Genomic DNA, 126,782 nt, shown 5'->3' with positions numbered 1-126,782 from the left:
ATTATGTGATTTGTTACCAGTTCTCTTGGACATCCTGGGGGACTGCTGGAAAAAGCACTGGTCACCCTCTTCTACAAAAGGAAAAGACAAAAAGACATACTAAATGTTCTCAGCTAAATGAAGCAAGAATTTGGGAAAGGCACTAAATACAGCACTGGAAAAATTAGGGCCAGAGATCACGAGGATGTGTACCAAGAGGGTGATACTGGCTGTTACATGAGATGATTCAAAAATATGACCTGCAAAAGATAATATTAGAAATAGGGAGAGTAAGGAGGAAAGCAGCTTGCCAGAATGTTGGGCCAACAATCCTAACGTTAACACTAGAATTGTCAGGATATCAATGAATATAAAATTATAAGGGCAATGGATGAAAAAAGGTGGAAGGGGAAGGAAATAGAATTTTGAATAGCAAAGTCTCGTATCGTGTCATTTATACAGGTTAGAAACAAGAAGCACCAAAGCTGCTAGAAGAAAAGCAGCGCTTTCAGTAGGGTGTCTCCTTGTATACACGATACAGAGGCAGCCTCACAGCACATCTCTCAAGAGAAGTGGATGACTTCAGATGAGAAAACCAACAACTAGTTATCACATGTCGAAGTAATTCTTGAATAGCGAGTGTTTTGTAAGAACTTCTCCAGAGCAAGAACTTCTCTTTCAGCTTTGCTACTGAGCAGGGGCCAGGAGAGCTGAGACATCTTAATGCCCTCCTCAGCAATCCTGAGTCCCGCCGTCTTCAAACAATAAACCATGAATTATTTCATTTGGCATTTGGGGTGAGGTTGCACCATCCCATTGGACCACAACTTTCTCAGACAGATGAGTCAGTACCTTGGTGATTACAGCCAAGCGCTGGTACAGCACACAAAGCAACACAGGCGTGGAAGGGGAGGATGCAAACCAGCTCTGGAGCTCACCTCCCCCGTGACACAGCCGCCAACCTGTGGGCAGGCCGACAACTCACATGGGTTGTAGCTACCTGTGTGCTGAGGGGAGTGACCTGTTCCCCTTGGTGCTGTTCATGCACAAGGCTGGAACATTGTAACAGAGATAGCGTGACATGAAAGCTTAGGAAGAACGTGACTTTCAGCTGAAATATTCTAAAACACAAAGAGCCATTTAAAAAATTTTCAAAAATATGGCACCTTCTCACTCAACAGATTTGGTAATTCAGTGTGCTATTTGTTCACTTTACTGATCATACTAATTTGCAATTTACACTTTTCCATTCTGCTCAAAGAACAGAGGTGACACAGCTATGAATAAGTTGGCAAGACACTACTGGCTTTCCCACTCTGCTTTAACCCGGATGTTGCATGGTTTTAACTAGAACAATGTGGTTAAACAGCTACCTTTGAAAGGAGAAAATACAGTTCAAATGGAGTAACTGGGCTAGCAAGAAGGGAAATGAGCTACACCTGAATTCCTGTTTCTAAAAACCAATGATGTGGTTATACCACAGTGCAGTTATATCAGGAAAAGGGCAACACATGTCTATACCACAGTGCTTTACCAGCATAAAGGCTGTGTAAAAACAGGCTGACAAACATAAGGTTGTTTTCATCTGTTGCAAAGGTTTTTTTCTGTTGTTAATGAATGTATTGACAGAAGTATGCTGTCACTCATCCCAGTGCAAAAATTTCAGTTAGATTTGTTTGCTTATTAATTGACTGGGCTTATATCTGATTTTCAAGGAAGGATCCCCCAAAATAGGGATATTAAAACATCTAGATACACATACTGACTTCCTTGCATAAATATAAAAACTCTTCTCTGGCCCCAGCATCATCCACTTCCCAATGAGAACTTTGCAAACTCTTCATTTAACCAATGCCTCCCAAAAATAGGAAGCACCAGCTTTTATTGATATTAAAGGAATAAAATAATGTAAAACACTGTCATTACATTCCATGGTTGCCCAGTCACCATGCATTTTTGTTAAGTCCTGAGTAGGCCAATATTACTCAACCATTTCAATAAACACAGCCACCAAAAAAATCTTGAAGGTATTTTACTAATATTCTAATGTTTTAATTTAATTTAAGTTTACAAAAATATTGCACCTAAAATTTAAAATCTCTAAAGATTCTGTGTGTTTGCAGGTATTATTCTCAAGAATTGCATAATAGTGTGAAACCATAGACTCATTTACTCCCTTGATTGTTCAGCTATCAAAATGTCACAAATCTTGGATATACAGGCACACATGGATAGCCCTCCTATAAATCCCTGACTGCCTCCTCTCTTCCGTTTTTGCCTCAGGATGCAAAAAGTTGTTATTTCCTTCTACCATTAGGGGTGAGCGATCTTCCTTTCAGCAACAGTTTTAAAGGAAGATGTAGTTTTACAGACCTGAAAGATATCCAAAACTGCACACATAGTAACACACAAACAAAAAAACCCACAGTAATATTTCTTACAGTTTTCAAAAACCTGTGCCATTTGAAGAGTATACTTATTTCACATATTACTTGTGTGAAGAAGTAATCTGAGGATGCTTTTGATTATATCAAACATCTTTTCCAAATAATTTTTTGTATTTTGGCCTTGTATAGAAATCAGTTATATTTTTAAAACTTCATATTTTCAGTTCCCACTTCTAGAAGTCACTTTTGGGTAACTGAAAGCAACCTCACTGACTTGACACTGAAGAACCTAATCACTAACCACAGCATGAAGTAGAAAAGCTACAGAGAAAATGCACATAGTTGTCCATACTACTATTAAAGTATTAAAGCAAATGACAGCCTTAGTTACCTGCCTTTTGTAGAAAAGGTTCTTCATTTTAAATATGATGCAATCTAAAGCCATATTCTTCCTCTCCCTCCAAAAGATACCACCCCAGATGTAAAAAGGCAGTGTCCTGGTGGTTTACCCAGACAATGTAAAGAAATCTCCAGCTCAAACTGTGTGCACAGGCTAAACTGACAAACATTTACACAGAGCACCGCTTCCTTTTTCAGTGTTAGCACTTTGGATCTGGGAGTCCGCATCTGCCTGTGACAAACACCTGAAACAGCAACAACTTCAGAATGGATTTCACATTCTCGCACTATAAATGTGACCAAAATCCGAGCGAGGAGAAATGTTTGGGCTCCTAAATAATTTTGAAAGCTACAGTGTTAGAATATAGTGTCTGTCTCACAGAACCAGTTTCAGTGAGTGCATTTTATCTTGGTTTCTCAGAATGAACTAAGAGGCTAGGAAAAAGTCATATATTCTCTAAAGATACAGGATTTCAATGTATGTTTTTTAAAGCAAGTTCCACAACTCACCTTCAAAGTCCAGGCCAAATTAGTAAATCCTTCCTGTTGTTTTCATGAGGGAGTATGACAACACTCAGTAATTCACTTCCTTCCTTTCCAGCTAACGACGTTATTTCCCATCTCCTGATTTTCTAAGCCTCTTCTTGCAAAAACTACACTTCTTGTGGAGTGAACTCTTGTTTAACCAAGATTTGCCGCTTGTCTTTCTCATTCAGATCCATCACTTTAACACTCTGAATTCTCTCAGAAGGAATTTATCCAGTCTTTATCCAGAACCCGGGCCAGTGAGGGCCTCGTGGAGTCAAATCATAACAAATTACACGTTTAGTATATGGATAAGAGCAACTTTTCCCTAAACTTCCCCTTAGCAGGAGAAGCTGTTGCAAAGAAATAGATATCAAATCAAAAGATTACTACAGGAAAATTATCTACAGATCTCTGTGGGACTAATATGAACTTCAAATAAGCTTAATCAGAATAGAAAGTACTTTTCATAAGCTTGTTCTAAAGTATTAAGCAAGTCAAATGTGACAGAGTTTCTTAATTTAAAAGACCCTGCATCTGTATTTTAAAGTAATAAATACCTAGAAGAGATAATTCATAGGAGCACCTTTCTCACAGAATCTATAAATCTCCATGTAGGAATTGATTTATTGGGATTTCAACAGAACTTTTTTATTTAATCAGAATATCCTTTGGATGGAATTCACATCAGATATTTCACAACAAGAAACCAGAAGTTTGTCGGGTTTTTTTGGTAGGGGGTCTAGTAAAACATTCATACAGCTATAAGCATTTTCTCAACAAATCACCCTAATATTTTTGCCACCTTACAACAATTTGATAAATTTTCTGCAATTATTTCATAAATGGATAAACTGTCCTACAGAAAAAAACAGTAAACAAAGCTTTAGCCAAACTATTTATTTAAAACCGTTGATTCACATATGCATGCGATTTTTTTCTCATGGTTTAATTATACACAGCATAATAGATTCTTTATTACACAAGCTGCCTAAAGGGCATCCATAAAATATTTTCTTCTTCCTCTAAATTAGAAAAATTAATATCTCTAACTTCTGAAAAAAATTAAATTGATAGAATGGAAATGATTTAAAACAGGTTTTGAAAAAATCCACAAGGTCATATACACGGTGGGTTTTGGCTCTGATATGATTACTCTGTTTGAAATGCATACTCGAAGACATGTAAATGTACTGCAATTTACACAACTTCACACTGCAATCATGCAAACAGCAGCCCTGTTAATGGGACTTGTAGTGATAAACCACATTAGTGCATTGAATCCTACAGCAAAGCCTCCAAGTATTGAAAATAAAACAACAGCTCAGTGAGGTTTTTAGTGTAGATACTGATTTTTTTTTCTGAATTTACTGTAGAAATACACGGAGCTGCACAGAAAGACCTACATCAAATCCATGCACCAAAAAGGCAGAAAGCGAGAGAATAACCTTCCTTTTTGACCTCCTCAGAGACTAAGTAAAGGTTTGTTTGTCTTTTGACTCTTGGATAAATGATTATGCCATTCGAGTGTAGCCACACGTGAGCAGTTTTAAGAAAACAAAACAACGCATCCAAAGCTGTGGTAACTTTCTGCAGTTCATCATCTGCTGCAAGAGTAAATGATGGCCAGAATTCCTGATGAAGGGTGAAAAATATTTATTTTTAAAATGCCTTACTTCTCAGAATTTAAGCATGTATTTTCTGTGTTATTAAATTCTGTGTTTATGTATCAAAAGCACCGGGGTGATAAATATTTTCTACTCCATTGACAAAAACCCAAAACCACTGGTGTATTGATGTATAGCAGTGCTAGTCTCTCCTTGAAGAAAGAATTCCAAGTAGTCAACAGTTTATCCTGAGTGCACCGAACTGCTCAAAGAATTTCTTTTGCCTCCACTGTACTTTAACTAGAGTTAGCATTTTAAGGGTTCAGCTTACTCCCTCTCTACACCTCAAATGTGTTATTTGCTCCTGATTTTGTGGAAAATTTCAATTCACAGCCCTTTTTCATTATTTTGTTACGTACATCTAGGCACCTGAGCAAAATACACCAGAGAACATTTCAGCAATGCTTGTTATTAAATGCCTATCTTTTTTGCTTATATAATTTCTTTTTTTTCCCAATTACATGCTTTCCCACTTTACTAAAATATCTGTTCACATGCTACATGTTGAATAAAATTCTCCAAGTCAGCTAGGGAATCGTAAAGAGAATCATCTGTGTCTTGACTTCTGAGAAACTTTCTAAGAGTATCTAAAGCAATCAAAGCCTCATTTTTGGATGGTAAAGGCTGTTCAGCTCCCTGAAGTCGATCACCTTCATCCTTATCTTCATCACCAACAAATGTCTCAGCTTTATCTGATGCGCTTTCTTTGGCACACATCCTTTCATTATTTGTGGGCACTTCATAAGTTACTAAGCCATCATCTAGAGCTGCATATTCTTCCAAAGACAAACCTTCTGGAAACTCTACTCCAGCTGCCCGTGCATGTGCAATCAAATCAAAATCACTTTCAACCTCATTGTCCTTATCATTTGTCTCAGTTTCTAATTTGAAAGTTGCTCCATTGTAACTTTTTACAAGAGTCTCTGGTGTTACTTCCCTCCAGCACAGGTACAACATCTCAATTGCATCAATAAGGGTCAGCATAAACTCTTTATTGCTTTCTACACAGTCAATAAATCTTTTGATAAGACAGTGCCTGTATTTAACCTTCAGACTTCTGATAATCCTTTCTTTCATAGGTATACGTGAAGAAGAGTCTGGAGGAAAGAACACTAATTTGACAGACTTCAGGTTCTTTACTTCTGTGTGAGCTGGGAGAGAATCAACAAGAACCACCACTCGGCGCTGCTGTGCTTGAAATCTGTCGTCAAGTTTATGCATCCACTGTTCAAAGATTCCTGAAGTCATGCACACCCTATCATTTGCTTCATAATCCACTGGCAGCAATTTCACATCTTTGAAAGAGCGTGGGCTTTTGTTTTTTCCTATAACAAGCAGTGGGAGTTTCTCAGAGCCATCCATATTTGTACCCACCACTACAGTGATCCTCTCTTTGCTTTGTTTACCTACAGAACAAGTTTCCCCTTTAAAAGCAAACGTGTTATGTGGTAACATCTGGTACAGCAGCCCAGTCTCCTGTATATAAAACACATTTTTCGGCTGATAATCATTTAAATAATAAGGAAGCACATTTTGGTACCAAAGAGTTGGAGCATCCACTGTAGCAGTAGCAGCTGCTTCTACAGGCTGAGCTCTGAAAACTAAACCATACCTCGACTTGAAACGATCGAGCCAGCCATTGCTGCATTTAAAATCACTGTGTCCAAGCTTCTGGGCAAAATCATTCGCCTTGAGGCGCAACATAGGGCCATTCACCGGCACATTCAAGCACTGTGCAATTCTGTACCACTTCATCAATGCCTCCTCCAGGTCGGCATAAAAAGCAGTCCTCAGTCTCTTCCTTTTAGGATCAAACCGTAAAGTTTCAAAGGCTTCCAAAACTTTTTCCTTATTCTTCATAATCGAAGACAGGGAATTCCTCTTGATGCCATACTTGGCTGCAATGTCCGCCTTCTTCTTGCCGCTCTCCACAGCGCTTATGATGTCAATTTTTTCCTCGATAGATATGCTTTTCTTCCTCCTCACTGAGGGTTCAGGCAGAGCCTCTGCCATGGCACCGAGCAGCGTCTCCCAGGCGCGCTCATCCGCGCCCACAGCCGGGCAGGCGCGCTCCTGCTCTGCCGCTCCGGGCTGCTTTCCCAGCCGGCGGCCCGATCGCACGGGCACGGCACTCGGCGGGGCTGGAGCAGCCTCCCGGGCGGTGCTGGCGGTGGTTGCCATGGCTGCGACCATAGACATGACAGCCTAGAGAGGCCGCCGCCGTCATCCCCTTTCCGGCCCGGCGCTTCCGGCTCCTGCTGCCACCGGAGAAGGAAGAAAATAAAGCTGGAGAGGGGCCGCCGGCGCCGCCCCGCCCGGCCTCCTCCATCCCCCCTTCCCTCCCTCCGTCCTGCCCTCTCGCCCCCCGCAGCACGACGCCCCCGGGGCCGCAGCGGCGCCGCCGGCAGGTGAGGGACGGGCCGGGCCGGGCCAGCCCAGCCGCTGGGCCCGGGTTCGGGGAGGGCCGGGCCGCGCCTCCCGCTCCGGCCCGTCCGACGTGTCACCCCACGGGAGCGGCCTCCCCTTCTCGGGCTCCCCGCGGCACCGGCAGTGCCCAGCGGGTCGAGGTCGGCCCGGCTCGTAGGCCCCGCGCCGGGGGTGCTGGGCGGCCGCACGGGGAGGGCAGCGCCTGAGCTCGGGAGCAGGCGGGTTCCACGAGACAGAAAGGGAAGCTATGTGTTGGTGGAGGAAGAAAACTGTAGATGCTGTGTAAATTTTGTGCCCCTGGGACTTATTCCACGCCCTGGCAATTACTGTTTTAAGTGTGCCAATTTGTGTTTTGCTTACTGTTCTTAAAGTATGGAAGCGCTTTGGTGTTGTGTGACAAGCAGGTGTTGCATGTGGTATTGTTTGCAAACTAGAGGCAGTTCTTCCAGTGTTTCTTATAGTACCTCTCTAATAGGTTGTTTTTAACTGAAACTCCCTAATAGCCTTTCATCTTGCATGGAAGGCTTTGAAGGGGATCTTTCTGAACATCCAGCCCAGGATGTAGTTTCAGTGTCTAACATGTGCTTTTTATGCTTGGTGGAAAAGGTAGCAAGGAGTTATCACTTTGCAGTCGGTGGCTCTGTTACCTAAGAATTGATTCACTAGACAAGATAACAGAAGGGGTTTTTTTGCAGGGCTGGAGAAGGATGTTATTTGATCAGTGCAACTCCAAAACTTTCTGAGTCATGTGTATGTTTACATATGTATGTATGTATGTACACATGCAGTTAAAATGTCAGGAATAAGAAACACAGAAGAATGTCAGATTGGGAAAACTGGAAGCTGAGGCAGTATCTTGATCAGCTGCTTTTTTCTGGTTTGGTAGAAGTTGAAACCATAATGGGAGTCCATGGTTTAGCTAATCTGGAGACGAGCAGAGCATTAAAGCATTTAGGGCCAAGCTGACGAAGTGTGGGGAGTGTGAAAGTCAGCAGCAGCCCTGTTCTCCAGTTTTTGTCTCCAATCACATCTTGTAACTCTCAGGCATAACTAGATTTTGCAAGTGGAACAGCCAGGGAATTCAAGACCCTGAAGAGGAAATTATGGTGTGATTGCAGCAGGAAGTGTTTAATACAGCTCTTTACAGTCTTTTTTAAAAAGTGGTTGATCTCAATCTTGACAAGAATTGGTGGAAGTGTTCTTAGTTAGAAACTGAAATTAAGAAAACATCCATAAAATCATTATTTTTCCATGAGCACTGGAATTTTCTGCAGTGTTAGAAAAATTCATATTCTTTGTCTATGCAGTTAAGTAATAAGACAACAATAAAAGTGTGTAATAAACTTCATTTTAGACAGAAGATATCTTGCTGATGCCTTATTGGCAGTTAATTTAGGAGAAAAATAAGCAAAGGAGCCAGTGCATCCTACTTAGAGAAGCAGATCTGATTCTTGAGAATCCCATGGTTCTTATTTCTGACACCATAAATCATTTACCTAACTGATGTAAGAATGTGAAGAATACACTTCTTACTCAAAATTAAATTATTGTTGATGACATTTACTTCATATTTTCATGAATAAGCAAATATGAATTTGCCTTTTTAATGAAAAGTACATAAGCATGCTCTTATAACAATTAATTATAAATGGTTAAATGTCTCTGACATCTCCATCTGAGAGGATGCTTACTATGTTGTTTGTAAGTTCTTGCTTTGTTTTGCTTTTTACTTTGCCAGTTAAAGAAGTGATATCTAAATCCCCAGGAGTTAAAAATTGTGTGGTTTTATTTATGATGAGCAAAACTTAAAATTACTGAGGCTGTAATTCAGTATGCATTTAAGGTAGCTTCACCATGGGGGGAATGATTCTTAGTCTATTCTGTGTCCTCTGTTCTACTGTGGTGCAGTATTTGTGTGGATTTGCAGAATTGGTATAGTAGGGAAAAAGAAAACCCAGAGGGTCAGGAGAGATATGGACGGGGTTTCAGTTCTTGTCAGAATATGGATCAAGCATGTTTTTTTCCAAGTAGAACCTCTTTGACTTGTTCTAATTGCAGCTGATGGTAGCAAATGTCCTGCTATACCAGTCACCTAACGTGTTCTAAAGTTGTGGCTGCTTTAGTGAAGAAACAAACCAAGCCCTCGATAATGCAGAATCCACGCTGCACTGGGGATTAGCAGCTTCTTATAAAGAACAGCCCTTTGCCTGGCACTTGCAAGAACTACAGAGATGCAAAAGTGTGGATGCAGTTCTGCACTGGAACCTTAAATGATACATGTATGTAAATGGCGTGATTACCACAATTTCACATGACTGTCTTCACTTCTGAATCTTGGTGAAGGTATAGAAAGCTTTCATCCTTGCATCCAGTATTTGGTGTTTACATCCCCATTTTTTTGCTGTAGAAACCAGGAAATTCTGTGGTTAAATTAGAATGTGCAGTTGAACTTTTTATGAAAGCCACCTTTAAACTACATTTTTTTCACCTTTTTGTGTTTTAAAGTTGAACAGTGTGATCCTGCAGAGCTGTGTCGAAAGCATTGGCACTACTTGTAGAAAAAGAGTACTGTACAAAACATTAATCATGGAAGAGTGTTTAACACAAATGGAGAATTGATTTGGATTTTAAAAAATTAATTACTTGCCTTTATGCAGTGTCTTCTATATGGATTTGTGAGATGCTTCTTGACTCTAGATTAGGTTATTACAAGTTCTTAAATCTATCAAAAATATTTTTGCCTATAGCATTTAATAGTTTAAAACAGTGTTACCGTGGTATGTAAGCTTGTATGCGATGTACAAATGTAACTCCAGGAACACTGATGTGGTAGAACTGAAGAACAGATTGTCTTAATGAAGGCTGCACTACAAGATGAATTTAGCTTTTTGTTTAACCAGTAGAACAAGGAAATCACACTTATTCTTCTATTGTATAATGTAATTGTTTTAGCTACTCAGAAATAAGCTCTGTGAAGCACAGAGGTTGTTTTCAACCACAAGGAGAGTTTGGACAGGACCATGTGGGCAAACAGCACCTCTGCTGTACAGTCTTTCATGTTCAAAAGAAATTTGAAAAATTAAGAAAGCTATATAAGGATGTTTAATTTATTTCTTAATTACTTCAAAGGGAATTTTGTATTGCTCCTAGAAAAATCTAACTTGATTCAGTGATAACCCTGGATGAACAGTTTTTCTGTAGAAAATCTCTTATTTTACATGTTTGGTTTTCCAAAACAAAGTAATAGGTTATCCAATGTAAAATTATCTAGATGATCTGGGTGATTCCATTTCTCAGCCTTTGTGTCCTTATTTTATTTCCCTTGCTATGTGAGCTGCTTACCTTATTAATTATTTGCTTGAATTAGAATGTTTTATAGCTTAAGAATTTGAAGTACAATATAAACACAAATAGTAATCTCTTTATAATTTTTCTTAATCTGGTATGTCTGAACATGTATGAAATGGTGCAAGACTTAATGAACTGAAGTCATGTGTGATTATATGCAATACTGACAGTTTGATTAATTTTTAATGATTGGTTGTCTCCTCCTCTCAAACAGCTGAGTGAATTGCGGTGTCACCAGTAGTTACCAGCTATTTGAAATCAAACTTAGATACTTTTCTTACTTAAGCTAAAACTCGGTATGTAATTCATCTTTCATGATCACTATACTCACAGAGTTGATTTCTTGCACATGTGCAAGAAATGTGCAAGTTTGTGCAAGTCTTTCATTGCCTCTGTAGCTGAGATCTTTTTGAGACTAAAATGAAAGGGATTCTGTTTCTAGTAAACACAACAGATTTAACAGCTTAATAAGTTTCAGTGGCTTAGCATCAATATAATCTTGCAATGTTTGGATAAATCTTATGTCTTAATGAAATGGTCATCTTTGCAGTGGTAGGATACAGTCAGTGTATTGTTGCAGGTGACAGTATACATATCAGCTGAAGAACCTTGTTTGACTGCCACGGTTTTATGTTGCAAGCTTAGTTGTCTATGGGGAAAGGTTGCTTTGGCAATGGAAGCTACACTAGACTGTATTCCTAATCTCTTTTACATTTGTGGAGAGCTAAAGACCTGGTCACCTTCAAAAGAAGGAGGTTTCACTTTGCTTTAGCAGAACTTGTAAAAGAAATGTTTTCTGAAAGCCTGCTTTGGTTTCTATGAGGTGCAACATCCAGCTCCTTTCACTTTAATTAATGCATGCCAAACCTATTTGGTTTTCAGGTATGTCAGAACACAGCAGTGAATCCACAACACTTGATGAATCTCATCCAGCTGCAGAAGAGGTCCAGTCTGGCTCTGAGGTGATTGGGTGATAGTTATAATAGTGTAAAATCAACCAATCCTAACAAGTTTCAGACTCCCAAAAATTCTGCTATGCATAGCACAGTGCTGTTAGTATGGGGATATGAGTTTGTGCACAGCATCTTGAATGGGTGGGGTTGGTTTTGAGACACCATTATGAACAGTCCAGTTAATTCGTAGCAAAGGATTACTTCAGCCAGTAGCCTGCTGCTGTGCTGCACTGTTTTTTTTGTAAATTGAATAGATTGAGGCAGGAGGAGTCTGAAATGTGTGAGTACTGCAGGAAGAAAAGGGTTGGTGTTTAAAGGGCAGCAATCTTTGTGTAACTCAGTATAACAAGGTATTCTATCTACTGCTGAAGGAGTGACTTTTTTTCCCTGGGAGCAGATACAGTTTGCCCCTTCTCTGTGGAGAGGTCTGTGACCTATTAGAATTATGAACAAATTCCTAAGGTTCCCAATATTATTTAGCTAATCAGGTGTGTTTGGGATGCTCTTTCAGAAAGACAGAGTCAACATTTTCCTGACTGTTCTTGAGTAAAAATGAAAAAAGGTAATGCTAACTTTATCACTATTGGAGTTTCAGTGACAGTGAATTGTTTTTAAACTTCCAGCAAAAACAGAATAGTGATTCCACAGCTATTTAGCGTATTTGCAAAGCTGATATTTGTAAACAGAGATGTACAAAGAAAATACTGATTGTTACTAAAGGATGATACTATTTTTTCAAAATAAAACTTTCATCTGAAACACGATGTTTTTCTGTAGTGCTTATGTCATTCATGTCTAATACATCAATACAAATTTAGGAACTTATTTAGATTTACTTTAGGTTGTTTATACATATGATAAATTTTTTTCTGAGGAACCAATTTCTTTGTATGCTTAGTTTAAGTCATCTGTGGGCTGCACTTGCCAAAGAGACACTTGACTCAGGAATCATACTCCCTGTTTCAACAGAAATGCTGAAACAGAATGTGATTTGGTGGTTTAGTTTTCTCTTAGATGAGTAACCTTACCATGATTGTGTGGAGTTACAGGAACACACATCCAGAGGTAAAGAGAAATGGCTGCTGGATTTGGCAGTAGCCTACAGTCAGAAAAAGTATTTTGAGATACTGCACTGCTGAAGTAAGCTGATGCTGTGGGCAGTCCTTCATTCTCCTTCAAAGAAAGTAGTTTCTTTACTGCATTACTACCTGCTCTGTTTCATAGGAGCAAGTGTTGGAGTTGTGCCTGCTTTGGAGAATTGATGGGAGTGGAAAATACCCATCCTCATTTTGAGCATAGGTCGCTTTCTTTTAACCTGGAGTGTTTCCGGAATCTTGTTTGCTGTACAAATACATTGTTCTGGCTCAGGAAGGAGGTGAAGGGATGGTGAAAGCTGCTGGGGGGAAGAGCTGGGGGCAAAGGGCAAGGACTCGTTCTTGACAGCAGTGAAAGCTTAAACTATTGACTAAAATGCAGACAGTCATTTCTTGTTATGTCTGAGTCAAATTAGCAATTTATCCCACTTCCTGTTTTCAGCTGCTCATTTCATGGCTTTGGTGCTTGTCTGACCTCATTGCAAACTGATTCAACTCACTGAAACTGGAAAATTACCTGGTGAAAAGGTTTATTGCCAGGCTAGTGAGTTGTGTGTGGTGACTGCAGTCAGGTGAGTGAGTGGGATGTGATGCACAGTGGTAGGGACTGGAAAAGTAGAGTGGTGAAATGTCCTCTTTTCAGCAATAGGAAATGGTTGTAGTTCAAACATAGCATGGAACTGACAGTGCCAAGTAATTTTTTTGCTTTCTCTGAACTAGACATATAGGTCTGACTCTACTAGCAGTGCCTAAAAAATATGTGAATTGCTTCTAGTTGTCCAGAGAAGCTGATGATTTTTTGTTTTCTGGCATATGTATTTACTAGAGATGTGTGCATATGCATTGAGCTTGATATCTCTGAATAAAAGCATAAAAACATATCAATGTAAATACTTGCAAAATTATTTGGGATTCTTGTTGAAAAGCACCTAAGTCAAGTATTTGTTTTTCCTTTAATTAGAGATGCAGTTTTGTTTATGATCCCTAGCAAAGTGCCCCTTGACAGTAGAGGACTTTCCCTTTGCACTGTGTTCTCTGATAATTGCAGAAAGAAGAACAAAAATAGCTGTGAACAGGACATGGCCTATGCTAATGTTTCTGTATTGTGCAAGTAGCTGTGACAGGCCAAGCATTTTGAAAAATACCTCACCTGACTGTGTCAAGTAGAACTATAGTTCTTAGCAGTCTCAGAGCTTAAGCACACATGAGATTTAGAGCAAGCTTAAGAAACTTGAGCTATTGGACAGATTTCTCAAATCAAAATGTAATGTGGCAGTAACTAGACCATTTAATCTAATGGTGTTGTATAGTAGCTCTCTGTGAGGGGCAAGGAGTTGAACTTGATGATCCTTGTGGGTCCCTTACAACTTGGGATATTCTATATTCTATGAAATGAAACAAATTAACTGTTTTAAAAGTACTCATGAAATAAGCATCGACCTTTTGGTGTGCTTCAGTAGAAGTACATTTATTGGAGCCCACAGACAGTGACTAGTTAGAAAAAGTCTTGAGAGGCCTCAAAACTACTAAAGGAAATCAGACTCACTAATGTAAATTAAGTGGTGATATGTGAAAGTGGAAGAAATATTAGCAATGGGGGTATGCCAGAAGATGTTCCAATTAAGAATGATGCAAGTGATGCTCAGTATGTATCAGAATCTTCCTTCTATATTGATAGTCAGTGAAGCTTCACATGTGGTTGGAGAAGCTGATGGTACTTCAGATCCTGATCTCAGGCTGAGCCTCTTCCTGGCCTTTGGAGTGAAAAAAGCTGGTTCAGTTTGATGATTTAAGAGCTTTTGAGGTAGAAGAGTACCTAGTCTCAAGTATCTGTTGATGCTATACCTTATATTGCCAGTCTTGCACAAGTGTATGGGCTGGTCTGAGGACCTCAGACAACTTTTATCTAAGTGAACAAACTTGGTTGTGTGTTGATTTTTCTACTGTTTACACTTTATGTGACTGATGAACCTGCCTTGCAGAGTTAGGAGCAGCCTTTTGAAAGGGATGAAATTTTCAGTTCCTCTTAGTTTTGGAGAGTGTTAAGCTGCCTTTCTCTCTTTAGATGATGTGCAGTCAATGATGTGCAGTTTTTCTGGGAATGTATCTTCTAGGCTCTACCTTAGGTTGTATTTGAAAGCAGTGGTGTCACAGCTGCTGCTTCTGTTCATGATGCAGCTGCATTTGAAACTAACTTTGAATTCTATTGGTACTTTTGAGTTCTTTTGGCGCTTCTGCATTTCACTTCAGGTTTGCTGCTGTTGACTGCATGAAGAGTTGCGTACCAACAGTTTAGTCAGAAGGTGGCACTGTATTATGGTAAAATAAGAAGAAACTGAATTTATTTTAAAGTTTGGAGTTGTTGCTTTTCTTGTAACATATGTTTAAACATATTGCTCTTCTTTAGTATTTATTGCTTATGAATAACTAATACAATTTTTTTAGCCAAGGTCAATATAGTTTGAGATACAAAAACTACTCTAAGGCTCAAGTGTGCCTGTAAAATATTTGTGTGAGCCCACATGTCTCATTTGTGTCTTACTCCCCCAATGCCAATGGGTTAAATTTTAATTTTCTCTTAAATCTGGAGACTTTAAATTACTTCTGACTGAGCTGTGCTAGAGTATTATTGTGATTCGAGGATGTGATTAAATAAATATATACAGACTGAGTATATCAGACTATTTCCAGTTGGCATTTGAAATAAAATCAACTGTTATGAAATCCATACATCAAATATTTTCTTATGGATTACTCATTGGAAATGTAAGACAAATGCTAGCCTGTTTCTTTTTATAGGAAAGTGCAATGGCTCAAGAATCTCCCAAAAATTCAGCAGCAGAAATTCCTGTGACTAGCAATGGACAGCTGGAAGATTCTCATGAGCACGGCTTTAACAGGGTAAGAATTTTCTTTGCTGTCTGCCATGGTACGGTTATCAGAAATGCTGAAGTTACAATATGTGCCGGTTTGGCCAAATCTAGAAATACATCCTCTGAGAGAAGGCAGGCTATAACCACCCCTCCCCCACCAGGTTCGGGAAAAAAGAAGTTTTCCTTGAAGGAAAGTGAAAGAGATAAAAACTATTTATTTAACAAACACACAGGAAAGGGGATAATGATGCTAAATATTAAAACCTCTCGATCTGCTGAGAGAAACCTGGGAAATTTCAGCGTCCTTCCGTAGATCTCTCTCCCCCTCCTTGGAGCTGGGATGGGGTGGTGGGCCCACCTCCAGGGCCAAGGCCTCAGTGGAAAGTCCTCCCAATATATTCTGATGTTGAAACAGTCCAGCAGAGAGAAAAGGAAAAAAAAAAATCTGAAGTCCCAGGAAAACAAAAGTTCAACTCTCTGAAGGAAAAGAGCTGAGGAAAAAAAAGCTGCCGAAAGCTGGCTGGAAAGAAAAAAAAGCCGGGTGCTTCCCTTCCCTCTTACTCAGTTTAAAGGCATAGAAGGGCACAGAATGAATTCCTGGGCATGGGGCAGCGATATGGGATACACATCACAACGTCTCCCCAAGACACAATGCAATGCACAGCAGACTTCACTTGACATAGTTTTCTGGAGGTTTACTGAAGAAACTCCTTTGAAGCACATAGATTATTGTCAGAGCTGACTAACATAGTGTGATTGCATATTGCAGTGATCTTTTCCGTACAAAAGGCACGTTGGCAGTGGCAAATGCTGAGTTCTTCCCCCTCAGCTTGGTGCAGGTGAACGACCAGTTCTGCTCGTGCTCAGGCGTCCAGCAGAGTGCGCTACGGCACAGCGTGTGGAATTTGGGGTCGGGCTCCTTTTATTTGGATTTTCGTTTGGAAGTATGGAGGCCAGTTAATGGTCCATGTTTATTTGATATGTGCAGAGGCTTAGATTTTAAGGAAAGCCCTTAAGTTTTAGCAGTTCCATACTGACTTGCAGTGCAGAATTATTCTTAAAAGAAATACTCAGCAGAACTTCAACATTTTACTCTGTTTTATTAAAATGCTGATTAGAGGAGGGAAGCCTTCATAAGATTTGTTGTTCAGCTAAGATCTACCAGTGACATAATGTAAAAATTAGCAGAGTGTTTAATGAAATGAAGTTAAAACTACATTTCTATGAAGATGTGTGTTTAGGGAGACAACCCTGGGAAATGCATCTTGAAGTAGTAATGAATTTGGGTTCACCTCAAAGTAGGGAAACAGACTTGGTAGTTTTAATCTTGATGACCTTGCTGCTGCTGTGACTTGGCTGCTGTCTAAGTTACCTTTTCCTTATGTAGTGATTGCTTCTGCAGTGCAGTGCTTGCATCACTTATGTACAGCAAATGACTGCGTTAGGGCCCTTGCTTAGTCAAAGTGTAAAGCTGGAATTTTAAGGTAGTTTCTGTCTATGGCCATATGTAAAAGTTGGAGTAGATTTTTCCTGCATGCTAATCATTTTGCTGGCTTGGAGTCCACTATATTCTGAAACTTTACTTTGACAAAAATGGGTCAAATATTTCCTCAAAGTGCAGAAAAAAACAGTACTCTGCAATCATATTTGAACTTGCTGTAATTATTTTCGCAGTGCTTATTCTGAGATCAATGAAGAAGTGCACTTCAATTATTTTTTTGAACTGTCTTGTACAAGTTCACACCTGCATGTGTGACCTAAACTCAATATGTGATAATCAAGGCTTCTTATAAACAAAACAAAGAAAATAAACTTCTTGGAACTAACATCTAGGTCTGTTTACTAATCTGTTGGTCTCAAATTCTAATATTTAGCTTCTATTCATCTTGCTTCATGTTTGTTATTTCTAATGCTTAATGCCTGCTTTCTCTTTTTTTCCTTGCCAGGTAATTTTTTGCTTTAACCTAAAGCAGTGTGCACTGTACCACAACATTTCTGGGGTCTTTTTTCATATCAGCTTATGGAAATGGCAAGCCAAGTAGTGATTTTTATGAGGTCACTTAAGAAAGGGGCAAGAAACCATGACCACTGTAATTTGTACTGTTACCACAGTGCTCAGTAAGAGTATGTGACCACAGTAGAGTTTAGAGCACTCCAGTGTGCTGATTTTGATTGCACCTTCTTGGGAAGCTGGGGAATAAGGTTATTTTAATTTCCTGCTTCCTTATTTTTATGATCAGGGAAATACTCATCTAGATGCTGTACAGTTCAGATGTAAAGAATAAAATACTACTTGTTCTGTGTTTTTTGGTCTTCTGCAGCTATTTTGCCACAAAGACTTGTAGAGCTTTGATTATTTGTTTTTGAGTAAGAGGTATTTGTGCAACCTTTCCTTAGAATTCTTTAATTACAAAACTGCACTTTCCTCTAGACTTGCATTGTGCTTAGCACTTCCATCAGACCTTGTCCATAAGCTGCTCTGGCATGAAAATACACATTTGAGTTTTACCAATGCAGTATTAATAGGCATTCAAGCATGAGAAGTATTTCATTTTGCAAGGCAGTGCAGAGCAAATGTATTTACCTGGAAATGACAAGTAAGGTTGCTCCTTCTTTAAAGAAAATTGCCATTAGTTTTTCAGAACATCAGAGAGCATAGATTGTCATAATGGCAGTTCAGAAGGAAGCATGTTAGTTCCATTCTTGTTAGAATGTGACATAGCACTAATTGATGCAGCTTCTTGGTATAATGCATATTTAAAAGGTAACTTAAGTGTTCCCCTAACTGTAAAATCTCTGTCAGAAATATGCTGCTACATTCTAATTCTCTAATAAGACATGCCCGTGGAATTCAGACAAGTTTTGTCCTGCCCGTATGATGGATGGAAACTCTTTTACTAAAAAAAGCTGAAAAGCTGTAGCTTCAGTCGTCATTGGAACATATATCCAATGTTCTTTCATTACACAAAAGCTTGACATAGTCTAGTGCTTTTTAACTCCACAAGCTCTGTTGGATCTCATTTGAGCTTTAAGAACTTGGTCTATGGAACTGTTCACTGATGTTTGGGAGAACATAGACAGAAGACTTCAGCATTTCCTAACTAAAAGTTTTTCTTACTACTTTCTGTAAGAAAGCCCAACATACAAAGAAGTCTAGCTGGTTTATGTTATTCACTTGTTTTACTTCACTTACCCCTGACTTCTAGAGCCCAGTTTTCCTCCCATGCTATTGTAATTATGTGATTAGCACAGTGGTGTTTTAATGTGACTGGGGGGATTGGGAGCTGAGGACTGTAGAAGGAGTGAGGGAAGTATATTACTGCTGTTATTCCTATATGCAATAACATGCCATATAGTGTGAGAGCTGCATAGGAATAAACGAAATTTTTCAGAAAACAGTTTGGTCTGCCTGTAAAGATACTCAAGCAGCTGTAAGCAATTTGTTATGTTTAAAGTACTGCACAAAGTCTATATGATGTTCTTATCAGTTTGAGCCTGAATTTGTTTCATTTCATTTTTAGTATTGCCTCTTCTCGTGGTTCTTATTGTACTCCTATGGGAAGAAAATCATAGTTAAGCATGTGTATAATACCAGTAATAAACTTCAGGATGCAAAAGATAATGAACTTTGTTGTGAGTCTTCAATTTATCTTACCAGAATTACGAAATAAGGTCTGAGATCTGATGAATCTGAGTGCATGTGTTCACTTTCTTGTTCTGTAATTTTATCGCCAGACTGCACAAATAGATAAGGTCAATTCTCTTTTGTCTTTTGCCTTCTGAAAAAAAATGCCAGCCTTGTCACTCACATTCTGCCTGCAACTGAGTTTGAACTGAACTGGTCTGAGTTCATCTATTAGGTTTTGCTATGTTGAATGATATAGTTAGGTTTTTACTTTGGATAATTATAGTTTAATTAATGTAGAACTGATTTAAAATCTATTTCTAGAACTGTGTCAGTTCTAGAAAACTGGATTGAGGAGATAAAAAAGTCAAATGTTCTTCATACAGTCTGAAAAACTAAAAATATGTGTGTTAATGATGAGAGTAGAAGGGAAGCTAATTTAAAACTGGATTGTAGTATGACATTAGGTAAATCAAAAGGGATGTAGTAGAAAGGGTCTTCTGAGTGAAGAGCAGTGTATTGGAGAGTAGAAGAAATGTGTTCGTCTGTTCTTTGCCACTTCATCAAAGATTGAAGCCTTCAGGTCTCCTCCCTTTTATTTATGTTGAATTTATACTGATGTGAGGGTCTAGTGGCTTAATTGATGGAAAATAGGAACTGAGTGATGTAATGGGGCAAAGAGAAGAAGAAAATGCTGAATATGTACAAGGAGCTCTACTTGCATGTGATTTTGATAAGTTAACGTTCAGAGCCCATGTATCTCACTGGATAGATGTTGTGTCTATCTACGTAACCTTTTGTTCCATAGGACTTGTAATCACACTTTAAACTGAACTTTACAATCAGATATGTTGTAAATTTTTCCTGAAGGCAACTTGAGTAGTTTTATTTAAAATGTCATCCACCATTAAAATATAAACAAGCATGTGATTAGTCTGATATTAGTTACTCCCCTGCTAAACTAGCCATTGGTGTGAGGTTTTAAGAATACCTTAATTCAAGGTAAAGGCGAGTAAAACTGTATCTGTCAAACCTCCTGCTAGTACTAAGCAGAAGTTAATGCTTAGTGATGCATTACTATTAGTTGTTTCCTTAGTTCCTCCTTAGTTAAGTAAGTTTCAATAAATTAAGTTTTGGCTAGGTTGGTTTCTGCTGTTGGAGAAACAATACAATTCTGGTCTTTCCCCTCTTCATTTTGGATTATTATGGATAGCATGATTGGGAAGTATCATTGTGGAAATAGTCTTGTAATTCAGCCAACATTCTTTCATGAACATGCATTCGGAGCGATTTCTTTGCTGTGTCTACTGTCTCAACAGGATTGCTATGTCAAAAATTCATACTGGTTCATCAGATGATCTGTATAATAGAGTTGTGTAAATAAGGCTAACCTGACTGAAATACGTTTAGTTTAATATAGTGACTTGAAGTAATTAAAATAGGATTTTAACAAATGGTTAAAGTGACTTAAATGTTCTATGACATATAGGTTTGAACTGACTTGAGTAAACCTAATTAAGCTATTGCAGCTATTCTGTGTAGCTGTATTTCATGCCTTTGCTTCTTTGAGCCTTTAGCATGCCAAATGTCTGAGAATGGGATAGGTAATGCAACCTTTTAACTTGGGAATCTTCTGAGTTGTGGTTTTTTTTGTACCTCTAGCTCTGGGTCTCAGTGAAGTTACAATATTAAAATATTTGTGCTAGATGATAATTGCATAAATATGGTTTCAGCCTCATACAAGTGAAAATTATTAATGAAGCATTTTTCTATTTGTTTTTTAGTGATGGTGATCCCTTAATAGATTTGTGGACTTGAAATATATCAGTAAATTTTGATCAATTCTAAAGACTTGAATTTACCTTTTACAAAGAAGGGGGGAAATCTTAAACTTAGCTAGAAGAGCAATACATTGTCAAAATATAATCACCATATTGTAGTAGGGAAATCTGTCCTCACTTCCTGTGTTGTAACAGCAAACTTAGTTTTAGTGGGAAGAAAAAAGAAAGCTATTTATGTTGTCTTCTTACCACTCAAACATTAAGTACAGTCATACCTTCCCTTAAGTGTGACGTTTTGTGCAGTGTTTCTAAATTATCCTTCTTTGTAAGTTATTGAAAGGATAAACTGTTTTGTCAGTGTGCTTACAGACTTTTTGCCATCTTTTTTATTTATGCCTGTGTAAAGAAAAAAAAAAAAGGGAAGCACAATCAGTTGCAAGAATGACATTAAAAAATGTAGTTTACATGCAGCAGTGTGTCTCCCCTGAACAGTAACTTGCATGTTTGTAAACAACAAAAAAGTATTATCTTGGTAATCACTGACTTTTTCTTCATTCTGCTCATGTACAAATCAACAAATGGTAAAGGTTTTTTTTTAAATCCATACGTAAGAATACCATTCTTCATAAAGATATATTTGAACTGCTTTATAGGTATTTAAAAAGAGGTTTGAATTAAACTTTGCCTTTCTTTACATTGAACTTTGCCTTTCTGACAGTGGGGAAAAAAGTAGATCTCTTTGAACAAATCTGTGTTTGTACACATATACATATGTATATATTAATGTAAAAAAACTCCGGTGTGTATATATACACAATTGTAGATGTTTAAAATTTTCATAATCCAAATATCAAGTTTTTATTTAAGAGATGGACGCATTGTTTTTTGATTTACTTCATTCTGTAGTTTTTTCAGCTTGTGTTTAACTTCAAAGGAGAATTACATTGAGTGTACGGAAGTAGTGCAGTTGCTTAGGTTTAGATACAAACTTTTGTCTGTACAAAGCAGATGTTCTGCATTTTAACCTTAAATACAGTTGATTGCTTAGATTCCTATTGCAAACAGGCTTAAGCAGGTTAGCTGTCTACATTTGTTTGGCTCCAGGTTTAGATATTTCTGAAAACTACACAACATGCCAAGGTGCCTTCAGGAAAAAAATAATTCACGCTGTGTCCTTTTAGTGAAATCAGTGCATCTTCTCTGCAATCTGGTTATCCTTTTTCAAGTGTCTCTGCTTTTTCATGTTCTAGTGACTTGCTACATTTTGAGCTAAATGGCCTCTGTCTGTTAGCTAAACTAAGTTGAAGCAAAGGCTTTCCAGCATACCACCAACTGCGGGTACTTAAATGGAAGACCAGTGTTAAGTCAGTTGTGAAGACTGAAACCAGTATGTATCCAATGTTCTGATATGCTTAATTTGTGAGACCAGGTTCTGCATGTGACTACTATTTGTTTTTCTTGCTGTTTGTTTTTCTTTTTTTTGGTATAATGCTTCAGATACACAAATATGGCATAATCTATTATCAAGTAGCCTGTTCATGTAAGTGAAAGTATGGCTGTAGGAATTGGTTGCTCTTTGCAGTAGTATGCTGGGTTTTTGATGTCAGCAAGATTCCTGGAATTCACATGGAAAAATGAATTTGCTGGAATTCATGTGTTTGTAGTTCTTCCTTTTTTTCTTCTTCCCAGGGGTTTGTCCTAAACTGAAGACATCTAAAGAAATCTGGGGGGATGTGATCCAAAACTACTTCTTGACAATCTGAGCCTCTAGGCAGTATCAGTATCATTCTTATGCACTACTTTGCTTCTGGTTTGTGGATTGAGTGACTACAGTAATAGGTCAAACATGGATTAGATTTTAAAGGTTGTGGGTTTTTTGCAATTAGAAGCATTGTATGGATCATAAACAGTTACTACATGTGTCTAGACACAAACATCTTAAAGTTATGTATAGCTTTTCTCTAGTGGTCCTCCATACTTTTTCCACTTTTTTACCTCTATATGGAAGCAGAGGGGATACAAAATAGTACCTGACTCCAGATGCTGACAGTGTTCTGATTTCTTGATGCTTTATTTTTTGTAACTGTATTTTACCTTTTCGCTTTCACTTTTATAGTACTTTTTCACTCACTTTTTCCTTCTATTAATTAATGGTTTTAAATTGCTTTAAAACCTGAACTTTTTTTAAAGCACCATGTCTAATTCCATAACACCAGAGGCTTAAACTTCAATTAGATCGCTGGCAGTATGGTCCAGGAAACCTGTGGGGAGCTTTTTGTAGAGGTAGGTAAGATAGCAGAAATGGGCAGTAGGATGGTATGTCAGCTGTGGTGTGTGGATTCTTAGGCCTGTGTTGCATTTCGGTGAAGATTTTTGTTCCTTGAGAGCTGGTTGAAGTAGTTAAACTAGCCCTCAAAAGTTAAACTAGGTGATCACAGGCAATTTTAAATGAAGGAGTTTCAAAAGCAAACAAAAGTAAGTGGCAACTTTGTGCTCTGAGCACTTATGTTGTAGAATAGGTGCTTAGAAGGAAGTTTTTGAAGTGATGCCTTTCTGGATGACTCCCCATGTCAAATATTAAAAAGATTTCATGTGCTATTTGTAAAAAATAGGGATGCTATGAATTTTAAGGCTATTTCTTGCTTAGTGATTTTTTTAAATTTTCAACATTGTGATAGTTGCTTCCATATTTTTGGTTTGTAAGGTGTTTTCTGCTTGTTGCTTCCATATTTTTGGTTTGTAAGGTGTTTTCTGCTTGATAATCTTACATCATTCTGCACCCCTGTCAGTTTTTAACTGGAAACTTTATTAAACTGATATGGTTGCCTGGACCAGCTTCAGACCACATAACATGATGTTTCTGGCCACATGTTTGGTAACTGCTTCTCTGAGAGAAGCAGTTCTGTTTGATCATCAATGTCACAAAAAATTCTAGAATAAATACTCAGGCTATACTTACAGTGTTTCTCATTAATTTTTTTTTTTTTATATAGTTTTATTTGTGCATAGCAGTAGAAAGCTGTGACACCAGCAAGGACTCTTTCCAGGCTAAAGGCAGAATTGATTGTCTGAGAGCTGCTGAAACTGTATTATAAGACTTTTGAGTCACTTCAATCCTTTTTTTTTTTAAAATCATTAAATTTCTGTTTTTCTTAATATATTTTCCAGGACTTGAAATGTTCGTTACCAGTTGGACTTGGACTTTCTGAAACCAAAATAACATCTCGTGGCTTTGACAGTGCCAAAGAGGGAGTTGTTGAGGCAGGACAGTTTCCAAGTAAAGGTAAATGGGGTTTTTTTTGTATTTCTCAATTTAAAATCTTTAGGCATATTCTTAAATGGTCAGAAATACAATGTTCTGTAGCTGCTTTGAGCGGTTTTTTATAAATGTACACAATGAGATTTGCATTTGTGACAACTGGTTTATCTTCTCTGGTAGCTGGGTTGTTAAAATAGAGAATATATGCTGCACTTGTAGTATCTGTCAAGGGACTAAAGGAAACTACTCAGTGTTAAGTTGGTCTGCCCTTACCGGAAGGGAAGGCCTTGAGCACCTTGAACTGGTGTCAGGCTGAAGAATTTTACTATTACATTGTGTTGAAGTTTTCTCTAGGTTTTGCAGGTTATTGGTCTGGTTTGAAACGTAACTGGAGAGTTATTTATTTCTTGATACACACTTCACTTACCTAGGGTAGATTAAAAAGTGGGATTCTTCTTGTTAGAGAATCTATGTGGTATTAACCAATGAGAAATGCAAAGTGATAAACAAGCCAATAATGTCACTGTTTCCAGTCTAAAAGCAATAGAATACCATGATATTGTATGGGCAAATGGTATTTAATGTATTATGTACCTTGGACAGTTTCTGAATTGGAAAGATTTTAAATTATCTCAAATGTGCAGCTGTGAAAATAAGTCTCTTTGTAGTCATAAATTTAATTTACATTTTGCTTCATTTCCTGTTTGGTAGAATTCTTTGCTTATGAAAGCAGTTGATTTACATGCTGTACTTTACATATATTACAAAGTGAATGCTGTGTTTCTTTATGCCTTTGAAATTGGCAAAATACCTAGCTAAAAACTGGAGCAGATGGCAAACTGCTCACCATTCCTGCCTTTTTGTATTCTATTGGCAGGATAACTGTTCCAGCTGTTAATTGTATTAGCCTGTAAGGGAAAAGTGTCTTAAGATTTTTCAAGCTACACTAATGTGTTTGAAATGCAAATGTTCTGTGGAAATTTCTGTACACAAATTATGAGCTTTGGACACTTTAGATATCACAGTTTTTCTCCAAGGATATTTTCTTCAGATTTTTCCTGATGCTCTAACAAAATCAGAGAAAGTGGTAAAAGCTAGGGCTTCCTATGAAACCATGAACAAAAGTTGAATGATTGCCCTATTTCTGAAAATTCTGTCGTCTGTTTGGGTGTCCTTATTAGGGCTTCGTTTTTGAATGCAAAGTAGACAGTACAGGAGGGGAAGGGCTTTTCGGATTTGGGGGATGTTGAATGATGAAGCATGCATAAGGCTGTGTTAATACTCTGTCAAATGATAAGGATTTTTTTAACTGCTTGTTTTGGCTTGCTTGCTGAAATGATTCAGGCAGGATCTTGCAGTCAAACTTTTATGCCTGGGTGAATTCAGTTGCAGCTCTTACGCAATGTGTCTCTACAGAAGGACACAGCAAGTTAGCTGTCTTTGTCTCATCTTTTCTGTGCAGTTGGATCCAAATCATTGGATTTATTTACCCCATGTTAGTAGTGCTCTGTAGAAGGTTTTAAAGCTGATTGTTGATCCAATTACTTTAAGTGATGTTTTTGGTGTTACTGATAACTAAATTTTGTTGAAACTGCCAAGTTCAGGTTTGATTTTCTTTTCCCTCATCACACTGTTAGCCCTGAAGTACATTGGAATTCATCAGCGAAAGCAGTAAATGTTCCCCCCCCAATATGGTGGTCATCACTATAGAGGAAAAGCTTACTTGGTTTTTAAATCCTGAAAATTCCGTAAGGATACCACTTCAGATTTATCTGTTACAAAAGAGTGGCAAAGCTCTGAAAAGCATAATAAGCATAATCCTAAAACAGCTTAGAGAACACACAGAGTGCAGGTCACTTAGTTAAAAGTTAGTTGCTTTTTGTTTTGGTCTGAGGTTTTTTGTTTGGTTTTTTGTTTATTTTTTTAAGGGAAAAAGCAAGTGCTGTAAAATCTTTCTTTTGGGAATGAGTTTACAGCTAATGACTTGTATGATCTTCAGGATAACTTATTGCTGCCTGTTTATACAGACTTAGGAGCTGGTGTGCGACAGTGTCAGTAAGTGTATCTGAAACTGGCAGAGATTTTCAGGCTTACTTCACCCGTTAATGCTTTAAGTTCCATTCAGTGACAATGCAGAGTGAACGCTACCTAGACCTGAAAAAGAATGTTTCAGCTGTGGATTGTTATATAACCATCTTCCATGGAATTTTCTGTCTGTACTTAACTGATGAGCCCCTCAGTTGTATTTTGATTGCTCTTACAGAAAAAAAAAAATGTCGTCATGACCTAGAGATTAAATCATGGAAAAGATTAAATCATGAAAACTTGGAGTAGTTCACATGGAGAGATGCACCTCCTAAAAAGCATTTCCATCAGAAATTCCAACAACTTTTCTGTGAATACTTCTATAGCTGCTGAAGCAGATGTTTCTTTGTTTTGGAAACGTGTTTCTGTAAGAGTGCATGTTCACGTCTGAGGGAAGATGATGGATTTTCATGGTTAAATGTCCGCTTTTCAGGTTCGTCAGCATCACCCAAATCATCTGTTGTATCTCCTAGCAGTGCAGCAGCTAGCAGACTGGCTGGACAAGGTTGTGATTTAATTATTCCCACAGGTATCGAAGCACTGAATGGATAACGCCCTTGTCTCTGCTGACAGTGTACTAACCCCTCCACGTTTCTAATTATTTGATTTACTATCTGTTGGAAATAAAATTTCTGGGGGATTTTGGTGGCTCTCACTTCTGACTTCAGCAGTTTACAAATTAACCTCTGCTTTCCTCTCTCTAAGCTGATTTTACTCTATAAAATTAAAATTATAACTAATCCTAGTAATAACAAACAGTAGATAAAATAGGAGTGACCAAAATCTTTTATTTAGGTTAAAGCTGACACTTTTAGCATTTTTTGCCCAAATGGTCACATATTGCAATAGACTGTGGAGGTGGCCATTAGGAATTCACAACACCCGATCTAGGCTTTGCCACTTGACTCATTTTGTGCCTATGGGCAAATTACTTAACATCTTAGTCTGTTTCCTCCTGCATAAAAGGAGAAAACTCAGTTACCTCATAAGGATGTTGAGAGGGTTAATTACTTAATGTTTGCACAGTGTGTTGAAGATGTAAAGAACACAGCAGAACTTGATGCTAAAGAAGTATCTTGGGGCATCGGTATAACCTTTTTTCCAAACTCTTGCTTACGTAAATAACTTGGCAAGACTAAGGTGGCTGTAAGTAGCAGTAGGGATCAGAAGCAGGAGTACTTATAAAATGAGTATGTACATGAACAAATAAAAATGTTGCTTAAAAAGTGATGATACTTAGCAGTTTTTAATATTTAGGACACTAGGAATTTTGCAAAATTGAAACATGGAATCCACGTGATATACTAGCTTGAAAATGCTGGATAGTGGCAAATTGTGTGTGGTGATTGGCCCTAGGTATTTTAATTTGTTGATTTCAATCTCTTCTCTGCTGGTTTTATTCTCCTGGTTTGTAGAATTATTTGTTCCTAATACAATGAGCTAATAAAACTGAAATAAGTAAGTTAAATACTGGCTGAACACATCTTCTGGAAAGAATGACTTTCATTGGAAAAGATCTAAAAACTCTGTACTTCATGACAACAGGATGTCAGTAGTTGTTGTTTAATGGTCTTCAGGTTGTAAACAGGCTTTTAGATTGACTAAATGCAAAAGAGTGTTCAACTGTTGGAGTTTTTAAGCATAGATTAAGTAATAAACATGTCTCAAAAGCTGTTTTAAGCTTTCAGTCCACTTAATTCAGCCTATTACTGCATGAAATAGTGAGATACACATACATTTTATATCACTTTTAAAGTAAGTCTTTCTTTCTGGAACTGATTTCAAAAATCTGCTTCTTCATTTAAATTCATACTGTCATCTTGTTCTGCTTTTGGATTTGCAATTGCACAAATCTTCCATATCTGCTACTTACCCTTAAAACAAACAAACAAAAAGCCCAGACCCAAGGCCTTGAAGATTTGCTTTGTGTCTGACACAGGGGGCAGAGCTCAGCAGAAGAGTGGACCTGTTCTGTTAGCAGATGAAGTAAAGAATCCAGCAATGGAGAAACTGGAATTGGTGAGAAAGTGGAGCCTAAACACTTACAAGGTATGCAGCCATATATGTGTGTGTGTGTGTATGTATTCTGTAAGTGAGATTGCTACTAGGTAGGACTAGAGCTGTGTAAAGTGAGCTGTTGTTGCAGTGAGCATAAGCAAGAATGTATAGGAAAGGCTTAGTTTTCTTCCAAGTGTAGCATTCTTTGTTAAATCCCTGGTATAATGTGGAAAATCTTCAATAGGTATTACTGATTTAGCAAGGTAAAGAATGTTCCATTTCTAATGTTCCCTTCATCATTCCGAATGTAGAGATTTCAGCACTAAAGCTCGGAATTAAATCTTTTTGCTATTTTGGAGGTGATTGCTGATACAATAAGATTTTAGTTGACATGAAAAAATCAGGGCCATCTCTAAGTTCAAAACCTGTTATATGGTATTCTGATGATTTTGTCCTGTCTTGGCTGATTGTTTTTTCTTAGTGTTGTAATAGTTGTTTCAATTAATGTGTGTTTTATACGCTTCTACTTCATGATCAGTTGAGATATGATGAAATTTAAAAAATAACATAATAATCGAAAAGGTGCTTAAAGCACACAACTTTGCTGTAAGTGACTCTCACTAAAAAGCTATAAAGTAAGGAACAATTGTCAGGGAGTGCATTCCTGTCAAGTTTTAAACAAATACAAGTTTTGAAAAATTACTTTATGTTGTGCCTGCAACTGAAATGATGGAGTTGTGGGCAGGTGCATTAGTAGGGTCTACATCAAACCATGAAGAAATGAAGAATCTGTGGAAAAGAAAGTCTAAATCACTCCAGTGTTCTTTAAGTCCAGATAAAGGACATCCTCCTCAGTGAGAATGGGAAGCATTCTACCCTCTAGTAAATGCTTATGCTGTCTTTCTGTTAGAATCAGAAGTTTCTTTTTTTTTTTCTCTTTAAATGGCTACTTTTCTTACTTTTCTTGTCATCAAAATAGTTGTAGCAACTGCAGAAGTTGCAGTCCAGTGGTATCCTGGGGTGCCTTAGGAAGAGCATTGCCAGTAGGTTGAGGGAGATGATCCTCCTCTACTCAGCCCTGGTGAGGCACATCTGCAGTGCTGTGTGCAATTCTGGGCTCAACAGTACAAGAGAGACACGGAGCTCCTGGAGCAGGTCCAGAGGAGGGGAACAAAGATGGTGAAGGGACTGAAGCACATCTCTCAGGAGGAAAGGCTGAGGGAGCTGGGCCTGTTCAGCCTTGAGAAGAGACAACTGAGAGGGGACCTCATGAATGCCTATAAAGTATCTGAAGGGAGGGTGTCAAGATAATGGAGCCAGGCTCTGCTCAGTGGTGCCAAACAACAGGACAAGAGGCAACGGGCAGAAACTGGTGCACAGAAGTTCCACGTGAACCTGAGGAAGAACTTCACTGTGCAGGTGACCGAGCACATGGCACAGGTTGCCCAGAGAGGTTGTGGAGGTCCCTCACTGGAGATACTCAAAAACCATCTGGACACAACCCTGTGCCATGTGCTCTAGGATGGCCCTGCTTGAGCAGGGAGGTTGGACCAGGTGACCCACTGTGGTCCTTTCCAACCTGACCCATTCCCTGATTCTGTCAGCTAGTCTGACAGTGTGCTGTGGTCCAGTCAGAATACGTGCTATTGAGCTGAAGCTGTTCTTTAAAATTCTCTTGTCTCTTTAAAACATTGACTCTTGGGATCAAATCTGCTATACCACAACTAAAGAGGACAGGACTTGACCTTATTTTGTATTTTTGGTACCTTGATTTAGAAAACAAAACCAAAAAAACTCACAATGTCTCAAACTCACTGACATGAACCAACAGCTAGAAGACCAATGAAAAATGTTGGGAAAGGGGTCTTGGATCCTTTATAGAACATTATTTCTTTGACTGTAGTCTCTGCAAAGTCCAGATTTTTAGATTTCTTTCATGGCTTAAGTTTCCCCTTCCTGAAATCCAGAATCACACCAGTTATGGCATAGGAAATAAAGACTAGCATTTTCAGAAAACTAAATTAATGTTTTCTTTTAGCTGTTCCAGACATGCCTAAGGAGATATGTCAGTTGTGATCTTTCTAGAATTCCATATTGACTACTTCTACGCTTTTTTTTTGAGGTACAAGATCATTCAGAGAACTTAAAAGTTCATTTTGAGTTGATGGAGTATTATGCAAATGTACCTGGAGATGCCATACATTTGTTTAGTAGGCTATGTGCAAAAAGCATACTTAATATGGTTAAGGACAGTGTTTAAATTTGTGGAAATACTGGCTTGCTTTGGTTCCCATCAGAAAGATCATGGGAAGAAGTGTCCTCCTTATCTCATAATAGCTAACTGTTCATAGGTTAGAAGATGCAGAAATAAGGAGAAGGAGTAAATGGTCAGCAATTGAATCCCTATGAACTTAAAATCCCTGGTATCAATGTACCAGACATTAATCTACAAGTGGAGTTAGTGGTGAAATCTGTTGTTGGGAAGTTCTTTAGGAATCTGACATGAGTAGTTCTTGTGCCATGGTGTCTGTATCAGGGGTTGAGAAATCTAAATTATTGGATATGTTCAGAAGTCATTCCCATATATAAATGCCTTTGCAACTATCATCCCCCTTCACGTTTGCCAGTTGTATGCTCCCTAGTTAGTGAGTTAGCATGGAAAGAAATTGCCCTTTTTTCCATAGTCTAGTGACAAGATCTTTGTCTGTTCTTTCTTCAGCCCCTGCCTTCCCCTTTGGATGAGAAAGAGGTTTTCAGTCTAGCAAAAACATTTAGGCACAAGCAAGTCATTACTCTTCTTGACTTTCAGCAATTCTCACAAGCTTATCTTCTTGTTTTTCATACAACTTCTTCAACTTTGAGGGGGGAAAAAAGGCAAACCTGTTTTACAAATCTCTCTTAACACTGGGCTACTAGTGGAACATTTATTTCTGAGACATGTCCAGTAATGCCTCTGTTTATCTTTAACATGCAATTTAAAACATAGTTCTCTTAAATGTATTTTGGTACCTTTTTTTCTCTGAGTTGTTTTTCTTAAACTTTGCATTGGGTGACTTGTTTTTGAGTAGCATGGTCTTATTCATGACAGTTTCCTTTATATACTCTTAGAACAAAGCATGATGAAATTAATGAGTGGATTCTTCTTTGTTTGCTAGTGAGAATATAGAGCAACTTGTGTGCTTGTACTAGTCCACATAGAACTGGAGTAAATCAAAATAGATTGGGGCATCTTCTTTATCTTTCGCTACAGCTGAGTTTAACAAAGTATGCAGTGTAAGTCTTTCCAGTTACTGGGTTTTCCTCACTTGTCAATGCTGGGCTTTTTTAGGTGTTTTGCTGTAACTTCTGAAGCAGATACCCTTTGGCTGAAAATAATCCCTTCATTTGTAATTTATTCTTGCTTTCAAAAATTTTGTTTTCCATGATTCAGATTTTTCTCTTGCATTTCCTTGGGGATTTGTGTGTGTGTGTGCGTCAGCTCTTTTGGAAAATAGCCAAAATTTGACCATCACTTTCATAGTTCCTAATGAAAGACTTATTTATGCTCTGAGCACACTCATTGCTAAGCTGTATTTTGCAATTTCTCTTGGAGAGTTTGGTAGTAAAGTTATATTCTAGGTTGTGATTTGTTATGCTTGCCCAAATTTCTGATGCTTGACAGACAAATGTCACCTAGACTTAGCTGTGCTTTTTCTTGTGAATTACTTGAATCTAATGAAGTAGCCCAAATAATCTGTACCTTCCAGCCTAAACCTTATGGGTAATGATCAGCTTGTTCTCTATGATCATTCTTGACTCTTTCCTGTGTTCATCATTTAGAAAGGACATGGAAGTTCCAGGAGGTTGAATGTGCATCTCCTTTGGACACGAGTAAAGGCAGGATTAAACTAAAGTCCTTGAATTGGGAAACCCTGGGAAAGTGTATTTGGGGAGTCCTTGAATTGGAAAATCCAGTGCTGTAGTGTATTTGGGGAGTATGTTATAAGATAAATTTGGGCATTATTTCACAAAAAAGATAAAAATAGCAGCTTTGTGCTTAGGTTAACTCCTTTCAGAGTAGTTGTGGCCTTGATGAGTAACTTAATTTCCTTGTAACGTTTGTTTCCATCAGTAATTTTTCATATGTCTTAAGTTGGTTATCCCTTCACCCATTGAGACAACCACAGATTAACTTCAAGTAACTTACTACAGCAGTAAATAATTCTGCTTTCCATGGAGCAATAGTATAGCTTTGCTACACATCTGCTTTGCAAATGGCTTCTCCTGTGTCTCAGTCAAGGGAAATCCCAATGTGCATCTTGGGAGGCTCACTGCCAAGTTGGGCTCGAATTGCTGGCAGACAAGGTGTCACGGATCAGTAGAACGTGGTAGCAGCCTCCTCTGTCACAGCCATAGGCTGGGTGAAAGTGTCTACAGCCTTGTAAGAGCAGATTTCCTGCTCAGTGTGTTAATGAACGGCAAATCTACTAAGAATGTGACTTATGACAGAAAAGAAATAGTCTGAGTAAATTGTCTCTGTTTTATAGATGTATAAATAATAAGTGCATTTTAATACTTTTGCATATTTCTCAGTAGGAGTTCCCAGTTTTCTAGTCAGATTTAGAAAAACAGGCTGAAAACCACCACCTTCTTACTTAACCCCTAAGAAAAACCTCAAAAAGAACATTTTTGGAAAATGCAACATGGATGTTCTGGAATAGGATGATTGGTAGACAAAGCCCAGAAAATTACTAACTAGACGTTTTTATGCAGAATAGTAATGCTCCTATTAACTGACTTAAATGCAGTGCGCTAAAATGCTTCTTTTAACTTAATGAGATTCACCAAACCTATAAAGAGATAAGTGTTCTTTTACTTGAGAAACAATTAGTTATGCTCTTGATTTGCTAACTCGAATATTCATCTTAGTAGGAGTTGAGACTTGTCCAACTGTTCTTGCTGAGTCCTGATAAACTTCTGAAGACTGTGTTGTTTTTTCAGTTTGTTGTGCAAACTTATATTGGGAGGGGTGGTTGTGAAAGAATTGTGTGTAATTATATGTCCCTTGAAGCTGAAATGGGTGTATGCTGTGTTGTCTTGAATATACTTGAATCTTTATAATTTACTTTTTTTTCTGCAGTGTACACGTCAGATCATCTCCGAAAAACTGGGTCGTGGCTCAAGAACAGTAGACCTGGAACTAGAAGCTCAGATAGATATATTGAGAGAGAACAAAAAAAAATATGAAAATATCTTGAGACTGGCACAGACACTGTCCACGCAGCTCTTCCAGATGGTACATACCCAAAGGCAACTTGGAGATGCATTTGCTGACCTGAGTTTGAAATCATTGGAACTTCATGTAAGACTTTTACAATGTAAAAACATACAGTGGCAGAGATTAAGATAAGCCTAATTGACTCGTGCAGGGTATCTACTTGTTAGCCTCTACTTTTACAAACATTGTAGTTAACAATATATTACATGCTCTTTGTGTTGAAAGCTTATGTTATTCACTTAAAACTATAGGAAATTACTGAAATTACTGTAGTTCTTTATTGTTTCTTAAATGTTAGCCTCTAGTTGATGGTTGAACTCAAGAACTGGCAATTATGCTTTGCAGAGAAGATGCATTTTACTATTAAGTTTGCTTCTAATGAAATGTCATCAAAGTGTTCCAGAGTGTTACGTCATTTCAATTACAAGATGTCTTTGGGGAATGTGCCTGGGAGTAAGTAGATTAGGGCACATTACTTCACTTGTGCACATTGAATGTGAGTAAATTATTTTTCTGTAGCATGTTTAAGCATTGAGATTTGATCTCAAAGTCCTTTCTTAATCAGAATTTTCCTACTAATAAGACTAATCTGTATTCTTATGTTGTCTGGAGTTGCTGAGCAAGAGAGGCAGTCTTGAGATATCTGGGTTGTTAGGATTCCATGGTTTAGAAGTCTATGTAGTGCTGGCACTTTCTGTTGCCAGTAGTAAAGCTGTTTGCTGTAAAGAGAGAGAACGTGGATGTTGCTTACAGAGTGCAGTAGCTGACTTGCTTCTACATTGCTTGTGCTGCATTTGCAAAGTTAAAACAATTTGATCCTTTGGAAAACCAGTATTAAATGGCTTAATGATTCCCTAAAACATAGCTGCTGAAACAGCTCAAATTATCTTTGTGATTTTAAAAACATCTGTCTTTTCATAATTCTCTTTTCCCATTGAGTTTTAAGGGAGTAGGTGGAGTTCATGCTTGCACAGAGGAACTTCAAGTGACAGCTAGCTGAAAAAATTTAAAACTCCTACACTGATGTGAAGGAATTTTTAATATTAGTCTGACAGATGAAAATCTGTGAATGTAGCACACTTCTAGCAGCTAAGATATTAAATGATCTGCTAAAAGAAGCTTTTAATAATCAGTTTATTCTTGACACAAATATGGGCATGTGGTTTGTGGCAGAACTTAGTGGTTGTTACGAAGTATGTGCTGAAGCTTGGTGTTTTCTTCCAAAACTTGGATGGAATCTGGCATCATGCTCATTTAGTGAATCTTGAGTTTTTTCCCATGATTAGCTTGTAACTTCTAATGGGAATACTGATCTTCCAGGTTCTTTCAACGTCTTGTATTGGTCTGGAATTTGTTTCCGTCATTCATCTCGTGTAGATTATTGAATGGGGCTGTTGATGAAAATCAAATAAAGGTTTCTGCTGCTGTAATAAAAGTTATCTGACCTTTGCCTCTTGGAGACTTTCCTGGTGTTTGTCTCTTTCCTCTTTGCGTTTTCCCTCTGTTTAATCTGCAATGTATTATCATCTGTAGCCTGGCCTGCTTTTGGATATTTGGATTGTTGCCTCTAAAACTTGTGCAGGACTAAAAGTAAAATTTCTGAATAGTTAGTCTTTAATGTGATAACAGTATATAAGCTTAAATAAAATTAAAAAAACCTTCAAGTCTCAAGGTAATACTTCTTCTTTTATACATGATAACAAAACAAAATTTTAATGTGGTATCTGGTGAGGTATTACTTAATGTGAATGGGTTGCTGTTTCTCTTTTGGATACAAAGGTAACTCCTAGTTCCAGGCTCATGTGCCTCTAATTATATAGGCAGATGAATCCAAATTTTAATTGACCTGAGCATAAGGTGTGAAATGAGCGTAGACTCTTGGTACAGAAAGGATTTCCTGTGTGTTTCATAAGAGATAATCTGCAGAGGTCATGGACAAAGCTCAAAAGTGTGTATGAAACTGTGAGCCGTTGGAAGGACACGGTTGTTGCTTAGCGCGTTCCTTAGTACTGCAGGCCGCTGCAGTCCCATCCTTCGTACCTCCCCCTTTGAAGTGGTAGTGTTGTTCATTTGGGATGATCTGAGTGAGAGGACCAGCTGGAAAACTAATTGCAGTCTTGCCTGCAGAAGGAAAAAGAGATGGGACTAAGCTGCTGCAAGGGGCAGTCCTGCTGCTGTTGTCTTTGCCAGCATGCTGCTATTTCTTCTCTGTGCTAGCACTCGTGTTAGCCGTGTAGCCGGCAATGTTAGAGCAAAGCCAGCTGGAAAATACTGTTTTGGGGTTTTTTTCCAGCAAAATCTGTAGCAATTTAGCCAACTGCTTTTGCTGCCCAAAGCAGCTGTACAAAGCAAAGATGACAGATCTTTAGCAGTGTTTACAGGGCTTAGCTCATGAAAACTTGCCCTAAGTTCTCTTTTCTTCTCCTTCAGTTGCTCACTTCCACTGCACCTTCTTTTCTAGAGGATTCTTGTCTTACCATTGCCCATTATGCATTACCCTTACTGTCACAAACTTGTTAACATGAAATATCATTTGGCTCTGGTGTTCATTTTCTAGACAGATGAAAGGAGACTGGGAGAATACAGCACTTCTGAGTCAGTTGTTGGCAGTGTGCAAGCTCTAAAAAGGCCCAAGTTCCAAATACAAACCTAGTATGTTTTACAGTCATTACAACCAGAGATTGTACTCTTTTGTGAGAACTCCCATCTGTAGAATACGGAGATGCCATATGGATGACATAGATATAATAATTGGATTCATTTGGCATCCATGCATTAGGAAAATCTTTGCAGCTTTGGTCAGTCTACACTGCTGTTAACAAAGAGACATGGACAAACATATATCTAAATGTGACTGAAATGCCTTGGAAATAATTTTGCCCTTGTCCGTTTGAAATTTATGTATGAACTACATTAATACTTTTATTTGTTATTCATTATAATGCTCTGCTCTTCAATTATTTACAGCCTATTAAACCGTGATAGATGCTGGGGTTTTTTTTGCAGTGCTCCTTTCCAGAATGTAAGAATAAAACTTAATAGCTAATTAATGCTGTGTGCCCTTGTGCATTTAGTTACATTACTGTATTTAATGTAGTGGTGTCTCTGTTTGTATTAAAGCATTACCTAGACAACCACAAGAGATGCTGGATTAAAACCCTGCTGAATGACAATGCGAAGATTGCATTAGCACTTACTTTTAAGTAACATTCAAGATACCAGAGTGCAGAAAAATCACATTATAAAATAGGATTTAACATCATGTGTGGTAACAAAATCTAAACCATGTTTTACTGATGGTGGAGAGATTTCATAAGAACTGTGAACTGAATATGGTATCAAAGTCATATTGGTTTAATCATAATCATACCCAAACGGAAGTGAAAGAACTGCCACATCTGTGTTTGCATTTTTTTATGTATTTGCTGATGAATGTTATGATTTCAATTGATCTCCAGCTTTTGTTTTCTCTGTTCTTTGTTTATAGGAGGAGTTTGGCTACAATGCAGATACGCAGAAACTTCTAGCCAAAAATGGAGAAACCCTTCTCGGGGCTATTAACTTTTTTATTGCCAGTGTGAATACACTGGTAAATAAAACAATTGAGGATACGTTGTTGACTGTGAAACAGTATGAAAGTGCCAGGTAGCTATCCTGTGTCTAGCTCTTTTCATTATGAATTAATTCTTGGGAAGCAGACTCCGTAGCAGCTTAGGCTGTGTATTTGAGTGACTAGCCTGTCAGATAAAAACCTTGTAACACAGCTCTCATCTAATGAGGGTTTCCATTTAACTATAACTGATTGCACAGATCTTCAAATGTTTTGTACATGTTCCCTTGTAGACTGAATTTTACTTGTTAGCTGTAGGAGTAATTACAGCTGGCTTTTCCTGCGTGCTAGATTAAGGTAGCTTTCTAAGGTAGCGTGACAGTGGAAGATTAGCCCTTCTATCCAGCTGCATTGCAATAGGTAAAATAATCTCTGTGACTGAAAGACATTTACTCTTGTGCCTCTGTTGATGAACAATGCCTGCAATTCACACTTCAGTTTTTATGCAGAAGTTGCAGGCTTGGTCAGAAAGGGGAAAATAAAACTGGACTTTCTCAGTGAGCCAGTAATGGCTTTCCTACCCTGGAGAAGGTTACTTTTAGATGTGGCATAGCACTTTAAAGCTGGGTTCCTTTTTCCTGCCAGGAACTTGTAGTTATTTCTGATGAGTGGTTCCATTCTGACTTTCTTTCACAATTTCTTTTAATTTGACAAAGGATGTAGTTCATCCACATAATTTTTTGTGATTCTGTGGATTTTTTTAGGTCAGAAAGTGCAAACTGCTTGAGTTTTGAAGTTCTTCCCCTCTCCTTTTTAATTGTTCTGTTCTAGTGCTTATTTTTAAGCAAAATAGTAAGTTATTGTTTTGATATTTAGGTAAACTTTCAAAGGCATGAAAGGCAGAATTAATGTGTAGATAAGGTATTACTTTATTTTTGGCACGTTAAAAAAAAAAAAAAAAAAAAAAAGAATTGGTTCATACATTTTCCAGGTATCCCCTTGAAAATTTGTGCAAAATACATCTGCTGCAGTTGGTTTTGTCAGTAATTTTCTATATATGGTTCTTCCCTCCTGAAATACCTTCATTGCTTTCTCTTTCTGTTCACTAAAGAAATCAAATACTTTGCCATTTTAATAAGGCAAATAAATTATGAAGGTTCTTCACTGACAGGGCCAGTTCGTCATTTTGCACTGTGAAAATAGGTTGCATTTATTTCTATGCCTCTTCTTTCCTGTCCCTAGTTGCGCTTCAGTGTTCATCTGTTCCCATCTTTTATCCGCTCTCTATTAGTTTAATAGTTTCCTTTTTGGAATTAAGCCATAAATTACATATAAATCCTCAATTATAGTGGCAATGAGAATCAGGAAGAGCCCTGTGAATATTATTCCTCTTACCTCTGAAAAGGTTGTATTTTATTTTTGAGCAGTTATATCAACTGAAAACTGTGTTTTATAACCGGTTTTTAATCCTCATTTGTTTCCAGTTTAAGAAATGTTTGTGAGAAAGCATGTTTAAAAGGCCAGAAATAGTGTGGTTTGTCGCATTAAAACTGGTGGATATGCTAGGTTCCATCATTTGACAGCTACAGAAAACTGTGGAAGGAAGAGTAATGCTTTGGGCAGGGCTGCACCATCTTTTTGCAGTCTGTTTTTTCCATAGGAGAGACAAGTTCTCAGAAAAGTGTTGTGGAAGAGTTAGGAAACTGTCCAGTTAATGCATATGGAGAAGTGTGGAGCATGCTGAAAGTGCTTTAGGTCAGAGTTTGGTATAAGTGACCTGTTCCTCAAACATCTGCTTAAAGGGGGTGTCATGCTCTTGATGTGTCTCTTAACATAAGCTCTCCATTGAACTGATTCAACAGCAGAAGAATGACCTGAAAAATATTTGCTACCTTTTTCTGGGTTAGTAGGTTGAGATGTCCCAGGAAAAGCTCTGACTACTGAAGCCTGTACAAAACAGAGGGCTGAGAGCATGTGACCGAGGCAGAAACAGAAAAGGGAGGGTGCTTGTTGAGGCAGTTTTATACAATGTGCTTCAGAGTGGACTTGTTTGGTAAATAGGAGCAGGGAGAAAAAAAACTTAACCAGTTTTTAAAATTTTTTCTGTACTTAATTGTGAGGTCAGTTTTGAGACGCTACCCTTAGATTTTTTTTGGTTTTTTCCCCCTTCTCCTCTTTCTTCTCAGGATTGAATACGATGCTTATCGAACAGACCTGGAAGAGCTGAATCTTGGCCCTCGCGATGCAAACACTCTGCCAAAGATTGAACAATCACAGCAACTGTTTCAAGTGCATAAAGAGAAATACGACAAAATGCGTAATGACGTATCTATCAAATTGAAATTTTTGGAAGAAAATAAGGTAAGCTGCTAATTCTCATGTTATGTTTAGGAGTTTTGTTCTAGAAGTTAACTGCTTTCTAGAAATATTTTAAGTTGTTACATCTTGAAATAGATATTCATTTAAAAGTAGAGCAAGCAAAGAAAATAAGCTGAATTTTCTGAGTTCTTGCTGTATCACTGGAGGACACCCTTCTAGAGCAGGCAGCTTTAGAAGTCCCTAAGCAAGCTGCTCCAGCTACAAATGGCAAACATTATGGCAGTAAATTTCTTGTTGATACAGGAGGTTTCAAGTTTGCAAAAGCATTACTTTTCCAGTTTACCGCATTTAATGCTTAAATGAGTCACATAATTACTGATTTAATATTCAAAGTAATATGCATGTTTGGCAACACTGTCATGGAGGTTATGCACAATGAAAGCGAGAGAACTATGAAGAGGCTTCTTCAAAATTAAGCTTTAAGAATTTGAACTGAGAAGTACTACTTTCTGTAATTAATTCCCTTATAGTTTCTTAATTTAAAACAGGACTCTTGAACTGTTGATTGGAAGGGTGGGGTTTTTTCCATAAGTGTTTATTTCAACCCTACCATTTCATTGATACCCTCTTAATGATGGTATTCTTACCCTTCTTATTCTACCAGGCAAAAATAAAACTGCCATACAAACAACTTTTAAATTGTTCTGTGATAAATGAGTCCTTTTAAATTGTCTCTAATTAGATGTAAAAAGTATGGTCTTTCAAGATCTGATTTTTGTTCCTAGTCATGGTAAGGGAGATAGTTATAATCATGTGTGGCTGTATTTCCCATGTCTTCAGAGGAAGGAAAATGTGATTAAAATATAGATAGATAGTTGTCAGTTTATCCAGGTCTCTTAGTGGATTAACATTTTCAATATGGCTTGATTAATTTATTTTAAAAATTTAAACACAGGTAAAAATAGTCTGTCAAAGAATACATGACTGGCCCCAGATGACAACGATAGCAAACCATGTTCCTTGGAGGAAAATTTAAGGGAAAAATCATGGGGACAAGCTAAACCAATTAAAATGGATTATTACTTTGTATTTTTGAATATATTATCACATATGGAGTTGCATCCACTTCTTAGAATAAAAATAGAGGTCAGGGAAGAAATGTGAACCATCAACAGATGATAAGAGAAAAAAAAATCGAGAAAATAAGCAAACATTTTGGTTTCCAAAATGATACATGCTTAAAACATAGCTCCTGAGCACTGTTCCTTCATAAAGGCATCTGCATTAGGACTCCCTGGTCTGGAATCACATAGCCATCAAAAGTTGGCTTTGTGATGGATCAGATGATCAGGTGACTAAAAAATTGGTGTTGGCCTAACTTTATTTCTGGTTCTTGCTGAAAAAATTGGGAAATAAAAGGATTGAAAAAATCCATATTAAAATTAATTTTCTTGAAGAAGCTGAAGTCTAATCTAAATGCTGATACTGATTCTTAAATTAGAAAATGCTCCTAAGAGCTGAGTTTTAAAACTATGCTAGGTTGAAAACAGATATGCTGAAGGTGTCTTCCCATTCTCCCTGCCTTTGTTTTCATTTTTCAGTAAGTTTTTGCTACCGCTACAATGTACTTCTGTTAAAATTGTTTGATCCTTCCAGCTCATCTCTGTACAGGAATTCTGATGCTTAAGTTCGAATTAGTTTAAAATAGGACTTACCCTTCTTCCTCATGGTTTCCATTATCTGTATAATACACTCATCAATTTATGTTTATATGTATAGGAAGGCTTCAGAGCAAAAGCATTTTATTTCCATCTTGTACAAAACAAGTTTCCATAATTTTTGTAAACTAAATTAGATGGTTTAGGGAACACTGAAGAAGTTGTCTTCCTAGTGACAGTCTTGAATTAGACCAAGCATCCTGTTAGCAGTCACAGCCTACAAATAGTTTCTGAAAGAGATTGTTTTTTCCTTCCTGCCTTTTAGATTAATACAGTAGGGAATCTCACATGCTTAAGCCTTTTTATCAGTAGTTGACATTTCTCAGTTTTGACACTAGAGATGTAAAAATTCTTACTAAAGGGTGTATGTAATTTTGTTCCCAAATGAGCTATAGAAAGGACTTCCTTTGCACTTAAATAGTGGCTTAAGTATAATTACCTGCTAAGAGCTTTTCTGAGGTAAGCTTTATTTTTTTTCTATTTATTGTGTAAGATGACATTTTGCCATCATGGCAATAGTTTGAAGTGAGTGAAGGAAGTAACTTACCTGCGGTGTAGGAGCAGCAAATAGGATGGCTTGTGCCTGCCTTGGAGAAGAGGAGCATAAATTGATGGAGAAGCAGTGGAAAGTGATGTGTTGCTGTCTTCATCAGAGCCCCAGCACTGCAGCCCAGAGCAGCAGTGTCTGAACGTTGCACTGCAGTGGTCCTGGCCAGAAAAGCTCAGTCTGTGGTTTGCAAATCCTTTGTTTCCTACAGCTGGGAGCGCTGGCACAGAAGCACTGCCTTTTACACTTCAGCTGCCTTTCTAAAAAAAAAGTGTAAGAAGGGGGAGCAGGAGCAGCAACAAATCTGTGCTGTCTGTTCTTGGTGGTGTATTTCTGTGAAATACACTTGTTCTCAGCATAAAGTGAGCATTTAACTTTTTATAATGGCTGTAGGTGAACAGAACTTTGTTTTCTGAGCAAATACACTCAGTGTCATTTCTTTATGAGAATCTGTTTTAAAGAGATTAGCTACTGGAGGAAGGGAGTATTTGATATTCCAGGAGGAGCAGAAAGAGAGATCAGGGGAATCTTTGCAGAGTTCCCCTGTAACATTGGTTGGTAGGACTGAGATGGGTCCCAGTGTCTGTCTGATAACATTTCTTAATTAAGTGCAGAGATCAGATATAGAACAGAATAAACCCGAAACAACTTCTTAGTTCAGGTTTTCCCTGTTCTTGCTGTTTATGGCAGCATAAATCCATTGGTTCAGTTGGGAGCAGTTCAGCTATCAGCAGTGTGTTCCTAGTAAATGGTGCTACAAAGAACCTCTAAAGCCAGTTTAACTGGCTGGTGGGCTCCAGCTGGTCTGTGTTGCTGCAAATGTCACCAAAGAACCCATAATCTAGCTGGCCCTATCTAGCTTTTCCCTATATGGGGAAAAGGCATCGCATGGTTGCAGTCTCTTTGTGCCTGTTCTCTGTGCTAGTATTTCAATTAAAAGCCCTCAAAGGTTCAGAGAGCTGCATTACAGTAAAGCTGGAATTGCAAGTTTCTGTCTGTAAAACCAAGATCCACAAGATTTCTATTGACTTTTATTACAGCATTTGATCTTGAAGTTAGAACTCATTTTTCTTAATGTTGTTACAAAGTTTTATTGGTGCTATCCCCAGCTGACAAGAGTTCCATAGAAGTTTGTAGCATTTGCTAATGGCTGTAAGAATAGTTGCATTCAAAATCTGTATCTTACAAATAGATTTTTTTTTTTAATAAGGATGGTGTCCTGTTCTTAGCTGAAAGATTTCTGTCATTTCTGAAAACAGTTTTAGAAGGTGTTGTCATTTTGAGAAAAAAACCCTGTTACTCTTGGATGCACTTGAGAAATGTCAAATACCATTCTGTGTAGAGAAAAAAATTGACTGCACTTCTGTGAGTTGTACTTCAGGAGTTTGATTCTTAAATGCTTGCTTCTACAAATGAAAGCACTCTGCAATCCAGTGGAGACCCAGATGATGAAACTGTTTAGACTAAGTACCTTAAAATTAAGATAGCTTGGAGAAAGGATTATGATGGTTTTGAGGAAGTACAGACTCACAGAAAGACTTGAAAGGGTGTTGTCTTTTTGGTCGTTGAGATGGCTGAAACAGGCTGAATGAGGAGGTGTAAAGAAATATGTACTTACTGTGCCACGGAAAATACAATGTTCAGCGGGAGGTGGGGAAAGAGGACAATATTTAGGAAAAACTAAAATGCTAAGAGCATCCGCGTGAAAAGTCAAATCCAACCTACAGTATCTTCTGTGTATGACACTTAAGTCTCCTGTGTGGGATGTGTCTGGTTTTTAGGCTTATCCACAAAGTTCAGTTCTGTTTTGAGATATGTTTGTTGATTGTATTATGGAGTGCTTACTCTGCTTATAACTAGGAACAAATAGGTATATGTAGTTAATTAACAAGGAGCAAAGATTTTAACTATTGTTCAGCCATAAAGCATGATGGCTTTTTGACAGGCATGTTAGTCACACACTGGAACCTGTATTTTAGCTGTATTTTAGCAACATACCATTAGCATTCATTGATTGAAAGGCAAATCTTCAAACACTCCTTTCCTGGAATTGGTGCTACAGCTTGGTGATCAAGAGTTGGCCTTTAGTGCTGTAATCTGACAATCGTTTCAAGGCTTTGCTGCAAAAAAAATGTGATCCCTTCATCCCCCCTCTTCCCCCCACTGCCTTCTCTCTGGTGTTTGTAAAAGTGTTTTTGCAGCTGTGTAGAGAATCAGATTGGGGAACTGATCCAGGTTAAAGCAGATACATTGTTGTCTGCTTAATTTTAATCTAGATCTGTTCCCTGATCCAACTGACTGCTTATCTGCATGAATGTTTTGCCAACAGAGGGCTAAGGTGAAATACAGTGTGGAAGTTGGAATCAGTGACTGGATATGGGAGTGGGTAAGATACTTTCCCATTCCCCAAGTTGGAGTGAGATGCTTTCATGGGAAAAGTGGGTAAATTTGAATTTGGTTTTAAGTGAATACTTGCTGTGCAGTCCTTAGCTGTGGTTGCTGGTGGTTTTCCTGTGGACATCAGGTGTTTTGAGGTCTTACAGCTTTTTTCTCTTTGCTGGCTGCTTCTTCAGAGTAGAGCTTCTTTGTACAGTGTCAGACAGTTTGGGTGGTCTTTTTCTAGAAAAACTTTATCTTAAAGTTACTTGAATGAAGCTAATGGAAAAGAAGATCCCACCATCACTTTTGGGATTCACTTTGCAATCAGCTTCTGAAGGAGGAGAGCAGAAGTTGTAACACCTTGAACCTCTGCAACCAGTTTGATAACAATCACAAAATTTATACCACAATGATCTAGGGGATAGAACCTCATACAGTGAGGTAGCTCTGGTAGTTCAAAAAATCCCTCCAAAGCAAACCATATTTTTTCAGTCCAGATTATCTGCCTCTACACTGTTAATTCCCACCTCTGTGTGTGTCTGTGTGCACACGCACACACTTGAGCCTAAGCCTGACTGAATTTTTTAAATTATCAGAAAATTTTGGGGCAGTTCACAGAAGGTTTATGTTAAAAGCTACCCTGACAAAGTACCCAATTTAGTCTCAGACGATGAACTTGGGCTGGGAGGGGAGGTTCATTACCCCTGTTTTATTTGAGTTCCTATTAACTGTATGAGTAAAACTCTTATAGCATTTTAATAATATGGTATAATAGTGAGTGTACTTCTCTGTAGAATTCCTGGCTTGGATTGCATGAAGTCTTGCATGACAATGATGAAAGTATCTGCTCAAGAAAAACACTGTAGTTTCTGTCTAAACTTTCAAAAGCAAAGCCTTCATGTTGTTGTGACATTTTCCACTTGTAAAGTGTAATATTTTGGGAATGAACATTTTTATAGATGAAAAATCCATGTATTTGTATACCTGTCTGCCCACATAAACTGAAGAAGAGGCCATCTTTTATGACTCAAAAAAGAGTTTGAACTATGTTTGAACAAGTGTAGTTAGCTAAATTCTGTCTCTCCTAGATGTTAAAATGTCTGTATGTGATCAATTCTGTAAATTCTATTGTAAATGAAAAAAAATCTTCTCAAGGTATGATGGGGAATTCCTTTCTAACCATTCACACATCTCATGTATTTTCTTGGGGAGCCTTTTGGTAGAATAACGTGTCATTTTACACTGTTAATGAGGCAAAAAGCCTGTTCTTTGGCATGTATTTGCATAAATTAGCCTGAATTATTAGGGGAAACATAAGGAGAAAACATAGGTGTACCAGTTTTCAAATTGTCAGAGCAACTTAGATGAAAATTTGGGCCAGCAAAGAAGAGGTTATCGCTTAATGTTTGCAATGCGTCTATGTTCAGTTAAAAAAAAAGGGATATAATCAGAAACTTTAGCTTTGTGTTAGAATTTTCAGATATTCCTGCATGGATGCATACACATGTGCTCAGCCCTTTTTTCTCAAGGTATTTTTAAAATTTGTTTATTACATTTCTGAGTAAATGTGCACTCTTCAGGTGTCATAGCATGTCAGATATAATGGTGGGGGGCTTTAATTTGAGATGTTTTGTTAAATGAAGACCATAAAGTGTTTCTGTATTGAGTTGCATGCATTTCAGAGAAGCACAGTAACCAATAACAAATAACCTGTTAAAATAGGCATGGCCCACTGGTAGGCATAGGCCAAACCTGGCCCAAGGACAGTTTTGATTCCCAGCATGACAGAAGTAGACTTGTCTCTTGTGGATTGTGCTGAGAGATGAGGCAGTGATCTAAAATTTGAGTAGAGAAAGCTTAATCTGTTACCTCCCACCTCTTCCCTTGGGGCTCAGTCAGCCACCTTGTTCCTCGGGGATTTGGGGTCTGACACAAGAGTAAGGTGGTTCTGGGCTGAAAGTACACTCAGGAACAAAAAAGACCGGTTTTGGCTGCAGGAGAAACTGGACATATGCCTTTCAGCATACTGCTGTCCATTCACAACTTCACGGTTCTTGGTGTGCTAGGATGGAAACGTAACATTTCCTTGACTTTTGACTTCATCACTCAGGCTATAGCTTGTTATCATAGACTAGGCTGGAAGAGAAAAACTCCAGCTGCCCTTGTGCTCTTCTCCCCAGGTTTTGGTTGCTGCTCTGACAGGTGTGTTTCATAACTGCTTTGCACAAGTGTTAGTCAAGATACTGACAAAGTGCTGTAAATGACCCTGTGTTACAGGAGATGGGCAAGAAATATCATTGGGGGAAATACATCCGTTTAATTTGATTTAGGTATACATGAGATGGAAAGCAGCAACTCTCTGCAAGGGTGGCAAATACATGAACTGTGTACTCAGATAATGCCCTTGTCATGTACTGTTTCAGGGAGGTCCATTTGGCCTGCAGGCACGTATCTTAGAGGTTTGGCATCTGATTTCAAGGCATCAAGTACTTGTAATCAAGTGTTTGATATTTGATAACATTATGCTGTTTAGTGAATTGTGTTTGCTCTGTGCATGCGGCGTTGGTATTGACTGTTAAACATACTTTATGAAAACTCTGAATCACTTTAATGTTAAAGAATTTCATATTTGCATTTCATATCTGTATTTTTAAGCTTTTATTAAATAAATCTATAGTAAGTCTGAGCATCTGAAATACACCTATTTCTTTATAACTGACCTCTGATTGATGTTAACATCAGCTTCCTCCTCTTAATGTCTCTCTCCTTGCCTGCAGGTGAAGGTATTGCACAATCAGCTTGTTCTGTTCCACAATGCCATTGCAGCGTACTTTGCTGGCAATCAAAAGCAGCTTGAACAGACACTTAAACAGTTCCACATCAAATTGAAAACTCCTGGAGCAGATGCCCCGTCCTGGCTTGAAGAACAGTAATCAGATCATAGAAGAGGACCCAATGTTAACCTAAAAATCTTTAAATCTGAGAATAATTAAGGGTTGGGGTTGAAGCACTGTTGTAGTGATTCTTGAATGGACAGCTTTAAATTTTTCCCCCTTTTATAATACTGTAAAATTGAATTTGATAGGAAAGTGGGTGACTTTAAGGTAACCAAATGTAATTTCTGTAATTTCAAGTATAGAGCACTCCTTTTGTATGTAAAGGTTGGTGGTTATTTCTGTAACTGGGATGGGGGAGGGAAAAAGGGAGGGGAAACAAAACTATTATAGATTTGCACTGACAAATAATACTTGTGATTTCTGGTCATTTTGGTGGCTAGTCAAAATATTTCCAAATGGAGGTTTACATTATTTGTACCAACATCTGGTATTTTATAGATGAATATAGAAAACATCTTTAGTAATTTTCATATGACTTTTAGAGAAGGAGAAAGTTAAAACAATATTTTGCAGATGAATAATACAAGGCCTATATGTGATATCTGCATATAAGGCAACAATAGCAGATGGCTCATTGACAAGTGGAATTGCAGCAAATGCCTTTTTAAAAAATATACCTTTCCATCAAAGGGTTACAAAAAACCAAACAAAAAACACTAAAGCAAGAATCACTGTCAGTCTGAGGCTTCTGAGCACACGTTTTTGCTTTGCACCAAGTGGTTTGCTGAGTGAGGCCAACCATGAAATGTACTAATTTCAGTTAAAATGTTTATTTGTCTATGAAACAAATACCGTACTAGCCTTAAATCACAGGTATGTGCCTTTTTATAAGATAATATTTTCCACCAGTGTACATAATCTAAGAACCCTTTCATGTAATAGTTTGTCAGTTCCCAACAAGGGGAAGAGGACTGTGTAAATGCTGTGTCATTGTACACTTAGAGCAAGTTAAAGCTTAGTTAAACTTCATGGACAGGTATGATTTTGAAAGATAATCGGGCCAGTATGTTTTTCTGTTTAATTGAAAAGCATACTTCAGTAATGGGAGTAAAATGGAGAACACATTTTTAATTTCTTCATAATTTGTGTAGTCCTTAAATGTAAAATTATATGTCAATTTTATCATAGACATTTTAAATTCAGTATATTGGAGTCCTCATTTGCACATGTTACGTTGCTTTATGTTATATTAAGTAAAATGAAATACTTCAAATATGTTATTTACAATGGTGTGGATTGTATGATTTATGTACTGTACGTTCAAACACCTTTCAGCTGACATTCTTAAAGTTTTCAGTGCTTAAAACAACTGTAATGTAACTGTAAATCAAACTTTTTAATCATTCCTCATTAAATTCTTGGCCTGACAGAGCCTTCTTTATGTTTTTGTTCTGTCAGAATCTCTTGTAATAGCTCAGTTACGTTCCCTAGAATGTATATCCTATGTGAATTTTGTATTCATATTAAACGTGTTTGCAGTCAAACTTTGTTGAATTCTGATGGTTAAAAGTAGAAGGGAGCTTCTGCAGTGAAAGCTTAGTCTTGTTTTTGTGAGTTGTCACCCCTGACCAAGAATATCTCATAAAGCAGTGCTAGGTGGTGATGCTGATTTAATAATGTGCAAGTTCAACTGGAAACTAAATCCATAGTGAAACAAATCTTCCAGTATATGCGGTTCTTGACTTGGACTTTTAAAGGAAATGAAATTTCATTTACAATTCTTACAAAGCCATTGACTTCTACTGTCTCTGAATCCTGGCACACGTGCAGTATGATGGTGCAAGGAAAAGGAGCTGTGTGACTGTAGGGTTGAGCCAGGAAATGCATTATTGCAGGGGTGAAGAATCAAACCCACTGACCACAACTGAAGTACCAGCTTTCAGACCACTGCAGGAAAAGGGTACATAAGGAACATGTGCTCTTGGTTTCTGCCTCAGATTCACAGGTCTCCTGCCTGTATTGCTGCTCAGAAGGAACTCATCTGTCAAAAATGGTAGGAGTGAACTCGAATCTGCAGTTGCCTTATGAAAAACTGACCCATGTGGCATTGTGTAACCCTCAAACTTTTGCAATGGCTTAAAACTGCTGGAGTCTCTTCACCTGGAAGAAAAGGTTGGACCAAAGAGATTACTTGCTAAAACCTGTCTGTGTATTGTTTAGTATCAGGGGGAAGGAAGAATTATTTTCATTTTGCTCAGCAAAGCAGTTGTTCTGATGGATGGCCTCGGTGAGGAGGGTTCTCTGTTCTGCTGGTCAATAGGTTATTAAACTGATAGTAGCCTGTTGTAGTACTAGAACTTTCTTTGTCACAACTCAAATATATGTGCTTATGAAATAATTGAAGCTCATATCTTACACTTAAAATTAGCTTTTTAGATCTAACCAAATTTAGAAACTTGTATCAAGAGATTGTAAGAGAAAAGACACTTCCAGCGTTTCCAATGGGAAGTAATTATGGGTGTCAGGCTTTCTGATGCTTGCAAGAAAGCCTTATAGATATCTTAAGGTTGTAATATAGCCTTTATCTAGGTGGACAGTTGTGAGGATGGGGGTGCTTTTGTTGTTTTTAGAGGAGTCCATATCCACCTAGGAAAGACTTGTCTGTGAAAGGTTTCATCTCTGTTAAGAAATTGTTGCATTAATGCTTACGGTGTTTTGTGAGGTTTCTTAGGATGAAGAATTCAAAGCAATAACATTTTCAGATACACTGTTGTAGCTGCTGTACCAAACACCTGGAGAGCTGTTTTGATTCTCAGTGACCATACTATAAGTTATCTGTACTCCTGGCTTGTTTAAAAATTGTTGCTCCTGTTATTTTGTTCATCTGAATTCTACAAACAGTTTTTTTGCTCTAAAAATGCTCTTTGGCCTACTTCATGCTTTGACAAGTCCCTAACAGACAACCTTTCTGGTTACAAAATGTATCTGTATTTTTATTTGGAAAGAGATCTATACGAGCAGAGTACAGTAACACAGCAGCATCATTAAAGTAACAGCTCTTTGTTCAATCCTCAGTCAACTGGTTCTCCCAGAAACCTTATCTCTAGTCTGTCTGTCCTTTCAAAAATGATCAAAGTAATGTAAAAGGAAAGCTAAATGTTGCCCTCAACTCCATTTTGAACTGAATGGGGGGCATATTTGGTTTTTATGCTTTGCTTATCTGCTCTTGTTCCTTGTTGTGGTGTTACAAGAAGTGTAAGGTATTGTAATCATTTAGCATTCCTGATCTGCAGTTATCTTTAGGTTTGGTTTTGATTTTTTTTAGTCTAGTTATCTTTTCCATGTTCCTTGCTTGGTTTAAGGGTGGTACTTGTCACGAAAATTTTCATATTAGTCATGAATCTTTTAATATTTTGTGGCAGCTCCAACCCTAAACTTATCCAACTACTGGTAGCTAAGTTGTGTCAAACTGAAAGGTGTTTCTTTTTATTAGAAGATCTATACAGGATTTGACTGTTGCTTGGTTTATATTTCTCTCACTTCTTATTACCTAGCCTTGTCAGTCACTTTTTGACATCTTTATGTTCTTTCCATAAAAAAGTGCTCTGGTGTTAAAGCTAGGGACACATAGGAAACAAGAGTTCTCTGTCTGTGACAGCACTCTTGTTCACCTCTCTACATCTATTTTCACCAAGGTCCTTCCTCTTCATTTCCTTGAGTGTTCTGTGGAAACCAAATGGCCAGGGAGACAAAGGGTGTTTAAATGTTTTTATCATCATGGCAATAGTTTGAAGTGAGTGAAGGAAGTAACTTACCTGCGGTGTAGGAGCAGCAAATAGGATGGCTTGTGCCTGCCTTGGAGAAGAGGAGCATAAATTGATGGAGAAGCAGTGGAAAGTGATGTGTTGCTGTCTTCATCAGAGCCCCAGCACTGCAGCCCAGAGCAGCAGTGTCTGAACGTTGCACTGCAGTGGTCCTGGCCAGAAAAGCTCAGTCTGTGGTTTGCAAATCCTTTGTTTCCTACAGCTGGGAGCGCTGGCACAGAAGCACTGCCTTTTACACTTCAGCTGCCTTTCTAAAAAAAAAGTGTAAGAAGGGGGAGCAGGAGCAGCAACAAATCTGTGCTGTCTGTTCTTGGTGGTGTATTTCTGTGAAATACACTTGTTCTCAGCATAAAGTGAGCATTTAACTTTTTATAATGGCTGTAGGTGAACAGAACTTTGTTTTCTGAGCAAATACACTCAGTGTCATTTCTTTATGAGAATCTGTTTTAAAGAGATTAGCTACTGGAGGAAGGGAGTATTTGATATTCCAGGAGGAGCAGAAAGAGAGATCAGGGGAATCTTTGCAGAGTTCCCCTGTAACATTGGTTGGTAGGACTGAGATGGGTCCCAGTGTCTGTCTGATAACATTTCTTAATTAAGTGCAGAGATCAGATATAGAACAGAATAAACCCGAAACAACTTCTTAGTTCAGGTTTTCCCTGTTCTTGCTGTTTATGGCAGCATAAATCCATTGGTTCAGTTGGGAGCAGTTCAGCTATCAGCAGTGTGTTCCTGGTACTTAACAAATGGTGTGTCTTACTGTGCTAATTAAATAATTATACATCTTGCTGCCTTTTAAAGAATACTAAGGGCTGTAAATTCAAGCACTTAAGAGTTAAATAATGCTAACAACAAGTGTTGCCTGTTCAGTTTTGATTTACATTTCTTACATATGCGTATGCATCATGCTAGTTTTATGTGATGGTGGTAATTAATTGCAGGGTTTTTTGTTTTGAGAGTTTAACTAACAGAGTGCTTAATTTTGAAACCAAATATAACTTGGTTTTAATGTGATAGGAGTGTCACAATTAACTTTCTCTCCTACCTTTGTCCAAACTCTGTAGAATTGAGGGCTTGTAATGAAGATGATGACACCTTTTTTTCAGGTGGTATAAATTGCTTTATTTCCATTAGATCTGTTCAGTCATTAAATTTGTGTTCAGCCTAAAGACTTAGATGCTCTTTGTGGTCTGAAGAAAAGCAGAATTTACAAAAGACAAGGTGGGTTTTTTTCTTCTCATAAGAAAAAAAGCCTTTAAAAAAGTAGTAATCTTGCAAACTGTTTTGAGCATTTCATTAACTAGAAATATTAAAAAATTTACAATATGATTTGGTTTTGTAGTATACCAACTCATCTAAATGCTATCTGTTCTAGGGAGGTGCATTTGTTGTTTATTATAGGTGGGGCTGCTTGATCTACCTATTATTAAAGTTGCCTAATGCTTCCTACTGTAAAGACCTGTTTTCAGTTGTTTATAACTCCAGTTAATTTTAGCCATGTGGGCAAAATATTTGCCTGTTGAGTGTTACATGTTTAGGTGAAAAAAAATAAGCTAAAAACTTAAAATTAATTTGCTAACATGTTTTGGAAAAGTTTGGGGAGAACAAACCCACAGGGTGAGGAAAAGTGAAGAGTTTAACTTCACATCCGGACTGGCTCCCAGGTTCTCTGCTGTCCTGTTTGGGTTCTGACTTTTTAAATACAATGCCATTATGCAAGTTTCTTGTTTGGCTTGCTCTTTCCGTCTTTTCGAGCGAGCGTTTGTGCTCATGACTGGCAGCAATGAAAACAAGTCCCTTTGGCTGCAGCACAAGCAGTTACAGTCCAAGCGGCAAAGCGCTTCCTCGCCGATGACCTCAGGGGTGACCTGACACTCTCGAGGAATGTCCATGCTGGCTCAAAGCTGAGCGTGTCCTCCCCAGCTGCTGCTAACCCTGCCAGGCAGAGATGTGTGCTGTGATGGGAATTGCCTTTTACTGCAGTTGAACTCTTTTCACTCAGTGAATTTTCAGCTTAAATGACTGGGTTCTGGCACTGCATTCCTTAAATTTTCCTTTTGTTCTAACATTATTTTTTTAAATTGAGGTGACTCAAGCAGGCTGTCTTGCCAGACCACTAGGTCAGATCTCTGGCTGCAGAACTGTGAGCAGGAATGGTGTAACCTCAGCGACCATGGGCCTGGGCTCCAGGCCTGGGGCCAGAGAAGGCCACCTGGTCTCCCTCTCTTCCTGTGGTTCCTGCCTCCCAACCCCTGAGGCAATAGGACAGGTGAGGCGCTACACACTCAGCTAAGACATGATTTTGTCCCGCTGCTCCTGCCTTCCCATCCCTGGTTTTGCCAAGGTGTTTTCTCTCTCCTGCGCTCAGCTCAAAAGCTCTGGTGGCTTATTGTCTTGGGGTGACAGTAAGCAAGACTGGAAGTGAGGGGGCTTTTTTCCTCCCTCCCTGTCTTCTCAGGAAAGGAAGAGTTTCTGCCTTTGGAATTTGCCTTCTGTAAAAAGGAGAGTTGAGGTGTGTGGGTGAACTATTTACTGACTTGAGTGAAGTTCTTCACCTTTACTCTTCCTGGGAAAATGGGTTTATTTTATAAATAGGATTCAATATCTTGAGAAAGTATTTTAGAACCATTTGCATTTGTTTGCTGTCTTATCAGTAGATGGTACTTTGGCTTTCGGGTATCCACAACTCACGTGCGCTGCTACCTGGAGCGCTGTAACCCAGGGCTGTGATCACATCTTAAATTCGTCTGCACGTCTCTCACACCGTCCGCTTTGGAGACACAAGGGGCCCGTCTTGCCTGCCTGCTTCCCCCGAGCTTGCAGGGCTGAGCCGGCGGGGAGCGTCCGGGTGAGGGATGCGGGATGGACCGAGGGATGCGCTTGCTCGGGAGTACGGGCAGAGGGCGAAAGGCTTCAGCCGTGGAGAGGAGCCCGTTCCCTCCAGCCAGGCGTGCTGCCGGTAGCACCGCTGTCCTGTTTCTATAGAAATAGTTGCTGTGAGTGCGGTGACAGCGTGCGGGCAATGATGGATGGATATGTGGATGGATCAGCTCAGCCGGAGCTGGCTTAGACCCAGTGCCCCCGGAGGCGCCACTGCGCATCTCCGCTCGCAGCGGCGGAGGCACCGGCGCTGGGTCCGGGTCGCTCTCCTCCCGCACGGGCGTTTCGGTGGCGCGGGCCGGGCAGGGTAGATCGGAGCCCCACTGCCCCGCGGCCGGGCCGCTGCGGGCTCCGCCGCCGTCACCGTCACCTGCCGCGGCCCCGCCCGGCCGCGCCTGCGCTGCCCCGCCCCGCGCTCGGCGGCGCGGCCGGCCCGGGCGCGATGGGAGGAGGCGGCGGCGGCACCGGACCGGACTGCGCCGCGTGCTCCCGCGGGCGCGGAGGTGAGCGGGGGGCGCGGGGAGCGCCGGGCCGGGCGGGGGCTCCGCGCTGCCGGGGGCGCGGCCGGGCAGCGCAGGGGGGTTGCAGTCCGCTTGCGGGGGTCCTTCGCCGCCTTCCCGGGGTGGCGGAGGGGGGAGCGCTCCCGGGGAGACGGGCTCCCCCGAGTCCGGCCGGCCCCTGCCACGGCGGGAGAGCCGCTGCCGCCGCTCCTCTCGCACGGCGGGGCGGGCGCTGTCCCGGACGGCGCCGGCTTTCTCCGGCGGACCGAGCGCTGCCCCCGCCACGTCCTGTGAGGGACGGCGGGGTCGGGCCGCTCCCGCCGAGCCCGAGGGCGCGTATCGGGGCGCCGGGGTCCGGCGGGAGCCCGAGGGCAGCGGGCGCGGTGTTACCCCGGGTGCAGCCGAGCCGCCAGCGCCCTCCGCGGTGCCCCCTGGCCTGCGGTGTCGGTGGAAGGGAATTACGGAGCGAGGATCTGCGTCGCGGCCCCTCGGGTGGTCCCGGCGGCAGGGCCCCCACAGGGGCGCGTGGGCACCTCAGCCAGACACCTGCTCCGCGCGGAGAGCACGGCGGTGGGGCTGGGGGCTGCTCCCCTGGAAGCCCTTTCCCTGCGGCGGGGCGAGCGCGGCCCCTGGGGAGCCCGAACAAAAAATAGCCGGAGTGGATCCCCCCGGCCAAGCCCCGTCAGGTCCCTGCCTGGCCCGGGCTGCTGCCCCGCGCGGGTGCCCAGCCCGGGCCGGCTGGCAGGGATGCGGTGCCCTACAGGGCTTTTGTGGGATGCATTGAGTGGGGAAGTGCGAAGTCGCTGTATCGCGTAAGCTGCGTGTTCTTTGTAACCTGCACGTTTTGGCAGGATCAGGGGCTGGTTATCGGCGTTTGCAGCTTCTCTGTCTGCAGTCAGCAACTAGTTGCTCCGTTTGCCTCTTTGGAGGGTTGTTATTGAGACACAGACACCCAAATGCTGTGGTTGGGCTCGGCGTTGTTCTCATGAGAACTTGGAGGGCGCCTGATACAGAAACGTGGGCAGGGGAGAACATAAGGTGTGGGTTAAAGGGAGTCGTGTCTTGCAGCATGAATTATGAAATGCCCTTCAGTGCATCGTGCACTTCACCTGTTAATTTGTGTATGCAAACACAATCTCTGTCCGTCTCAGTGGCAACTGCCTTTTTTGCAAGAAACAAATTACTTTAGAGTGCTTCTCTTCTTACCTGGGGAGAAAGTTGTTCCCACCCTCTAACTTTTAAATTACATTTCCAAGTTAGATTAGCTTGGCTAAAACAATGAATGAGACAAAGAAATAAAATATTTCTGTTATGCCAAATATGGGCACAATTAAAACGTGCAGTAAAGCTGTTACTTTAGAGCTTTGGTGCTTCTCGGGCTGTTTTGGATAACAAACATACAATAATGAGGTATAATTGCGACATCTTAAATGTTTGTTCTTTGGTCCATTTTTTTTCCCCCCTTTAATCCTTTGAAAAGTGTGCAGAGGCTCCTTAGGAGTTAAAATTTTGCTTGGCTTCTATTACGCATCCCAGTCGCAGCTAGTCTTGGTAATCTGTAGTTCACAGTTGGAACGACTGTGTTGTTCCCCACCTCCTCTTGCTGTGCTTCCTGCTCAGAGGCACCTGCTGATACCAGCAAGCAGCCCAGAACCTGTCCTAGCTGCCAGCTTCTCTCCTCTCCCACCCACGGTAATGGTGGGAGCCTCCGCTGGGAGCACCTTCGAGCTGCTTCTCCAGAGAGGCAGCACGAGAAGGGAATTCTGACCAGTCTCCTGGTATCTTTGGAAACTCGAGACCGCCATCCTCTTACAAGCAGGTGACCTCTGTCACCTGGATTGTGCTTATCTGTCAGAAGACAAAGCTGAATGCCAGCCTTTATGCTGTGCCTTTCCTTTCATGCCTTCCTTCCAAATACTGATTCCTCCCCTTTCGTGGTTCTGGCTGACTGTTACCTCATCTAAAGCAGTACAGGGCTCATTGGATTGAAAACAGTTTTTCCTGTTCTATCTGTCTTTACATCTAGGTTGAGATGTTTTCTTCCCCGTGTCTTCTCCACTCCTTTCACTAGGAGTGTCTCTTGTCTAGCTCAGAAGGACTCAGGTCTGAGATCAGTCGTTTTCCACTCTTGTGTATTAGTGCTGGGACTCTGATGATTCATTGCCTGCAACTCTGTTTCATTAGGATTTGATCCTGTTTTTCCTAAAGCGTATGGATTTATTGAAAGTTTCAAAATGAGGTTCTTGAACATTGCCTGGGGCATGGTCGGTCAGTCTGTCTGTCTTTTTTTTTTTTTTTTTTTTTTTTTTTTTTTTTTTGGTGGATGTGTGGGAACCCAAGTTAGAAAATAATAATGTTGAATACTGCTTTGTGATGGTGGAAAACTAGCTAATACATTTTTCATTTTTAAATAAGTAGTAGGGAGGAAAAGTGTTTTTCCTAGTTGAGTATTTCTTTAAATTAATGCAACACTTCATTGCTTTGAATGGTTAATCTCTTTCCACCACCTTGCACCTGCTTTTTTATGCCTCTCTGCTTCTATGATCATGAACTTGGGAGGAGAGGTGTGAACATACAGAGCCCTGTAATAGCACCTGGGTATTAATGCTGACTTAAATTTGAAACACTCTATCCTGATCCACTTTCTTTGTAGCTTCTCTCCTTTTTACCATGCCATTGAAATATTTTCCATCACTCCTGTGATTTAAACTTCATACAGGTTGTTATATATGTTTTCTATTCTTGTAAACACCCGGATAACGTAAGGTGTAAGATTAGAAAATCCGAAGCAGGAGAGAGGAGTTCATTGCTACCTGTGCAAGCTTTTGAGAAGAAAAGGTACAGTGGATGATTTTGTGTTGTTTTCCATTGACTTCAGTGAAGCTGTGAGTGGCTGAGTCCTTGCAGACCAAGAGAGAATTTGCCCTAAGGCTCGTTTCTATGATTTGGATCTGTTTGTTCGTGTACAGTCTAGTGATGGATCTCTGGCAAAAACAGTGAAGTTTTTTCATCACCATTATACAATGTCAAATTGATCTGGGTTGCTATTAGCTCCATGTGAACCCTGCTGAGGAGGCATACCGCTAAGCCAGTGCCAAATTTCTGATTTGATGTTGTTCTTGTGCCAGTGCATTAGTTGAACTTGAGCTTTTTCTGTTGAATTTTCCTGTGACTGCTTTTTGCTCAGGGGCTGTCTGTCTCCTATCTGAGTTTGTATTGTGTGGCATCTTTGAATTTTAAAATTGTTTTTTTGTAAATTCTGTTTTGTTTTTGAGATAGCTTCCAAATTTCCATAAAATCATGAGGTTCCTCATTGGTATGTATTTGAAAAACTTTAATTTGTTTTCTCTGAGACTTTTGAATTGAATCTGTTTCAATAGATTTGGCTTATCAAAATTGTGGGGTTTGTGGAAGTCATGCTCTTATTTGAAGATTTGCTGCTAATAACAGCATTTTTATTTAGAAGGAATCTGTGTAAGAAAAATGCTAAAACCCATTGTGTTTCTTTTAAAGTTGTTTCATGGTAATCTACGGGTAAAAACTCTCCTAATTATTTAAAGCTTTGCATATGTTCAATGCTTAGGATGTATAGGGTCCTGTTTCTACCAGCTTCTCTGTCCATTCTCTCTTGTTATTGAGCTGGCTCTGTTAACCTAGATGCTGAAGTAAATTATAAAGGGCAGCTTAATCAAACTGTGGTCTTTCTTCTCTGAGTGTATTTTGGGAGGTAGTGTAGCCAGACCAGTAATACTGTAAGTTTGTGCTCAGCAAACATAGAGACTTTAGGGGCTACACACTATTTTTTCCCTTATTGACAATCGTATGAAAAATACAAAGGCTAAAAAAGTACTACATTAGCCTAGATGGTTAAATCATCAGCATATTGTTAGGTATTTTAATGCAGTTTGGATTTGAACCATGAATTCAAAGGATTTAAACAGGGTCTGTTTGATCCAGTTAATCCAGTACCATAGTTAGAACTGTGTGCAGTCAGCATTAAAAGCATATCTGAAATTAGCAGTGGAATAATATTTGTTTTAATAATTTGAGATAAATATATTCTCTTACAAAATTGCTCTGAGCTGAGATTAACAGGTAGTTTTGGTACCTACTGTGGGTGATTTAGAGGTATTCTTATTTCTATACGTTCTTGAAATCTAGGCACCTAAAGCTGTTTGAAATCTCGGTGTGGATAAATATTAAACAATTGCCCTGTGAAAGACTTTTGATTCACTAAATTTTCCTTCTGGATTGAGAACTTGATAGCCGTTGTACCTTAGATTTGGTGTCTTTTCAGTGCAAGGGACAATGTCCAGTGTCTGTGATCTGAGTGTCCCTATTGTCCTTTGTTGCAGGTTGTGGAGATGGTACAGTCCCCTCTTGTGCTGCTGCTGCTGCTGGCAGATAGGGTTTGAGAGGGCGTGATCCCAGTGGCTGCTGCGCTGACTGTTCAATGTTTCAAACCCTTCCAAGGAAGTAACACTCTCCTCTTCAGGGAGGCTGTAAAATGCATGTTATGAATTGTCTCTCCTTGGTCAATGATAAAGAAAATGGGGCTATTCCAGTCGCAACGGGATTAATGAGCGAGGATACGACGGCAGCACCTCAACTTTCTCAGCCTGCAGCATCACCGCCCCCTGTGCCATGTCCCCTCACAGGGGCTCCCCCGGCCCCTCCGCTCCCCCCGGGAATGCCGCCCCCACCACCCCCCCCTCCTCCACTGCCTGGCCCCAACATACCTCTGCCTCCACAGCTGGTAAATGGGCACGACAGCCACGGCAAAAAAAAACGAATGCGGAGCTTTTTCTGGAAAACTATCCCTGAAGAGCAAGTCCGTGGTAAAAACAATATCTGGACAATTGCAGCAAGACCACAGTATCAAATTGATACAAAGACAATTGAGGAACTTTTTGGGCAGCAGGAAGAAGCCAAACCCCAGGACTCCCGAAACCGATCTTTAAAGTCTTCGTTTAAAGAGACTAAAGAGGAGGTAAGAATTAAAGTAAAACCTCTTTTTTTACATAATGCTGTAGGAGTTGATGTGAATTCTGCCTCGCCTTTGTCTCTTTCTCTGTCATGTTTCATCCTTACGGCAAATTTGTCTTGATTCAAAGGAGAGGGGAATGATGGGAAGCATAAACTCTTTGTTCTTGGTGGCACATATTTGTTTTTCAAAGACCTAACTGTGTTTTATTATTTTAACTTGCTAAGTGCTGTGATTTGATCACCTGTTAAAATAAATATGAATAAGTGGAGAGAGCTGAAAGCATCTGTATTTACTCATGTTGGATGGCCTGTGAGTTTCCAGTGTGGAACACAATTGTATTGTCTTTTCAGCTCTTCCTCTATGTCTGTGATGCAAACAAGGTGTTGTACATGCAAACATGTACCAGGCAGGAGAGAAGAGGGTCCTATTTGCAAGGGTTAATGCTGTATATGCCCACAGTGTCCTCGAGACATCAGGAAGGGAAGTATGACACCAAGGACATAGAACATAATATAGTGATTAAGAGTACTTGTTATTTGATAATTTTAAAGTTTCCACTTTCATAAGCATGACTTTCATGCTAAGGAAAACTTTATTTCATCTTCCCTGCTTTTTCTGGACATGAAGATAACCTTCCAAGAAGGTCTGAAGATTGCCACTGATTTCTGTTCTGGTGGCGAGGAGTGCTCTGTAATGAGTACTCTCAGGTTCAGACACTCTCCAGGGAACTGATAAGTAGCTTTTCTAGTTCTTAAATCCTCGTTTATAGACAGCCTCTTTGTGACGCCTGAATTGAATTGTCTCAAGTGATCTTTCTCTGAAGTAATTGGAGGGCTGAAATGCAGATTTAATCACTGGTGTGTGTCTGCATACGTGTTAGCTTGTAAACAAAATACGGAGGGCATGAGGCTAAGAGATGTAGCAATGCATCAATTTTTAGTGAGAAAATAGGTACCTGAAGTTGCTGATATCTTGCAGGATTCAGGAGATGTCAAAATAAGATCAGAAGGGACAAGATGAGAAACCAGTGCACTGATAGCATGCATATTGTACATATTAAAATTAAAGATTTAAAAAGGCATGTGTATTGCAGGCTCTGAAACCCTGACATTGGGAAGCAGTAATTGGGGCCATCATCAGAGGTAGTCGTTAACCTCTGCGCTGTTTTCAGGCTATGTTCATCTTTGAATCAGGAGTGTGGTGAGTGGACTTCCTGTGCCATGTGCAGATGTACAGAGCTCCGGCCTCCTGTGTTTCCCCAGAAGCTCCCCCTTTCAGGACTGCTGTGTGATAAAGATCTAGTTCTATTAAATATTACAATAAGTTTCATAAACTGAACGTGGCCCATAGAGTGCAGTAGGTGGGTCAGAGAAAACCCCAGTGTGCTCCAGAACTCAATGCAATGTTAAAGATTAAAATCAGAGGCCTGCAAAACCAGGGATTCTCCAAGATACAATGCCTTGGAAACAAAACCCTGCCTTGCTAAAAGTTACTGGTTTTGTTTGTCTGTCTGGATGTTTGTTTGTCTGATCTGGTGGTGCAGTGCATTTGCCCTGCTTGATGCCTGTGCACACCGGTTCAGGGCTCCCACGGTGACTTTGCACGTGGCAGGTGATGAGGCAACAGGACTTGCCTCTGAGTGATGCCCCTTGAGTGACAAAACTCACTTAGCTCGCTCGCTAAGCTTTGTCAAGCATGCTGCAGCAGTGTGTCAGACAGTGGTGAGCAATTTCTGGTGTGTTAATGGACTTTGCAGTCCTATCTGCTTAGGGAGGAGGGAAGGAGATAATCCTTCCCTCCTCATATGCTATGTGTTATTGGAAGTGCAGAAGTACAGATGCGCAGCAGCTCATGTGCTTAACCCTGCTGCAGGCATGGTTCAGCAAGGGGCTGGAGATCGGAGGCCCAGGCCTTGTTTGTGACTCCTGCCACTGGTGCTGTCTGCTGCCAGCACTTGTTTTAATGTGGGATGGTTATCCTCAGCTCGCTCTGGTAAAATCTACAGAGGCTGACAGGAGCTGGGGGCAGGCTGAGGTGTGCAGAATCAGTGTGACCTTGTGGAGAGCGTGTTAGTGTGGGGCTGAGGGAGCTCTAGTTCTGTTTGTGGCCATGTTGCTGGCCAGCAGGGGCAGGTGGACAAGACATTTTGAGTTTCAGGTACCTCTGTTCCTTTTGTGTAAAACACGGTTGATTTTAGACAGTGCTTTATGGTCTAGCAATGAAAACTGTTCTTTGAGGTAATGGAATTAGCCTAGCTGGCATAGTATATCAGCAATGAATTTTCAAGATAACTTCAAGTGCATAAACTCAACTTTTGCTTAGATCCAAATCTGAAAAAAATAGCACATGTCTGAATTGCTGTGCAGAAGTGCATGGCCAGAGAGTCACTATGGGGTCCCTCTTGGTGCAACGGTGAAGTTTCCATGGAAGTGGTGAAGAGTTACTCTACAGCCAGTGTTGAGGGCATTGCCCCAGAGACTGTGGAGGAGATTTGGGGTTTCATACCTTTGCCAGAGATCGCTGTTGATTATGAAATCATGAGCAGTTTTGGTAAAAGTTCTACACATGTACGGCTTACAAGACTGCATGTCCTTCTAATTCCTCACTTGACAGTGATTTATACAGGGAATTTAGATGTAACATCATCGTTATAACAGAAGTCCCTTTTGACGTTTGAGTCAAACTCCTACAGCAAATGCTTTCCTTTTTGTAAACAAGCCCTCACCAAGCCCTTAGGAGATTAATTAACATGTTTCCTTCACTAAAGGCTTAATTTGCCCTATGGTTCCATGTAATTTGAGGCTCTGAAAAATAGGGGGTGCAAGATTAAGTTTACACACCAATTTACTTTCCCCATCCTTCAGTGGTGTCCCAGTGTGGCACAACATACACTCACCCAGGCTGTCATCAGCCTGGCAGCGGAGTGGGCAGAACAGCTTCTGGTTAGCCAGGGGAATTAGTCTTGCTTTCTCCTCCAAACTGTGTCTTTGCTCCTGTCTCTCACCTCACCCTATCTGTCTGCTGGCTCTGGACAGATATTGGATAATATAATACAGATACTGCACCCTCTGTAAACATACTTAAGCAGCTCAGCAGAGTGCTGTGAGGTTCTTAGTTTGTTTTCTGCTGCAGTAGTCTTCTGCTCTTTGGGTGAGTTTTGATGACTTTGTGAAAGGGTGCAGTGAATTCAAGAACCTGTGAAGGGGATAGCGAGAACAGAGAGAAGGAAGATGGAAGAAGTGAACAGAATCTCTCTTGTCCCCTCCCCTAGATATGCCCTCTCTCTGTTTTCCCTGTGCTGGCTCAGATGCTCATTCCACTTTCTTGAGAGCTGATTCAACCTGTTAATCCAGTGAAGAACTAACAGCAAGAACCAGATGAGATGAGTGCCAGTACCTGCCTAAGAGAGAGAGCAGGCTGGGAACGTGACAAGGGAGGATGACACGGAGTGGGACAGCGCTTTAGTAAGCTGCTAGGTTCGCTCTGCTGCACCGTGACTCCAGGCATGGAGTGATGGGTAGTGTGTTGTAATGTGAAGTGGAAGTTGAAACAGGAAGTTATTTATATCCTCCCTAAACTTCAGCACCAAACCTGAGCCACCAGGCTGTTCCACGCTTGCTGTAATTTGTAAACTGTATCCCACCTTGTGAGCCCCCGTTGTTCTTATGCGAAGAAAGCATACAATGTTTTGTTTTATTGATCTGTTAAAGTAAATCCACTTCATCATGTTTCTGTTCTTCATTGATGATTTCATGGCAAGAAACTTCTGTTCCATTTCTCCAGTCACTACAAAGTCAGTTTTGATGTGGGTCTTTTTGTGTCTCCCTGGACACTCCTCTGAATCTTTTGCATTGATTACAAATTTGTGTTGGGGTTCAGGAGTAGATATCCTCTTACCATCAACACAGCTTCACCGTGGTATTCAGGCTAATTTTCCCCTTCTCATAGTGCCTTGAAAACTGAATATGTCTGTGGTGGATTAACATTTGTCAAACTGAGGCCTGTTATTGTGTGATCTGTGCCCACTGCAGATTTTGGAAATGTGCTGGGTTGAATACTCTGGTGATGAAAAGCAGATTAATGAGTAAATTGCTGTCCTTGGTTTAAAGATTGCACTGTTTATAAAGCAGAGGTGGCAAGTGTCTGACCTGTGATGCTTTGTGTTGGATAGCAAAGTGCAGGTGTGGACATGGTGGAAAGTATCAGAGAGAATTGCAGTATTTCCAGTTTCAGAGAGTAGAAGATGAGAATGGAGAAAGCTCTCATGAATTTATCTAAAGTAAATCATAAGAAACCATATGAGAGGTTTTTTTTGCTGTAGAGAATCCCAGTGAGACTAGGAATGCCTGTTCTCAATTCTCAGTTACAGTCCAGTGTAACTTTTTGAGTCAGGAAGTCTGGGGGTATTACTGGTGGACAGCACTTCAAAGCCTCTTTGGGTGGTGAACAGAGCCCTGAAACGTGCAGTGCCGGCAGCAGTGTGTGAGCAGAAGACAGGAAAAGACTGAGCAGAATTTAGAAAAAGCTGCGGTAATGTTTAAAGGGTAAAAAGGAACAGCAGACACTGCTCTGCATGAGCGAAATCAAATGAAATCTCAGTGGAGAAGAGTAGACATTGTGAACAGATGTTCAGGCTGAGGTTATGAATCTAATATGTAACTGAATGTGAGATGGAAGATCGTGTATTTGTGTGCAAGGAGTAGGAACTTGTATTTATGGAGTGTCTGCCAGGTTCCCCTTTTCTCCTCCTTGTGCTCCCATCCGGAAACTCCTCGAAGGTAGTTACATAATGACAGCATTTTCAAACACTTTAGATAAGCTTGAAGTAGACACCAAGCAAAGAGTGACCAAAAACTGAGCCTTGTTCTGGTTGTGTACTTAAACAAGAAATCAGGGGAGAAATAGAGTACAGTCATATACAGAGCAAGAAGTGTGTGTAAAATCCTGGTACTTGAGAACAGCTATGACATTTTAATGTTGTGCTGATAAGACAAATGCAGCTGTGTATGTTCCCGTCTGTTGTTTTCTTCAAGGGGAGATGTTAAAAAAAAAAAATTCTGTAATTTGTTTGAAGTTGTACTGTAAATCTGAGTTGTGCCATGGAAAACAGAGGTTTACTCAGCTGACAATCAGTCTTCTTGTAGCAGTTACTGACTGTGATTTAAAAAATGTGCACAAGATTAACTCTGAGTATGCTTAAATACCCCAAACAAACCAAAAGCCAAATGATGGTAAAGCTTATAGGCTTAAAGTAGTACAGAGAAATCAGAGAATTAGGGGTGACCGGAGCAACTGGAGACTGGAGCTACAGTTAGAGAGGTCAGTGAGAGGTCCCTGCAGTAAAACATTTGAAAAAGATTAGATACTGCAGGGGGAGAGATAGTTGAACCTGTCCTGTGTTAAGGGGCTTTTCCTTAATGATCTGTTGGGGGCCTCTCAGCTCTTAAGATAAGAGGAGAATAAACCACAATCTGTCCCCTTATCTCTGCATATGCTAAAACTGAAGGTCTTCAGGCTACCAATCATCTAATTAAAACTAATATGCTGATATTTCCTGTGTTTTCTAGTCTTTGCTGTTTTCAGATGAGAGGAAATTCCAGGATTTCAGAAAACTTTTCGATATGACTCACTATTTCAGGAGAGGTGTATGTTGAGGGTAGCCCATTAATCATACCTTTATTTTCACTGTCACCAGCTGACTGCAGGCTAATTCAATTTCGTGACAATGCCAATGTTGCATTTATATATCTACTTCTAATCTGGGCACTGTTACAAAGGTCAAAATGCCTTTCCAGTTGTCAAAACCACAAACAGCATGCGAGTCCAAGAGTAGTCTTGAACATCTATATGTACTGAGCTCTTTTATTGTAGCAGTCAGGTGGAACTGTTAAGGTGAAACAATTCTCTTGTCCTTGTAAATCTCATGACTTTTGTAGCTGTTATCACTAGAATAGCTGTGGTAGAATTTTAACCTTAAGGACACAATTTGCTGAAACAGGGCAAGCCTCTCAGGTTTAAACTTGTATGCTGGTACAGGAAGAAAAACTAGTATAAAAGAGGCACTTTTATTTAAAAATTTTTTACAAAATTAGGGGAGAATATTGCAGGGTGTTTTGTTTGGTTTTTTCCCCTTCTGCCTAATCCTCAGAATTGTACATGTAAGATGATACAGCAAACCAACTTTGAAATACAAAGCTGGGAGAGACTGTTATTTTATTATGGATTTCTGTTTGCTTCTAGGTAAAGCTAACAGTTTTGAGCATCATCTGTTTCAGGGTTTGATTCAAGATTGACTTACTTATCTTCCCCTGAATCAGTGTGGCTGTTAGTTGGCATGAATTAAATCAATAATGCACCTGACCTCTGCTTAGAAATCCCATCCTCACATTTGTCAGAAAACCTCTGAATTTACATGGGTTTGAAGTGCGGTGGGTGTTCACTAATCTTGGGGCCTTCAAATGCAATATAGTGTATTACTGCCTAAGCAACATTTTGTAGATGCAGGGTTATGAAATAAGCAAGAAGAATGTTTTTACTTTGTAATGAAATAGAAATATTGATTCCTTCCTTCCTTATATGTTGGTATGGAATATTTTGCTTCACTTGGAAAAAGGTGATGTGAGTGTGGTGTGTATTTCTGTGGTATAAACTAATTTTGCAGTATAGGAGCTTTGTTGATAAGAAGTGACTGTATATTTATTTGGCCTGGGATTTGGTGGCAACTGCAAACAGTTACCTGTAGCAATTTAAGAAATGATATCTGCATTATACGCTATTTTCTTAGGTATTGTTAGATTAATCTCTCTTGCTTTCTCTCCCAGGTTTCCATTTTGGATGCAAAACGAAGTATGAACATTGGGATATTTCTCAAACAATTCAAAAAGTAAGCATTCTTTGTGGTTCTCATAAAATATATACATTGTTCTCTGTTCCTTGTGGAGTTTTCAGTTTTGTGTAGTTTTCTCAAAAGTAATTTGACATAATTTGTTTTCTAGTATGTTTAGTTTTGAGCGCCTTTATGACTTAGCAGCAAACATTTGGAGTTTGCTGATGTTAACCAGTTGAAGGGAGTTTTCAGGTATGGTTAAGGGAAGCCTCATGTAACCTCTTGTAACACTGCCCATGAACTGCCTTTCCTCTCTTTAGAAACAATTAGAAGGGGGCAATGTGAGGAACTTTTTTAAGAGTGAGCTGTTTCACTGCTGCCTGTATTCACTGATAATGTTGCCCTTTAATAAAGGCATCACCGAAATGGTGTTGGAGCAGCGCTGCTGTGGACACTGATGCATCCACAACCTCTTTATAACTCTGTTGAGTAGCCCAGGCATGGCTTTTTGAATCTGTGCAACTGTTCACCCTGCAAGTGTTAGAAATGTATATGCTCAATTGTTTTTTCAAGGTCTGCCGAATCCATCATCGAAGATATTTATCATGGAAGGAGTCAGCCCTATGGTTCTGAACTGCTACATGAATTTCTTAAATTGTTACCAGAAGCAGAGGAGGTAAATAATGGTTTTATGTGGAACTTCCTTTTGGTAGAATTTTGCTTACTGGGATTACAACATGAAGCTCTGTAAAACAGGAATCTCAATGCCTTCCTGAGGGTAGGGAATAGGGAACCACTGAGTGCAAAAATTTAATCTTCATTTGACTTGTGGTATTGAGGTCGCAGTGTAGTCATTCCCTTCACATCAAGTAATTTGACCTGCTTTTAGGGAGCTGATAAGACATTTTTTTGTTTTTATGATGTCCCTTTTGTCCCATAGACAGCAAGACCTGGAACCTTCCTATGTGCAGGTAACTGCTCTAGGGAGGTCAGAAAATTCAGAATCCAAGTATATTCTAAGCAAACAGATTTCCCTTCTTTGGCACCTGCCTCATGCTTTCTCATTGCAGTGCCTGTGAGTTGGATATTGGTAGCCCTGTGCTGCTGCCTTTTTGCCATCTGGTTCAGTGCCTGCTTGGTGCATCCGGGATCTGTCTGTTCCTGGGCCTGGTCACTGGGTTCCAATAGTGCAGCACCCATGGAATTTGCTACCATGGCTTAGTGCTCAAAGGAGATGTGTTAGAAGGCACAGAATTACTAGCATGACCTTCTCAGTGCTCCTGTGATCACTGTATGACCAACATCCAAGAGCAGCTTTTCCCCTTCCAGTCCCAAACTTCAAGTCTATTCACATGATTAAAGAGGTGAAGCTCCATCAACTGACCTAGGAGCCCTGCTTAATGATGTACAGTTCCTTGGCTGCTCACTATTGGCACTGACCCATTTGTCTGTATGTACTTGAGAGAAATGTAAACCACAAACCTGACAAAATTAGCATTAGAATTGCCTGAGTGCTTCACATCAAAGTGAGTGACTGAAACTTGGGAAATTGCTAAGTTAAGGTCCACATACAGATCAACCTCAACTCACATGCTTTACTATTTCAAGGTCATACTGTCAAAGCACTTTGTTTCCTCTGTACAGCAGCAAATCTCAGGTCCAGTCATCAGTAGAACATGTTACAATCTTTGCTGTCAAATTTATGTCCCTTAATTGGGCTGCCTTTGCAGAGAATCTTGTAAAAATTGTGTTATGTTATTTTATACTTGATTAATGTATCTCTTAGAGTTGGGGGGATATCAACAAGTTGAAAGGTAATTAATAAAAAAAAATAGGTGACAGTAGTTCTGGGACCTCAAAACTATTCCCTCTTCCCTCTTTGTTTGCGTTTTAGTACATATTCCATTATATAAACAGAACTTATCTCCTTCCTCTGAAAGTCAGAGAACAATGGAGTGCTCACTTGAAAGAGAGTGACTCCTAGTTAACTTTGTGTATAGTCAGAAAATTAGACTGAAAGAAAAGTACTTTCTCTTCTTTTCCTCTTTCTGGCTTAGATCTTGGTTGTTATTTTATGACAAGTAGAAAATCTTTCTATTATTGTAGTCTGTGTGATATAACTGTTGTCATTCAGCTAGAATTGTAATGTAAGTTGTTGAATTTTATCAATTTTGTCTGCAATGCTCAACTGGATGCATTAGCTACCCAATAGGTACTGCTTAGAGTAAAAAGGTGTGTTTATTGATTTGACAACAGGTCTGTCCCTCAAGATCGTGGGGCCAGAGAACTTACTAAGTGCTTTTAAGGAGTCACTTGAGAAATTAATGGAAGATATTCTGTGATACAGGAGAGTATTAGAAATTGAGGGGTATCAGACATGAGATTTGTTGCTGTTCCCATGGGAAGGCTGGAAAGAGGCTACTTTCCAGTGTGCAGGTGTTTGTATGTATTTAATTGATTTTATGCATCAGAAAAAGGAAATTGTTTAACCTTTTTGGATTTTTCCCCTTGAGAGCTGGGTGGGTGGTGGCAGGCAAGACAGGGAGAAAATCCTGAATGGAAGGGACTGATGATTCTGCTGGTATGGAAAAATGTTTCCATGCCTTCACATCTTCATGCTTGATGTGGCCAAGGAATAAGTGGGTCCAGTAAGTCGCTCACTACAGTGGCTCCTAAAATTTTAGTGTAGGCAGTTAAAAAATTCGTTCTTTCTAGGAGCCTCAGAGCTTTTTATTTCTTTTTCACTATTTTCCCCCTAAATGTATGTTCATTGTTCTCATGCTATGTCCCCTTAGTTTTTCTTAGTTTATTGCCTGCCTCCTAGTCTGAATAGCTGTCTCCTAGAATAGTGATTCACCATTTGCTAAGGGAAAGGCATCAGAAATTTACAGCCCCATATACAAATAATCCAGAATCACTAGAGATACCAGGTGAAGTGGTGTTACTTGTTCTGCTGTTCCCTCTTCTGTTTAATACTCCCTTATTTCTTTTTGCCATATCACATGAGATACCTTTGGCAAGCTGTCATCACATTGGCCTTGCACAATGTTGCACCCATCCTCAGCAAGGATTCCCTGGGATTGCCCTTTAGATACTTCCTGTTCTCCTAAAGACCTGCTTTGTTGTTGTAAGAGTTGGCAATTACTCTGAGCAGAGTCTTAAGCACTCCAATCCTAAAAGGTTAGTGGCTGTTCAGTTACCAGGGCAAACTGTCTCATGTAACCGTGGGTGGGCTTCTGCAGTTCCTCTCTGTATGCCCTTTGCAGTAGCTCAGGTATTTACAGTCACATTTGCCTGTATGCACAGGTTTCTTGCAAGCTGGATGGAGAGCCAGGTGCCTTCTGCTAGGCTTGTGCTCTGCACCAGTAACTGTGCTTTGAGATGTCTTCTGCTTTTTCTTTTCCATTTTACCATTAATCCTTAAACTGTAAAAGTGAAAGGAGGGAGAGGAATGCCATTCCTTCTCATAGCTTTAGCAGGGGCAACTCTGGACTATTTTGTTTCTTCTTTTTTACCAAGAAGTTTAAGTTTACAGTTTACCTAGTGTGAATAAACACCAGCTTTGAACTCCAATCGTATCTTCTCTAGAAGTGTTGTGATACACAGTCACATTACATGAATGTGCCCCTGGTCACTTGTTTGACGTTTTTGACATATTTTAGATCATTTCAGTTTATAATATCTCAGGCACCTGAGATGGTATTCGAGATTTTTGACAATGGAGGCCAGGTACTTGGACTAACAAATACATTTAACATCTGTTGTCTTTAAAATTATTCTAAATGCAGTACTGTAATGTGGCAACTCTATTTGCATGCAGAAATAGGTGTCAGTACTACTAATTTTCTAGCTGTTTTCTATGAAAAATCCCAGCAGCTATCAAAGCTGTTGAGATTTTTGCATGTAAATGGCAAATACCAGCTCCTTACTGAATGTTTTTCTCAAACTGAGTAAGACTATTATTGACATATTGGCACTGCTGTGAAGTCTTTCCTACAACTTAAAACGTTTGGGTATTTTCAAATGTTTAATTTGAAAAACTTGACAAATACTTGAAGCTGGCCATCATGGAGCTTGCTGCAAGGCTCCGCTCAACTTTTTGTTCAGGGCTGTTTGTGGGTGTATAGCCTGGCCACTATACAGTGGTTAAAAAAAAGTCCAAGCAAATGTATAAAAATTCTCAACACATTAACAAGTAGGGTAAGATCACTGATTTTGTTTAAGCCACCTTAGATGTCCTGCTGTTTGTACCATACTGTGCTTAGAAGTTTTTTAAGGAGAAAGAAACACCTATTTGGAATCTCATCTGCTTCATCCCTTTTTTCAGTTTGGTTTTTTTTCCAGGGAACCTTGACTGAAGCACTGGTCTTCTCTGCTGTATCACTTCTGAAAAGATTCCTAGCTGTTTCTGAATGATATCCTGTTGAAATGGCTGACAGCTTTAATTTACTGGAATCCTGACTAAAGCAGAGAAGAAGCTTTTAGCTGCTTTTATGTGCATATCATTGCAGTCTTCAGCAGGCCCAGACTGGAAAAGTTGAGAGAGTCCAGTGTTTAACGAGCTAGAGTAGCCAGAATTTGTACTTAAAATATATACAGAAGAGAGCATATAATACTGGCAATCAGCTCACCTACACACATGCACGCCCAGGTTATCAACACAATGTCTTAACTTCCTTAATAATGTCTCAAGCCTGTCTTTTGCTTGTGTGCTCTGATTTCAAACCCTGGTCATCCGTCACCTGCTTTACTGGAACAGCTCTACCCTTTATGAACCCTGTCTGTAGTTAACTGCTCCCTCCTTTCCTCAGCTAGTGCTTTATAGGGCGGACCATCCTTCAGAGCTTTCATCTCCTCTTCCTTTTTTGCCCTTTATGATTACCTGCAGGTTTTTCTCCATTTCGTTTTATCATTTGCTGATAGTGGTTTGCCACTGCCCAGGCTTGTGAACCCCATGGTGCCTCACTGCCTCATCCATCAGCTGGTTTCCCACATGCCCTTGCAGTTGGATTCCACTGTGATGCCTTTTGGGGCTTTGGTATTTTTTAACTCTCTTTTTTGTTAGTGCCCTGATTATTTGCAGAGGTATGGACATATTAAATAATAATAAAAAAACCACAGAGAAAATGTTTATTCCTCTTCTTCAAAGATCCTGCATAGATACAAGATCTGCAAGGTACCTGTTGTATGCCATAAAGTAAAATCCCACTATAAGTGCTACTGGTAGCTCAAAAATTACCAAGGACTTGAATACAGTAGCTTTCGTGTCTGCAAGGTATAATGACATACTTGCAATGGGCATCTCTACTGGAGTTGTTCACAAATCAAATCAAAGATCAGGCTTTCTATGTTTCATAACTGTCCTTGAAATTAAGCAAATTACAGATGTGAGAACCTTGTGTATCTAAAATCAGATTTAGTGTGGATGGGCATGCATGGACAGTGCAAATGCATATTCCATATACAAATATAATGAAAAATTAAATTAGTAGCTCTGTGCCCAATTTGAGTAATACAGAGCTGAGCATACAATGTAATTATGCTCTCTTGCATACACACATTACACTGCCATATCTTGGTACATGCCTGCCTACTCTTGTGGAAAGGTTTTGTTGTGCTTGAAGAGAGGAGGTCAAGGCCAGAACTGATAGGGTTATTCATTAAAATTTTATAATAAACCACATTTTTTAGCTCTCTTGTGTTCTCGGACTAATTATAAACCTATCTACTATATCTGTTAACATGATTAATAGTGAACATAGTTGTCAATCCCCATAGTTTCTTTGCAGCTCCTGGCTGCAATTGGTATTTGAATTTGACTCCCACTTCTGGGAGCCATCAGAGAATCTTAGGTTTTCTTCCGGAATACTTGGACAATATGGCAGCAGCGAGTAGAGACAGTCCCACGGGATTTTGAATAGTCTCCCTTGGAATGTGTAATGACAGACATCCAAAATGTGTTCCTGTAATTTTTAGCTTTGGGGTTCAGAAGTTGGTTTTTTTGGTTTATTGGTAGTGTTGATAAAGTCAAATAACTTTTTTTTTCTTCCCCGCATGGTGAGAATTATTTTTCAATTATGAAATTTTTAAGAAAGAGGGAACACAAAAATTGCTATCCTGTCTTTACTGTAGCTACTTCCCAGACTACCTACTGTTTTAAGGCCAAGATAAGAGATTATTTAGTCTTGTCTGTGAAAATCTTAAGACATGTATGGAGAACCAGGCTATGTTTGCCAAATTCCATGGTGAAAAGGACCTTACAACTCTGTCATGTTCCTGTTTTATCTGTTTGTGGAATGGGTCACTGTTCTCCACCATCTTAGGGTTTTGGGCTTCTTGGGTGAGCTGCCTTGATGCTTCTTACAAAGGTAGTTTGGGATATCTAAGGAGGAGACAGTGTTAGGGTTAGGTGGTAGATGTAGGCTGGGAAAAGTGTAAGCAGGTGGTGAGCACATTTTTGTTTCAAGTCTGATTACACAGACTTTCTTCTGGGTTGACTATTGGCCAAAGCTTTCTGCATAGTGACATTCACACCCCATCCTATCCATCAGAAGGCAGGCTCAGTCAATGTCTTCTGTTGTGCATGTGTAGGAATGTTCCTCCTCTGAACTAATTCTGGGATTTAGAATCCCTTGTACCACTTCAGGCTTTTTCCTACTAGGGTAGAAGAAAGAGGTTTTCATCCAGTGCATGTAAAACTAAAATTCCACATAGAAAAACATTGATTGCTACTTACTGTTGAAAGTATATTTAAATATAGTACTGGTAGCATGAGTAAGTTAATATTCCTGTGAGTGCCTCAGGATCTCTTGTTGTTCACTTTTTGTATATTTAAGTCTTCAAAATGCATCTTCCTATAATTACCTGTGGCTTATATGCTATGAATTTGGTGAGGTGGCGTGGGTTTTTTTGGTGGGCTGCTTTTCTTTCTTTCCTCCCTCTCTCCCATATCTGAATGCCTGTATCCTTTTCAGGCAAAATCTGATGTTTGCAAGATACTAAAATGAGGTTGGAGAACTTGCAGGCTTTTTTGTTTAGGTTGCAGACCACTATTTTTGGGAAGCTAGGTTAAAGAACACCTTTAAAGACTGAGATAGGAGACATCTCCCACTCCCCACTTAATGATGTAGAAAAAGTGTTTATTTTGAGTTTGCTTCTTGCTCATTTAACACCTTAGAATTACCAGGAATGTCAAGTCTGGTCTTTCCTGTTTTTTTGTTGGCAGACTTCTTGAATTACTCAGTAAATTAGGAGTTTTCTCAGGCCTAAAAAAAATGGGTATGGTGTTTATCTTTAGAAGGAGCTTTTGTCTGAGTGTCTTGAGTTAAATGGGGGTCTGGCAGTGTTAGGAAATGGAGTTAGATAGCCTGAATAAAAATTGCTCTCTGATTAGAGGTCTCTTTCTTGGTCATAAGAGTTTGTTAGGTTTTTTTCCTGTTCATTTGTTTGTTGATGTGTTTTTTAATTCGAAAGGGAATTCTTTTTTATTCTGGGTTTAATTCATATTTTTTGTTTTCTCTTTCTTTATGTGTTCTCAGCATTTCCATTTTTTATGATGTGGAAAAATGGGAGTAAAGCAGAAAAAAGCTGTTAAAAGAATCCTTTTCTGCTACTAGTTCAGAACCCTGATTTGGCATAGCATATTTGTCTTTCACTACAGATCAATTACTTTTTTACTGTCAAAGCAGAAAAATACCTGAAGTGATTAATTTGTAGGCTGATTCTTTAAAAAAAAAGTTGTGTATATCTTGCTAAATCATGGCAGCTGGGTAACTGTTGATGCCGTGGTGTAGTGTCCCTCTCTCGAATAGCTGAATATGCTTTCTAAAACTGAAGACCATCTGTGTAAATGTGGTTGTGAATGGGCTTTAAGTGTGATGTTACACACAGGAAGGATGGTGGGGTGATGTCTAAATCAGTGGAAACATACAAGTGCTGCTAGGTGTGAACTTGTTGGTCTGGTTGAATGAAGAAATAGTGTAACTGAGAGTGAGCTTTGCTTTTGGACACAGTTGCTGTGTTGGAAGATATGGAAGAAATTCCAGTTACGCTTAAACATATGTGCATGTATTTTTCAGTTCTTCTGTATAAACAAATAGTAAGTAAGTGGGTGGATCAGTGGCTTCCAGATCATGCAAATATATGGATTTTGGTGGAGCTGGGAAGGAAGATCAACAAAATTAATGCAGTGGTATTTCCTTTGCATGTAAATGGTGTCCTCAGAGTACTGAGAGTATTGACAACAAATTACTTAAAATGCAACAGCGCATTTATCTTTAAAATATTTCATATGAATGAAAAATATACAAACTCAAGATGATGAAGTTTACCCCTTAAGAGCATTTTAGGGGAAATGGTTGAAGCAAGTATCTTGAAAAAAAACCTGTAACTTAAAGTTTAGTTGCATTGTGCCACTAAGATCAAGGCAGTCCTATGCTGGATATTCTGAACACAGTTAAATTATGTACATCACAGTTGTGGAAGAGTTGAGGGTCATTTTTCAGATCATCATCAGTATCATAAACATAGTGATGAAAGCAATCACTGATCAGAAATCAGAATCACCAATCCGAGTGATGGCATCATGGTTTTTTCTGTTGGACTGTGTAGCCAGTTTTTGGGAGAAGAGTGACATTATTTTTTAGATTTTTTTGTGGTTGGGGTATGTGAAAATTACAGGAGCTTGAGACAGTGAAGCCATTCAGTCACTGGGTGGACTTTTCAATGCCTTCTGTTAAATTTACTGCTTTTCAAGGTGTTGCCTTCCAAAATCAAGTTGATCTTTGATAAAATTCTTTGCTAGTGTTTTTTTCTCTTTTCTAGGTAAAGAAATTAAAAGCCTTTGATGGAGATGTATCAAAACTGTCTCAAGCTGATTCCTTCATGTATTTACTAATCCAGGTGCCAAAGTAAGGAGATAGTAGGTTTATTCTGTTTATGATAAGTGTTCTTTTTTGGCTGTCAGTTCTAAACCTGTTTGTGTACTCCAGCTATGCTCTTAGGATTGAAGCCATGGTGTTGGAGAGGGAGTTCTCACCCTCCTGTGCTTCTCTACAGAATGACATGAAAATTATAAGACGGGCAACAAAAGGTAATTAAATATGTTGGGACATGCCTAATACTCTTGTTTTTGTTAGCATGTTAATTAGTCTGCATTACGAAGACCAGAGCTTGAATTTCAGGTACCTTAGCTATTAAAAGGAAGCTAACTCCCATCAAATGACAAATGCCATCAGGGTGGATCTTTCCTTCCAAAATCAAGAATCTGGAGACTTTGCATACACTAGCAACAAATTCATTTTCGAAGCCTATAAGTAATGTATCCTAAATTAACAGAAGCAAAGGTGTCCATGACTAAATTAGGATGTCATCTTTTGAGTACAGTTTGCTCGTTCCTGCACTGCTCTCCCTCTGATGGAATGTGGTTGTTACACCTCTCTGCTCATTCTTTCAGAGATCCATAGAAAAAAATGACTTTTCTAAATTTCTCTGTGTGCCATTTCCTTTTGAGGTGTCAGTATTGATAGGTTAAAATCTTTATTGTAGAGAATACTGTTGCTATTCCTTTGTTTTCTGCTGATGTTCTCTATGTTTCTCTACCTGTTTTGTTCTTTACATTTCACAAGTTTTGAACTGCTGCAGCTGGTTATTTTTTAGGTAATGTAGTGTCTTGTACTCTGCAAGAAAATAGTTGATTTCCTGGTTTCAGTTAAACATTAATGTTGACCCTTTACAGTATCTTGAGTACCTCTTTGTCCTGTCCCTCAATATGAAATTCCTATTTCATGTTGGAAATTTTTTGACAGGCTAGTAGATCACTGCTTAGACTGCTTCTAGTGGTATAAAAAGGTGCAGTAAGTAAAATACTCAACTATGAGCACTGGTGATTAGAATACTCCTTTCAAGTGAAAGCAAAGGGAAAAAAGCCTTTTCCCACCAGTGGGGATTGAACTTGTCCTTGACTCAGGAAAGTGTGCAGTACCTTAGGATTAGGTCTGAGTTTGGCCTTTTGTTGGGATCTCTTTCAAATCATTGTTCTTTGTGTTTTGAGCAACAAACATATGTGAGGGAATATGTTATGTATAAAAGCAGCCATGCCTTAATGTCCTCCTTGTCCTTCACCCAGGACGTATGTAAAGTGGTGAATTAATTCCCTCCAGAGAGGAGACACTTTGGTCTCCAACTCCTGCATCAGGCCAGTCAAGCAAATCACTGACTGGGCTGTCCCTGTGTTCAGTCCACTTTGTCATGTGCACTTCTCCATTTGGTCTTCTCACTTCAGGGTTTGTTGGTAGCCTGAAGTTGTTTAGGAATTATGTCTCCTTTTCTACTGCTGTCTCCTAGGCTTCTTTCCTGTAATTAAACTGAGAGAATATTTACTTCAATTCTAATGCTGGTAATCACTAAGGGTTAGGATGGTCTAAACAGCCTGGTGGATTCTCATCTAGCCTGCAAATGGATGTATGCCACAGTGATGCGGAGCAGGCTCTTACTGTGGGAAGTCTGTAGAAGTTGCTTTCTCCTCTTGGCCTTGTGAAATTTGTTATTCTCTGATTTATTCTCTCCTCTTTCTTCCTCCTTGCTTCCTCACCTATAGCTTGTTAGATCGAAGGTTATTTAATTATTTCTGTGGTTTTAGGCTTCCAGTATTGAAATCCAAATGTACAAGGGCTGTGTGCTTCCAAAATGATTGATTACTGTATTGTGTTGAGCGGCTGAATGCAGGATAGATTATAGAATGTGGACTTGGAAGCAAAATAGTTTTTAAAAGTATTTACACTGCAATCAAGAGGATTCCACCTTTTATTTTGTTCATTAATGTAAAATATAGTACCTTACATTAAAACCAGCTCATGGTGATTTTCTTGCCATATGGGCACTTGCAAATTTGGAGTTACTTTGTTTGTTGTACCACATTTATTAACTCTTTATAGTGTTGAATTTCCACATGTTATTTCTAAGGCAATCCCTCTGGTGCACATACCTTTTTTTTGCACATATATTGGTTTTTTGCTCATATGTGGCTGGGTGAAAAAGTGTATGAATTCAGATGGAACACTGCTGTGCATTTTGCACATGAATGAATATATTTACAAATGTTCAGTGTTACAAATGGCTTGTGTGATGGGAAAGCTTTAAAAGGCAGTTTTGTTCCATTTGACTCTTTGTCACACTGAATGTAACTTTGTGCTAAATCATCTTTGATATGACAAGTAAAATAAATGCTGCTCTGAGTTGGTGATCATACAGAAATAAAATGATGATTCATAGTGGGAGTGGGATAAGCAAAGAAGATTTAAACATTGCCTGTTATCTTTTCAAGCCTTATGGCCAAGTCTCCTAAAAAAAGAATAATTGTTCAAAAGCCCAATCCTGGCAGATGGCAAATGGATCCTGCAGGGTGCAGAACAGTTGCCTCACACTGGAACAATGAGTAGGTGGTGAGGATACTGAACCGCTTGCATGAGACACTTCACACATTGCAGGATTAGGCCCCAAATGTTTCCTTAGCTGCTGGAGGTTGCCTTGGAAATACTACACTTGCTAAGTTAAAGTCTGAACATACACTTGAGGTCTGTTAGTTGTGCTTGTGAATTGGAAGTATATAGTGCCATTATTTTTCCCACGACCTCTTCAGTTTATTATAGTTTCCTGTCAAATTTAAAAAAAAAAAAGCTGAAGAGGACCTTGGTAACTGACTATATTTCTAAACAAACAATTGTTAGACAGCAATTTTCTTGTTCCTTACAGAGTTAATGACTTGTGAGGAACTGCATTCCATATTGCACTTGGTCCTTCAGGCTGGGAATATTATGAATGCGGTAAGTGACATCCCAAAGGGAGATGGCTGATGGACCATACTTCCTTGTTAGTATTGCAGTGCTCTCATGTCATGCCTCAGCTTCTCATGTGCTCTTTTGCAAACTGTGTCTTTTTAGGGAGGTTATGCTGGCAATGCTGTTGGATTTAAATTGTCGTCACTGCTCAAGCTGGCGGACACGAAAGCAAACAAACCTGGGATGAGTCTGCTGCATTTTGTTGCTCTGGTATAGAAAAACTATTTTGCTGGTATAAGCAACTTCTACAAATATAGGTCCATTAATTGATAGACAATAAAGGGACCATGTGCCTCAGAAAAAAAGCAGCTTTCTCACAGCTCTGATCTAATCTTCACCTTTCTTCTCCTGCCACAAAATTCACCAAAAATACCTGGTCATCCTACCTGGAACCCCATGGAAAGCTTTAGTTTTTATATCGTGTAGAAACTTGCCCTCATCAAACCTCTTCATTTTAGATTTTTTCTTGTTGTCCCAAATTCTTACACTGTAGAAGTGTCTTATTTTGATAAATATTCTCTCAATCTTCCCATTGAATCTTCTGAGCAGCCTTTTTGATAGCTTTATTTTCTCCCTTGATGACTGATTTGTGTTTTTTAAAGCTGCTGCAGTCTTTTTTCAAGCTATTTTTCCTTCCTTTCAAATGTCTTGATTTTAGAAGGGAGAGAATTTAAATGCATCTATATGACTTTGGCTATCTGTGTATAAACTGGCTTAACAGATTTCCAACCAGCAAACAATAGGGTATTAATTGATGTTTGTGCAGGAAGCATCATATCTGCTCAGGCAATGGCATCAGTACATCATTCTTTCCCTAACATTCCTTATTGATACATCTGGCTTGTGTTTACTGGCAGAAGCAGCTGTTATTGTACACTGCAAAATGGAAGCTGTAGTTTAAAGTCTCCAGTTCTGATCCCTGCCTTTTTTTAAGGGCTGTCTTCCACTCAGTTGTGTTAGGATTGAATGGGAAGAAAAACAGTGTGGGAGAGAGACCTTTAAGTGCCCTCCCAGAAGCTTTAGAACAGCCAGACTTAGGGACTTTGGCATGGTGGTGGAATGTTAATGGATTGTGTGTGTTTTGGTTTTGTTCTGTTTGTTTCAGGAAGCTCAAAAGAAAGATGCTGCTCTTCTCAACTTTTCAGAAAAAATTAGGAGTGTTCATGATGCTGCCAGGTGAGTTAAAAGAAAACTGAAAACTTACGGTTACACGGTGACTTGGAATTTTCTCATTTGTGAAGCAGTGAGGCTTATTCAGGAAAGTCTTGGCACAAAAACAGATTCTTACAAATGTTTACTGCAGCTTTGAGGTCTTCATTTCCATTTACTAGCAGAAGTATGCCTGCAATGTGCCTTCAGGTACGAGGTTTTTTTATTACATGATCTCCATAGGTTTTTGGTATTTCTGTCTCTGTCAAATACATGTGCCTGTTCATTACTTTTAAGGGATTGAACTAAAAGCATGTTTACTGTTTTTCCTTAAACCAATTTTCATCAGTCTCTGAGTAGGCTACAGTACTTTTCCAAATCTGGTACCAGAGACAGGTGCTGGCCCTGGCTTCACTGAGATGCTTTTTGAGGTTTCATTTGCTGTCTTGGTTGGAAAATCTGAAGGGTTTGTGGCTCTGAATTTTTTCAGCTTAAAGTCCTAAGCTGCATAATTTTAAACTGAACCTGATTCGTACCTTGATAATTGTACTTACTTTTGTGAGACAGTGTGATCTAAGTCTGAAACCTGGAAGCTAGCAATGCTGAAGTTCTATTCCCAGTTTTGCTACTTCCTTACTCTTGAGCTTAGGGCAATCTATTTACATTCTTTTCCCAGCTGCACAGTGGATCCCGTTTCTTAGATCTGATGGAGGGTTAAATAATGTCTGCAAAAGACTGAAATCTTCTGAGGAAAGGAGTGGCCGTGGAGTTAATCAGAAAATTTTTGAGGGACCACCTGTGTGGCTCTCTGCCATCCAACCCACACACCTTTTTGGCAGTTTGCCATGTGGCCTGCTGGGGAATGTGGCTTTCCTCAGCATCCAAGCCCCCTGGCAAACAGGAGAGGAACAGGCAGAATCCCAAATTTCGTGATATTTATTTTCTAACCACTTTGTCCTTTGATCACATTTGTTAACGCTGGAAGTCTTCTGCTGTAACTCATGCTGAAGTCTATTCAGGGAGTGCATTCTGTACAGGAAAATGAAACAAAATTAAATATGTACCTCACCACTGGGCATGAGGAAGGTCTTTAGAGAGAACTGTCATGTACAAGTTGCTCATAAATCTTCTCAATTAGAGCATGTTAAAACAACTACCATTATGTTCTTTATTTTTTGTTGTCTTGCCTTCTTTACTTGTAGGCCACCCTCTTCCTCCTTCATGTTCAGAAAAATGTAGCCTGTATTTCCTACTGCTTTCCTTAGTTGCAAAAACACCATGTTTTCCCAAAACAGGGAACTAAACTTTGCAGGTGAAGTAAGCAAAGAAAAACCAGCGCACATTATATTCATGTGTCTACTGACACACATGTGTCACCGTCTGCTGCCATGTGCATTTTAATCAGGCTGCCACAAGTTCTTCAGCTTTACTGTTTGAAAGTCATGCTGCTGGTGAAACAACCTTAGGAGGAGCACGTGTACAGTTGTTAGTTCTTATCATTTGGCAAACTGTAGTGCTTCAATTCCTAGGCAAAGCTTAGTTCTCTTACGAAGGAAGTGCCACAGGTTTAGAAGCATTTACCCTTAAAGTGACTGGGACATTTAGGTGGGAACTCCTGTTGTGTGGAATGTGGGCCTCCCAGGAGAACACTTAGATTACACCAGATCAGAGCTCTTTCCTGTGATCTTCAGTTTCTGAGTTCCCTTTTCACAGCAGCAGCTCTGCTGCTGGTATGTGGTAGAAGGATGAAATATTGTAACTGCTGGGTTGAGACTGTGTAGGTTGCATTGCGGTGACTGCTTAGAAGAGTGTAACATGCAATTTAGTGATGCCAAATGCTACCGCCAAAATTGGTACTCCTGGCTGACAGTCTCTTGTGGCCCCCTTTTTGTGGTAGCTCCTGCACTCAAACAGTCATGTAATCAGTTGGACCAACCAAAGGCTCCATCTGGAAGCAAATTGGCTTTTTCCTTTTCCTAGGTTAATTTTCAGTTCACAGAAATGGTTGGCCATCTCAAAAAGGAGTGCTAGGACAGGCACCAGGAGAGAAAAGGAACACCTAGTCAAAGGCAGGGCAGCATTAACCTTTCTAAGGTTAGGTGGGTAGGGTGGGTAGGACTGGCTGGAGCTAATCATGAAACCACACCCCATGGGAATCTTTTCAGGTTGCAAATAAGGAGAAATGTGCTTATCTCTCTCCTAACTTTCAGTGTCTAATGTGGAAAGATTTCCTGAACAGGCAGGTCTTGTTTGATAGCCCATTTGCACCTCATGTAAAGCATCCGATTTTGCAGCATGTTGTGGCTAACCTGTGGGCCACTCCTTCTCCTTTGATAAAGATTCTCTGTATATGCTATTTTTAGGTTATCCATTGACAATGTAGAAGCAGAGCTCCACTCACTGTCTGTCAAGACAAGGTCTGTTAAAGACAGCCTCCGACGAGACCCAAAACTCTTTCACCAGATGGAAAGCTTTCTCCAGGTTTGTAGGATATCCGTGTTTAATGTGTTACTGTCGCCTGAATACAGCAGCATTCCTCAGCTGAATGTCATTTGTATGGACCTGTTAATAAACAGAAGCATTGTTTTTATATGCCTGCCCTGTCAGTTGTACAAAGGTGTTCCAGCCTCATGCTGTTTGTCGAGTAAGAGTGTTGGAAGGACTGTGTTTTTACAGGGAGGGATATTGAGTGTACATTGCCCAAGGCTTGTTAGGCAAGCACATTTAGTGCGTGCGAAATTACTGATGAAGATCAGTAGTTAAAATGTAAGACAATTTGGAGTGGTCTCTGGTTTTGTACTTTGCAGCTGCCCAAAGAATAGTGTCTGCATGTTACATTATTCTGGAGCACATCAGTTTTAGCTGAGGCTGTGCTGTGCATATGAATCTTGATTGCTGGGTGACTGAAGAGATATTGTTAGAAGCTGGAAGGTTAGGGGACTGTTTTCTCTACTAATTTACCCTTAGCACAGAGTCTCTTATTCAGAGACACACCATTATTTCTGTGTGGGTTCTCCTTTTTTTTTTTTTTTATTAGGTACTGCAGAGACTTTACAGGTCTGGATGCATATAGCACTTACCTTGGAAGCAGAGTTCTTGCGATTTTCTGAGTACGTGGTGATGCCTGGAGAGATACATATTATACTTCAATTAAATGATTTTTTTCTGTTTCACACTATAGGTAATTATTAAAAGGAGGCAGGTGTTGATCTGGAACTTAACCCGCCCTGATTTTCAACTTGCAAATGTAGTTAATAGTCCCTGTAGTTTTTCAGGAGATAAAAAGCTGATGAAGAAAGGGGCAGGTTAAGATTGAGATACCTGTCCTCATTCACTCTGAATTGTTGGCTTTTATCCATTGCACCCAGACTCTTTAATGTTATGTTTTAACATGTTTGGAATTTTTAAAAATTTAATAGCTTGCTCTGTGTAACACGACAATCTTGTTTAGGCCACATTCCAAAAGAAATGTTGGGGAAAAAAAAAATTTTACAAATGCATACCTTAAATAAACACTTCCAGTTTTTGTTTTTAAATTACAGGTGATAACCAAGCTGATACAGAACTCAGCTTTGATTATTTCACCCTTGTGAAATAATTAGTGAAATATGTGGAGGAACTAATTTTTAACGTATGCTTTTATCAGTTGTCCAGTTTATCTTCAGGTTTTATTGTGGGCTTTTTTCTTTTTCCTCTTTTTTCTTTTTTTTCTTAAGACTAGCAAGTTGTATTTGTTCCTATCCTAGTGGTATAATTTTCCAAGTAATTCCTGAAAGCAGGGTTGGATTAAGTGGTCACAAGTGCCTCCAGCTGCATTTTCCCACCCCAGTGATACATTATGAAAAATATTTAGGCAACCATGAATTAGAGACTAGATTTGTGTGAAAAATTAACTTTTCTCATCAGGTTACTTTGAGCTACAGGTGGTATCAGATGTGGGGTTGTGCAAGAATGGAACTGGATAGCTGGTGATGCAGATAGAGGAGGCAGGGGCACCTGATCAAAGTGTTTTAAGTAGTTCTGCTGCTCAAAGTCTAATCACAGCCTTATTCTCTTCCTCTTGAATCTTCTTCCACTAAACTACTCCCATCCTGTCTGTATTGCTCTACACTTATGATTCAAAATGCTACTTTATGGGAATATTTTCTGGATGTCTTAAAATATACATATTTCCAGCAGTTCCTTACCTTTCAAGCATGAAAACCTTTTTTATTGTGGTCTAGGGTCACCTTAGCAAGGAAGTGATTTTGTGATGTGTATCCAGGAATCAGGTCACATGTGTTCTTGGAAAAGTGAGGAGGAGCAATTTAATCCTTTATGCTTAGTTGAAGGTTGAAGAGGAACTGGGAAAATAAGGAATGAGGAGCTTTTGAGGAGGGTCTTTTAAGGGTCTCCCAGGTGGTCTGTCAATGTTCTAGTAGAGTCTTTGGTTTTACTCATCTAAAAATTAAAGCTGTAAGTTTGTTCAAGAGCTTTTGAACTTTTTCCTGGTTTCTGTCCTAGTCACTAGAATGGACATTTTGATCAGTCCATTTTTCTTGACCTTGTTTACTCAGTTTGCTGAAATGGCATGTTTTCTTTTGTTAGTAGGAGCTCTCCTTCAAAATGTTAATTTCCTGGGCTTTGTAACAATTTCTGGGTTGGAACATGAATTTCATAAGTTCCTAATATATACATGACCTGTTGGGACTTTAATTTTTTCTGTCTGGTTCATGTGTGTATGGTTTTTGCTACAGTTTGCTGTAAGGCATCTAAAGGAGCTTGAACACCAGAAACGAGAATTGCAAAAGGAGGGAAATGCTCTCATTGACTTTTTCTGTGAAGACAAAGAAACTATGAAGTTGGATGAATGTTTCCAGATATTTAGGGACTTCTGCGTAAGATTCAACACGGCTGTTAAGGTAAGAGCATTGAATGAGATTCTCACTCTTTTGAAATAAATGGATATTGGCTCGTGTGAATTAAGTTGGTTTTTCTGCTTAAAGGGCATTTTTTATCTTGTAGTATTTGATCTATTTGCTCAAATGGCTACAGAAAACTGCACTCCTGTAAGCATTCCTTGCCAGAAGCCAGGTGGGAAATGGCCATTTTGAGCAGCTCTGCTGCTCTGCATCTTCTGTTTCAGGCAGGCGAGACCACTGGGATGATACATCAGGTTTGTTCGTTTGCCTGCTTGTAAGTGGGCCCTTTCCTCCTCTTTCGGTGAGGAAGGCTGGTGACTGCTAAGCTGAGCTGTGAGACAGATTGCACAGACTTCTGACTATTGCTCGCTGTTCAGGCCTTGGACTGGTAGTGTTGGATCACTGGAAAGGCCTTGAGGTGTGGCACGCCATTCCTTGGATGGACTTAACTAGCCTGAATCCGCACTAGCTCGGGCTTTCCACTGCCTTCCTTTACATGACTAGAGGCACTTTACCAAGTAAAGTAAGGGCTGTGTATTCTGCTTTGTCCTTCCAAATTATTTTTGTGGGTGAAAACTTAAGAAGTGGAACAGGCCTATGGCAGGCAAGATACCTTATCTCCAGTGTGAGCATTCATTCATCAAGTACCCTGAATTGGTCCTAAATAATTCAGGAACTGTACTAAGATGGAGGAGTCAGTATTGGCATTGGTTACAGTTTTGGTTCAGCAAAGTCTTGTGTATTGTTACAGATATTTCTTAGGTCTTTACAAATGGCATGCATTAATTGGATCCACGCCCTTATGCAATCTGCATTTGGCAGCACTTTGGATAAAAGCTTTAGTTCAGAAAGAAGAGAACAGTCTTGATTTGTAGTGAGCTGACAGGATGTTCAGCTAATGTGTCTGTTGTACCATTAGCTTACCTAACCTTTACCACCCAAGACAGCACGTAGTTATGTGAACATTGCACAAATGTATAAAACCAAATGGTGATAGCTATTGCAGTCAGTTAAGCAAGAGGTGACTTCATCCATATATGTTCAAATATTTGGGGTTGAGGATTTCATTCATAGTCACATATTACAAGTGGTTGTTGGACAGCTATGACTTTTGAGGTCCTCTCTCTGTAGTAAGCAGCTACACTCTAAAAAATTACAAATTAGACTCTTGCTTGCAAATTTTGAGAAGATTTGCTTGCTAACTGTGGATTGACCGTTGTTCCTACAAAATTAGCAGAAGAATTGGGAATAGAAATGGCAGTTCTGACAAAAGAATGTCATGGGTAGACAGCACATCCAACAGTCTAAAAAGATGGCTTATACCACAGTGGCCATGTGTACATATTTCAAATGCTTAAACATTTTTTGCAATTTTTTGACATGCTTAAGTGTGTGCATAAAGTAGATTTTTCCTTTCAATAAAATTTCCTAAAACATGTCCTAGGTGAGGTTAAAATGTTCTTTTTCTAATATGGAATATGGTAATAATACCTGCATTTTTTTTTTAACCATTTCTCTTCACAAGAGGATATTTAAAGTTGAGCTTTAGCATTTGGCAAGAATTCATTCTGTAATCCCATACCTGTGAAAGAAAGCTCCTGCCAAACATTTTTCCTGAAATGCAAGTTTTTCCTTTCTTAGATGTTCAGGTTTCTTAGGTCTCTAATGCATCTTATCTTTCAGAGCCCAGTGTAGTCTCAAATCCACTTTAAGAGGTGTAGATTAATCCATTCATCACAAAGCATTAGGCTTTTGTTTACTGAAAGCTTTCAGGTGACTTCTTCTAGCTGTGCAGCTCCTCTGTTGTCACAACAACAGGAAGATCAAACTACACAGAGCTTTAGACAAATATAGGTGTGATTTTTTTTTTGAACAGTGTGTCATTGATCAGAACAGATTTAACAACATGCTGGAAAATCGTGCAATTTTTGAATCTTCCTTCTGTCAAGACTAGCCTCCCCCTTTCTTTTGCTACAGCTGTACTGGCTGCAGCAAGCCAGGTTCTTCATTTCAGAAAGTAATGCAGAAAGTTCAACCAAAGGTACAGTTAGATTAAATCTGAAGCCTAGAGGTAACAGTTGAAGTGCTGATATTCACAGTAAATCACTGCTAATTGTTTTATTAAAAAGGCGTTTACTGTGTTGTCTTTCAAATTCAAACTACCTCTTCTATGGCTTCCTGAACCAAAATCCCTCAGTTTAGCTGCCAAAATCTCCATCCTACCCTGGGCAATCGCTGTACAACAGTTGCCAGTTTTTGAAACCAACAGTGATTATGAGATCCAAAATTTGAGCGAGACATTGAGTAATGGTCCTTGAGTGGTGTCACTTGATATCTAAATCTCATGGGTTGTGTTAACTCTTCTGTTTGCTTTCATATGCAATTAAGCAATGCCTTTTTGCAAAATTTTCAATCTGTAATGTTAGAGGAAAGTAGCACTGTGTAGAAATTGCACTTGCTGAGGAACAATTGCAATTGTAGGTTGGAAGAACCACGTTGGCCGTGCGCTGGTCAGACAAGTTTGTCTTAAAATATTAATATAATGATGAGGTAGAGGTTTACTCACCTGATAAGACCACCACCTTTACACCTAGTGGGGGCTTGATGTTCTCCATCTTGCATCCGGAACTCTTTGGCTCAACCAAAGAGTGGTCGGGCACTGGAAGAGGCTCCCCAGGGAAGAGGTCACAGCACCAACGCTGACAGAGTTCAGGAAGCATTTGGACAATGCTCTCAGGCACATGGTGTGACTCTTGGGGATGGTGCTGTGCAGGGCCAGGGGTTAAATTCAGTGATCCCTGTGGGTCCCTTCCAACTCAGCATTTTCTGTGATTCTAAGATGTGACATCTGCTTGGGTTTGATGGGTCATGTTGTTGGTCTTTGCAAGGTCTGGTGCATTTCTTTTGCCTATGCTGACTGGCTGGATGTTTCGTCACATTAGTTATGCAGGGAGCTGCTCTCCATAGGGTTAATGGTTGCAGGCTGTGGTTGCCATGGTGATTTCATGTGTGTGTACGTGTTGGAGGTTGGGAGTGGGTGATAGCAGTAGGAGCTAACTTAGATGGGAAGAAACAAAGGGAGAGAGAAAGGAATGTGTCTTGTTCTCATGCATAGGACACTGTCCTCTGAGACATATATTTGTGATTTTCCTCCTTCAGGAAAATAGGGAACGAGAGATCCAGGAACTTCATAGTCTGCAAAGGCGAAAGGAGCTGGAGGAGAAGCGTCGATCCTGGGCAGCTGGAGAGCTTGGGAGCTTTGGGCGGAGCAGCAGTGAAAATGATGTAGAGATGTTGGCTAAAAACGGACTTGGAGAATTTCTTCCCTTCTTGCAGCAGAGGCCTCAAAGCCCTTTGTACAGAAACACAAATTCCAGACGTTCTCGACTTTCTTTGGGGATGACTGCAGACAGGGAGTTGCAGAGTTTCCTGGAAATCTCAAAAGACGAGGATCCAAACAAGTTTAACAGCCTTCCCCGTGCAAACACCCGACAAGCAAGACCAAACGTAGCCTGGACGGAATCCAAAGAAACAAGAGATCTCAACTTAAATACCTTGCACTTACACCAACAGTCTGAAATGGAAGTGAAAAATGGTGGCTCAGGGCAGGTGCCTCCAGCTCAGCCCAGTCACCTCAGTGGCTCGGCTGGTCCTGGTGCCCATTACTCACAGAGAAGCACCGACTACAACGTGCACACTTCCAACGTGTCCTGCGAGGAGTCCACAGATATAAATGCTCTGGCCCTTGCAATTGAGGAGCATGAACTTGTTAAAGGGTTATGTAAGTTTGATATTCAAGGAGCAAAGCGTGCAGAGAATGCACCTTTAACATATTTAGAGGATGCTGGTGGGACAGACCTGGAGACTCTGGATGATCTCAGCTTTCATTCCCTGAGCACTGCTGATGATGAGCTGCCTCCAGCTTCCAGAAGTTCCAGAGAGGCCCGCAACCATCAAGCCAAGGCAGTGGGTTGCAAGAATGAAGCTTTAGAGCCCAGCAGCAGCAGCCCTATGTCTATGGATACAAGTGTTTCAGGAAGTAGGGAAGATGGGCCAGTGTGCTACATGTCAGATACCACGACTGATTGTTCTTTGACATTGGACTCTGAAGAGGGAAATGATTTTAAATCGGCAGGCAACGAAATAAGAAGTGAGGCTGGCAAAGCATGCTCTTCTGGCAATGATGCTCAACACAAGGCTAGGTCATTCTTCTCAAATCTGAATTCCACCTCTGACAAGGAGCTGCCACTTTCTGCTTCTGCAAGTGATAAGGATGATGCCGATAGCGAGCACACCCCTCCTAAAGAAAAACCCATAAAAAATAAAGATCTAGCAGGACCAAAGACAAACTCTCTAAAAGATCGATCTCAAAGCTCCACAAAACCCAGTGGCACTCGGCCTAGCCACACAGCTCCTTCCAGACCTGTCAGAACTTTGAATGCCTCTGAGAACGAAAGTATGAGGAAAGTGGTGCCTATTTCTCGGTCAAACAGGGCACCAAGCAGCGTGAAAAAGCCAGAACCCAAGCCAGCCCTTCGTGAAAGCAGTACAGTGGAAAGTCGGCTGTCTCACCGCAGCTCTGTCCGAGGCACAACAGACACGCTGCCAAGAAGTCCCTACAGGCACAGCATGTCAGTGGAAGAGCCAAAGTTACGAAGGGGCACTGTCACCTCAAGCAGTGCTCACTTTGAGAGGGACAGAGTCGCTCTCAAGAAGCCAAGCTCTAAAACCATTAGGAGTAATGTCAAATCAAAGACAGATGAAACAAAGATGTGTCGCTCCAGTGTAAAACCCCAGACCCCTGCAGAGGACACCAAGGTTGCCACAGTCAGTATTCCCAAAGCACCACCCGCTGTCCCAAACTTTGCGAGGAATACAGTGGCCTCTTCTTCAAAGCGTGCAAAAGTGGATCTATCCAGTTCATCCAGACCTCCACCCATTACCAGGTCTGTGTCCCAGAGGCTGCCTAAAGTGAAGCCAGCAGCAACCTCTGATGATCCAAATCCAAAGGAGAATAGTGTGAGTACCTTAAAGAGAGCGAGTAGTGCCAGAGTGGTTGGAAGGAGCATCCTGCAGGGAGAAGCTGTCAGCACGAAAGCAGAGCCTGCACCAAAGGAACAGGGAACAGTGGAAAAGGCATCTCTTAAACTGAAGGATGCAAACCGAACCACAATTGGTAAAATACTAAAGCCGTTATTGAAATAAGGGAGAGGGGTTTTTTAACCTTGGAATGTGAACACTTGTCCAACCACTGGATGTCTGTGTAGTGAAATTCCTTAAAACAGTAACCTTGCCAATACATGGCATCATGTGCTCATTGAAGTACAGCACACTGTTGGAAGGGGGCAAGTAGTTGTGTTCTGGTCTAAATCCTTTTTTATTAATCTGAATGTATTTAAAGCTACTGTGATGGAATGTGAGCAGAACAGCAAATCTTTGCATTTGTGATAAAAAAGGTCACCAAAAGCTGAAAAGTTTTAAGAAGTTTTAACTACAAGATGAAACACTTTGTGACAAAAAACATGGATAAAGGCCAGTTTTTTTGTGTACATAAGATTCTTCCTAGGACTCAAGCCTTTGTGCTTGTTGGTTTCTTATTTGATGTCAAAATGAATCCTGTGGAACAGTACTGAAATGAACTTAGGTGATTGTGCTTTCCGTTGATTTCATTGGAATTCCTTGGATTTGGGAGCTCTTTTTGCCTGTTGCAAAGTCCATTGCTGGCAATTGGACAGACTGGGAACTGCTGGCCAAAAAATTGTAAAACAAGACATTTTCTGTTTGTGGCTGTCTTTAACCTCCCTGAAGAATTTATAGCATGTTTTATGAATGTGTGTCTGGGGAAGGCTTTCTGCTGGGCAGGAGGCTTGATCTCCAAGAATGTGGCAGCATTGTCTTGCATGCACGAGTAGATATGGCCGGTGCTGCATAGGATAGCACAGCTGGAGGCTGTGCCTGTTGGAAGGGCCATTGGCATGACGACTACTCCTGACTTGTTTTGATCACGAGCAAACTTGCCAGCTTTTGGTCATACAGAAGTGCCATATATTTATGATACATATCAGGATGTTTGCAGTTCAGCTCTAGAAGGCTGCAATGCAGTGCTGAGCACTTTCTTACCATTCCATGTTTCCACTGGTTTGTATACTACCAAACTACTTGAATGTTGCAATGGCTCTGATTGAGCCATTAGTTTCCCTGCCTCCTCCTCCTCCTCCACTCCCTCTCCTTGTCAACAAGAATATTTAGCATGAAACACAGAGCTTACGCATGACAGTGTTTTTGTAGAGTTCTTTGGTTGCTTCAAATGTGGTTTTTAATGTTTAAAGACTTTAAAGGAATTAAACTAGCATTTGATAAGCTTTTTGCAAAGTAAAACCACCCCTTTTCCCCTGCAGATACGAATTTTAACTTCTGCCAGACTTAAGATACAGAGAATGAGGGAAAACTCAGCATGCTGTGCATCTTCCCAAGAGAAATATATTTAGGTGGGGAAAGTGCTGTTCTCCTAAGCATTTTATTTAAAGAGTTGCCTTTTGTTCATTTACAAATGAAGCCTCATTTAAGAATAAAATTTTTTTAAAAGGGAAATTCTCTTTGGACAAGTGGCATTGACATACTAGTGATAGATCTGTTTGTCTGCTCTATCCCTTCGTGCTGGGAGAGTGTAATTCAGTGAGAATGAGCTCACATGCATCTCACGCGCTGGTATCAGGGACAGCTAAGTTGGAATCTGGCAAGGGGCCTTTAGCTCCTCCCACATACCAGCCAATCTTGATGCAGACATCATACCCAAACACCAAAAAGTGTTTCATAGGGCCTCTTGTTTGAGTCTGTCCCACAGGGAGAATTTATAGAGCCTGCTTTTCTGCAAGGGCAAATATTCTGCTTTTTGGATAAGCTTTTCGGATACTGCCTCCCTTGTGGGTTAGATACAAAAGCATCTCCCTTCTTGTTTGTACCTGTGTGGATGTATGCACATCTGCAAGAGCAGATGATTGACTTTCTTCCTTTTTTTTTTTTTTTTTAAGAAACCAACAAATTCTATTGGTAGCAAGCTTGAAAAATAATTTAAATGTGTTTGGAACATGTAAATAAATTTCTATAAATTCGTGTAAAAGAAAACTGACTGTATTTAATGGAACATTTATACATTTCGGAGTAACTCAGTAGTTTAATAAAGTTCCCATTTACTGGGTATGAGGTTTGTACTTTCTCCTTCCTGTTACACTCTTGGCTTTGGTCCTGAAGATCTCAAGCAACTGAGTCTGGGTGGGTGACTGTGGGAAGGACTTCACAGCAGAAACTGTGGTTTGTTTTTATACTAAGACATCCAATTGAACTTCAGTTTCTGAACATTTTTGGGGTGAGACTTTCAGCATGGGTTTGGGTATAACACGGAAGGCATTAGATGGTAGACGCAGCACTTTGTGTACACACTGGATGTTGTGGCCAAGACAAATGTTCATGGCACTAACAAGTCTGGATCTGTCGCTATCTTCATGCCTTTGAGCTTAGCACACTTTATTGAGAAATTCTGGTCTGCAACTCCCAGGACTGTGGAAATACAGAACAGCCTGTTTTGCAGGAGCGGGTGGTGACTTTTGCACTGCAATTGTGAATTTTTCAATTTTGTCCCATTCTTCCATTATTTTTCCTTCTTTACTGCATACAAAAGAACATCTATTCAGCAGAAAAAAAGCGAAATCCAGCCAGCCTCCTTGTCCTCAGGGAGCACTTCCTCCTCTCTGCTATGGAAATGATTTCTGGACTGGAATTGCTGCTTTTTGCAAACTTGTTTAGCCCCTGACTTTTCTAGTTTGGTGAGTGTCTCTCCCCATTTGGAGTGGCAAGCACCTGCTGTCTGCCAGTGCTGAGTGATGGCTGCTGGTGGAATCTACATGGGAAAGCCCTTCACCATCAAAAGGTGTGTCTCAAAATTTTATGCTTTTTAAATTTCATTTTTATGTCAAAAGGGTTTATAATTACCAATTCATTATTTAAACTACCAGGTGTCAGAGACAGCAATGCCCTGTAGGTTAAATTTCCCATGTCATACAATTTTCCCGAAGGCTAGTAGGGCATAGCACTCACCTGGTTGCAGTTGGCTTTCAAGAAAGAACAGATGCCTTTTCTCCAGCTTTGTTCTACTGAATGGCTGATGCTTCTGACTGTGACCAGGGTGCATCAATCTCCTCTGGTCACTACTGAGGTGGCAGTGAAGTGGGGGAGCCCAGGGGACCGTGAGGGGAATCTGGAGCTGTGGAGCTGGTGAAGATTAGAGAGATAGAGGGAAGCTGTGGGAGTAAGAGGTACTGATTCATACTTGGAGGAATTTAATATTCACATCTCATGTGGGAACTGCATACAAATGAGGGGCTCAGTGCATCCCTCATTACAACAGCTCATTAAATTATCAAGAAAGACAGAAAGGGTTCCCATCACACCTCCCACAGTGTACAAGCCCGGACTATGTCATTCAAAATAACCCATCAGTATCTTTCCAATCTTAGGGTCCGTCTGTGTGGATGGATGCAGAGAGCCACATGCTGGCTCCAGCCTAACCCTTCCTGAGCCAGCTCCGTGCTGGAGGCGTTCCCTGGGCGCTGACCCTGAGCTCCCACCCCGGGGCTGTCGCTGCACATCCTCCCGGGCTCGGTGCCTCTGGCCCTGCTGTTCCGCCAGCGCTGCCCAGAGCCCCCGGCAAGGCCTGCCCGCTGCTGCATGTGAGAACGTAATCCCGGTGAGAGAGGCCCAGCTAAACACTGCTCCTTTCAGATTTGGCTGCACAATGTTTTCCATTAACTTGATACATGCTGTTTACATCCTACTGTGGCCAGTGCCAGAGATAACTGCCTTGGGAACAGCTCCCTACAGGTATTGTTAACAGCTGCTGGAAACAAAGGAGTTTGTTTTAGCCACGTCACTATCTAAATAGCCAAAAATACGTTACTTTTTTATTACTTGTAAGCTGATATTAAAAACTCTGTCATGTTCTCCTGGTTGAAAGATGCCTTCTGGAAATCTTGTATGCTATTAAAACTGGCATCTGTGCAACTCTAAAAGAAAGTGACACTGAGGCGAGGGACATGCGAAGGTACTTGTTGCAAGGTGTGTGATTGGCACCACCAGCATCAACTGCTTGCACTCAGAGAAAATTGCTTCTAGCCAGTGGTTGTTCCCTGCCGTGTAACTGGTTCCCATGCCTTTTCAGCCTGAAGGCTGAGGTTGCAGGATAGGCAATTGTTGCCTCGGCTGGCAACTTGCTCTGCTTAAAAAAAAAAAAAAAAAAAAAAAAGAGAAAACAAAAATCCTCGATCTCCAGCTGTTGATGTCCTTACTTTCAGCATTGAAGCACTGGGGATATGAGCATGTTGACCACCACCATTAGTGGTGGTGTTTAGGGTGAGGTTGGCAGTGGCTGAGCAAATGCTCAGCAAGGGTGGCCTTGTCGGCATGGAGGGGAGAGAGTTACACGAGTTTCTGAGTTTCTGAGACCATTCACACCATCTGAAGCAGACAGACTCCCTTTGAACAGAGATGTGCCTCTTCTGCTTTTGATCAGGTCTGAACAGTAGCTCCTTGTTTGTCCTATTCTATCCTTATTTGTTGGGAAGAGGAGGTGGAAAAAAGCGAGAAACTTTGATGCTTCATTGTGGGTCAAGTGGAGCAAAGATACGAACTCTACCTACTTTGGTTTTTGTCTGTTTTAAACAATAGGACTTTGACTCATAAATAGAGTTGTTAGCTTCAAATAACTCTCTGCTGCACAGGGGCAGCAGATATTTTCAGTGGCTGCAGTGATCCAGCAGCAAAATAAGCACAAAAGCAAGAACTGTTTAGCTCCAGAGCACATCCCAGTGATTGTTTCCTCTTTGCTCTGAAAACAAACCCTAGCAACTGAACCCAGACAATGTTCATTTGGGCACCCAAGAGGAGCTGGATAGAAAATATTTTATTCCACTTCTAAATATTTATTTACAATTAATTTTACTTCCCTTTACTCTTCCATTTCATTGTCATTAGAAGTAAAAAGGTGACCTTCAAGAGAGCAGTAAAGCAGGGCTGAGGGCTGCAAACCTACTATCACCTTCACTTCCCTGGTGCTTGCTCCTCGTGGTCCTTTTCTGTAGGTTTGGGGAAGCAGATTAATAGACTCTCTATGTGCACTTTTGGTAGTTTCTTCAAAAGAGTAAGATTTTACATCTTTCAGGTGGGCTAGCACAAGTTGTGGGAAGAAACTAAATATATATCTAAGGTGGATATGTGCTCCATTGGTGTTAGGAATTACCAAAGCCCAGTAACTGGTGTGCTTTGTAGGGAAAAGTGCATAAGGAAAAAAGTGACAGCAGAAAATAAGCACAAGTGGAGACAAGTGTCCAGAACTCACACAGGTCCCTTTCTGTCTGCAGTTTCTGGCAACTCCAGGTTTAAACCACAGTCTCCAGGAGAAACCAGAACTCCCCTGTGCCTGACTCCACTGAATCACTGCAGAAAGCAATTGCCTGAGAGCTGCTGGAGTCGCTTGAGTTCTGGGGCTGAAAACAGGACACGTTGCTAACCTCATATTTTGGTTTCTGGTGTTTCTCACGCAGCATTTTAAACTGATTCAGACATATTCCCTATGCAAATCTTTAATCCCTGTTGTTAGGAAGAAAAATGGGTGTAAATGTGGTTTTGATTTTTTTCCCCACCCTTTTACAGCTGTATTTATCCCTGTATGTCCCATGACTGCTTCCTCCCACTTTTGTTTCCTCTGTTATAATCTTCCATCTTCCTCTTAAATTTTCCATCATCCGCTAATAACTCATCCCTCTCTTTATCTTATTTTCACGTGGCAGGCTTTCTGTACTCTTCCATTTGCTTCATCCTGCTTTCTCTCCGTTTCTCAATTCCAGTGGCTGTTCTGCTCCAACGCTTTCTTCTTTCTGCCAGTGTGAGTCCTTCCCAAACGTCTGTCTGCAAAATCTGCAAACTGAGACTTTTTGCTGCCAGCTTCCAGTGAGGTGTGGGAATAGAGGAACAAAATGAAGTCAGGCTTTTAAGGCTCGCATGTCTGTATTTTGCAGCTTTGCCTTGTCACTGTCGCTGGGGGAGGCTGTCACTGAGAAGTGCATCTTTGAGTCTTTTCTGTGTGAACGTCGCTTGCCCCCTACGCCGGGCAGCTTATGATGGAGCTGAGAATCTGAGCGCATGGGGTGATTTTGCAGAGGTGGGTGAGGAAAGTCTGTTCAAATAAAGGTGTGACTAATTTAGCTTTGCGGTGTCTAAAAAGCCCTAATGAAAGACTGTCGACGACAGCTTCAAAAGCCATTTGGTGAAGTGATTTCTAACCCCACCCATAGTCTCGGTACCACGAGCAAATACGTTTGTGCTGTCAGTTTGGTGCTGCTTCCCTGTGCACCAGAACAAAATAATTGTATTACTGTTTCTTAAATTTGCACATAGCTTTTCATGGTACGGACTAAGGCTCCAGTATATTTTGGGTTTCTTTGATAGGGTAAGGACAACAACCTTTTTATAAGAGCACATGAAAGCCCAATGATGGCTCTTGAGGAACATATACTCAATTTTCCTTCTGCTGAAAGTATCTAATCACTCTGTGAAAGAGAGAGCACTTGGAACACATGCAGTGTATTCATACAATATGCACTGCTTATTGCTGCAAGTACTTGGTGCTCACGTGTTCTTTCTAAAAAGAATGGAATCCTGTTTAAGACAGTCTTTCCTCCCAGGAGGTTATAGCCTAAGCAATTGAATAATTGAGCTGAGAAGGCGTCTGCAGAGGTCACCCAGCCCAGCCTCCTGCTCCAAGAAGAGCTAACTTCACACATAGGTCACTTTGCTGGGGGCCATAGGGTGTTGTTCTTAGCACAAAGTAGTTATAAGAGGGAGGAGTATGATTTTGCTACTGAAATAAGGGTTCTGAAGATGGGAAAACCCTAAGGAAAATGCTGGTCTTCTGTAGGCTATGGCTTGAAAGCTGTTTGCCACCTAGTTCAAGGAATATATTGCAATTTTTAATGCTAGCCTGTCTGAGGCTGATGTGAAGTCAATAAAGCAAGTAAGGACAGGAGTTTGGCAAGAAATGCGAGAGAAAACTCAAAAGCAGCAGGGAACCTACTGAATGCAAGAAAGAAAGAAGTTTGTTGCTTAAGGGACACCAGAGAAAAAAAAAGAACAGTGAAAGTTGCAAAGGCTTGTGGGAGCAGTGGACATTTGCAGTTTGGATGAAGAAAGAGGAGGAGAGGTGAGCCAGGCTAGCCAGGCTGAGAATTGATCCAGCACTGTTAACCTGAGCACAGGTGAATGTGGACAGGTGCTGGCAGCTCCATAATCAATCTTTGGGAGACTGAGGAATGACCCTTGTGAGTTCAACAGCTCAAATCTTCCTGACAAAAGTTTGCTTACCCTGTTCTTAAAGGAATTAAGTGCCAAATAGAATAGTAAGTTACAGTAAGTGTTCCCAATGACTAACATGTGTCCTGCAGGATGTGATGCATCTTTATATACATATACAGTTAAGCAGCAGGTCTCCTGACAAAGGTGATACTTCTGATGCTTGTTTTTTTCTTGCAGTGTGGCTTTATGAATGAAACCAGCACCCTGACACTTACAGTAGAGCTGCTGTGGTCATCCCAAGTAGTATAAGTACTCATATGGAGAGTGCAAAATGGCAGCTAACCAGGAAGCCTAGAAATCTAGCAACTATTTCTACACTGCTGCAAAATACTGCCTGAGCTGCTGTGATGGATTTTATGCAATCTGTTGCCAGAAACTTGAAACTCAACTGGATGGAGCATGGGCTGGATCGTCTGGCAGCTCCTGACGGTGCTTTTAGTGGCATCTAAAAAACAATGACACTGGTTCATACTCCAGTGGAGATGGTCCCAGATCAGAGTTCATGCTCTGAAGGACCTCATATGGAGTAAGGCAGCAAAGGAGATGGCAGTAGGGAGAATATGAATTGCACAAGCCAGATCTTAGTCCCTGCCCTCTCTGTGTGTACCTTGCAGTAGGAATGTTACCAATTTTCACTGACCACTTGGATCTACTAAAAGATATAACCACCAAACCAGTCCCTGCAGGACAATTTACAAATTATTTGCCAGTTGAAGGTACACCACAGAGGCCATGAGTGGAGTGTTAGCAAGGGGAGCTCTTTAAACAATTGTGAGGAATATCCCTGAAATCTTGGTCTATTCCTCATCTGTGCAACAAGCAGAGGGGCAAGGCCACTGGGCACAGCCCTGTGTCCATGGGGTCCCAGACGTTGTGGTGTCCCCAGCCCCAAAGACAGAATCTGAAATAATGAGAGATGTGGCATAAGCAACACATGGGAGAAGGGCATATGGAAATACAGCAGGAGACGTTTTGTAATTGTAGAAGCAACCAACAATATTAGAAAAGACCGTAAGGCAGAGATTTGCAGGAATGTGTAGCTTGAAAATTTAGCATAAATTAGCACTGGGGTCCATGGCTGATCAAGAGGTCCATTGTATGACTGAGTTTAAACTCTTGTTTAATGGAAGTACTTCTCTGAATAAGTCTCATTTAAAGTGCAGTAAATATCTCTGAATAAAATGTCCAGCCTTAATATACAACATTTTAAGTGACAGTAAAATCACCCCAACCTTTGGTAAATAGTTTGAACACATAATCACACTCTCTGTTTAAAACTGTCATAGGACTTCTAGCACAAATTAATCGGGGTGGAGTGTCTAATTGCTGGTAACTGGATCTGTTACATTGCTGTGTGCCAAACTGGCAAGCTCTTATTATCATATTTCTGCTTGATTAAGCCTTTGCAGGAAAGGAGTTGTGATTTGCCCCGCTGAGGATCCACAGTGGCTCAGGGGTCAGCCCATGCTCCAGGGACAGCGCGGGCTGTGGAAACACTTGGGAGATGGAGTCCCAATGTGCTCCCACTGCCAAGCTGGGATGGGGGAACCTTGTTCTCAGCAGGCCATGGTGGCTTGTGGCATTGGGGGCATTGTTGCTGCTCACAGGCACTGGCTCTTGGCCTCAGGCTGGTCCCCCCTCAGCTCCATTCAGTCGGAGGCTGCCATGGGATAGCAGCCCTGGCTGGCAGGGTGCTGCCTGCCCTCTGGCCTTGGGAGACCCACAGGATCAATTTAGAGACCTGTTCAGCAGAGTTAAATTTGACAGCAAAATTAAGTGGAAGTTCTGGGAGGTTGGATCTGTGATCACTGTTTCCTGCAGTGGTTTTAAAACCACTCTAGGTAACCCAAGTTCAGTCTCTGTTGCATTAAAAATGTGCTTAACAAAAGGGACTTGTTTCAGAACTACATGATGGTTGTGTTTAAAAGGTTGCTTAACCAGGCATCCACTATCTGGCCAGTTAGAGTCCTCATGCTGCTGGAAATCACCAGGGTCGTCTTTGGCCAGACCTGTTGTACTTGCCATTCCTTTCTCCCTGATGGGGACAGTGTGGATGCTGATAAACCCTATGACTTTCCCCTTGTTGTCTTCTGCAGCTGGCCTGCAGCTCTTTGGCCTGGTCCCCCTGTCCCTAAGCAAGGAAAATGTATTTTCCAGTAAACCTCTCTCCCTTCCCCTCATGACTGTGTTGAGCATTCCATAATTAAGGAGACTGTGGTAATGTCTAATGATTCATTTACTGATACCCTTTTAAAAGGGAACTCTGTCCCCTCTTCTCCTGGATTTTCTTCCCTCCTTCCCTTCCACTAAAGCTGATGAGAAACCTTGAGCTATCCTACAGATTAAATGGCAGCTATTCCACTTCCTTCTCACTTGACCATTTTTTGACTGGTGACCATTTTCTCTATTTTAAGGGTGCATTTTAGAAGAGGGAACTCTTTTTTTTTTCTTTTCCTTTTCCCCCCCCCAATCTTTTTACTTTTTTTTTGAGCAAGCGTGAGCTGTGCTGCTCCCAGATCGCTCCTGGTCCCTGTGCTATGGCAGTGAAACGTCTCTCAGTTGAGCACAACATGTTTGCTGCAGTGCCTCAAGGCGACTATAAAACAGGTGCCCTCATCTCGGGTCATTCTCCTTTATTGATGTTTTTGCAGAGTCCCGTGCTATGGCAACCGAAGGAGTTGCACCCTCTGGAGCTGGAGTGGGGCGGAGGGATGAAGGACTCTGCGACTGCTGTTGGGGACCAGCCCTGCTGCAGCCGGTGCCAGCGCCCTGCCAGCGCAGGTGTTTATCCAGCACTGCGGTGAGTCACGGGTGCCATGCTCCACCAAAGCCACCTCCAGCAGCCTCCCCATGAATCACTGCAGCCTGAGAGGACTTGCAACAATTCCTGGGCCACCAGAAGGATGATCTCATTGCCTGCTGAGCGGAATAAGGATAAAGTCACGTGGAACTCTGCTCCTGAAGCCAGGAACATGGCATCCCAGCAAAGAGCTTTTCAGGTGACCTAATCAGGCATGTGATTCAACATTACAGGACCAAACACGGCAAAGATCCTTCTTGCAGGGAAGGAAGAAAGGAAGGAAGAAAGGAAGATACTGCAATATACAAAGAATTGACCTGAAGTGGCTTTCATAACAAAGCTTGTAAGGCCAGGAGGAATGATATGGCACAGGGTCTACAAAGGACTTAGCTTTAAGCAACTCTCTTAGCATTGACTGTTTTCGTCTCCTTTTATGATTCTCCAAGTGGTACTGCCTGTTTCGAGTGATCACAATGTGAAGTCTGATGATGTAATCTTTGCACACTGTGTCCAGCCCATGGAGCTGAGTTACTGCAATACCGGTTCAAACTCACTTGCCAAACCCAGCTGAAGGATTTACTCAAGTTTTTCTCCAGCTGAAATAAAGTGCTTTTGTCTCTTCTAAAAAATTAATTTGTGGCAGTTTTCCATTTCCATTGAATTTGTTGTTATTTCTAGGAACTTGCTGATTTCTGAGCAGCCATCAAGTGCTCTTTCCTGATTTCAAATATAAAAAATAACATTGTGCTCCATCTTGTAAGACAAATCTTTAAATGCTATGAAAAGTGCTAGTTATTTTAAATGCATGGACTTCTAAAATCAAAACCAATGCAGAAAACTGGTAGACTTTTTAAAATCATCTTGAAATTGTACAAGGCAGATCATTTTACAAAAATTAAAAATCAACTCTTTTTTTTTGGTTAAGAAAAAGTGGGGGGTGGATTTGATGAAGTTGGAATTTGCATCTATGACAATGAAGCAGCTCAAAGCTGTTTCTTGCTGCTATTGCTGTCAGCTGGAGTTCAGATTTCAGGAGAAAGTGGAGGAAATTTATTCCCAGAGATCCCTGGGGTTTCCAGATGCCATATCTGCTGGCACTAAAGCATGCGTGGGAAGCTAGTGGGCGGCAGCGAGGAACAGTCAGCAGGGCTCAACTCCTGCACATATTTACTCCTTGAACTGTGAGTGTTGGCCATCATCCCTCTTCCTGGGCAAGGTATCCACACGTGTTGGTGCTAATTGGATAGTGCTGACAATCCCCAAAGTAGTATTTTGGCAGCTGCTTTCCATTCCTTGACTCTGTTAGGTGTATGTTGGTGGCTAACCACATGTAACAAGCACGGGTTAGATAATGAAATCATTGGGGTAAGCACTGATAGGACTGAAGAAAATGATCCCAGAAGGGACTTCCTCACTGTAGACCATCAAACAGCACCACCCAGCTCACATCCATTAATTTTCTCTTCCCCAGGCCTGATACTGTCTTGCGTCACGGAAAAGCCTTGTGAAAATCTCAAATGAGGATGAATGTGGTGGTTCTCAGCAGCAGGTTGGTCCAATGGTATCAAGCTCCACACCTGAAACACTTGTGAAAATTGGCCTGCTGTTTTCCTCTTCTGTTCAGCTTCTGGTTTCAACATTTATTGATCTCACGGCAGGTGAATTGCTTAGTTAGTAAAAAGGATGAGCTGCTACACTAGAACAAAGAAGCCTGTGGGATGCACTGCATGACCTGAGAAGCTCTCTAATGATTTTGTAGGTAAGATGGAAACTATCAGGTAAAAGCCTCTCTACCTTTCCCAGGAGAGCTACTTTGCTGGGGAAGGATACATCTGGGCATGGCCCAAGCCAGAGCTGGAGCACCAAGGGCACGATTTGCACGGCCTCTGCGAACACCAGCTCTGTTCTGGCTTGCAGGGTTTTAAGGAAGTGAACTGCAATTGTGATGACATCAGGCAGCTAACATCAAATTCAGGCTTGGTGAACTCTGAACGTGCCTGCTCCATGGAGGTGAATCTGGAGCCTTTTGAAAGAACTTTCCTTAGCTGCTGTGCTCGCTCATTTGAGTCATAACCACAGCGTGCGTGGTGCTGCCCAAGTGCAGCAAATGACACAAGGCTTGCACGTTGGGAGAGGTGTCTCAACAGCTTTCCCTGCAGCATGTTGGGTAATCTTGAAAATTCTGATATTTTTCTGTTGAGCCCACTTTAAAAAGCCAGAGTGTGTGTGCATGAGAAGGGGTGCGGGGTAGTTGCTGCTTTCCACATTTCACTCCTACGGGGGATGGAAGGGTGCACTGGCTGCTGGTTCCCCAAGGTGGTCCACGCTCTCTGAAAGCTTTAGAGATGAGGAGGTGGGCAAGGAGCTAAAATCTTTGAATTATGGCTATAAATGGAAGAGGGGGGTTGATATGTTCCCCACTGAAGTGGCTGAAAAGCCAAAGTGTTTGGAAATGTTCTGAGCACAGAGGAAACAAGTTGTTTATGATCCCACAGCTCTCTCAGGCCTGCTTTATGCACAAATATGGCCATAAATGATTTTTGAAGAGCTACACAGGGCTGGAGAAAAACAAAGAAGCAAGATCTCTTGGTCTGTTGCCTGGCTTGCTGGAGGGAGCCCCAGAGCCTCATGCCAGGGAGCAGATCCTTCAGGGAGGGGATGCTCCCAGGGTGACTGTAGGCCGACAGAGGTGACGCACAGGTCATACATCCCTGATACTTAGCAATGACCAAGCCAAGGCTACAGTCCTGCCAGGCACAGGAGGCAGTATAGCTCCCACCTCTGCTTTCTGCCCTCCCCACAGAGGAGCACACAGGTGAGCATGGTCGGGGCCTTGGACCCCCCAAATCTGTTGCCCCCAAATCAGTGCTCAGCTCTGCAAGCTGGATGCAAGCACTTTGTTTTCATGGATGAGAAAGCTCAGTGTGCCCCAATATTTTTTTTCTGCCCTGTCTTTTATCAGTTTACTTGTCATAATAGGATTATGCTTGTGTTCCTCTTGGCCCATCCCAGAGGTGCCTTGTATCTGCTAGGAATAGTCAACAGTCATAGCCAAGCTATCTTGTTTCAGGATGGCCAGCTGGGGCCATGTGAATGGCACACCCTGAAGTTAACTGTGTGACTGCAGGACTCCTCACTGCCAGATGATGTCTTTAATTGCTTGAGACTGCAGCATAGCCCAGCATGTGAACCGAGGGCTTCCTTTTGGGATGCACCTGGGTCTAACTAGTGAAATGTACCATGAGGCATCCAAAATATGAGGCAGAGGTCTACTTTATGTGAAGGCACTTCGGTTGAAGGAAATGTGTATGGTTATGGTATCTAATAGAAAATATCCTGAAGACTCCCTCCTTTCTTCAGACTGTTTTATATCACAGAGCTGTGCTGCTTTTCTGGTAGTTTTTGATATTCTGAGCTTTTGAGAAGTAGAATCCTGATGCTTCCTAGTGAAGAATCTGGCTCTACTGCCGCATGTTGGAAACAAAGCTTTGCTATTTAATTTTTTTTTTTTTTTTTTTTTTTTTGAGAGAGAGAAGAAGGAGGAATACGGTGGGAAGAGCATAGGGGATGAGATGATTGAGACAAGTGGAGCCAAAGGCATCAGCAGGTAGTGACCAAGTGGTATGAAATGTCAGCAGGTAGGAGCAGGTGCCCAGTGTGATTCCTTGAAGAAGAAGCTGCTCCAGGAGCAGTCGGGTTGAGGCATGCACCATGTAAGTGGTGAGTTGTTCATCATTACTCAGGGGAGCAAGACAAATGAGAAATCAATTGAACATCAAACCATTGTTTCTGATTGCCTATGTTGAAAATAATGATTCATTGAGTGCTTTAATTGATTCATATACATGGCTAGGAGCTCCAGTCTTGATTTATAGATCTCTTCACCAGTCAGGCTGGAAAGTCTTGCTCTCACTCACTTTATTTGTACAACAAACATCCTTTTCTCTTGGCCAACCCACTTAGAAACTTTTTCTCTCTCTGATTGTTTACTTTGCCTTTAAGAAGCTGGTGATTCCCCTCACTTATATGGTGCTTTTTAATTCTTTTTGTAATTAGCAGAGGAGCCTGGAAGGGATGGGGATGGCTGTGCGTAAAGTGCTGGGCTCTGTGCCCAGCAGGGCAAGCAGATGACCCCATCCTCAGAGAGCTGCAGTCTACAGTGTACCATGGATTTATAGTGTCCACTGCCAAATAAGTGGGAAAGAGAACATTTGGTAGCTTAAAAGCCTTTTGTAACTCCTTGTGAGATATACTGTGGAATACTTTATGTCTGGTAATCTGTATGCCCTCTGTACATAGCAGCAGCTGCTTGCAAGGGTAGAGGAGGCTGTGCCTTGTCCCTGCTCCTGTCTCTGTTATCCACATGCCTGAGGAGGAGGTGTTGGAGATCTGTCTCTGCCACAGCAGTTTGATAAGTCGTTAAAACAGAAGGGAAACAAGGGGGTGTTTGCTGTAGGTGAGCAGAAGGGATGGGAAGGGAGGTGTATGCCGGCTTGTGTAACCTGTGGGTGGTACCATGGTGGGGAGAGGTATCAGGAGAGCTGCAAGGGCAGGGAGGTCCCATTGGGCTGATTCAGGAGAGCAGGTCTCTGGCAGTGATGACTGAAGGGGGCACAAGTGGAGAAAGGAGGGAGAAAGAAATTTGACAGTTATCTCAGAGTTTATTGGGTGGCTAAGGCAGAGGCAGCCTCTCACCAGCCCTGTGTGCCCCCAGCCATGCAAAGGCAAACGCCCTGTCCGCCCCTTCACCACCCCAGCCTTATCGTGGCTGGATTCTGTTGGGTTGCATGGCTCTGCCTACGTGTGCCCTGAGGTCAGGTTGTGGGGAAGCAGAGTTATCTGGGAAGAGCCTTCTCCAGCCAAAAATACCATCATGCCACCAAGCTCCTTGACTCATGGCAACCAAGGTGAGATGGCGACCAATAAACTGGGCAAGAGAAAACAAACCGCAAGAGAAAAAAAACCCCAAACGGTGGCAATCTCTTGCAATTATTTGCCACCAAGTAGAAGAGTCCTAACTCAGTTGCTCAGGGGTTAAGAATGGAGCATGACAAGTTGCTCACAGGAGCTGTTACAGGATGAACTGGATTTATCTGTCTGAGAAATAATGCTTTTCACCAGGTTGTTTTTCAGTTGGTTAACACTTTTTTTAAACACTTCTAATTTAAACACTTTCTTTTTTGAACACCTCAAAAAAAAAAGTTACCACTTTTTTCACTCAGCTCTTTGCTGTGGTGCTGGGGCTGGCAGGGAGAGAGAGACAGCACAGGAGTTGGGAGCTGCAGGGTGGGCAGGAGCTGCTTTTTTGCTGTTCCTGCACTCCACACCATGGCTATGGGGCTTTGGCTGGCAGACCTGCAACAGTCTGGTGAAAAGGGTCTCCAGCTCTGGACCCCCACAGGTTTCCTCTCTGATTTGATCAAATGTCTTGGCTGGATCTGTTTGGCAGTAGAACAGCTACAGTGCTGCTACATATGTTTGTCGGTTTTTGGGTGATACATTGTTGCATCGAAATGGAAGGAGTTAATGTCCTGTGTCTGCTCAAGAGAGCCCTCAGAAGTGAGAATAAATCTAGAAATACCTCCTGGTCTGTGCCCAAGCTCTCTGATGCTTGGAGCCCTGAGTCTCCCACTGCCTGACAGTGTAGCACAAGTGGGTTATCTGCCTTTTTGTTCCACCCAGGAAATTCTGGTGTGTTTCTGCAATATTTTGGAATTTTGAAAGGCTGTAAGGGAAGGCTCTGACTCCTTTGCCCCATCCAGAGAAGCTGTGCTGGCAGGTGCTGGTGGGTTGGTCCCTGTGCTGACTGTCCAGCTGCAGGAGATGAAGTGACAGTGAGCTCTGTTGAAGCTGGGTCTACTTGTTCCACTCTTTGATGTGTAACTTCCCTCTTTCAGAAATGATTCAGTGAAGACAACATGGATTGAATATGGTGAGGGAGGGCAGGATTACAGAGCGGGAACTTTGGCTTTGAAATAGGGTGTTTTGGGGAGGTAGGTAGCTTGGAAGTTCAGACAAAGCAGTTTGTGGTGAAAAGAAAGAAGAAAAGAAAAAGATGCTAAGGATGTTGCTGGGTTAATAAACAATGTGATCATATAGCCACAGACAGGGACCGACACCTGGAAGGATGCTGGTGTGCTTGTGCTGCCTTTTACTTCTTTTCTCGTTACTGGTTAAAAGACAACAATGTAAAATAAATCTGGGGATGATTCAGTGTTCCCCTTCCACAGACCATACGTTTGCAGGGAAGTGTCTCTGTAAGCCTTGCTTCAGTCCTGGTTCTGCAAAGAGGTTGCAGGAACTCATTATTCATGATCTTATCTTGCTACCTGAAATACATAAATAGCCTAAAGGTTCCTCTTATGGACTTCTTCCAGTTCTTTGATGTGCCAAAGATAATTTCTATACATACTCCCTCAACCTGTCCCCACTCCCTACCTAAAGTTTAATGTTTCTACTTGTTATGTTTACCTGTCTGTACTAGACTGTAAGGTCTCCAAGGCAGGGACCTTGCTGTCTTTCATGTTGAAGTACCTTGAAGGAGTTTTAACTTCAACAGCTATAAAATGTGATATAAATTATTAAAGCAATGTCAACTAACAGAACTCTTTGGCCTTTTCTGCACTAGGCAAGTTTTCCACAGGGCTGCCAGCTGTTCCTGACACTGGCTTGGTATGATCTGTGCCAGCAGCACCGGCAGCCCATTCCCAACAGGCAGCCACTGTCATGAGAACACACAGTGCCTTGCAAGACAATCCTGTGTCTGTTACAACAAGCGGGCTGATGTAGCCTGTGCCCACTTGCAGTCAAGCTCCTTATGAGGTGTCAGCAGTGGCAAGGCTTTTTGGAAAGCCTCCACTTGAGAGAAATCACCCTGCCAGCAGCAGGACCCCATGCCCCCATTGGTTTAAAAACTATCTCCCAAAACTTCTAATAACTCGAGTCTCACAGTGCTCTGGATTTAAGCTCCCTTGTGTGAGAGTGACCAGTGAAAGCAAACAGATGCATCTCTGCCTACAGGAGATAATGCAAGAAATAGGAAGAGCCAAACAACATGTGCTCAGATTCCTCATGGCTCCGGTGCATCCTTGGGGCTGGAACCCCCACCTCACAGTGTTTCTGGGAGCCTGCCCCTGGCACTCGAAGTCCACAGTGCACTTGTAGCCGGGACTCTCTCACCTTCCTCTCTTTGGAGCCGGTTTCTTTGAGCAGCCTGGGATGTGTCAGGGAGAGACCTTGTTTTTATAACCTCCTGTTATGGCTGGAGGTGATGCCTCTATGGTGACAGCTGGGGAGCAGGCTTTGATCTGGTGCATCAATGCCTCCTCTGGGAATTCAAGCCTCTGAGTCTTATTTGCCCTGGGCAATCATCAGGAGGATTTCCCCTAAATAAAGAGCCATCAAACCTTATCAGCTGTCTTACCATGCCTGTGTCACCGCTCTTTGAAGACAGCATCTGCTACAGAGAGGTCAGCCAGAGCAACCTCTGGGTAAAAGTCCAGTGTGCAGACCAAAGCAGTGCAAAACTGGAGGGACATGTCCTGGCATTGGTTCAGCCCATGGCATCCCAGCATTTCAGGGACTAGCAGCCACTGGGCCAAGAGCTCAAGTCCCTGTTAACTCCCTGCCAAGAACATGGCCTTTCTGGCCTCCCTTTAGTTTGCAGTAGGTGTGGGCAGGGTGCCATCAGCAGGGTCTCACCAGCAGCGGGTGCATCCCGCTCACCTACGAAAAGACTGCTGAGAGCCTGCTGAGCCTTGGCAAGGGAGCAAGTTGGGCTGAGGCTGCTGGCAAGCAGGTGTTTGGTCCTACAAGGGGTCCCTGGCACCCACCAATAACAGCCTGAGGCTGGGCTGTCCTGCTGCGGTGGTGGAGAAAAAGCAGGGCTTGCTTTTGGGTTTTGCAGCGCTCATCACTGCAGCATCCTAGAAATGAACAGGGGCTGGTGGAGGAGCAGAGTCAGGATTAAGGATGGGAAGCTGGGACATCCAAATTCTGCTTCTGGCTTTACTACATGCCCTTACTTTGCCTAACTGCAAAAATGCTGATAATGCCATCGTGTTTTTCATGCCAGTTTGCCTTCTGAAAGATTGACCATGACATTTGGAGGTAAACTGCAGAGCTAAAGTGCTGTTGCACATACAGGTTGTTTTTCTTCTTTAGAGAAGCTTATTTCCAAAGACAAGGGAGTGGTGATGTTGAAGGCCCTGTAAACTGGTTCACGTGGGGAGCTGCAGACCCTACGCCCGGCCAGACTGCCTTGCTCGGAGCAGACTCTACACAAGACCTCAGAAGTGCCTGTAGTTTTGGTTACTTCTTTCACACATCTGCTCCTGCGTACTGCTCAAGGCTCTTCCATATTTCTTTCAATCAGAACTATTCTTTCACTGACCCAGGCCTGCTGTTCACTGATGAATTGGATGCTGTTCATTGCAGCTTGAAATACTGTTTTGCTACTCTTAATGCCTCCCATTCATTTTCTGTGGTGATCGGATTCATAACAGCAGAGATGCAGCTTTCATTGATACTTGATGCAGCAGCAATACCCTCAGCAAAGGCTTTTTTGTACATAGGCTCCAAACCTTTCAACCACGCTATCATAGAAAGCCATAATGTCCCTTTTCTGCAACGGCCCGAGCCACCTGCAGCCCCTGAAAGAGGACATTGTTTCCCCAATTAACCAAACAACATGGGCAGTGTCTGTGCTGGCTGCAAGGGAGGGCTCTGGGTAATCTTTTGCCCTGCCCCAATCCCTCACCCTCCACATCCCCCCATCCTGTTTGAGGCTGAATTTCAGCCCCACTGCTGTTTAAAATTAAATTCAAGAATGTTTGCAGGGTGGGTTATTTTAGCTGCTAAATGAGCCTCCTGATGTTATGCTCCCAGGTGAGGCTGGCTCTGCTGGGGTGGCAATCCTGCTAGGAGGGATTCTTGGTGCTGGGGCTTCACATGATCAGACACAGTTTTATTCTTGCCTCAAAGTGACCACTGGGGAAGTGGGGGTGTTTTTCTTTTTTCTTTTATTTTTCTGTTTCTTTTTTTCTTTTCTGAAAAAAGCACTTGTGTGAGGAGAAGATGCTGCACTATTCTTTTGCTCAGAGAAAAGGAGTCTGACAGCTTAGCATGGTTCAGAGACAGGAAAATTACTTTGTCTAGTGAATATTCTAAAGAGCTGAAGTTACAGGGTGCAATCAAAATCCCCTGTTTAAAAGAAGAGCTGTCTCACTCCTGCTAAGCCAACAATTTAATTGTTTCGCTCATCTTTGCAGAATAACTTTAGAGAAGGAACGGTGGAAATGTCTGTAAATGCTTTCTGATAAAGAAAAGGAACATTCAGACTGTAATCCATGCTGACAACCAAAGAAAAAAATCTCTGCCTCAACAGTTAAGTGGTGGTTTATTATGGGCATATCCTTGCCTGTTTCACTGAGTGGAAAAAGGAGTTGTCACCTGCAGCTCAGCGCTGCCAAGCGCCACCCAGCAGCAACACGGTTGCCATTTGGCATGGTGTGGTACCAGCCCTTGCTTGTTTTGAATAAACAGAGTTATGTTTTGAAGGGAATAGCAATGCTGTTTAAGAAAAACAGAGTACTGAAAGATGGATTATATACTGAGCAGAAAAATGCCAAGAGATGGCAAAGATAATCTCTGTGCTGGCCCACTGCAGGCCCCTGGGAATTGTGGTGCCTGGAGAAGCGATTGGTGGGTTGTTATCCCAAGAGATGCAGAGAGGTGGGCATAGTGCTTTGAATCATAGCTTTTTCTCTGCCCCAAATTTTGTCTTTCTTCCTTGTGGTTGTCTTGGAGGGGATGGAACACTGGAATCACCTCTGCATCTCAGGAGCAAGAGGAAGTCATCTTAAGTGTTGGGCTCTTGTAAACATTCCCCCTCTCCTTTCAGAACCTGTGCCTATATTTGTGTCCTGTTCAGTTTCCAAACAACTGCTGGCACAAAGCAGGCATGAGCCTGCTCTGCCCATGGTGTGCAGGGTTTGGGATGAGGGGCTCTGGGGAAGTGGGGGTGCAGCAGGGCTGCCCTCAGGCAGGGCTCCTGCGGGCAGGCAGGGGTGAGGCCATCCTGGGACTCCCAGATGCAGTTCCTACTAAAGCCCTGCAAAAAAATACCTGGTACAAGAATAACTTGCCAGGATTCCCCTTTCCTGCTATTTTCCTTGAGGCCTTAGCCATTTGTTTATCTTGTGGGAGAAGTCCACAGCTACAGTTAGCTTTGCATATTTGATCCTGTCTGAGGTAATTTCTTCATCCTATCTGCAATATTCCTATTGCAAGCGTCTATAAATGTTTCATTGAGGTAACACAATTGCTCAGTGAACATATTACCTCTATTGTCCCTGTGATCTCAAATACAAATGTTGTGGCAGTCACCTCTTGTTTGTGGGCTTAGTGACAGAGGCCCCAAGAAGCAAGTGCCAGAGCTGGCCGTGGCTGGCACTTTGGAGCTGATGTCTGCAGAAGCCCTGGGAGCCAGGCATGGTGCTAAATGCAGGGTTAGTGCTGAATGCCTCCAGGACATCTGCTGAGAGGGCTGCAGTCAGTTTTGGAGCACAACCCACAGCAGCAAGTATGATTTTTTAAAGGAGGCAGGGCACAGTGCCTTTGGTTCCTACTGAGCAACCTTGGGATTGTGGGTGTGTGGCACTCTTGAAAATCAGGCTGTACTTGAATGGGAAAAGGCAGAGAGATGTATGACAGGAATGATCAGAGATGCACAATGCTTTCTGTATGAAAAGAGACTGAATCAGTCAAATTTAGCCTAGAAGAGGGAGGACTCGAGGCTGCAACAGGTCTGCAATGTGAAGAACAGAGAAGGAATACCAGCAGTTGCTCGTAAGGCAAGAGCCGAGGGATGTTAAATGAAATCATCAGGCAGAATTTTTTTAAGCCATAGAGAAGGAAGTCTTTTTTTCACCCAACCATAATTAATTGGTGGAACTCATTGCCATGGGATGCTTCAGGTGCTGAAACTATACATTGGTTCAAAAAGCAATTAGGGAAATTAATGGGAAAGCAGACTATGGAGGCCTGTTAGAGCTGCTGCTGCAGATGCTGCCTATGGCCTGGGAAGTCCCTGGACTGCCTAGTGCTGGGATTTGCAGGGTTGCATCAGGCTCACTGCACCCTTCCCCAATAACCCCTATGGGCCAGAGCTGCAGAACAACTCTAGTGTATCTTCTTTTCCCAGGGCACATCGTGCCAGACTGGAAATACTTCCTGTGTAAGGATTTTTCTCAAAGGTAAAAATCAAAGGACTTCTGAATATCATAGTGAGGTACTGGGAGGGAGGAGAGCTTGGCAGCCCTTACTTGTCTGAAGTGCATTACTGTGGGAGCTGTGTCTTTGCCTTTGTTCCCCTCCCTGACTTTCATGCTGGCAGCAGTGCTTCCTGACCAAGGACAAGCCAGCAGTGTGGGTACCAACACAGTCGATGGAGTGAGGGTAGCAGGACACAGAGGGGAGACAGGGTCAACTTAGCTGCTGTAGCTGCACCTTTAGCTTTACTTCCATACACCTGGACACCTTGTCCTTCACTCCAGCACACTCTGGTAATTGTGGCATGTGAGATGCTACTAGATGCAGGCATAACATCAAGAAATTGCAAGGAAACAGCTCCCACATACATACAGATGGAGAGAGAGGTGTAGTCTGCAGACTGTGATTAAAGCTCAGTGCATTTACATTTTAAATGCTTTAGTACCCAGTCAGTTTAGATAGCTTAACCTGTGAGAATTAGATAGCTTAATTAGACAGAAATAGAAGCTGCACAAAGAAAGCTCTGTAAAACCTCAGGGCTCTAGGGACAGGAGCCCCAACCTTCACTTAATTTTTGTTTAATGCGGTAGTTGGCTAGGCACTTTTTAGACAAGCGTAAGAAGAATTGGAAAGAAATTTAATGTGCAAAGATATGAAAAACAAGACTTGTGATTTGTTTATTACATGAAAGAATACAGAGCTTAGGATAAAAGAGTATGAAATAAATGCCATGGGAACCCAAACAGCTGCACTTTTTTCTTGGCACAGAGAGAGGTAAAACACAGATTGTGTCAGGTTGCTTCATCTGAACCTGCTTGCTTGGGTTAAGTGATGCTAACATTGGCCCTAGGTCTGCCCTACCCAAAGGTCTCTGCTGCTTTGCAAGGAGTCACAGTTTTGGGGTGGGCTCTTGTATGCAGCCATCCAGACTGTGCTGCATGAAGGGCATAGGAAACCTGGTGATGTGTTTGCTGTGGTTGCAGGAGAGCTCCCTCAGGGGCTACAGGCTTGGGGTCATAAGGACACCAATCACCCTGATAAGGGGACAGTCAATGGAGGTGATCTACAGAGAATAAATCCGGAGTGACTCCAAGGCTGTTTATCGCAAACCAAAAATTACCTTCGGAAACCGGTCTTGAAAAACAACAGAGGTGACAGCATTGTTTACTTGTGGCACAGCATTCCTGGCCTTCCATGGAAATTCGTGAGCTCTGCTGTATAATCTGGTCTCTTACTCCTGGTTATCCTATCTTAATCACTTGGAAAAACTGTATTCACCCAGGAAAAATGTACTCGCCCCAAGGCGTGCACGCGTGGGATTATTTACCTGTGCTCCGGAAGGGCAGATCTGCTCGGCCCAGGGATGGGCAGCGCGCCCTGCAGGGAAACCCTGCTCAGGCTGTGAGCAGCCGTGCTCAGCCTTTCCCCCACCGGACAACAGACAATTCTTCCACAGAACTGGGAGCAGTTGTTGGAAGGAAGGATCTGCAAGCTGCAAGGGCATCTCCTATGCCCTTCATGCATCTCTTGGATGTGCTATTTTTTTTGGTTTAAACTCTCCATCCAGTTAATATCATACTTCTTCCTTCATTGTTTCTTTCCTTTGTTTATTCTCTTCTCTCTCGCTTTCCTCTGCTGATGCTTGAGAAACACCAGAGAAAGGTTCATTTCAGACACTCTTCCCCCTTGTCCTTCCTTGCCCACCCCAAGTGCACTCAGCTAGGCTTTCTCTCCTTTCTCTTTGCCTGTTTCCTACTTTGAGACTGGCCCCAGGGTTTGTCTCTGCAAACAAGCAACCCCCATCAGGGTGGTGGGAGTTCCTTGGGATGCAGCAGGACACCATTGCCCCCTGCCCTCTCCCCAAAGCTGAAGCTCTGCTTTAAGGCCTGAAGTGAAGGGGAAAACCTGTGCAGTGCCAATCCCCAGCTAGATAGCACAAGGTATTGAGGAGGGAGAGGCTAATCTATTCAGGTCATTAAGACGTGGGCAGAACTCAGTGTGTCCTAATGATCTCCTTTGAAATCTTATATGTATATAATTCATCTTGTGCTCCAGTGGATCCTGCCTGAAACTGGTATTGCAATTCTGTTTCTATGCATCTGGTTTTGTATTCAGTACTTTGAGGTAGTTTACATAAATGGGTGGCTTTAATTTGCATTCCCATTGTAACCACCTTGCAGCTGTGCAGGGTTAGGCTCCCTCCACCCAATTTTTGGCAGGGGCACAGTTATGAAGGTGTAAGGAGCCCTCTGTGAGGTACCAGCTGGAATGTGCTCTTCATGTAGCAGAGGATGGGGAAGCTCTGCAGTGTCACCTGCCCTGCTCTCATAGGCCTGCTCTCACTCCTCCTGGCTGCTAGGAGGAGTCTGTGCCACCCTGACCACACAGAGTGGGGCTACAAAGGCTGTGACAGTCTGAGTCAGCCCATGAAGGACACCGAGAGCTGGCTGGGACAGCTTTAAAGCTAACTGGCTTTATCTGTACAAGGGTTTGTTTGGTTTCCTTTATGAGTGATTTTGAAGGATCAAATTGTTCCTAGGACATGCTTTCCAGGCTGACTGAGTTGCCATTAGCCATGACCACACCTGCAGCCAGTTGTTGGCACCCCTGTCCTGTTCCACACCAGCATGGAAATTGTGGCAGGGCATGGGACTGCTGCACCAGTGTTTCGCTTTGCAGCATCTACCACAGCCCCACTGCGATCTTGATTTGGGGTCTTTGGATGTGACCACAACAGATACCTTGTGAAAGGCCAGGCAGACCACTTGTAGGCGTGAGTATTTCTGCTGTTGAGAGGCACCATTTATCCTGGCAAAACAAATAAGGCTTTCACCTGTGAGGGCAGGGCAGCAAGAGGCCTCCCTGACAGTTGTTGTCCTTTCATTGTTACCCAGTGAAAGGGTCCTAGGAAAAAGACACCATCCTGCTATCTGCAGGGCATCTCACACTGCTCTAACCAGCTTTAATTTTAGCAGCTTGGCATCACTGGGTGTGTATGTCTTTCATGTCTCCCTTTGCCGTCTGTCTCTGAAGGCTTCACTGGAGCTTGTGGCCTGGAGCCTACATGTACAGCAGATGAACGCGAGGAAATGACAGAGAGATTTATGTTAATTCAACATTCTCCAACACTCAGAGCCATTGCATTGGTTGCAGGTCAAAGCTGAAATTTTCACTGTAAACAATAACTAACAGATGCTATACTTAAAGCCAATTTCTTGTCTGTCCTGGGAGGACACACAACTCCTTGGTAAATGCAGGAACCAGTTGTGGGGATTACAAAGCGGAGTAGAAGGGGCAGGGAGGAAAAACAACACCATGTTTAGTGCTAAACCTCTGGTGAACAGTGTCAATGGTAATATAAAGGCAGAGAAAAGACACCTCACCTCACATCTTTCCTGGCTGGATGTTTTCTGGCTGAAGAATTGATTTTGGAGTTTGGAAGACAAAGAAAAACTGAGACAACACCTGTTGTTTCTGGCAGACCTAAAAAGTCATTCTGTCTCCAGATTGTTCGACTCTCCTCAGTGTCACCTGTAAGCTCAGCAGCAGAGTCAAAACAAAGCCTTGCCATTTCATCCTGGTGAATCTTCTCATGTGACAGCAGCTTTTAGCCAAATTTTCCTGTCTCTCAACCAGGGAGCAGGGCTTTTCCCAGCTGAACCCTGGTATCCAAGAGGACTGGCATGGCAGCACACCCCTGTGCCTGGCTGGGCTTACAGTTTTGGCCAGTGACTGCCATGAGGCAGAGGCTGCTTTTACATCTCCCTGTCCCAGCTGCCTGTGTGTAGGCAGTAGTTACAGGGTCACACCTCTAATCAGTGTGTGGACTCAAGAGATGCCACCTGAGTGCTGGCATCAGTTTGGACCAGTATAAACCTATCAGAGGACAAGGGATTTATTAGTCTTTTTTCTCCCCACACCAGCTATTTGGCAAGCTCAGCCTGTTCATTAGCAAGGGAGAGCCATTTGCCCAACACCATAACTAACAGGAAAGTGCTGTGAACTATGGCCATATGACAGGGATTTGGTGGTGTTCGCAGTCTTCTTCTAGCTGAAAGAGGCCCTCTCCCTCCTGCTCCCAGCACAAACCACTACCTTTCAAGAGAAAAAAGTACCTTCCATTCAGCTTACTCTATCAGTAACCCCTGTACTCAGCTGTGCTGTGCTGTGAGGGGCTCTGGGTAGAAACAGAGACACCAGGTCTCCTTGAGCCTCCTCCTGCATGCTGTGACTCACCAGCTCTTCTCTTTCATTCTCCATCAGGAAGATGAGAATGAAAGACCCCCTGAACAGCAAAACCAATTCATGCCTTTTTTATGCAGTGTCTCAGGGTAAGGTGTTGCAGTTCATGGACAGGATTGCCTTTAAAATGAAAGGTGATCTGAAACTGTCAGAACCCCTGCAACTGGTCTCTGCCATGTCCCTAGCACAGGTGCCAACACCCCAGTTCCCTTTTTAGTTCTCTCTCCCCCTTCTTCCATTTCTTGCACTGAGCTCCTTGGCTGCACCACACTGTATGAACTTGTAGTAGGATTAATGTGACTTGAAGCCTGAGGCTGTATTCAGCTCAGATTTATGTCAATAGGCATGGGGTCCATCGTACTGGAAGGCAAGTAGGCCAGCAGCAGCTGAAAGTGCTCGTTGTCACCTCTGCAGCCTGGATGTACAGGAGAATACATCAGGTTTGAGGGGCCAGGAGCTGGGGATCCTCTGACAGGACACTCACATGGCTCTGCCTCTGGGTCAGGGCCATGCTGCCACCATCCCCTTGTGCCTGTGAGGATGAAGGAAGATCTTCATATGCACCATAAGCCATGGTTGAACTGGGCTTTTGGGCAGTGAGGTTCCATGTGCTGGCTGCTCCAAGGCCCCATAAAACTGGGGAGTGCAGGAGCCAGAGAGGACCCCTAAAAGTGCAAGGTGACCACATGTTTCTTACAGGGCAGAGGCAAATCTTGCAAATCCCCTCGGGCCATGTCTGTGCTTGGGGCAGGCTTTGGCATGCTTAGCCCTGTGACTTGCCTGCTCTTGCAGAGTCACCAGGGGGTGCCCAGCCAGGGTGCATGGGGCTCAGGGCCATCTGTGTCCAGCTCCCACAGCACCGCTGGTGTGATGGGCTTGCACGAAGGTACCTGAGTTTTCCCTCTCCAAAAGGTGCTGCAGCAGAACTGGAAGTCCTGACAGGAGGCTGTTGTGCGAGCGTGCTGGGTGGCTGACGAGCCTTGGCAGGTCTGGTGGCAAGCCTCCTTGGTGGCACAGGGAATGGTGCAACGTGGGACCTGGGAAACGGAGCACCTCTGTACAGCCAGGGAGGCTTTAATGTGACAGTGACACACCAGAGCTCCCATTTGCCTGTCAGGTAGCACAGCTGAAGTTAAAGGATGAATTACCCTTGGCTAAGGATGCCATCTAAGTTTGCCTAAAGCCCAATAAGGTAGGAAAAAAAGTTTTATTTTACTTCTTCCCAACATTAAATTTCAACTACAGCAGATACTGATTTGCTTTCTGTAATTAACTATCAAATTAGCTTAGTAATTTTTAAAAAACTATTTCTGTTCATTACAGTGGGGTAATACATGGCTAGACTCTTCAAATTTATTAATCTCCTCACAGCTGCTCACCAGGCACAGAGGGCCTATTTTTTCTATCAGGCTATGATCCTACAGCTTTAGTCCTGTGTGCTCCTTGAGGCTTTCTGTAAAGCATCAGGTGCTTACATCACACTTCAGTGCCTGCATGTAGCAAGGCTCACTCATCCTTCTGTTTAGTAATAATGCAGCTACCAAATGTCACCTGTCACAGGCAACTAAGCAATGTGACATTGGTGACTCACCCCACATTCCTGGGAACACCTTGGCCACAGACACACTTTTGTGAGTGTACCACACCCTTTCCTGCAGGCTTTAACACACCTTGACTGCAAAGCACCTTAGCACTGTTGGCTTGAAAAAAGTGGTCTTCCGACTGGTTAGCCACTTGGCTACCACTACAGAAACCTACTACTGTACGACTCGCTCTGCATAATGTACTGTTAAAAATCTCAGTGGTGTCTGCTTGCAGGTGTTTGCCACTTAAAGAGCTGGGATGCAGAAAGCATTCATTTTAGACTAATTGTAAACTGAAGTTATCATAATATGCGGAATAAAGAAAATAAAAGATGACACACTCTTTGTAGATAGATCCACTTGATTAGGTAAATATAAAAAATAGGCCTGTTTTGGATAATACATTTAGACTTGGACAGAAGCACTATATTTGCAGATTCATTCCATGGTTTATTAATACTTTTTTTCTCACATGACCATGTAATTTGTATAAGTGCATTGCAAAGTTCCAAGATTTGGTTTTGTTTTCACATTGGTTTCTCACTGTAATGCAGATTTAGCTTATCCCTATTCCCATTTTAACACATAACCTAAAGAATATTTAATGTTACAAGCTGTGGTTGTGTTTGCATTCTGCCCCTAGCTCACTACAGTCCATTTTATTTGTCAACAGATAAAATGAAAATCTAGGCTGGCAATCTGCATCCTAAAATTTTTTTAGATGTTGCAATGACCTGATTTGCTAATGTATTTTATTTTTACGTTTCCCTCCTTTTGTTTCCACATTCACTTGTCACCTCTGTTTATAACATCTAAAAAAAATTACAAAGCAGATTTCCCACCACCACACTTGTTTAGTTAAGGAAGCATTTATAAGTAAAGAAATTTACAAAATAAATGGGATGGTTTTAACATCTTTACAGTGGGATAACCCTTCCACTATGGGGAGCAGGGCAAACTTAAGCCTGCCTGTCTCCAAAGAGATGGAGACAGAGCACAGCAAATGCCCTGTGTAAACAAGACCTGGCAGTGTCACTTCTCTCAAGTGTTTCCACTGAGCCACTTTTCAGCCTCTCAGCACCACTCCCCATGCAGGATGGGCGTGACAGGTGCTTTGCAACCTGGTGTGCCTGCGTTTTGATTGTTTCCCTGAAATTTTTGCTCTGTTCAAATCATGAGGATGGGGTTTCATTTTACAATTGCTTTTCCTGCAGAACCCCTCTCCAAGGATGACAGACAGGCAGTTTTGTGTCCAGTTTTCTGCCACCAGATCATCTGAAAGGCTGGAAAAGCAACCACAGGGAAAGGAGAGATTCCTCCACTCTCCCAGGCTCTCGAGGGGCTGTTGATGAGCAGAAGGGTTTTCACTAAATGGGCAGGCCAAATTCCCTGTTCTCTAGATAACCAAAATAAGCTATTACAGAGACGGCTTTTCCACCCCATAAACTGTGGGCCATACAGAAGCCCCTCCTTTCATTTCCCAAACTCAATTTTGGCTGCCAAATCTACCAAGACTGACATCATCCTCTGCTAAGGGTGAATCAGCGTAGTTGGCGAGTATGGTTTTGCAATCCCTTAATGACAATTCGCCACAGCTTGTCCCTGTATCAACTGTCCAGGGAAACAACATTAGTGCCCAGTAAGCAAGAAACAAGTTGCAACTTGCGACTTAGGCAATGCAGCTGATGCTGCAGCCGTGCACATGGCCTGCGAGGAATTTTGTTGCTCAGCTCCATCTAGTGGCACCGGCTTCGGAAGAACGGCGGTAGCCGTGGGAGGGGACACGTCTCGTGGGGACGGTGGGTGTCCGTCAGGCGTATTTAATTACAGCTCTTCTTCTTCGGGTAGATGCATGCATAAGCGTGCATATCACCGTGGATCTCTATAGTAATACATACATTAAAGGGGCAGAAGAGTTGAAATGATGCAGAACCACCAAAATTAGGCTCAAAGCTGTGGAACAACCACTGGGTGTGCCTGCACGTCACTTCATGAGACATGAGTCTCAGGTCCTCAATCCTGAGCTAAACTGCTCCCTGAAATGCAGTAAATAAGACTCTAAAAGGAGTGGTGAGATATGACAGGAACTAATGCAAGCATGATCCAAAGTAGCAGTGTGGGTCTCGAATCTGTTGGGGAATGCTTGGGCTGGGTCTATGGTGGTGCTTGGGACAGGGTCTCAGCTCCAGCCCCAGAAAGAGCTCGGCCAAACAAGCCTGGATATGGAGTTGCAAAATGCCATTTATTCCTGGCCAGGGATCAGCTAGGCTTCAGTGAACCTTGGGAAGTCAATTCAGCTCCAGGAGCCAGAATGAATAAGATTCATGTCCATCTGTTGGCAGGTTGTAACACTTTTTGTATTTCCCATGGCAACGTAATGTAGGAGAACCAGAAAGTGAGAGTGACTCAAAGCAGTGGAGAAGGGGTAATGCCAAAATCAGCAGGATTGTGAAAAGCCTATTTGCATTTTTCCCCAGGGATGCTTGTTTTTAATATAGAGAGGTGCTAAAACTAAAGATATTTGCTTATAATGACATGGGTTTTCTTAATGACATCCTCAAATAGGAATTTCTTGGACATACTGCTCCATTTGGAGATCACAGTGAATAGCAGGGGTTCGCACTCTGCACTTTGTTGAGTAGAGGCATGTTTAGAGCAGCTTTTTGAGTCCTCAAGATCAACAAATCCATATGAAAGCAATGCTCAGCTTTTACATACTGCAGAACCTCTCAACTTCAAAGTGCTTTGCACACATTAACTCATCTGAGATGCGTTCTGTCATGAAACTGTTATGCCCTTGGTTTTTTGTACCATGCTATTATTATATATATTAACCTGGTGCCTAGAGGCCCTACTGAGCTCAGGGCTCTGCCATTCACAGACAGAATAAGAAAACAGCTTCTCTGTGTATGAGCTCACAATCTAAAAGAGTAGCACTGGATGGGAAAGGAGAGAGAAATACTGGGAAATGAAGCACGCCTTGTGTCACTCAGCCAGCAGCTCACAGGCCACAAGCTTTACGAGTTCGAGGCCAGCACGCAAGCCCTGGGCTTCCATGCTTCCTGTTAATGTCAAAGTTGGCAAGAATGCCTGACAGCCATTTTACCACCAGATTCGAACAGGCCAATACAGTCAAAATTGTGTGCAACACCCTCTCATTTAGTCTTTTGCTTGGGTCCTTTCCTTCTTGTCCCTGAACCCAAACTAAGCTTTATTCTTATTGAAATCACTCTTTACACACCATATATAACCACCCCCTGCACCAGTTATAGCGTCTGGTGTTTGTGACCTGAGGGGGACAACTTACACATCTAACTTATAGGGTTGTGTATGCATACACACATGCTGAAGTGGACACTGTGTCAAGTCTGACATTTCTCAGCTATAGGTTACCATTGTACCTGCACTGCAATGTCTTGAGAGTTTTGCCACAGAACAAACTGATGGGTTTCTGAAATCTGAAATGCTGCTAGAAGAGCTTTTCTAGCAGCTGTGATAGTTAATTTGTTCAATGCTTTGGAACTACAAAATAACAGAAAAATAGGGAATATCACTATTACTAACAGGACTTAACATAAAGAATTTGCCCATGCCAGTGAGGAGCAGACCCATGAATTCAAAGAAAATTCAGAAATGCACATGTAAAGTGCTAGAAGGCTGTGCAACCTGGAGCATCTTTGGGGGGCAAGAAAAAACAAAAAAAAGGAAAAGAAAATCCAAGGAAGCTGCAAATACAAATAAATTGATTGCAAACCATATGTTGCAAACCTCAGGAGTCAATAGGTACAAGAGGGTATGTCCAGATGTTGAGTATTTAACTGCATGTAGGTTTGGAGACCTGATGCCAGGACCCTTGAAACAGGGGGACCATTAGCTTCCCAAGAATAATTCTGTGGGAAATCAGCCCTGAGCATCAGGGTCCTAAGAATTTACTACAGACTGGAGATCTTCTTGTGGGATTTGACTGTGGCTACTAGCTGTGTAGCAGATCTCTGGAGGATGGCATTGGAGCAGTATGGAAAGGCTGGCCTTCTGAACTACCTAGGTAGACACTTTCCTCCTAGAATAATTTCCAGCATGCTTTAGAGTATTATCTTAACATCCCTTTGACAGCTAGTTCGCTCAGCTTGTATTTTATCCTCCTCCCTCCTGCCTTGTACAAGGAGATATACTTGTGTAAGTCTTTCTGGGGCAGAGGCTTGTTCTGCTTTTATGTGCCTAACATAATAAGGCCCCACCTTGAGGGGCCCTAGGCACTGCCCTAATAAATAAGCTGAATTAATTGCACGTTTGTCTCCTTTAACCATGTGGGAGGAATAATGCTAGTGGACCTTTATCTTTTGTCAGTTTTCCAAAGTTTGTTTTGGATGTTCATGACAATTCAGGCATGTGCCATAGAACTTGCCCATGCAATCTATCTTGGTGAAGAGCCTAATTCCTGCGGCTTTTCTGGGGCCTGACACCAACTTTTAAAGTAATCTGCTCTGGTAACTCAAGTTCTTGGGACAGCTCTCTGTCCCTCTGATCAGTTTCACACTGGCTTGATAATGGCAGTCAGGAACAGACAAACAGCAAATACACAGATTATCTAAATTGTGGAGAAGCAAATAAATACTTGTAAAGATTTTGCTTCATTTGCGCTTTGTCTTTATGTAATTTATCACCTTTCAACATGTTGCCTGCACTTTTTAATTACTGCAACCCTTCCATCATATTTGTAATTTTAAAACGTAATCGTTGTAGTAAAATATACACATGTAAGTCAGGATGATTGTTCTTTCTTGTTTGTTTTTGTACTATTCGCCTTTCAGATAGCTAGGTTATATAATTGTTCCCTTTGGCTTGCAATCAGGTTTTCAGATTAACGACGGCTCTCCTGTAGTGCACTGGGGAGTTGACATATGGCTAATCCACCTGGCGGGCTCTGGCTCCTCATTCCTTAAAAGCATGCGGATGGAGGATTTTAATGTTAGAATGGCACTGTCAGTCATGTATTAAGTGAAATCAAGGCCCCAATCTCCATCTCTAAACAGGCGCTAGGAAAAACAAGTTCAGTGCTGGAATGCAGTGCTGCTACTCTTGCACATGGGCTTGCAGATATGTAGGAGCCTCAGCTTCCTCTGCATAGGAGGGTATTATACACACTTAGCAATTCTGAGTGTCAGACATGTATAAAACTCAAACCCATCTTTGTTTTCCCTAAAGTAATCATAATTAAAAAACACCTTTTTGAACCCTCCTGTGATGGATGTAGGACATATGATATATTGTCCTACCTCCAGAGACATCCTACCAGTGAGGTTTCCATGACTCAATTTATTACTTGCTCTTGCCTAATGTGTATTGAGTATATCCAGCAGACCATCTAATCAGACTGCAACACTGAAGTGGCAAGCACTGAACAAACAAGAGATGACAAGGTGGTCAATATTTTTTAAGGGGTGTCAAACAAAAAATCAGCTGCAATGTACACCTCAAGTGTGTCTTAATACAACATTTAACTGTAAGGATGTGACTAAGTTGTGCCCTCAAGTATTTGCAGGAATGCAGGCTCAGGTCCACCCACGCAGCCCACCAAGCAAGGTTTCACGTGGGTATAAGGTATGTGTGCCCATTAACAGCAATTTGCAAGGGAGAGACCTGATAAACAGCTCCTTTGCCAGTTGTTGTTGGGTCATTGACACAACAAGGCAATAGAAAAATAACTTTTCAAAAAATGCTTCTTAGATACAGCAGGCGGTGTCCCTTCAGATGGATGAGGGCAGGCTGTTCTGGAGCATGTAATTGCATCTCCCTCTTCAGAAGGAAGATACTTGTAGAGTTCAAAAGGGAAGTATTAAACAGATATGCTAAGAAAAATGCTATTTTCAGGATTTAGAAAGAGGATTCTAAAAAGCCAAAGGTTTTGAGAAGGCCTGAGGAAAACCACACAATTAGATTAGCAGATCACTTTGCAAGTAACCAAAAAAACCCTGTAATAAAAATTACAGGATATACAAAGGAAAACAACTGTGAAACACTGAGATGCTGTCTTCCCTGAGAATAACGATCAGTTCATTGCTATCAAAACAAGACATAAACAAAACTGTGCCAAAGTGATATTGTAGCATGAGATGGTGGAAGTATATAGTGGTAGGGAGAAATAAGGGGAGGAAGGAAGTGTTTGGCTTGCTGGTGCTGCAGGTGGGGAAGCAGCATGGGGACTTAGGATACTCCAAGAAGAGACTGAGCAAGGAGTGTGCTTTTTGGGTGGAAAAGACAGAGAACAGGAGCCAATTCAAACCAAATTTGAAGTCTGCAGGTTATTATTAGATTTTATAGCTTAGTTCCTTCAGATTTTGAGAGTCAAGAGGTTACATTAAACACTGAATTAGTTCACCTACTATAAGTAGGAGCTCTGTAATATAAAAAACCCCACACATGCTTTCATTTAACTCATTATATCAGTTAAATGGTTGAAAGAGGCAATGCATCCAAGGACATCTGAAGACATTGCTGTATCTTTTTGTTGTACTCACTTCAGTGTGGTCCTACCACTAAGCTTTGGCAGCAATTGTTAGAAAAAACATTGCATTTAAAAAAATTTTGCATCAAATTTGCAGGCCTAGCTCTCACAGCTGGGGGCAGAGGAGAGGCTGCCTTTGACTTTTTTTGTCAAAGTTGGGTTGCACGCTAGAACTAAAAAAAACATTTTCCCCAAATGAATTTTCACTCAGAATGAGCAAATGGAATTTCCCCAAATGAATTTCTGACAGAAGGGGAAAAGCTGAGAAAACTCGGTTTGGCTGCTTTATGCTTAGCAACATGTAAACCCTGCAGCTCGCACCCGGCGCGGCTGCAGCCTCGCCGGTGAGAAAGGTCACGAAAAGCCAGCAGAGGCGGCCACTACGCAGCGCTTCCCGCTAGCAGATGGCACTGACAGAGCTCTTTAGAGAACACTTGGGAGATTTTCCTCCTCCTGCTCGTTAAGGCGAGAGGAGAGCCCGGCCAAGGGTTAATTAGCGAAGGGGGTGTGGCAGCGTGCTGCAGCCCAGCGCCATTCCAGCCGGCCCCGGGCGGCTTTGGGGCTTTGCTCCTGGGGTATAAACGCCCCCAGCTGGGACGCTGCCGGCTCTTTTGGGAGGTGCTGCAAAGAAAATGCTGGGTTTTGTGGGGGCCGGGCGGGGGGGCGGCCCGGAGCACCCCCCTCACGGCTGGGGCGGCCCACGCTGCCGCTGGGTGGCGCCAGAGGCTTCGCGGCGGGCGCGCGGCCGAGGGCCGTTCCCCGCTGCCCGGCCGCCGTGCTGTGTAAATTCACGTAAATTTCCCACTTTTTCGTGAGGGGAAGGGAGTGTGAGGCACACATAGGGCATGGCACAGGCTGTGTAGCAGAGTAAGAGATGAGGCTGCGGTTGAGAGCTGTTTAAAGTCTGTGTTAGAGCTATTCATGGCGTGGGTGATGTGTGTTTCCCTGGGGGTCTCGGTATCTGCTTGAAAACGTTACTTTGTCTTTCGTGACATGCATTAAAAAATGGTCGTGACTGCTGACCAACATGCTTAAAGGTACGTGAAGGAAAGTAAAGAAACCTGAGACTTGCTGGTAGGAGAAGATGAATCTTGGCGGCCTCTTGGTGACTGATAAAAGAACTGGATCTCAGCGCTGTGAGCGAGACCGAGACCGTGCAACTTCTGAAGTAAACTACCGCTGAGCCCCACAGGCTGAGCGCTGGTGCTTTTGGCAGAGTTTCAGTTTTGTTTTCCCCTTAGTCTGAAGAGTCAGACTAAAGTTTCTGTTCTCCATGAAGAGATCCAGTCTTGATTTGGAAACACCCAGCAAAGATGAAATAACTTTCCCTAGGTACCTTGCTTATTTGGTTAATCACCTTGTAGATTACACCTTTGTCTGATTTCACAAATTAGTTTTCTTGGCTTGAACTACAGAGTTTTTCTGGTGTGTGTGTGTCTTTCTTTACTGTGTTAAAGATCTCTCTAATTTAATTTTCTCCTTTTGAAGGATTTATGTACTGTAACTGAATAATCTCTTTTGTCTTCCTTTTGATAGCCCAAACAGCTGGAGCTCCATAGGCCTCTCCTGCAAAGTATTTTCTTGAGCTCTCACCTTTTCTTTGTGGTGCTTTATACCTCCTCCCAAGTTCTTAATCAAAGATCTGAGAAACAAGCTCTTCTTCCACTGTTCCCTTCCCCTGCAGCACAATGCAGAAATAGGGACTGTACATACTCATTTTGCTTCTTCAGATGTATCTGTAGTATCTTAATTTTGTCTTAAAAGTTCTTCTCAAGTTCTTTGTTTTCTAGAATACGCTGTAGTCCTGTGAGGTTTGTGCCTGCTATTCTAACATTTATTGTGTTGCATTTGCTTGAGTGCTATGTGTTACTGAGCTGAATTTACTTACTATCAAGTTCTTTTACCCTTTGTCAGTCTCAGTATGTTAAACACATGCGTATGTATCAGATGTACAAACGTGTGTATTATATACAGTTTTATTTCATAGAAGAGTTAGGAAAAAGATTTTTTTTTCTGGGCTGTGTACCCAGAATGAAACCCTGCAAAACCCCACTAGAAACTTGCTCAGCTGATAATGTTTCCTCACTATCTTTGTGAATTTGCCAGTTAGCCAATTTTGAGTGCATGTGTTGTGTTTTCATTGGTGCATGGTAAGAGCTACCTTTTAAAATGCAGTACCCTGCAGCTCTGTGTCAAGTGCTCTGTGAAAGTTGTTACACTTCCATGATAATCATTGGTAATCGATCCCGCAGTCTCAGAGCATGCAATCAGGTTTGTGAGCCGGTGTCTATTTTCTGTATAATCGGACAGGCCAGCCCTACTTACGTTCTCATCCTTTCATTCTTTATTGATTGCATTGCATGGGTTTTGCCATTATCTTACCATGCACTGAGGGTTGTAATTACTGAGGTCAACCCAGTCTCCTCTTCAGTGAGTATCAGTACAGTGCTTCAGTCTCCTGGCTGGTTCCCAGTTGTTTGAAGGGGAATCTCTTCTCAGTGCAATCAGAAGAGGTATGAAATGAGATACTGCTGCAGCCCCTAAGTCTCATGAGCAGCTTGATGCCAAAGGCCTGGATAAATGAAAAGTAATCATGACACTGATACTGTACTCATTTGTTGATCCACAAGAACATCTTGTGTCTTTAAACCTCCATTTGACCTTCATGTTCCTGTAAATTTTATACTCTTTAAAACATTAGTCTGGAAAGGCAAATACTGTACTTCTTCTATGGCAATATGTTTTGCATAATCCCTAGCATGTATTTAAACTCCATTTTCATTCTTAGCTTATTTTCTTCATATGTACAATGAAGAGTAACTGAAGGACTGCCTGTATCGTTTTACCAGACTCTAATCTTTAACTGGGTTGTAACCAATTAATCTGACTAGGAACAGACACAGTTATCAGAGCAAGCAGCCATCTGCTCATATCCTCCCTTTTAGCCACTGTACAAAGTAGTCTGAAAGACGCAGTGCAGGAAAGAGAATGGGCAGATAAACCGGTCTCCAGAATGATCCTCCAAAGTATCTTATCTTTCTTTCCAGGAGAAAGGGATAAGAATTGAATCCTCAAATTGCATTTGTAAAGAGGAGTTTCATAATTAATTTCCTTCTGCTTTGCCTGATTTTCTGCAGTTGGAGCTGTACGTTTTGCTAATTGGGAAACTTCTGTTTCAGTAGTGAGCACTGTTTGGCATTTCCAAATCCTACAGATAGATGCAGGCAGCCATCTTAGATTTCACAGTATGGTTTAGCCCTACCCATTAATATCTATAAAAATAATTTGAGCGTTTTGGAAGACCAAAGATTCATACATGCAAAATAGGGAGTTAATTAGAGAGGGGATGGTTTTTGTTTGTTTTGTTTTTAATTTGGATTTTTTTTTAATCTAAATTATCAAAAATATTGTTTGGTTTTTGTTTTTTTTTAAATTTGGAATTATATTGCTAAACTTAGGAGATTACATCTGTGCTTAGCCTCCCGAGGTTTGCACCAGGGTGGCTTTTAGTGGTGACTGTAGTTGTGGGTATGCCTAGAAGTTTGGAACAGGAGCTAAAACCTTACTGACTATAGACAGCAATTTCATTATTGATTGGAATGGAAAGTCACTTAACCATTGGTCTTCATAATGTGGTTGTTGAACAAGAGGAGAGAGGTCTGATTTCAGTCATATTGGTAATTTTTTGCTTTTTCATTTAATACTGTGATACACTGTGTGACTTTTGTGCTCATGAAAAAGTGTTTTGTATGACAGGTGCTTTGTGAACTTAAAAGAATGAGCTTGTTCTTCACCCTCCCCTGATTTTCCTGTTATTCCAGTCCTAGCTTTAAGTCCTTCCCTGAAGCACAGACTCAGCAGCATGTTGCATGTAGGGCTGTGTGGTGACGTCAGTCAATTGCATGTGCGTCAGAGCTCTGAAATGCTATATGAGCTATTAAATGAGGCTCCTGGGTAAATGTGTAGCTGCTCCCAGTCTGTAGAACTGCAGCTGTTTCTGCTGGTGGTGATGTCCCTTTGGTCTTGCAGCCATACCCCAGGCCTGCTGCTGTCATTATTCTGCATGGG

At 41.3% G+C, this 126,782-nt stretch overlaps 3 protein-coding genes across 6 annotated transcripts; 2 read left to right on the top strand and 1 right to left on the bottom strand.

Annotated features, from left to right (window-relative positions):
* Positions 1 to 5,434: 5,434 nt before the first annotated feature.
* On the bottom strand, positions 5,435 to 7,138 carry TIGD4 (tigger transposable element derived 4; the record flags this gene model as incomplete). Its single annotated transcript, XM_082281976.1, has 1 exon — positions 5,435 to 7,138. The coding sequence occupies one exon, from the start codon at positions 7,136 to 7,138 to the stop codon at positions 5,435 to 5,437; it is 1,704 nt and encodes a 567-aa protein (XP_082138102.1).
* A 90-nt stretch (positions 7,139 to 7,228) lies between these two features.
* ARFIP1 (ARF interacting protein 1) lies at positions 7,229 to 47,334 on the top strand (the record flags this gene model as incomplete). 4 transcript variants are annotated; one of them, XM_082281487.1, is made up of 10 exons in its annotated part: positions 7,231 to 7,365; positions 11,615 to 11,694; positions 15,579 to 15,680; positions 24,227 to 24,341; positions 26,836 to 26,931; positions 28,342 to 28,451; positions 33,520 to 33,741; positions 37,145 to 37,302; positions 39,394 to 39,568; positions 46,948 to 47,334. In XM_082281487.1, the coding sequence occupies 9 exons, from the start codon at positions 11,617 to 11,619 to the stop codon at positions 47,101 to 47,103; spliced, it is 1,212 nt and encodes a 403-aa protein (XP_082137613.1). In that variant the 3' UTR covers positions 47,104 to 47,334. The 4 variants fall into 4 exon arrangements, with proteins under 4 accessions (XP_082137614.1, XP_082137613.1, XP_082137612.1 ...); XM_082281488.1 differs by lacking the exon at positions 11,615 to 11,694 and having other exon boundaries at positions 7,229 to 7,365; XM_082281486.1 differs by lacking the exon at positions 7,231 to 7,365 and having other exon boundaries at positions 11,587 to 11,694; positions 26,836 to 26,907.
* An 11,384-nt stretch (positions 47,335 to 58,718) lies between these two features.
* On the top strand, positions 58,719 to 89,116 carry FHDC1 (FH2 domain containing 1; the record flags this gene model as incomplete). The annotated part of the gene is made up of 11 exons (XM_082281512.1): positions 58,719 to 59,201; positions 66,020 to 66,081; positions 66,598 to 66,700; positions 74,848 to 74,933; positions 75,015 to 75,115; positions 77,776 to 77,846; positions 77,964 to 78,071; positions 78,967 to 79,037; positions 81,374 to 81,491; positions 83,747 to 83,911; positions 87,071 to 89,116. The coding sequence occupies 11 exons, from the start codon at positions 58,719 to 58,721 to the stop codon at positions 89,114 to 89,116; spliced, it is 3,414 nt and encodes a 1,137-aa protein (XP_082137638.1).
* Positions 89,117 to 126,782: the final 37,666 nt, after the last annotated feature.

This window comes from Coloeus monedula, assembly GCF_965178545.1.
Source record: "Coloeus monedula genome assembly, chromosome: 5".
Taxonomy (NCBI): Eukaryota; Metazoa; Chordata; class Aves; order Passeriformes; family Corvidae; genus Coloeus; species Coloeus monedula.
The sequence above is the reverse complement of the archived record's forward strand: the minus strand, read 5'-3'. Positions and strand labels throughout refer to the sequence as shown.